The sequence below is a fragment of the Haliaeetus leucocephalus genome, unplaced genomic scaffold (genome assembly GCF_000737465.1).
Source record: "Haliaeetus leucocephalus isolate CR32 unplaced genomic scaffold, Haliaeetus_leucocephalus-4.0 Scaffold1014, whole genome shotgun sequence".
NCBI lineage: Eukaryota > Metazoa > Chordata > Aves > Accipitriformes > Accipitridae > Haliaeetus > Haliaeetus leucocephalus.
The window spans coordinates 2,647,129-2,772,388 of NW_010973450.1; the positions used below are offsets into that span (position 1 = coordinate 2,647,129).

The following is a 125,260-nucleotide window of genomic DNA, read 5'->3' on the forward strand; positions in this document are numbered from 1 at the left end:
AGGAGTCAATGTGTGTGTTACTATGACCACAAAAGCAGTGGAAAATAGTCATTCTTCTTGCCTCCCTCCATTGCACCTATGATGGTTTGAAGGTGGAAGCAGTCTACTGCACGTCCTCCAAACTGGTAATAACGTGCAGTAGAGCTGATGGACTGACGGGGTGTGGGAAGCCCCGGTGCATAACCTGCTTTTAACGAGAAAGCATCAGCAGAAGAATCATTAATTTGCCGGTATCGAGAGGCTCTGCCGTGTCTGTTGGCAGCAGCAATGTGGTGCTTGTGGTTCCCCCAGCGCAAGGACTGGAAGTTGATGTAGGCTCGTCATATCTGTGCTTTTAGGAAGACTGCAATGGAAAAGGGAACAGATGTTGTGACTAATTGTATTTTTTTGTTCATTTAAGCTTCTCATCTCAAATGTCAAAATATTAAAGTCTCAGTCCAGGAAGTTACAGTAAGAGAATTGAGCTTGTAAGCAAAATTTTTGCCTTGGCTGCTGCTACATGTATTTGTCCGCAACTGATTTTTCTTTCTTACGGAACTTAAATTCTACTTCTTAACTCTGCTAGAAGAATATCCAAATACAGCATACCCTTGAACTAACAGGCACCGTCATGTCCCCCCAAAGCACCTAAGTAGATTACAATGTACTGCAAGCTTGCAGCAGGGGGGTCGGGGTCAGATGAGGGGCTTACTTTTGAGTTTTCCTGAGCAACAAATGAGCTGAGTGCACTTGTGTGTAAATCTACCCCCCCCCCCCGAAGATGAACCCCTCTGCACTGCGTCCGCACAGCCCATCAAACAGATTATCTGAGCCTGTTTCCTGAGCTGCTGGGTCCTTTCTGCAGCTGGCTGGAGACATCGGTTTGCAGTTTGTCCCAGAGACGCAGGAGGGATGGTCCCAACCCACTTCTCTTGCACCCACCGCTCCGTTTTCCCCATCACTGTTAGCGAGGGGACAGCCGGCTGCCGCTTTTCTGGGATAACTTTCTTCTATTTGCACGTGTTGATTTGAAAACTTGGTAAAAAGTTATGCTAACAAGTTTGAACTTTCTAGGATTGCAGTACAAGAAAAACCCATTGGTTACGGATACGTAGGGAAGGGACGTGAAACATTCAAGGCGAATCCCACAAGAAGCCCCCGAAACCTTGGAGCTGGGGAACACGGTGGAGCCCGTGAGTCCTCCCCTCCTGACTTGAAAGCACCTGCAAGCTGTTTTTTATTTATTTGCCCTTTCTTTCTGAGGTACGTGTGGTTTTCTGCTCTCTTTGGCCCCCCGCTCCCCTCCGAAGCAGCCCATAACGTGCACACGTGAGCCAGCCTCGTGCCCGGCTCTGCTGGCTGCAAAGGGCGCTGACGTGTCTCATTGCAAACTACTGGTGTGGCCTAATTAGCCACAACCTAATAAAGCGACGTTTTGACACGCTGGGAAGCAAGCATCGTTTTTGTGCGGTGAGAAACGTTTATAATAGAAAACCCGTTCTTTTGCTCGGTCTGCACGCTTGGTAGAAGTAAATCCGATCATCAGTTTTAACAGGGTCTTACTTAATGGCAGACTTTCTTCTGCTATTCACTCCCCTTCCACTCCTTGGTACCATTAAAGAAGAGGCTAAATAACATCCACCTCTCCCCAAATCTGTAGATATCGCCTCTGCCCCAATGCCACCCACCCTATCAGCCCGCCTGGCTCCTGCCTGTCTCTTGCCTGTAGGCAAGGGCTGTTGATTAACTTGCTGCCGTTAACTAAGGACATGCAAGATGGAAACTGCTAGCTTTATTTTAATAAATGCATTTGAGTAAGTGCTTTTGGTAACACTAAGATATTTTTTTTTTCTTTCTTATAAGGGTCTGTGATGCTGCAGAATCTCCTGGGGTTGTTAACACAGTTAAAAAACAAAACTGAGCTGGGTAATAGTATTTAAAATAATCCAAACACTGCTATTTTACATGGGAAGTTGCCTCTGGCTTTGCTCCAGTATAAATCTACCTGGCTATTAAATCTGCCATGACTGATGCGGTCCTTATTTTTCAAGGATGCATTAAAGGAACTGTGATTGAAAGATGACATAAAAATTATGTGGTGTTACTGCTGAGATATCTCTGATTATAGCTGCCTTTTACATCTTCTGTAAATTCCTATGTTTGCTGTGTTATTTCCCTGCAAGGGTTTGTAAGTATTAAATTAATTTGGCGGCATGAGGTTCTAAGAAACAGAAGATATTCGTGTGCCAAGACAAACTGTAAACACAACCTTATCTGAACTTCATCTCTTCCTCAGAAGCCTTGTTCCTGCGGTGGGTGAGTAGCTCAAGGATAGGACCTAATTCAGGATGCAGTTGTGGGACTGTTGACTGATTGCAAGAGCAGGTGCTACAGCAGGAATGGATTTGCTTTAGTTAAAGTTAATTTTTCCTTCCGTGGTTTCCCTGAAAATCTAGGGTTTATCTATAGGGCATTGCAGAATATATGCCTATGTGTGTGTATATGCACGTGTGCCGTGTTTGTTGGCTACTTCTATGGGGTCTGTCTTTCCTCTGATGGTTAGGACATGGAACAGCACCGGGAGGATTTTAGTTTCTTTAAGATGCAAATGATGACGGTCACTCGGGTGTTTACAAATGGCTTTCTGACTAACTCCAGGACTGTTTCAGAAGGGTGACGTCAAGGAAGAAGTGAAGGTCAGAACTGTGTAATTGAAAAATAAGGTGAACACAGCATCTGGTTTGCTTTCTGCTGCAGCACGGGACTTCACCTCTACCTTGCTAAATAGCTCTTAAGAGAGATTATCATTAAAATCTGGCAGTGACTCAACTGGAGTACATCTGTGCGGTGTGAAATCAAATCTTTATTTGAGTGCGGAACACTTCGATCAGCTGACTGCTTGGTTCCTGAGTTCAAAAAAAGGAGAAAAAAAAAAAAAGGAGATCTATAGAAACAAGATTAAATAAGCCCCATTTTCAGTGCAAAGCTGAAATGATGGTCCCTGCAGCAATTCCTCCTTTGGTGAGTGACCGGAAAGGAGCAGCGGCTGCATCTCCAGCGCTGTGTCCTGCCACGGCTCCTGTTCGCCCTCTCACTCCTGGGAACCAGCTCAGGAAGGGCAGAGTAGTTGTAATCCAGTTTTTCCCATTGCTAGTGCATGTAGAAATACACCCCTGCTGTAGAAAGCCCTTCCCAGGGCTGGATGCCCGCAGCCACGAGAGCGGGGCTCTCGCTGGAGCGGGATGACCGAACACCAACGATTAACAAATGAATACAGCAAATAGGATACTTTTAATGAGATATAGGACATAGAAACAATGGATTATTAACTAGTCTGTGTTTGAATAATGTGCATTTTATTGCCTTTGCGTGTTTTATTTAGCAGAAATTCTTCTTACAATTAGGAAATTAACTGATGTATTGACTGTGACTATGAATTCTTATGTTGCTGGATCCAGCATCCGTACTTAAAACAATTCAATGAATTATTATTTTGAATGAAGAATTATTGTCTGATGAAGAACAGAAGTGATTTTTTTTTTGCTCATCATAATGCCAGAATTTGGGTATTTGTACTGGATATTTGTTCCTTTTAAAATGTCAAAGCTGCCAGCTTCTGAATTGTGTGCCTACAGGAACGGGAATGTCCTTGGTGTGAAAGGCTTTGTAGAGCGATGCTTGGTATGGTTGTGCCTCGTAGGGTTAGACACCAAAATCACACTTTGGGGTTATTCTGGCCTGTCAGAGCTAATCGGCAAGTGCAAATGGAAAACAGTGACTGCTGGCAAAGAGCTATCCATTATAATCCGTGCAGTGATCTCTTCTTGGGGTCTATCCTGTGTCATTGTCTTTCTCCTATTCTTCACGTTCAGTGATAAAATGGAGGAAAAGAAGGAAAAGCAGTAAATGGTTGAACAGAAAAGAGTGGAATACAGTTTTTCTGTATACACATTCACTAAATATTTAAATGAAAAAAATCCTCTTTTTAGATACTGCAGATTTTATTTCTGTAATATTTTTTCCAGTCATCTCAATTCAAGTGTATTAAATGCAGTCCAAGTAGTTACAGTTCTTCTGCATAATAACAGTCTGAAGAAGCTAACATGCATGCAACTATTTTTTCCAGCGGAAATCAACCTGAATTTTGTGGATACTGAAAGTTATGAACTTGATGCGTGCAATGAGGCAGAATGCTATCTTTTTTTAGGTACTTACTCATTTAGTAGTTGAAAACAAGAAATGACGGATGAACAGTACTGTTTTTGAATAAATTATTCCATTTCCCTCACTAATTCTTGACCTACTGCAAAATTTCTTGTTACAAAGATTAGGTCATTAATTATATTAAAAAAAAAAAGATAATCCCATTACATGTCCTGTCTTTAAAGAAGCAACCTGTGGAAATGTAGAAGCTTGGAAGTAATGGTTTTAATTTTCAGCACAGCTTTAATGCTTCACAAAAGGCTTGCTTTTTGTCACCTTAAGGCAGACCATGCCCTTTGCTTTAGAGGAGTGCCGCCAACTGTGGCCTCTAGTTAAAGTTAGGAGTTGCTGCTGTTAAACAGCTCTTTTAATGTGGTCCCTGCTTTGCACAGATGTGTTACTGGTATCTTCCTTATCCTGTTGGTTAGGAAAGATGCAGACGCCTGGGTTGGCGAGAGGCACGACCGCGGTTTCTGCGGGTTGTGCCGGGGGTGCTGGGCTCCTGGGACGTCACTCGAAAAGCCGGTGGTTCATCCGAAGCATCGGCTTCAGCAAGACCGTGCACGTGGGAAAGGCTCGTGGGTGCGCAAGGAACGATCCGGTACGGTGGAAGCGCGCCGGCTGTGCTCTTTGCACCAAGCAATGCCCCTCCGTGTGCTCAGCCCCGTCTCCGAACCCAACGCTCGTTGAGGTGAGAAGCAGACCACGGTTCGCCTGCCATCAATAGTAAAAAAGACATGTTTGGAGAGGTGTCTCGTTGCAGCGAAGCCATAAATGTCACACGGGCTGCGGTGCTGGTTGACGTGATGCTCTTCTGAAGAACTGTGCGTGTATTTTGGAATCGGTTTCAGGAGTTCTGTCGCTCTGCAAACACAGTCTCTGGCATTTTCTCCTTCACTAGTAAGGACGTAAGTTTCCTTTTGAGGCTCCCTAGGACTCCGAAAGCTTTAACGTGCATTAAAAATGCACGCTTTTTAGATTCCTGCTTCATCACCTTGTCAGCTGCTATTGAGCTGCCATGGGGAAGGGGAGGGATGGTTTTGCCGCGTGTCAAGCAGTCGGCTAAAAACGCCTCGGCTCTACGGGGGGTGCTCTGAATGAAGGCTTTGCAGTGCAGCGCTAATCGCTTCGGGGGAAAGATTGAATACTCTTCAGCTGGGAGGGAAAATTATAAATACAGATATCAGAGCAAACACATTTTTGCTGACAGAGGCTTTAAGACCCCTGAGGGGCGGGAGATCCAAGTCATGATAGGTGCACCTCATCTCTAAAATTAATTGAAGGGCAAATGAGAGGGAAGGCTAATGTCTGTGGAGTCCTTGGTGTGACATATTGTTGCTGAATTCCTGGGAAACGTGTAACACTGTCTTAATAGCGAGCTTCCAAAAAAGCCGAAAGGATTATATTCGGGGAGAAAGAAGAGATAAGAATGATTAGGTGGCTGTAAAGCCCGGTGGAGGGGTAATTGCTCACTATAGTTGATGAGGAAGATCAAAAGAACTTGACACGAATGCTTGACTTGAAACAGTGGGAGGAATTATGAAGAGACTTCAGAAAAAGTAATTAATAAAGGAAAAAATTCTGTCTGTTTTGTAGCTGGAAGAAGTCGCTTAGACATTTAGCTGCTCCAAAGACCTTCTACTCTTTATCCTATAGAAAGGTCATTCATCATCCCTCCAGTTGTACGTGAGAATTTGGGGTAGCACGCTCTGGCTGCTTGCTCTTTGGCAGAGGAGCAAGCCACGCTTCATGGTGCATCAGCTTATGGAAGACCATATCAAACTACCTGTAAACTACTAAATTATTGTTTATACCCTAATACTTAATGGACCAAAATTGTAGAATTGGGTAGTTTTGAAGGTTGAAAAACAGTGGTATAAAAAAGATGGGGGAGAGAAAGTTCAGGAAGAGACGTACAGGGGAATAAAACATCTCATTGACATTTTCAAGCTGTGGAACTGCCCCATGAGAATAGCACTTGCTAAATTAAAGGCTAGAGGCTGACATGCTTGCTTATGCTGAGTAAGCACTTTGATTCTGTTAATTTTGGTGTACTGATGCATGCTCATGGTATTTTACTCCTTGAGGTACTTAAAATCCCCGGTTTCAGTGAATCATTTGAGGAATAATCCTGCTTAACATGAGGAGAGGTATCAGAAAACAGTAAGGCTGTTTATGTAAATTCAGGTGGTCTCAAAGTATTGTGTTTCTGTCCTTTACCAGTGACTTCAGTGTTACCTACAACTCTGAAGAGGTTTAAGCATTCATTTTCACTTGGGCAAAATTTATCATTGACTCCCTTATAAGAAAAATGGATGTTGGTTCAGAAGCTCGCAAGGTAACAGTTTCACGCTAGCTGTCCAAACGTTGTAAAAGCCCTGCGACTGGTACGGAGTGTGTGACAGGCAGGAAGATTTAAGGATTTTCCTTATGACCGGAGGGACGCAGACCTGATCTGAAATAAAGGCTGCGTGTAAAGGACTTTTAGAAAGCACACAAGGCAATTGAAAAACAAAGATGAGTGATGATTTGTGTGACGTCCCTTGTGCAGGTATGATTTAGTTGCTTCCAGAGGTGCACTGAGGTGGGAAATGATGCCGTCCTTCCCTTTCAAGTCAGGAGCCAAACTAGCAGGAGGGTCCCGCGAGCCCCCTTCCAGCATGTCACAGAGCAAGTGTGCTACTCCACAGGGACGGGAAGGTTTTGCCCAAAAGGAAAAACATGTCATCACCAAGGCTAATGAAAACGTCGATTCAGTTGTCATATAGGTTAGCCCAGGCACCTTCCTTCAGCATGCCTGCAGCTTTTGAAGTCTTAATTTATGTTACAAGTCCCAAATAGCTAGGATCGGCGCATGGGCAGGAATGCAAAGATGTTCTCATTAGCAGCATTGTTTAACAACCTCATTTATAAGATACCTTGAGATGGTCCAGTGGGATAGCCCATGTGCATGTACCTGAGGACAGGCAGCCCAAGCTGCCCCCCAAAACTCAGCAAGACTGTTCCACAACGCTCCCCTGCCCCAAACAAACACAGTCCCTCCCAATAACTGTGTTTTATTCAGATGTTGCCAAGGAATTGGCCAAAAAATCCAAGTGTTTTTGAGAGACTCTGGTAATTGTAGGTGGCTAAATATGTTAAAAGTGCATTTAGCTACTGGCCTCTGTCAGAGCTATTCCTTTTCCTTTACTGGGTGTTGCATTGTAACTCAGGGGGACTCTGATCATGTCATGACTTGTGTGTGAAGAGTTCCTAGTCTCAGCGGGACTCTCCAGAAGGAAATATTTCTTATTAAGGGGGAGATTGAAAGTCGTTTTTGGATATTACACATTGAACACTCAATGTGTAATGCACATTACACTCGCCAATCCAAAGACTATTCGTAATTTTTCAAAAAGAAAATTGTAGTCTCTTTGCTGCTTCTCTGCTTGGGTATTTCCTAATTTTATTCATTTTCTGGATTGTCAGTTCAGCGTTTGAGAGTTTTACAACCTCTAAAAGTCTCCTGCAGAGCAGGGGTGCAGCATTTAATCACTGTAGCACTCCCCTTTCCCCAAAAAGTGTTCAGATCCTGCCACTGAAGCATTACTTGGGAGCTTCCCTCGGTGCCATCAGCTTTTCCCCCAAATGAAGCCAATTATGAAGATCTTCCAGTGCTTGTCGTCTTTTTCTGGGAAGGTCTAGTTTGAAGTTAGATCTCTTTAGGCATTTCTCCTCTGCGATGCAGAACTTGCTGCCTTTGAACTCTTTGTCTTCGCCGTGTCTTCCTGACCGATGGAACATGTGTACCTCCGTAGGTTTGGACCACTGTGGACTGCACTGGTATTTCTGTGTGCTGAGGAGCAGATGTGGCACCAGAGCAGCACCCAGCCTTCTGCCATCGTCTCCTCCCAGCTCTGAGCAGAGGGTTTCCTAAACAGTTTTCTAACAGCAACGAGTGAGAAAGTCAGTGAGATGTGCCCTGCATCCCATTTATGTGTATGCATGTCTATACACACAGGAATCAAGATAAAGACCTTGTACGTATGCATATGTGTGTATATGCCTATATATGTCTCTATATACACAAATATAAAACAGAAGTCATCCTAGAAAATGACTTGTGTTCCCTCTTGGCAGAGATTCTGTTCCCTCTTTTTCTTTGTTCAGTCTTTTTTTCCACAGCAGCCACCACGCTGTAAGTGCTTTCAAAGATGAGCGTTGCGCTTCGGGCTGGATGGGAGGGTAATGAGGGACTTGTGTAGGACTCCTTCTGGAGGTGAAAATCAAAGGAATATGCAGCTTTTTATTTCTCCAGGAAAGAATTTATGCCCATTGTTCGGAAGACAAAGGCGGATCAGTAGATTGGCTACGATGGTGGTATTTGAGATCATAGCTTGACTTTGGGTGCTTATTTTTATTTTTTTTTTAATGTCATAACAGAAGCACTGCTTGTCTGCAGTGCTGATGTAAAGAGGGGGTCATGGCTACATCTGCATCCTCTCCCTTCTCCTGCAGATAAAGCACAAGATAACTAATAAAAAGCTGTATCACCCACTTTTCGGAGTGCCAGCACACACCTTCTCAAAGAGTCTGTAGAGCTTAATAATTTATTGCATGTTTTTACAGATCTCACCTGCATTTCCTCTGCTGGGGCAGAATGGACAAGCTGGTGCTCAACCCCCGAGCGATGGGGGCTTTGGGCACCCAACAGCAGCCGCTTCCCAAACTGCCGTCCCAAGACTTGGAGGGGAGACGGCGCTTTGGGTGAAGAACTGCTGTAGCTGTCCTGGCACACCTCAACGCGCGCAGGGCGCTGTGCGACCCTGCCTTCCTCCGTCTCTTTGGATTTAATTCCCGCATAGCAGCAAGACCCAGGGCTGCGTTACAAGCGTTTAAAATGGAGAAAAAATTTTGTCACGTGCATATGTATTTTTAACGGGGCTACGAGTTCATTTTGGGGGGTCAAAATGGGTTTCCTACCCAATGTTTCAGCGCTGTGCTTGACTCAGGCTGGCCTGGGAGCCCCGACTGGCATTTGCAGTTACAGCATCCTCAGCTGACAGCAGGAGACCATTTGCATGTTTTGCTCTCATTCCGTGTATCTTCGTGTCTGGAAAGCAGATAATTTTCTGGGAAATGGTAAGTGGCACTAAGAACAGAATAAGGAGGCTGGGGGCAGGTCGTCTCTGTTCACAGGAAAAAGTTAATAAATGATGTGACAGGATGGAGTAGTATGAACATAAGTCTCTTTTGATCTTCACTGCTGGCTTACAAATCATATGAATTTAAACAAATTTGATTACACCTCAATCTATCAGCGATACATGCTGTCGTTACAGGTCTTCTGCACTTCTGTTTATAAAGCCCTATTTAACATACAACAGTCAAACTGTCATCAGTCAGCCAGAGATTTATTGTTCAAACCACAGTTCATCACATATCTTATTTTTTCCTAGACACTTCTAGGTTTGTATATGGATCTTTATCGTTCACTAATGAGAGTTGTGGGGATTTGCAAAAGTGAGATCTAGTTCACCTTGGTATTGATGAAATGTCAGTAGCAATAAATACAGCACTTGCTTTGCAGTGGAGGAGAGGTCGTTTCCTTAATGAGTTAAGATATAAAGGTAATAAAGAAGCTATCACAATTTTCTTTGATACATGAATTAACTTGTTATTTAATATTGCTTCTGTACATTGTCATCCGTGGTAATTCCTGTTCGGAAGCATCCCCAAGCATTTTAATGCACCCCGATCCCCAACTACCTCTTTCTACCGAATGAAGTGTCTATTTTTAAAATAGTCTTTCATTTAAATTGTATCAATATCTGGTATAACTACAGATTGTCCCTTATTTGGTATATAATCTTCAGTCTGTTGTCTGTGGTGCTTGAATCATGTAGTAAATTTTGAAAACAATTAAGTACTGCCATAGCTGTTAGACGATGTTGGTCTTCTGTGCTTGACTTTGGAGAGACTTTGTCGCATTGTCTGTGGCTCTCATCCAAACCCTTACAACAGATGATTTAATCTATAATTTTGTGAGGGATTGTTCAACAACACAGGCACAGCAGGCTAGTCTGATGGTGAAATGATAAAACAGTCCTCAGAATGAAAATAATAAAAAAAAAAATACTCCAGGACTCTATAAAGAAGAAGTGGTTGTACAGAGAAAGGGCAGATACTTCACTGTAAATATTGGAGCTGGTAGAAAGTCGAGAATATAGTGGATAATATGCCAATTGTTGATTTTAACCAGGGCTTTAACGACTTGGCGCGCCATGCTGGTTGCTGCTCGGTGCCCGTGGGGGGTGGAGGTTGAAGGAGATGCTGAGGAGCGTGGCTGGGAGCAGGTCCATGGCACGCCAGGGGCAGGGGGCCAAGCCAGACAGCCCTGGAGGTTCCCATCTGCTCAGAAATTAACTTTTGGGGTAGTCACAGGGGAGCGTGAAGTCACAAGTTAGCATTTTAGAATAAGCTCGTAGTTTGGAAACCCAGCTGGCTGCATAGTCCGTGCCGTGCCGCAGTAATGTGCGATGTCTGCAGCAGAGCCACGCTCGTGTTTTGGACTACTGCCGTTAAGTGCTGATAGACATCTATTACCATTTAAAATAGCAACAGGATGAATTAAGAGTTTATCTGGGGGTTCATTATTATACCCTACCGTGGATGGAGAAGTACCTTGGTGCAGTGCAGCAGCACAACAGCTTTTGTCCCAGGACATTTCATGGGACGTTATGAGGCACAACCCAGCGGTCCTGGTTTTGGCTGGAGTAAAGTTAATTTTCTTCCTAGTAGCTGGTATAGTGCTGTGGTTTGGATTTAGGATGAGAATAACATTGATAACACACTGATGTTTTAGCTGTTGCTAAGCAGTGTTCAGACTAAGTCAAGGGCTTTTCAGCTTCTCGCACTGCCCTGCCAGTGGAGGCTGGGGGTGCCCAAGAAGCTGGGAGGGGACACAGCCAGGACAGCTGACCCAGACGAGTATTCCATCCCATAGTACGTCATGCCCAGTATATAAACTGGGGGGGAGCTGGCCGGAGCACACCACTGCTCAGGTATTAGCTGGGCATCAGTCAGCGGGTGGTAAGCAATTGTATTGTGCACCACTTGTTTTGTATATTCTATTATTATTATTAATTAATTTATTATTATTATTATTTTCCCTTCCTTTTCTGTCCTGTTAAACTGTCTTTATCTCAACGCGCTAGTTTTACTGTTTTTTGGTTTGTTTTTTTTTTCTGGTTCTCTTCCCCCATCCCACTGCAGGGGGGAGTGAGCGAGCGGCTGCGTGGTGCTTAACTGTCGGCTAGAGTTAAACCACAACACCAACACACGTCCTCCCCAGGGTGTGACTTACTGAGATTCATTTGACAAAGGGAGAAAAGGAGCAATTTCAGTTAAGGTGGACAGGAAAGACAGTTAGAGAGACTGGATCTGAACTCCCAGTAATTTGCGGGTGTGTATTAATTTCTACGTTTAGTGCCGCGGCGTATCTTAATTCATTTTCCCCATCGCGCCAAGGAGCAAGTGTTGAGCGCGATTCTGCCTGCCCGATGCCGGGCAGCGAAGGCACCGTGTCTCAGCCCGGGGGGTACGAGGGCAGCAGCATTAAGCCTTCCCCGGGAATTTTCTTACTGGGGAACCCTTGGCACGGCCACCGGTCGTACTGCGTGCGGGGCCAGCGTCCAGCCGACCTCTGCCGAGGTGGTACGTCTTCATAAAACGCGGTGGGTTTCAGCAGTGCGGCATCGGACCGCGCAGGACCGCGTGCGTTTTGCAGCCCGCTGCTCTGCTTGGTGGAAGCTGCTTAGCGGCAGGTTGCAACTTGGGATTTGAATTTTAATTCAAGAACTCAGAAGAGGCTCGGGGGGATGTCCTAATGTGAGATTATTACATGTTGTTGAACATCGAGAGAGACTTGAGTTAGAAAAGATGTTGCAACAGCTCAAAAAATGGTTTATCAGTGTTTTTCTAAATTAGAGAAGAAATTGCAAATTTTCCCCAGGTGACATTTAATTTACATACAAAATAATAAATTCAAAGTTTACTCATCTATTATTCCATAAACCAAGGTGCAATGCGTTGCTCAGGTTTGGCTATGCTCTAATTGTATTAACGAACTTGTTGCCAGCATAATGTAAACACATCCATGGGCGGTCAGAAACCTTCCTGCCCCACATGGAGCTGCAGCCCTGGGGCAGCAGACTTTGCTTGGAAGGGGAATTCAAAGTGAGACATTTGTGGCTAGAAGATTGAACCCCTATATAGAGGTGCTATGTTATCTATAGGTTTATATGTAAATCAAAATACCCTATTTTCACCCAGCTGAAATGATGATTTTTTTTTTTTTAGCCCTTCATGTAGTATGTAGTAGCAGATTGCCTCTAGGAAAAACTATCAGTGTTGTGATGTGGAAGCAGTCTCTCACATTAATCCAGACTGATCTATATGGATTAATGTATTGATTTTAGCCCTAGATAACGGGAGAGTTTCTTGCAGAGGTGATGAGTATGAAGAGACATACAGAAGCTGGTGATGCAGAGGTCTTATGTTCAGTTTGTTAAAACTCACTATGTTCTTTCTTGCATAATCTGCTATTATGCAATTTCATCAAAAAGAAAAGTTGAGTATATTTAAGGGTGGTTCCTATAATTACCAAATTTCTTTGAAAACTCAATTAAGAAGCCATCTGGCCTAGGAATTTTATTGACCTGTCACTGGCTAATTATGTTGAAAATTTAATCTTTTATGATTATCATTAGTAACTGCCCAGTGCTTTGAAAAAACCTTTTTGTCTCCAAGTGTTGCCATCTTTAAATTTCAGAAAGTAATGAGGGGAATGTTTTTATAGCACTAGAGGAAATGTTCTCTTAAGAGTGAAATCCAATATATTATAAATACAATTGAAATGCACAGCAGTCAGGAAATGTGAAAGCTTGTTTTTAGAGCCCTATTTCAGAAAACACATGGAAGGGCTTGAATATGCATGTCCTTTCCCATAAAAATATCTTGAGATCATAGGATTTGGGGTCGGGACTTTCTGTGCTCGGGCAGACGGGGAAGTCCCGTGTCCTTCTGTGTGCTTCACCTCTCGGTGTCCCTTTTTCACACAGAGCAGGTCCAAGGTTGTGCAGGTGTCTGCAGGCTAGAAATGAAGGCAAACCTGCAGACCGGTATTTTGGGGAAGAATACTGTTGGACTGTGGTTGTCATCTTGGTTTTGTTTCACTGGTGCTTCCCCGTAGCTGCCAGCCCCCAGCCCGCTGAGCGGCACCGGCTACGTGAGCATCGGCAGATCAGCTTGAAGAAGCCTTGCTTGGGAATAATGAATCTACATGTGAAGTATGAATGGAAATTCATGGTATTCTGAATTTTAGGTGGTGGCTAGGAGATGCCCAGCCTCCCTGTTCTGCTGGAGCAGCAGCTGGGGATGCTGGAGGGACGTGCCACCACCCTTCTCCCACTCCCTGATCTGGGTTATGTCTGTGTGAGCTTCCAACACCCCTTTGGGTTGTAGCCCAAACGTGTAGGACATCCTGCCCAAAGGGGGTGAAACCCCACTCATGTCCCGGAGCTGGAGAACCCAGGCGTGAACCTCCCTGCCCACCCCACGCATCCCACCTAGGCAGCGTTGCTGGGCCAGTACAGAGGATTTTGGCTTCAGGCAGGCTGAGTCACGAGGAGATGGCGTTTCCTTGCTGGGACACCCTCTGGAAAGCTCCATTCTCCCTTTTGCTCCTTTGGCTCTGATGATTTTCCATCCCGCCCTTGCATCCTGCAAAGAGTTCCTCCATCATCTTGCTTTTAATTATGGATAGTATGCCAATGGTCTTGAGTGTAAACCAATTAAAATAAATTACATTCCAGTGGGCATTAGGGCATATCGCTTTCGTTTCCCTGAAGCATCTCACAATACTTGCCAGCGGGCGACAGCTCCTTCCTCCCCAAGGATTTTCTCTGCCTGTCTTGCACAGAGCGCTTCCCATGGCATTGTTTTAAATGGGATATTTCCACTATTGGTTATTTCTTAGCACACGCCTTCTCCCTGCTGCCATCGTTTTGGAGGCATATCGATATGAGGCAGCTGATAACCATCACTGCAGACCCTGGGATGAGCTGGGCGAAGGGGAGGATTTTACATCAGGTCCTCCACAAACAGGTGGATGGCAGCAAATTATTATGTACTGTAAGGATTCGAGGAAAAAACTTTTCCATCCCGCTTACCCTTATCAGGACAGACACTTCTTCTGTATAAGCAATAATCTATCAAAGGAATGTACTGTGCTAATCTAGTGTCATTTGGTAAACCCGTGTTGCTTTATGTCCTATTTTCCAGCCTTTCTTGCTTTTTAAAATCTCTTTTGAAGCCTCATGTATATTTGAGATCAGACTAACAGGTCCCAGTTTCTTTCCCTTCATGGCTTAGATATAAATGATGCATTTGGAATTCTTTAATGAAATGTGTAAAACCTCAGTTTACCAGATAACAGTATGAAGTGCTGAGTTCTGGGCTTGTTTTAGGATATACTGGATTAAAAAAATGTTTACCTAGTAATGACTTATTATCCACTGGAGTCCTTTAATATGAATTGCTATTACCAAAGAAGTACTATTTTATCTGGGTTTACAGTTAGCCTTCCTCCATTGGCTCCTTAGTGCAGCTAATTTAGCAAAATTGCATTTAAATGAGTCCCTGATGAGAGACCCAGAGTTCGCGTTTTTCTTTTAATAGACATGTTAGTCTTCCTGCATGCTAAAATTCCATAAATGGCTCTTTACTCTTCACATGTGAGACAGCTATTATATATCAGCCGGTGCATTATATTCCCCTCCTCACCTTGGGGAATTACCGAGTAGTCATGGCGCTTCTTTGAGCTGAAAGACAGGCTTTTTAAATTGGATAATTTATATTTATATAGTGGTTGGTGCCCTTTATCAGAGAAGTCTTGGAAAAAAGCTGCCTTCAACAAAGTTAATTTCAAAAAATAAATTCATTCAATACAAATAAGATTATGTTTTTCTTCAGGCTGAAGCCTTTGAAAGTTAAATTGTTTTAATTTTGGGCTTGCTGTTGGCAGCCTGCTACATAGTCCTGTGAAATCCCCCAGTTGATGTGTGAAATACTTTAGCTGGTGAAAATATTGGGATGATGCAGCGATTCTCTCCTCCTCAACCTCAGTTTGACTTCTGCAAAAGTACCTTTCTGGCTAGAGATGAAAAAACACGTGAGCATAGTGTGCAAACGTGTCCTTTCTCTTCGGGCAGGGTAGCTGTAGGTAGAAAAGCCAGCTAGAATAAAAGGAATGAAGCCACAAAATCCTCTGTAGGGTTTTGCACTATTTTGTGTGGAAGAGGAGCATCAGCTCTGCAGGCGTGCTGGGCTGCGGCAGCTCCGCTGCTCGTTTCGTAGCAAAAGTTGTAAGTCCAATGGAATTATTCCTCTTATTCCTGCCTGACTGGTGGGAATCTGCAGCTGCTTTTTGGTACTGGGAGGAAAAAACCCTGCTTTTCTCTACCCATGGCAGTTTAAGCTGGATTCTGTGCTTTGCAAGGTGCAATATTTTCTGTGAGTTTAGTGCAACGGTCACAGCGTGAACCCAAAGTCGGTCTCTGAACCAGACCCACGTGTGCTGCAAGAACCAGCCTTTACTGCAATATTCTGAACTCTCTGCTCTTAGGATGAGCAAGGAGAACGTGTTTAGGTCCTAATTACTCAGGTGCAAGGCCTGAGTTGTACTCAGGTGCAGCTGTCTATAGGAACGTGTGGAGGAATTTGCCTTTTATACATGAATTAAAAAATAGTAGGGCAGTTGCCATCCTGTTTGCAAGAGGAGGGGCTTTGCATCCTCACAGGACTTGCTTTTTTCAGATAGTCCTTGGCAGAGACAAAATGATCTAAAAGTGGCAGATTTTTTTTTTTTTTTCTATCTGAAGTAGATTACATTGAATTTAGTAAAAAAAAAAATAAAAATTCATGTTAATGAAGTGTCATTTTCTTACTTGTGGCTACAACATCTGTGCTATTGATTTCGCAAGCCTGTCTGCAAAGTTCTTGTTTAAGGCAAGGCTCTCTCTATTCTGTAACATTTGCAACTTGAGGGGTTTTTCTCCCCCCCGAAGCTGTTTCTGATGCACGTGAGAAGGGTCACTAGGGGAGGATGGACGAGAGATGCTGGTAAGTGATGGTGTTGTGGGATGCTTGGGGCTGGGCAGGAGACAAGCCTGTCCCTCTTCCTCACACCACGGACGTGCTTCCCACAAAATCCGAGCCTTGGAATGGGAGTCTCACATCAGCGCATTGGTTGTGGGAAGCGGCGCCCGAGTCCTTCATTATTTGAAAAATGCACGTGAAGGCACAGTGTGGGTACAAATGGTACATTTCTGTTTAAATTAATTTTATTCCTGACATGAATGCTGTATTTCATATAGGTCAGTAGTGTCAGGTCCCCCTGTACCTCAGTGTCACCTGAGCAATCTCCCAAGGAGAAAATGGTTAAATTGTCCATGTAACGTCAAAACCTGTCGGGCAGCCGGTAGAACTGCAGCAAATGTTTTGGCTGCTGTTCCTTGGCCAGAAAAAAGGGAGGTGTGGATCAAGGGAAGTATTTTATGAGTTCCTATGAATTTTGGTTGAATGCTTCTGGTTGGGAAAAATTCTACGCAGGAAGTTTCATTTTGATATTTCAAAGGAAAACATTGGTTTATTTTATTTTTCCTATTCCAAATTGTTTTATTTCTAGTGTAACCATCCTATATGTTAAGTGCTGGTATTGATCACAGAGTTCTTGTGAACCGTGTTAAATTGGCTTTGGCAGACGCTGATGTCTATATTAAAAAAAAAAAAAAAAGAAAATATAGCAACATCCTGCTGCAAAGAGGGACATTGCTGGCACTGCCTTTCCTGCCCAGTGGATTTCTGTGATAGCCTCCAGTGGTTCTTTATGGTTTAGTTACACGTTGCCACCAGGACAATTTGCAAAGCTGGTGCCTGCTGCTATGCCGGCGTTGAGATCTTTGCTGGACCGCGGAGCTGCGGCCGAATCCCGCAGCGCACGGGGGCCCGTTTGCAGGGTACGAGCTCTGCTACTTGCCATGTGCTCCAGGGAATGCAGATAAATCTCCCCCCGCTCCTTATTTTTGGGGATTTGCCTGTGTGTCTTGAATACCATGCCGGCAGCGGAGCTCCTTGTCGTGGTGCGCGTTTTGGAGGAGGCTCCTCGTCGATGCCATCCAGGCTCCTGCAGCAGCGCATCAGTCGGGTCCAGGCGCAATTAGTGATAATCCAAGGTTTTACTTTGTTTAGACTGATGCAATCTTTTAAATTTTATAAATCAGAAGAGACCATTTATCTTATTCCCCAGGCACCACTAATGACTAATTAAAAACCGTAATTAACTGGAGCAAAACCATGAGAAATTGCAAGGCAGCAGAAAAGCAGCTCCCATCCCCCTGGAAGAGCATCTCCCCCCGCACTTGCACCCTCAGGGCTGGCCTGAGAAGGGGGCTGACATAGGCAACGTAATGACTTTTTTTACTGTTTGCTCTCCAACAGAAGGGTTTAGTGTTTAAATGAGATGATTAATTTTTCTGGGTGAATTTTGGCTCAAGATTCAGAAAGGGTGATGGACTTCGGTTGGTATTACTAAAGCAATAGTGCCAATGAGCAGACCTGCCCTAAACAGCAATGGACACCTACATATGTGTACAGTGATGTATGTACTCAGTTATTCCAGGGCTTTGTCTCTCAACAGCAGCCAAGCCCCCAAAGCTTTTTATTAATGCAACGCTAGCATTTACCCACACATAAGATGTCATGGTCCCTTGCAAAGCTTTGGTGTTTCAGCTGGCTGTAATCCCAGTACTCCTGAAGGTATAGGCTTGGAAGGGGCGTTTTAAAGAACTGAAATCGTGTCGGTAGGAAACAGGACAGTATTTTGAATTTTTTCCATTCATTCCTACTGCAGACTGACATGCGATGTCTGGATTTCATCTAAGCTCTATGGGAGTCAGTCGGGATTGCGCTTTCAACGAGCAAGGGCATCTTGCCGAGCAGCCTATGGAAAGACAAATGTCATACTTTCCAAGTGCTTCCACTTGGCTTGCACAGTGCAAGGACATTCAAAATAAACATTTTTGAGATAAATGAGTTTCTAAAATATATCATTCACTCAAAGTGCTGTTGATCGTTGCTCTGCAAGCCTCTTGAATGAAAAAAATATGCACTGTGAAGCTTTAAATAGAGCAGCATTCACAATAAAATCAGAAAGGGGAAGTATAGCTGAAATAGGTCTTGGGCAGGCTAGTTAATTACAAATGACAGCTAATAAAAGGGATAGGAATGACAGCACGGAGTTTAAGGAGATATTAATGTGAATCTGCTTTTTCTGCACATTATTTCTGCTTTTTTCCTAGGCAGGCTGGGCTTTGCACCATACGGCTCTGCTCTGGGATTGTGAGCGGGGGTTGTGCTACAAATTTGTTGGTTTTAGAACGGAGAAGTTGAAAATGTACCATTATTTCAACAAAAGTGGAGACTATAGCTGGACCAATAATACATAGCAGACGGAACCAGGAACAGTATCAGGGGAAATGACTTCTAAATTAGCCATGGTATTAGAAGAATAATTAAGCAGTATTTACTTACAATTATATCCAATAACTTTTTTATGCTGTGATTAATTAAATTCTAAGATTTCCTCATAGTGTCTGCATATATTAAACATGGAAATTAATTTTCTCCAACAACTCATTAAGGTCCTGAAATGCTGTGGATTCCACTTTAATCAGTTATTCTTTATTTTGCATTGTAAATCTTTACATGCACATCAATCAGTCTGAGCTCCCAAACAGAGCCAGTGGGGAGCTGCAAATTATGGCTGAAGCCACTTACCTCTGCTTTTATACAGTAAATTCTAGCTCCGTGTCTTTGGAGAAAATAAAACCAGTTCCCACTTAAGCCATTACATTTTTTTTTTTTAACATTGGGTTTTAGTAATCTACCAAACTGAAGGGGGAATTTCACACCACCAAAATGCAGGCACCGAAGTTACCTGCTGATGTAGATGGGAGCAGGCAAAGCCATCTCCAGGTGCTTTCACGTCTAAATCCAGTATTTGCTGGGCATTTCTATATGGAATGGTTTTATTTTAAAGTAATTGTTTAATCATAAAATCTTATTCAGATACACAGATGCTTCCATCTTATGCATGAAATAGGTAAATTCTCTGTTTCATCCAGACAGGGACACCTGAAGCAAGATCTAAGGTCTGAAAGCGGTGAGTCCTGGGGCAGCTGGGCTTGGGGCTGGGCAGCCTGGGCACATCGCATCCTATCAGAGAAGGTGGGGTTTTGTACGTACCGCTCGGTCCCCGCCATCCCCTTCCCCTGGCAAAATGGGAGATGATACCGGCCTCTTCGTGGATGCTAGGAAATTGCATTTTCCAGGCTTAAAATGAAACCAGCCTTTTTGAAAGGAGTTAGAGATTCGTACAGATACCCCCGTGTGATAACGCCGCAGCAAACAGCATCCAGGATTCGTTTTCTGTTGGATAAATATGTCTGGAAGCGACTGAGTGCGGGCAGGATGAGACAACTTCTGCTTAGTACAATATTTGAATTAGACAGTTCAATAATTGCATTCTTAAGTATATTAAAGTCTGTTTCTTGAAATTTGGCAAAGGCTGTTAGAGCCGTCCAGTAGCTTTTGTTTGGCTGTAGTATCTAAGAGTCGAAATCCCAAACAGATACAGTACTAAGAGATTGCTGAAAATTTCCAGCAAGTGTTTCCACGCTAATTAGCTCCCCAGAGGTATGAGATTTGAGCAGAGGGAGCCAGCTTTGCTCTTCTTTTCCATTGGCATTCAGGGAGTGTAGAGCTTAAAATCTCAAGCCATAGCTGATTGCCATAAATGATTAATATGCTATTTATAGGATACAATTTCTTCAGTATACAGTAAGCGCATTTTAGCCAGCCTTTCAAGGCTCTTAAAACCAGATTACAGTGAAAGACTGCTTCTTAGGTCCAGTGCTGGTCAAAAGCCTAAAACAATTCAACACATAGCCTCACAGGCTTGTGAAGATGTATTGACGCAGCATATATGGCACGCGTCCTGTCTGATGATGTCAAGGACAGACCTCACAAATCCTTTTTCTACGATAGGTGACAGATTGCCCCGGCTGTGGCTCAGGAGGAGTTGCCTGTACTGCAGATACACCCTGGAGAAGAGGCGTGAGATGTGCCTGGATCTTGCCCCGAGAGCTGGGGATGTCGAGGAGCATCCTGCTCCAGCTGGACCACCCTGCTCCAGCCCTGCCCCGGCAGCGAGGGCCGAAGCACCACGGCTTGTAAAACGCAGTACAAATGCAGTTCGCTTCAGCAGACGGGGACTGCTTCTTTGGAAAAAGCTGGTTAAACCATATTGTCCCTAGTTAAATTATGTGTATATACATGTATGGCTGCATGTATATTTAGCGCTAGCTCTCTAGACCACATTGCGTATCTCTCATCCGACTAATTAGTTGGGTGAGAAAAATACTCCTTTAGCTTTGTTGATTTAATTCCTGGGTTTAAGGCTATTTACAAGAGGGTTCACAGGCAGTTTTGGGTGAGACACAGGAATGCAGGAGCTCCTGGGCTTTGGCTGACTGGCTGCCTTAAAATCTGCTAGCTGGGCAGAGAGCCCTCATTATTTAAAGAAGCAAATAGGAATTAAGCAGATTGGATACCAGCAACTTGCACAGACCCTCGCTTTCACAGCTATAGCTGTTTGCATCCTTCCTGCTCTACCAGGCACCGAGCGGGAACCAGCTCTTCTCCCTTTCCATCTGCTGTCCCAAGGCCATCCATCAAATTCTTGCCGTGGTCGTGCTGCTGGGCTGTCAGCTCTTGGGAGCGTGGGAAAGGGCAACCGTGGCTCCCAGGGAGAGCAGAGAGGGTTTTCCTGCGTGGAGAGGTGAGGAAGAGGAGCTGAAGCACAGGAGACCAAGTAACTTCATGGACAACTGCGTTTTGGAGGCCTGAAGAAGGACCAAGGGTTGATTTTTCTCCTCTTGGCACCAGACTTGGGAATGAACTGAGGAATGTGCTGCCCGATGCAGGAACCGTCAATCTTTCCAGCTTTATTTTGTGCTCAAAAATCAGGGTTTCTGGCTGAGAGCAGACACGCGTGTACCTTTTGTGTGGCATGGTGGGAGGCAATCGTGCAGCCTGCTGGGGAGTCTTTCACAGTGTCTTGCTGTGGCTTGCAAACTTTCTTGAAAAAGACTTAAAGAGGTAACGTTTGAGCTGGATTTTCTCTCTTTTTTTTTTTTTTTTAATCGGGGTATAATGTGGCAAGCTTAACTCTTGCAAGGCATCATCTGCAGCATCTGGACAATGTCTTACCCCCATGGTGACTGCAGGGCAGAGAAAATCCATCACCTTTCTCAGTGATTCTCCTTTAAACAAACCGGGCATTAAAAAAAAAATCATCATCTTTGCAGTGGCTGTCAAACAGCAGTGCTCAGGCTTCGTTTGCAGGAATAGGTGAATGTTTATTTCCTAATTCACACAGTTGATTGTGAAATCAAAAATGCTCTTAAAACCTAGATTTGCTGTAGATAGAAAGGAGAACTATTGCTGCCCTGCATGGATGGTGGTCCCCTTACCTGCGAGGGGCTCTGAGTGTGCAAAAGCCCCCGGGACCCCCAGGCAGGGCTGGAGGGAGGGCACAGGGAGGGGAGGCAGTTCGTCCTGCAGCTGATATGTTCCTAGAAGATAGATCCTCCTTGCCTGAGCTATAATTAGCCGACTTTGAATTATATTAAACCGCAGTTAATTTTAATTTCTGATAAAAATTGGATAATAAAAATCGGATCTTTTTCTAATGGTGCCTTATTATCTTACAGATAGAGTAATTCAGCTTATTAATTATTCCAAGATACCCAGGGCTTCCTTTCTTTAAGTAGAAAATCCACGTTTCTTTTCTTCCATAATCTTGTCTAGGACAGATTAGTAAAAGTTGCCACCATAGGTTTTGTGTAACTGTATTTTGCTGCAAAGTCTGACGGGGGATCCCTCTCTCTGATCTTGCAGCCATGGGGTATGCAGGGTCTGCCAGGAGGATGTGGGTGCTGCAATGGGGTCCCGAGGATGGGGGATCCATCGGTCCCCAACCCGGGGACAGGGAGGACCCATCAGTCCCACTGGTCCCAGCCTCAGGCAGCTGCCAATGCACCTCTTCAGGTCCTACATCTGGAGGAAGAAGCAACAAGCATCATCAGCTGCATAAAATTTTGGGGCTGATGTCCAGGCAAAAACTCGCTTCCACGGTGAGCCACCCAGTTTTATCACGGCGGAGCAGAGGAAAGTCCTTTTCCCTCTCTGCACGTGGATTTGTGCACGACCTGGCTCATCTGCGGTAGGCAGATGGTTGCAAGATTGCTGTTTACTTTGCTATTTCTTTCTTCTTCTGTTTTTTTTTTTTTATTATTTTAGTATGTGAAAAAGTGATTATGAACAAAATCTGGCTAAACCCATACCCTTCTAACAGAGTGTGTAAAACCGAGCTGACTGTAGTGCAGCAGGCATGGGGGCAAGCGCGGGTGGGTCAGGGCAGCTGCAGCTCTGCCAAAAACCTTGTTTCTCTCTTTTCTGCATAGGCAAATGATAGAAATGACATCTGGGATCTTGATAAGGCACTTGGCTCAAAGAGCAGCTTTCTAGTGATCTTGTTATTTGAGTGAAAAATTAAATTTTTCTCTAACCAATATTATCCAGATTAGATAAGCACCTTTTTATGGACATAACTTGTGTTTTTATAAAAAATGAGCATGCCTGGAAATCAAAATGTAAACCAAAGACTGAATTTGGAAATGCTGTCACTGGTGCTAAGGAAGCTGGGGGGGGGGCTGTACAATGTCCTCGGGGTGTCCTGGGGAAAGGGTCCGGTGCTCCCCTCCACAGCTCTCCCCCAAGCCCCTGGTACCAGCCGACCGTAACTTTTTGGCCCTGGAACTGGGTTTTGACAGCATGGGAGAAGTGCAAATGACTCATTTTCAGTTGTTATTTATATAAATTCTGCTATATAAATTTATATAAATGATATTGCTCTCTGCAAAACTGCTCAAAGAAGGGAGAGAGGTTTTCAGTCAATCATCTGCTATTATAAATTGAAAGGAACTTTGTGAAGCCTCTAAAGGCAGAAATCCAATGCTCTGAGGAAAAAAACCTTGGGCACACAGAAAAGATGTGTAACAGAGCCCTGAAAGCTGTTTCGGGCCAAGGTGTTTTGAGTTCTGTCTTTGCTGTGAGAAAAATAATTGTGTGTCAAGCTAAATGAAGAAGTGTTGGAGCTGGAAGTTATGGCTGTGCTGGTGTGGTTGTTGGGAGACACTGGTTAAGAGAAGTGATGTGCACAGCAGGCTGTCAGACAGCAAATAGAAAAACAGCGAAAAAAACCCCAACCTCAAATGACATTAGCTCCGAGCAAAACATGCTTCATCAGCTCGGCAACTTTCATTACTTATTGGTAATGATCTCTCTTCAGTCACAGGGAGACAGAGGACAAATTAAAAAAAAAAAAAAATCTACTGAGCATGTTATACATTTCAGACTTTCGGTGCAATATGTAATTTAGACAGAATCCAGCTCAGGAAAATCCGTTGTATAGCTAATATTCACATGCTGGCTCTCTGCTACCACTCTTCCCTCTGCCCAGCCCCTCAGAGCTCATAACTCTAACAGGTTACAACAGCTTCAGCATCTTCCCAGTCAAAAAAGCGCGTGTTTCTTTTCATATGCCAAAATATTTGACAGAAATGGGTATTCTAAATGCACAAATGTAGCAATAGGGAATGTTGCTGAGGACAGGATACTTTCCAAGTATTTACTCGCGTTCATCGCGCGGCCTTGCTGGGTCTTCACGGCTGGATCTCGGATGTCAGGGACCGCACATGGAAAAGTCTTGTGGTGCAAAGCAGTAACTTTGTGAGTGAGTTCTGCAAAATCCGGAGCTGTTTGCGCTGGGACAGCTTTTGTCCCTGGCTGTCCCCCAGGTGTGGAGCTGTCGTTTCGGGGGGGATGCTTTCAAATTGACGGACTCTTGCACAAAGCCCAGGAATATTTTCCCATGGTGTAATTACTCCACAGGTTAAATCCTGCAAGCGGCAGGAGTTTCTTTTTAATCTCAATCCTTAGAAAGGACCATTGATCATCTGGTCTGACCTTTTCTTCATCACAGCCGTTAAGCCTCACCCAGGTGCCTCTGTATTGAGCCCACAGACATGAGTTAGACCAAAGTGTTACAATCCTTGAAAAAAATCACTGTGCCACAGGAGCATGGGGCGCCAGTAGAGGCAGGGAACTGGTGGAATAAGATACACGATCCTACCTTTCCCGGGTCTCCCAGGTTTCACTTCCTCCATGCAATCAGAGAGTTCGTCCCTTTTTATAGCCCTGATGCATTTTCTTAATTTTTGGCGAAGTTGCTTGCTAGATGGTGAAACTGGCTGCTTCAGTCTTTAGGTCCTTTCCTCCCGTGGCAGCAAGAAGGGTTGGGGGGAGCTGCTGGTGCTACATGGGGAAAATCAGGGAGAGTCTGAGTGAGCAAGTGCAGCTCTTGCTTATGGTTAGGGTGGGAAAATTAAAATAAGATGTGGGAAGTGTGATGCAAGTCAATGCTGCCAGTGAAAATACTTCTCAGGTGATTCTAAATGAAGATGCATGGAAAAGCAAACTCACCACAAAAAAATATTCCAGCAAAAGATGGGTTAAATTCAGGGAATTCCAAACTGAAAAAAAGAATCTGGGGAGAAACTTGGGGAAATGTGGATAAGAAAGTGGGTGTAAATGAGAGCACGGAGGAATTGTTAGAACGTCAGCATGGATTCATGGTAAAAAACACAAACCCAAGCAGGTGTGAAAAGCCAGACGCTCTCCCCCGCCTGCCCGGCCGTTCCCATCTCAGGGGCCTGTTCCCAGGGTGGGTGCTTGCCGGTACCTTTCTCTTTGTTATTGATTTATTAATAAATATGGGAGCGGGGCTTTGCTGCTGCTTTGTGTGCAAGTCAAAGCAGGCTTGCTCTAAATTCAAGCGCTGCAAGCTCAGTCTGGCCTTGGGAATTCAAACTTTGTTCTGCTTCCTACTTGCTGCCAGCAAGAAGATCCCCAGCCGAAAAGCCGGCGGGTGCCTGTGCTGGTGGACGAGGCAGGCGAGGAGACCGCTCGCCCCGCTACAGCATCCCGGGCTCTGCCCCGAACCCATCCGACCTGGAGACGAAGCGCAGTTTTGAGCCAGGTTTCAGCCATCCCAACGATGCTCCGTCTGCCTCCGCAGCGATCTTCAGTTTCCTACGTGGCGTGTTGTCAGCCCGCGGTTTGCTTGGTAATTTCAGTCCAACTTGGAGGCAGAAAAAGCCATCAGCCCCGTGATCAAAGTGGAGTTCACCAACAGGTTTAGACAAAGCGTCCAGTATCAACCTGAACACGATGGTACACGCAGTCTCTAAATCACTGCTTTTGCCTTCAACACTAATAGTGCCTGGGCCAATTTCTTCATGTCCTGAAATGCCTGACCTTCCCTACTTCGTTAGAGATACCCCCTTTAGCTTGTACTAATGGTGCTGTTCAAAGACAGGTTATCTGCCACTATAAATGCCCGTATTCCCTGGTAAGAAATGCAAATCTGCAATGCAAACCAGAGAGTAAGTTTTGGCCAGAGTTTTCAGCTTATATTTTGGGAGCTGTGTTGCAGTGGGTTGGTCGCTCAGCCACCGCCAGGAAACCTCCTCCTTCCGAACCCACCCGTGGCATCGGCTTGCCTTCACAGTCTGTGTGTCCGTGGGGAAGAAATGATCTGAGATCCGGAGCAAAAAAGACCCAGCCAGCCCCAGGATCTGCAGCCCCCCCCAGCCAGGAAGGCATTTGCTCGGAGCTCCCATCCAGCTGCAGCGTGCCACTGTCTTTGGAGGCAAAGGGAAGCGCGTACAAGAGAAGAGCAATGGGATTATTCGAAAAACGCCTTTGTGCTTATCCGGACGGCAGATGGACGTGGCCGGTGATTACCAAAGGCAGCCGCGTTCCCAGCGCGGGGGCGGTGGGGCCAGCCCGGGCTCCGGTGGCCATACGGTGCCTTGCTGCAGTTGACACCGACACAGCTGGGCACAGCTGGCGCCTCTTGGCTGCTCCATCTGCAGGGCTGGAGCTGAAAACTGGAGATAAACCAAATGTTGTAGCGTCGCTGACGTTAGGGATGGTTCTGCTTCTATATATCCAAAAATAGGCGGCAAATATTTTGCTCTTTGTCATGGAGCTCTTCTGCCTTCCTTGGCATCGCCTTCTGTGTCACTAATGAATTCTTGTTTGTTTGTTACTGTTTGATTTTCTTCCCACAGAGGACTGATTTATTAATAGGAAGAAAACAAGCAATAAAGAATCCCTCCAGTTATTTAGCTTAGCTTGACTTCTTACTCTTCTTTGTTAGCTAAATTAAAAGCAATCCAAATCTACAGGAACCTTACTTCTAATTTGGAGAGCTGTAATTATTAGGAGCTATATTTACCAAGACACTGTCTGAACTTGTAACCAGATTTTAAATGAGTGCATTATCAGGGTAGGGAATAAAAGAAGCTGAATTCAGTTACGCCGTGTAACCCACACTGTGTGGAGCCTCTTTTTCCCTTTTCATGCCAAGAAAGTGTTTATTTACAAATTTGTCATGAGTTGACATTCACTTTGCATACACGGCTGCAAAATATCTAAACACAGCAGACTGCACATCCCTGAGATGTGCTGGAGCCAGGGTTCAGTGCAAAATACCCAAATTAACCATATTGACTATTAGCATTTAAAAACCACCAATTTTTTGCATTTTACACAAATTCAGATTTAAATGCTTCCTTAGTGATCATGGTTGCTTATGCCTTATGGACTCTTTTGACCTATGAAATATTTGCAGCTAGCAATGTTTCTCGCTTATTATTTCAACTACGGACTTGTTTATTTTCCTTCCGTTGGCTGAAAAGGCATAAATGTTTGGACAAGTTTAGTCTCAGTGTGCTGACACTTTTGCCACACGCTTGAAAACATCTGAATTATCTCTGTAAAATGTGTTTTAGCTTCCTGGCAATACTAGAAGAAACCTAAACAAATTTGTTTATGTGCCTAAAGAGCATTATAAAAGCCTGTGAATCCACTTTGATACATAACAGGAATTTGAGTTGCCACTGTACCCCTGTGCTGGGTTTAATAAAATTCACAGCAAATAGCTGATGGAATGAGCCATCGAAGTTTGTGCTGGCACCTGGGCTTATATATATGTATGTATGTATGTTTGTGCATCTGTATATATACCTACCATGCTATTTAATTTTTGATCCAGCATTGTTTCTGGTTGAGTCTTGTAAAATGAGCTGAGCTGCACCCTGCACATCTTTGCAGAACGATTAGAGCAGGATCCAAATCCGCCTGTAAATTCAAGTTTCCCTTCATTTCCATCGCTATACGTCTCTGAATGACAGCAAATTCATTCCTGCGCTGGAGACTTGCCAGAAGTTTCTCATCTTGCTGTCTGTGGGCTGCTCGCTCCCGCTCTGGCTCTTTTTTTTTTTTTTTTTTCTTTGAGGTTTTTCTGATGCCTATAGAGTGAGCTCAACTCAAAGGTTTGCAGCTTCGCTCTCGTCTGCTATTCTGTAGGAGCCAGCCTGGGCGCCGGTACAGTCAGGAGTAGTGTGTGAACGTCGGATTTCTGCCTTGTTTCCCTGCAGGTGACTCAGAAACTTCACAATGCGGCTGGTAATGTATTTCATTTTCTAAATACATACTTAAGCGTTCCTCTTGTGCAGCTTTGTCAGCTTTTGGATAGACGGCTTTCTTAGAACTAATTAAATGAAGACATGTCGGGGGGGGTGGCGGATGCCTACTGGGACATGGATGCTGTTTGTTTTACTTGCCAGCCAGAGATGTACAAGCAGATTTCCTCAAGGAATCTTAAATCAAGCAGCACTTTTTCCTTTAGATAAGGAGGCTTGAACAAATACAGATTAGCAGATGCGATTCCTAACGTCCTCAGACAGAGCTGCAGTAAGTTTATTAGGGAAACCAAAATTTAAGGCTGTGTTACATTGTAGGCTCAGAAAGGAGAGAATCGCCTTCGTGTGCTAACAATTTAAAACGGTGTTTGCTAAAGATGCCTGAGGATTCGGAGGGCTCTGCTGAGCAGTGGTCATGCTGCTGTGGCAGAATTTCTCTAGGTTTAACTGCCCTTTTCTTTTTGCTCTGCAATTATTGGAAAAAAAACGTGGCTACGGTTCATGGGGTAACCCTACGGGGCTTTTCAGCTTCGGTATTCAGCAGGCATTTCAGCTCCTCTAAATACAAGCCCTTGAATAGTAAGCAGATCAATGTAGGGCTCCCGCAGCCAAGAGTTCAGCTGTTTGTCAACATGTAAAATCTCACAGCTTTTGTCGGGTGCAGTACAGGCAGCTTGCTAGATTCCTATGAAGTCATCCAGGAAATGCTGTGGGGACCAATCCTGGCTCTGACAAAGGTCGGAGGACTGAAGTAGTTATTCTCAGATGGATTTTTTTTTTTTTTTTTTTTGCATTCCTAACATAGTAGTTGTAAGAGGCAGAGATTTAGTTTGGAGGGGCTAGTTGTATGTATTTAGCATCAAAGCTCTTTTGAGAGCAAATTCTGTCTGTCTTCCTTTAGCGATACTTCCCTCAAGACTGGCTTACACAGTGTGTTATCTTTACACCTGATGCTAAACTGTACATCAGCTCAGTACAGGGCAGAAATAGCCCATGAGGCTTTTTCATTTTCTTCTGCTTACAAACAGACCACTTAAATGTTGTATGCATCGTTACAGAGCTATCCATCAGAAGGCAATGCACTGAAATGCCTATATGTAAACACCACGGGGTAAAAAATAAAACTTGGTGCTATTAACTGTGAAGAGAGAGAGCAGACTAACATGCTTCTGAGACAACACATGGGAGTTAAAGCTAATTGTGAGTGGTAGCTCAGGCATTTCCCGGTCAGGTTTCTGACGCAGCAGGTGAGGATCCATCCTGCACAGGCAATTCCTCACCGCGTGGCATCCGCTGCTTCTCTTAATTCAGTGGGAAAGGAGGAGGAGGTTTAACATGTTGGTATTGATATTTATGACATGGCATAGAAGATATGGCTCTTCATTCTAGTGTGGGTGGATGTAAATAAGCAAATATTGAATTATCATTTCTCCAAAGCTAAAATTAATCTGAGCTTTTACGTTTTCCAGGACAACTTGTCAGACAATGTAAACTAATTTACTAAATTGCACGGGAAAAAAGAATGCATTAGGAATATCTAATTTACATAGAGCTGAATATATTTTGATTCCCTTTATTGCCTGTTTCAAGTTTTTCAGCTTTCCAATAGGCTAGATAAGCTCTGTAGGTAGTCTTATAAATAAAAGAAATACATAAAGAATTTACCTTAGTAGTAAGATGCTGGGATTCACTTAATGTTGACAATGCAGCACTGTAAAGCTTCATGCGTTATGTCAAATACTTTTCTCACCTGCTTGCACTACGCATTTCAAAGTACAGATACTATAGGAGACCTTCACTTGCTTTAAATCTCTGGCCTCCTAAAACTGTAATTTTATGTTACACAAGGGTCCTGCAGGTTCATACTCTTGCAGTTTGTGGACTCATGTAATCTCAATAAAACCAAGGAGACTATTTATACGCCCAAGGGCTAGATCATCTGTTTTGCGTTTAAAAGCTTGTATAGACCTGAAATACAGAAATGAGATCAAATGCAAGTAAAATGTTTCTACTTACAGTAATTTCTCTGGATGCCAAAGAAAACACAGTAATAGATGACATATTGTTTGTAAGTATGCTCTCTGAAGGTGAAGTCTTAGTGTTTCAGAATACCTGTAACTATTACACAGACTTATAGCTGTATGTAAGCTTCACAGTAAACCCAATATTTAGCACTTTGTACATCTGAAAAGCCTGCACTGTAGCACCCCGGAGCATTAGAAAGGCAGTAATTCAGGTGGATAAGAGAAGTGTAGCCTCCAGATGTTGTCCCAGTTGGCTCTGCTGTCCGCTGGGCAAGGTGGGCTGTTGCCTGAGTTCAAATACACTCCTCTACGACAGGTTGGATGAGTAAATACGGTGTGCAAAATCACCCGCAGCAACACTAGAGGTAACATGAAAATTTCTCATGAAACAATGATGTCGTCAGGAGTTTAATTGGAGTTTGGTCATGAGACAGATGAAGTCAGCTCTGCTCTCCCTGGATTCAGCAGAAGCTAGATGTGGAGACCTTTTCATCTAGCAAGGTCAGATCCTCCGAAGAGTATATAATGTGATTTTGAGAAAAAACAGTGCTTGGGAAAACATCTACTAGGCAAGAGCAATGATCAGGTCTCTTCTTCATCTCTACAAGAATGAGAAAGTCAACTGAACTTAGACAATACTTCATTTAAAGGTATGTCAAAAAAGTGAAGGTAGATGTAGCCTAAAATTGTCCTCAGGAGAACTGTGAACGATGATAAACGGGTGTTGGTAGAACCAGGCTAACATGGTTTGTACGTAGACACTGAAATGGGCGATTAAATTGGACTAAATGATCCAGCCTGAGCTGTTGGGAGACAAAGTGGAAAGAAGCTCCCAGCCCATACGACTGGGTGCATTTCCCAGGCAGTCTGCACGATGGATGTAGAAACTCCTTGAAGCAAGAGGCTTCAAAGCGGAGGCAGCTACCTTTGGAGGCAGGATTTGACCCCCAGCATCAGCTGTAATGATGCACCTCAGCTGCGGTCAGTCCTCCTGCCAGCCACGACGGCTCAGAGGAGCTGGTTCTTGGGAAGATGCTAAAAGTGAAATACATATAATTTGGCTAAATAGGAAAGGATCGGGAACATAAAGCACTCACCAGTCTGAAACTCTGCAGTTTTGAAGGAAGGGAATTGCAAGGAATTATTTATTGTGGTAGGAAGAGATGTAATGAATAAGATGATAAAGGCATAGTTATGCTGAAGATAGGAATATTTTCCTGTTGTAGGGTCTTTTTTATAGTATGCAAAATAACCTCTACAGGAAGCCAAATGAAATTTTACTACTTAAGCACTGAAAAAGAGCTGTGACAAGCTCCGTGCCCAAATGAATACAGCACATATTGGATCAGGCAACTGGATTCATTTTTTTAAAATCTCTATTACCATTCTGTGGCAAAAGAAATTTGTAGTAAAACTTGAAGTTATTTTCGGAATTCAATGATCTGTTTAAATAGGACTATTAAATTATGAGTGTTTAAAACACCTATAAAATGTAGGTGTTCAACAGGACTATTAAATGCAAAGCACAGCTGATGTGCATTTCAACATCAGCAAGGCCGTTCAACCTTTCTGGCAAGAAATTAGAACAATAAAACCAGGAGAACATGATAAACTTCTCTAGTAATTCTTGCCCAGGACTGAGAATATTGTATCTGATGCTCTGTGCCAGCCAGCTGGATGCGGAGATTGGTGCAATCAACCCACCATGCCCAATTTTAACTGACATATCTGAAAACAGCTAAGCTACTTCAATGCAAAGACATTTGCAGGAAAGTGCTCCCGAGTCCTTTGCCTCTCTGAGGGGTGGCAGCACGGTTGCCAGTCACTTTATGGAATTACCCAAAAGTACTTGTAAAAACACTTTGTAGCATCGGTACAATTCGCAGTGGCACGAATCTACAGCTCCCACCAGCAACAGATTTTGCTGAACTTTCTCTGCCCAAAGCTCCCCTTTGCACCCAGGCAAACAGCACAGGAGGAAGAAGAAATTAAATGCGTTGGTGGTCCCCAGACACATTTTCCTCCCGGGAGGTTTAGTTTTTGCAGCGATTCAGAGGTTTTATGAAACACTCCCATCTTAGTGCATCAAGCTAAAACCCAGAGAGGCTTCTGCTGCAGGGGTTTCTGTTGTAATTACTCTTATTGCTGCACCTGAAATACCTGTAATTAGCCCCAGCCTGGCTGGCTGAGGGTGTAGGAAGCTGATTAGTGAGGTGCCAGCATCTCCACCCCAGTGGGGTGGGAGCCAGCACTGCTCCCTTCCCTGCCTGGTCCCTCGGGGAAGGGCCAGTGCCTCCTGGAGCAGGGAGAGGACAGGTTTGCCTTTCCATTGCCAGATGCTAGAGCCGTCCTGTGCCTTCTGTTTTGCTGTCGTACTGGAGTGGTGGTGGAGAAAAACAGGTAAGAGAGCGTTATTCATCTTTGCTTCTTGGAAGGGCAGGGGATGCGAGTGCTGCAACCGCTTGCAGCAAGGGGATCTCCTGTGGTTATTTATTTTTCATGTTTGCACTTTAAAAGAAGAAATCTTAAAGCATGTCATGGGGCGAAAATGTGTAACTTGTCTTATAGAAATATCCTGCAATCTCTGGAAAGAGTTGGCTGCTTTTCTCAGGCGCTCCCTGCCTGCGTGAGTCCCAGATGGGTCTGGCATGCTACTGTGTCCATCCTGGGGCTCTCTGGAAAGCAGGATTTCTCCCCAGGCTGTGGTGAGGTGGAAATGGGAAAGTCTGTTGTGATGCTGTTGGGCAGAACCTGCTTTTCTGAGCAAGTAGGTTACAACCATGTTTGTCTAGGCAAAGCTTCTGTGAGTCCCTGTACTGGATTTTGTGACTGTGACCTAAAGCTGAATTACCTCCGCAGACCTTATAGCTAGTGCATATTCTCTGATTAGGTGTCTGTAGGATGTACCTGACCTGGCCTCGGTTGCGTTACTGCTTCCAAATTTAATGACTGCGTTTGATCAAATTTTTATACGAGGGAACGGACAGTACCTTGTAATGTTCGCGTGGTGTGGTTGTCTGCCTGAAGAACACAATGTAATATTTTCTTCAGGGATAGATATTTGCTAAACTCCAGATTTGAGAGGAAGCAGCCTCCCCTGATCACAAACTGGAAAAAAAAAAGTTAATAATAAAAAAGATGCCCTTTGCTCTTAACTGTACCAAATGCACAGAAGCTATTCTGTTAGTGTCTGCTAATGCTAGGAATGCTGCTCTGGTCTGTGTTCTCCATCCACTATGTCCTCCCAAAGGGACACTGCCAGGGCTTCCCGGGCATAGATGGGACCGAGGAAGGTCCCACCACAGGTCCTCCCTGGGGGAGCAAGGCCCACCAGGGATGGGCTGTGGTCAGATCTGGAAGGGACCAGTGGTTTAGCGAGGGAGGGGGTAGAAAGCTCCTGCTTCTTTTTCTAGAAGCTACGTAGCATTTTGGTACCTGGAGACATCGCGATACCTGTTGGATACTGTTATAGTGAAAGATCCATGGCACTGCTGTTGCCAAACAGTGGGTGAGGTCAGAAATCTGATATTTTTACAGAATGCAGTGTTACAGATGGGTGAGATAGGGTGCAGGTATGAACCATCATCTATAATCCTGACAAATCTTTTAATGTGGGCAGGGCTGGGGCTAGAAAGTTCGTGGTGGTGAAAGGTGGCCGTACCCATGCACGGGTAGGTTTTGGCTGCACCAGACCCTCCTGCTGAGGGACTCGGGTGGTGGCAGCATCGCGGTGTCCTTCGTGTCCTCGTTATACCAACTAGCGGGGTTCTGCTCCAAGCCGTGGTCATCCCGCTTTGCATATCTAGCATGCCAGCGGTATCTCTCGTCTTATGGCTCGTGGTGTTGTCTGCTGTTTGCTCTCTCGGTGCCAAAGATGGCTCCCGAGTCCAGGAGCTTGGCTAGTGTTTCCAGCAGCATCAGCTGGTGTAATGAAAGGTATTAGCTCTGCCCACAAACCTGCTCTCTCCTACAAGAGGGAAAACAAACAAACAAACTGGGAAGTTGAAACAGGTGATTTTTGTTCCCTCTGCAGTTTCAGGGCAAAATACTTTTCCTTTCCCATACTAAAGATACGTTGGGCAGCGCTGTGCCTTGTGGAAGAGTTGCAGGGGTTACCTGCAGGCAATTTAATTGCAGAGAAACGAACACTGTTCACAAGTTGCTCCACAGTAACATTTGAGTGAGATGTGTTATGGTATGGCGCTGTAAGGCTTGATATTAATTTTTAATAATCTTTGGATACCCTTTGGAGGGATGCCTGCCATAGAATATTAGTTTCTGCCCTTCAAAGCTCCAGCTTTCCTGCTGGATAAATTGTACGGTAGCAAATATCTATTTCCAGGGGCTCACAATCAACTTCTTGTTCGAAAGTAAGTGGCAGTGTGTCTCCTGTCCAGAGGCATGTCTGGTTGCAACTGCTCAGGACAGAAGCTTTTTATTATAGAAAATATAAGTTGTTCCTAGTCTGATAGGAGTGTTTTGAGAAGCTCCTAAGGAAAAGGTAAATCAATTTGCAAAAACCGAAAGAGACCTTCCCCCTCCCCCCTCCAAAGAAAACCATACAGACTGCTTTGTAGGGTTTTCTTTACTAGCTTGTTTTAAGGAACAGAAACATCTTTACACAATGCTAGAATACATCAGAAAATGCAATTTCCTACACTTTACGACTCTACTCACTCTGAGAATGATCAGAAATGAGGAAAATCCTTTTGGAGTGACTTTTTCTCTCCCCTTCCACAAGTTCCAGCACACCTTCATCCATGTTAGTGAGTCCTAACTCTGGTGTGTTAATTTAGTGCATCTTGCTTATTCTTGATAAGCATGAAACAAATTAGGGCATGTTAACATCTACTGCAGTCCTGCCTCAGATTGCCTCTTGGCAGATATCCTCGCATCAATTTCTGCAGCACCAGAGACAGCAGAGCTCGATCTTTTTTTTGCCATCCTGGGCGTAATCCCAGAAACATTAGGTTTGGAAATCTTTCAGCAGAAATGGCTGGTGATTATGCTAGCTGCCTGCCAACGTGTCCCTCGCCAGGAAGCGGCAGGAATAACGGCCACACCTCAACAAATGGCCTAACGAGCTGAATTCACGTCCGTTTGGAAACAGGTTATTCATGAGTGCAAAGCAAACCCAACAGCTCTTGTGTTTCCCTTTAGGCCCTTCTTAATACTCTGTTTTCTTGCTCTTGGTAGACCAGTTTTGAATAAGCAACTACTTCTGTGTTGATACTTGAGTACCAGTCAGACACTGGTGTTGCAGGAGGAGCTCAAGGGCTGAGGACGGCTGGCCTTTGCTAGTTCCCCAGCTGACCCATCTCTGCCAACAGCCCATCTTGCATAATGTAAGATATTGCAGGCTTTCATATTTCAACCAGGAAATAAATGACTTATGAAAGCCCAAGGAAAAAAAATATCTTGAATGCAAACTCAAGGGATATGGAGATTAACAGGGCATCACAACCTGAAGTAGAACAGTGAAAGGCAACCAAGGACGTTCTTGGTAGGCTGTTCCCATCACTGACCTGCTGGTACCCACTGCTGACAAGAGTGGGGCACGGTGGACGTGCCCCTGTTACCAGCTGTAGGACTTTTCCTTTTTGTTTTCACATCCTTCTCCAGGATGAAGCTGCAGCTGCAAAGGTCGCCAGACGTCAGATGCTGCAAGTCAGTGTTGTTATCCTTGGAAGAAAATTACATCACTTAAGCTAATTACCAAATGGCATTTCTCCTCTGAAAAATTACATACCTGGGCTCTCTAGGAACACAGAGTGCACAGCTTTGAAAGCAAAGTCATTCCTAAGCCTTTTTGAGAGATGTGATTTAGTTAACCTACTTTCTAAAGCACAATTAAGTGCAGCTGAATAATGGCTGTAGAGGAGTGACCTTTCCTCAAAAAAAAAAAAATCTAGTCCTTGTGCATTCAGTATTTTGCCAAGAAGGTTTGCACACCAGCTAGCATGCAGTTAGTGCTCGAAGAATTACCAAAGTCATTCCCTAGGAGGGTGAGCTCCTCTCCTCTCCTGATTTCATCTTGGCTGCAGAAGGGTTAGCAGGCATGAGCTGCTGGCCAAAGCATCCTCCCTTCAATTTATCAGCTCCATGGAAAGCGATGGGATTAAAGCCTTTGGGGCACAGTTCAAAGCCGTGGGGAAGCAGAGGTGTTTGGGAGCATTGCCTGGTCTGTAGGGACCTGTCGGAGGGGGAGACAGATAGAGCAGCTTCTAGGTTTTGTGGGTTGTGTTTATTCTGTCACTTTTTTTTTTTTCCCTGTAAGAGGATGGGCGAATGGATCAATCCCCTTCCCTATGTTCCCAGCAGTTCATATCTTACTCTGGATAAATTCTTGCATAAGCCTGGATGTTAACAGCAGTGGTACAACCCAGCAAAGTTTTGGTAGTGGTTCTGAGTACTTTCAGGATATTTTAAAGCCGGATGCAAAATTCTTAATTTCTACCTTTCTTTCCTGTGGCACTTCCTGTTAGAACATTCTTTAGTAATAAAAATAAAACTCTCATCAGCACAAGTGAAAAAGTTTGGAAATGTTGTAGTCAAAAATGGGACCTCAGCTCTTATTTCTCAAGCCAGCAGGTTGTCTCTGAGTCTCTGGTGTGAATCCCAAAGGCAGGTTTTAGTGTAGCTTTATGCCATCAAAAAAAGTACAGAAAGAGCAAAACCTGAAGAGGGAAGATTGGCTAAAATTGCACTGTGCAGATTCGCAGAGCTTTTTGCATCAGCTCTGCTGGCAGGGTCGGATGAGATACTGTTGATGCATCAGTATTAAGAAGAGCTTGCTGTTTGTTTTCCAGCTCCACATTTTGCAGAAATATCCTTGCTTCACATTTTTAATGAAAAAATATATTTTTGGCCTTCTGTGTTTGCTGAGGATAGCTTACAAATGTGAAGCTCAAAGGCTCAAAACCCCAAAGGCATATAAAGCACCAATATTTACAGCTCTTTAGAGTAACTCTTTTTTTAATTGAGTTTCATGACATTTGGTGGTTTGGTTTATGGATTTTGAATGATAATATACTGGTTTTGAAGTATCTTTTGAAGTAATTACTAACACTGTATCAGATTTCATAAGTTAATTACAAATGGTATAAACTGCCATGTGAAAAACATTATTTTTAAAAAAATATAGAATTCTATTTTATGAATCCTGTTTTGAAAGATTTCCTCCCATCTCATAAATTACTTGGAAATTATTTAAGGAAAGAAGAAATAGAAAGTAAAATTGAAGCCTTTGGTGTTAGTTTTTCTCTATTTTTATCTTTCTCCTCACTTTTTATCTCGTCCCCATTCCAAGTCTTCCATGCAGTGACTGAGGACAGCATTCCTGGTCCTGTGTATAAAATGTAATAGACGGTGGGCTTATTTTTAACTATTGCTATGTTGTCTAACCATCTAGATTTACCAGCCATTATGTGCGTTATACTGGCAACGTGCAGTCTCGAGGAGGGCAAAACCCCCCAAACTTTCTGTTCTTATTTTCCTATTGTTATTTTTTAAAAAAACCCCATCTTTTACCAAAGCCGCGGGCTCGTGGCGCTGTGCTGGCCATCGCGCCGAAGTGCCCCACTGCAGCGGTGGCAGCAGGAGCCTGGGTCCTGAGCCGTGCTGGCCGGGGCAGTTGACATCTTCTTAAGTTAAATCATCTGCCTCACAGTCCAGAGGCTTAGGTGGGCTTACGTCCTTCTCTGGTAACCTATACGTCGTGGTATCCTTTCTCCCTGTACGTCTAGACCTGTCTTGCCCCTGCCGTACTGCTGAGCTGTAGCTTCTCCTGAGAAGGAGCTCTTAAACTCAGGGCCCCTTGTGTAAAAGCATTTCTCCTCGTCATATTTGCATTTGCTGCTTATTTTCCAATGAATGCTGATGTCCAGTCCTGAAAGTTACCGAGCTCCAGTCCACGTAATGTGCTGGAGGGCTTATGGGGACTGCTCCTGTTCATCCCCTTTCTGGTGGGAGAAGCTCCAAGGCTTGCTTTGGGGATGAGAAGCTTTCTCCGTAGCCTGGCCAGTCTAGTGACTTGTCTACAGGCTGTTCTTTCTCAGTGAAGGAACCTGGGTCTAATGTCCCAGCTGCAGGAATGTTGCCATTAGGTCTGCATGTAAATCTAATCATATCCTCCAGTATCCGTTGCATTTCACTTGTTAATGGTAAGTTTAATCTGCCCTCAAGTTCACCAAACTTCAGCATTCTTTATGGTCTTTGTTAGGTTTGACTGAATGCTAGTATCACCTGCAATCTTGCACTCTTGCTGCTCATCTGTTTTTCTATATCAATAATAAAAGTAATGCTCTGGAGCTCTGTGAAGCTCTTTTTAAGCTGTGAAAGTTTTGCTCATGTTATTCCTGAATGCTGCCCATATAAATCCTGATACTCAAGCAGGGAATTCATTTACAAGCTAGGTATAGCTCAGCTACCCCTCAACTACTGCCTTTTTGTCCCTCTTTCAGAATATTATTTACATTTATTAAAAAAACAATTAAAGAGTATTTGTTTAAGTTTATTTAAAAAAAACAATGTAAACCAGATGCTTTCAGAAATACATAGATGCTTCAGATGAGTTCCCTATTAATATTTTGAACAGCTTCAACTAACCTGGTTTTAAAGCATTTAAAGTGTTTTATGTACTCATAACTGCAAAAATGAGCAGTTCTTTAAGCAAGCTTTTGTTTAAGACAATATCTGCAGCTTGTGCATTTCCTGTAGAAATACACGGTTGCAGGGTGAGAGTAATTTCTAGGTGATTCTGCGTTTGTGCTCCATGGCAAATAGTCTTGATTCTGGTAAAAGGTTACTGGATTTTAGGTATATCTTAAAAAATTTATTTTCCTTTAGCAAAAGCTCGTTGCAGAAAGGTAATTTGGTACCAGCAGCGCTGCTAGGTGGGCAACTTTTGATTTATATGGAAATAAAAGTGGCAGAGCAATACTATTTCCTACCTTAGGAAGCATCTCCCCTGCCGTTCTGTCATTCTGAACAAGGCCACTCTTGCTGGTTCTCACAGCGTAAACTGAAATGCTCAAACCCCTTAATGTTGCTGGCCCTATGGTATCTGTATCTGTATGGAACTTAAATGCTTCGCTTGCTAGAGCTGATGCAGGGGTTTGCTTCACGTGGGACACACGTGCTGTCCTGGCTGTCTGACCCATACATTGCTTATCTGAATTTCATGTACATGCATGCGAAAAACAATGTATGTAGAATATCACCATCTTTTCACCGTGCGAGAGGGAGCAGGGAGAAAAATAATCCTCAAAACTCAAATGAGCAACAGAAACCCAAAGGCTGGTTCTCTCTATTCTCATTGGAAGTAATGTTCTCATTAACAGTAATGCTGATTTTTTTCTGTTAACCTTACCAGCAACAGGCTGAGGCAAGTGCTGAGAGCATTTAAAATTCCCTTCTGTATATTTAAAATAATACTGAGACTGATCTTAGCATCACAAAAAAAGTGTGTATTTTTTGGTCTTCGGATTTCAGATTTACTATGCAAATTGTCACAAATCACACAGCAGCTGAGTTGTCTTCTCACTTTCGAAGAGACATACATCAACACTGGGCCAGCCTGGCATGTCCTACCTGTTTTCATACCACCAAGAAGAGGTAGAAGGTGCTTTGTATAGCTAGGCTTGTCTCTCAAATACGAAAGTTTTACTGGTTTTGTAGACTGGGCGGGATTTTGCCCTTTAAGTCCTGCAGGTGATTTTTCAAATGTAATCCAAATATGCAGTTAAAAAGAATCATCTTCTGTGTTACTTTGCATGCTAGCCTGGTGTGGTTTTTTTATCTTCCCTTGGTGCGACGGACAGGAAAACCTGGCTGGGTGAGTGATGGGTCTTCCTTGCGGCTCATCCCTCTGGAGTCAGTGGGCACCTTTTGGAGCCCTCCCTCGGGATGGGGAAGGCTTTCAGGCAGCCCGCCGTGTGTCCATCACTTCTGCTGCCTCCCCACCTCGTTCACCGCTTTTGCTTGGGAGAGAGCAACTTCCAGTCATTTTGTCTGTTTATTTTTGTTCTATTGACTTGGATGAAAATTGCTGGTCAGGGCAAATACTGTCTTCAAGACCCTGTTTCGATGACGCAGTGCGGGTGGCTGCCTTTTGGGCGCTACTGCAGAGATTGCTTTTTTGTGTTTGGTTTTTTTCTTTTTTTTTTTCTTTTTTAATGTTTGATTTTAAATCCACAACAAAAGATCCTGGAGGCTATAACTTCCTATTCTGCTAGGCACCTAGAGAGTGTAGCATTCAGGTTTTCAAAGTTAGTACTTAGCTAGGTGCCTAAATTTTAGGGTAATATTTAAACAGTCTACCTTCTTGTTTTTCTCCCTCCCCAAGACATCCCGAGCTACTAGCCCTTCTCTCTCCTCCTTTCTATAGGAAATAGAGCAGGCAACCCGATGGAGCCAGCAGTGACTGATGGGGCATATTCCATCGAACAGCAATGCTGTTGTGGTGGTTATTGATCTGAAACGTGGGCAGCAGCGTGATCGCTTCCAAATCGTGATGGAAAATGTCCACTCGCAAAGGAACAGAGGCAAAAGCTGGCTGGAAACCCCAGTGGTTTTTAGGCTCAGCAGACAGCCACGGGGTGTACGTGTGTGTGTAAGCCCCTCTTTCTTTCTTTCTTTCTTTTTTTTTTTTAAATGCATTTCAGCAACTTGTTAGATTTGTGTTGAACTCCTCATCCTGCTGGTCTCACAAAAATGGGATCTGCTTAAACATAAAAACCCAAACTGGGTAAAATTAGACCAGAGCGTTGAAACTGAAATGTATGTCCCAGACAAAATGATTGGTCTTAAATTACCCATTTAAAAACATCACTGCTAATTGAAAATGATTCTCAGTGGAGGCCTTGGTTAAATGCAGTATCACAAGAAGCTTGTGGACACAAAAGGCAACTAATTTTAAAGCGATTGTGACTTTGGGCAAACTTACCTTTTCATGAAGTCTGAAAGCAAGGTAACATCATCTCTTCCTTAGTACAAAGAGCACCAGCAAATTAATGTCACTGAAGCAGAGAATTTAATGTCTGTTCTGCAAATTAAAAGCTACTTTCTCCTTAGGTTTATGATTTGAAGTAACGTTCCCGAGTGAAGTGTTGTAATTAAAAGTAAAACAGAGGCCTGAGGATGATAGATGTGACCCGCGGCGTTCGCATGCTGAGAAGTCTTTGTAATTTTTTCCCAGCAGAAGGTAGATGGGAGATTCATCATCAGGACAACAAACATATTCAAGCAGGGGTGGGGGAAGCAATTGCACAGAGACCTGTCACTATGAGAAGCCTATGAATATTCTTGCACAAATTTTAATTTAAAATATTGGTTTAATTGTCTGTTGGGGAACTTGATGTTCACTTCATGAGCAAAGCAATGAGTTCGGTGATGGATGTGCCCCATCAGACTGGGAGGTGTTCTCTGCGTGAAGATGAAGTGGCCTAAGACACTGAGTACTAGTGGTGCCTGTCACAACCCTAAAAATAACAGCATTAAGTAATTTAGCATCTTACATTTACAATTGAGTACGACTTATCCACTGATCTCTGACAGTGTAAATTGTATCGTGCTAGGGGAGCTCAAACCAGGGGACAAGATTAATGGTCATATAATGGGAAGAGAAGTCTGAAAACACTTTCTTCATACAGAAATTAAGAGGCATTAATTTAGGCATAAAAGGCATAAATATTTGAAGACATTGGCTTGCTAGGAGTGATAACATGTATAATAACAGCACTTTTCAAGTTTATTACTGTTTTCAGTATCACAGATGGCTGCAAATTGTAGGGCTCTCTTCTATTGTGTCTTTCCCCTCTGCCAAATTAACAAAAGAATGTTAAATCTTGGCTAGCCTTAATACGGTGCATATGTTAACGATGGAAATTGCTTCATTGTGCTGCTAAATTGATGGAAGCAAGACAAGATGTGGGGGAATGTGTGTGTTTGTAGTTGCTACTGGGTATTATTTTGGGATTCAGACTTATGTTCTGCACATAGTGGGGCTCTCTGGAAGATGAACACATTTGCATTTCACGATTGCCAGCACACTTCTGTTTTGAGTGCTTTCATGTTTCAGTTGCTACTGGGTATATTTCGGGACAGAAACTTATGTTCGATATAAACTGGAGATCTCTAGAAGGTGAATAACTTCATGTTTGGCAGTAGGTTTCTGTTTTGAGTGATTGCATCCCAACTGGCCACGCAGACACACATTTCTGATCAATGTGTTGCTTTGAATTATAAAGAGGTGATTGCCCTGATCTCAGCCTGGCTTCTGACTGGAGAGGAAGACTATGAACAAGTCCTGAAGATAAAGCAGGACTATAGCATGCAAGAAGTTATAGCTGGCCGAGCCCTATGTCACTTGTTGCAGATTTTGGGAAGTATGTAGGCGAGATGAGGGGCTGCAGGTGGATGAAGAGCATTATCCTAGCTAGTGGATTTGAATGATACGGGAAGATCTTGTCCTCTGAGCTTGTCTCAATGACAGCATCTGTGTAGGGGGTCACTCTTATGGGTCTGTGTGGTGTGGGTTTTTTTTGGCAGCGGGGAAGGGTGCGCAGGGCCGGCTCCTGTCAGAAGCTGCTCGAAGCTGCCCCGGCTCCAGGTCGGACCGGCCGCTGGCCCAGGGACGGCGGTCACACCTGCGGGAGAACAGACCGAAGAAGGGGAACCCCCAGCGAGGAGGGGACGGGAGTGGGAGAGGAACCCATTCCTCTGCAGGGACCCAGGTCAGTGAGGAAGGAGGGGATGCCCCCGCGGCCCCCCAGGCTGTCCCCCCCCAGCCCACGGAGGCTGTTTTCTTTTAAATATTTAAGAATTGAACACATATTTTGTGTAGAGTTGGTAAGGAAGAAGAAAATCACTGAGACTGTATTCATTTCAGCCTGCTTGGAACACAACCTATTTTGTATTTTTCCTTGTGAGAAAATCCAAACGCGTAACCAGAGGCTCTCCTTGACCTCCTGGCACCCGAGTAGCCGTCCAGCTAAGTCTGCTAATGGAGTTCGCTTTAATGCAGTGATGTTGCTGTTTGGAGCACATTCAGTTATGAGTTATGGCTGTGAAGAAATCTTTTTCTGATTCAGCCCTTCCACCTGCGGAGCTGCCCTGTGCAATCGCTGAGCCCGCAGCCCAGCGTGGCTCTCCGGGGCCACCCGCGATCCATCACCGATGGGCACCGCCGAGACCTCGGTGTGAGCAGTGTGGGGAGCTGAAAGAAAAAACCCATGGTGTGTTGTGATATAATTTATGCTAGTAAGCAGATTTAAATTATGTAAATTACTGTCTGCACTGAATCTGCCATCTGGAAAAAGTTATGCATACAAAAATCCGTTGGGGCAATGTGAGGGACAGAGTATCATTGAAAAGGGAGAAGAGTTGATGGAATAAAACCAACCTGCTCTGGGAAAATTTATTCACCTGCTACAGTCCAGTGGTAAAGCTATTCTTCTGTAATAGTCAGTTTAATTTAGTAGGACTGAAACAATTGTTTAAAGCTCCTTTGGAGTTTGAAGACTTCCTTGTTATCAGGACCAGTTAAAATGCAGGTTGGGATGCAGAGAAGGAGCAGGAGGGAAGGCTGGTATATCCAAAGCCACAGGTGTGCAGGGGCCAGTCCGCAATGTAAGGGTAGGTGCAGAGGAGATGAGATCTGGCTTGAAAATTTTGGGGCAGCGGATAGGTTCTGCAGCCATCTGACATGTAACGTTTCTTGCAGTAAATGAGAATTAGAGGGGTAAAAGGCTACAGCATTTACTGCCTCTCTGGCATGTTAGCTATCCTGGTGTCTCTCAGATCAGACCAGACTTCTTCAGTTTCTTCTCTCCCAAAGCAGGAGCTCCCGGGAGCTGGAGGACCGTGCATCTTGGAGTTGCATCACCTAATGATGTACGTTTTCTGGGCAATACGTCTCTTTATGAGCACATGTTGCCTTACCTTCTGCTCTCAAGAGGTCCCAAGGTAAGACTTCTGCAGAGCATGTTACAGAAATCAGTGTTGACGGGGATAAGGGCTTGGACTGCCTAGGAAGGCAGTTTTGTTCTTCACCTGCTCACAAATAGTAAAGCCTCTTGGCTTTTCAACAAACCCACTTGCGTGTTTCAACTCGGCTACTTTTGTGTGCCTTCGGTTTAAGGAAGCAGCAGGCTCTCAGTGACGTGTCATTCATTACAAGAGCAGCACAGTATGTGTATTAGTAATATTCTGTAAAGCAGAGCAGTAATTACAGAATGCTTTGTCAAATTTTATTATCTGTTACTACAAAGTATTGTGTGCAGTATTACAGGAACTTATAGAGAAGCCTTACTGACTGCACGCCTATTAACTCGGTAGGCACGGCGTTTAATTTAAAAAAATAACAGTTGGAGACTGTCAATGATGCTCCCATAAAAAGTACACCAGCTTCTGCTGCAATGCAGAAGGGAAACAAATGGTTCCCATTTAGACTTGGCATACTGTAACCCTACAGAGCTGACTTACCATGATAAACTACTGTCATTGAGTTGTATTGCCACAAGCCATTACTATAGCCTATTTAAAAAGCGTAACACGATCTCATGTATTTCTAATTATTTGTGAGATGAAGGGATAAACGCTTCACAGTGTTATTTTTTGCTTACCATTCTCATAACTTGCAAAGCAGCTCTGAGTGCCTTGCCTCTTTCCATTACTGTTTATTAAACCGCTCTTTAATGAAATGGGTCAGCAATATTGTGAGACACTGAGCTTCTACCTTGGACTGAAAAGTCTGTATTAACAGCTTTAGAGAGGGGGTTGCTGGACAGTGGAGGAGCAGCATTGTTTTCTGAGACGATAATGCTGGTTAAATTGAAGATTACAGAGCTCTGAAGAGGAGAGCCTCTGCAGCTCGGTGTTTTTGCAGGCTTGTTTTTCCCAGCGTACACTCACTTCTTTGAGGATTAGGTTGTGCATTGTTGAGCTAATGGACTGGCAAAGTTGGTCTTTCTTTCCAGACGAGCTATGTGTGGCAAGCTTTGAAGAGAATATCAGGAAAGTCTGTTGTGGCAGGAATAATGAGGGAGGAAACACATCCCCCCCGTGCTGCATGCTGCGAGTCACTCCCACCCTCTCAAAGAGCCTGGGCAGAGCGTAGCTGGTCAGTGGGAGTCATGCAGGAAAGAGCTAAAGGGATAAATGGGTGCTTGCGGTGGAGTCCAAAGTCTGTGCAGTGATTCAAGCTTAGATTCCCCAGTTCATCACCTTTGATCCTTTAAAAAGACCAGCAGCAGTGCACTCCGCTGCTAATTAGTTACCACCATAGCTCATGTTCTTACAGTGTGGTGGTTCCTACTGGATCCTGTCGTAGGGCTGCTCTTCTCAACCAGGGCTCTTGCGTGCAGCACAGGGCATGCATATTCTGTTTGCCACTTCCCCCACCATTATTGGGTTTTCTGTTTTGGTTTTTTTTTTTTTCCTTAAAAAAAGCACCACCCAACTTTCTTTGCAGAGAAGAATTTGTAGTTCTTGCAGACAGACAGTCCCAGAGGAAAGATGACTATGCCTGTTCTTGATGCCACTAGGGTCCTTTAGGAAACTTCACCTGGGAAAAATTGCTGCGGCATATCCCCTTTGCAGGGTGCAGGAGCCCAGCTCGCCACCCTCTGCTTTCTGCACTGCCTCCCCACAGGGCACTGGGTCAGGCTCACCTGGGCAGCCCTTAGATCGTGGCTGCCAGAAAGAGATGAATGCAAGTAGAAAATGAGGCCAGAATAATGACAGCTGTAAGGATAAGCAGTGACCAGAGCCATTTGCCTAGGGGTGTGGTGGGTCCTCTCTTTCTTGAAGTCCCCCCATTAAGGTTTGGGGGTCTGGTTCCTGTCTTTGGGCAGCCAGGGGTTGTGTTCTTCAGCGCTGGAATGAATAGGGGAAATTCAGTGTGCTGTGTCAAACGGCAAATGGGACTAAGCAATCAAAACTGCTTTCTGTCCTTAAAAGTCCATTATATGAAATTGCTATGAGTGGATGGCTTGGCGCTTTGGTGAAAGAAAGAGCAGCCTGTTCTTCTAGCTGGGTCAGCCTCTAGGTTCTAGCCAGGCGATGGTCTCAAATGTGCTTTGAATACATTTTCAAACCTTATGATATTTAAATAGAGGGATCTGGTGGGATAAGAGTAGAAAAGCTTGTTCTACCGGTGAGAAGAATCAGGCCCAGAACAAAGCTCCTCCATCTGCACTGTAGACAGGGCTGTCACTTCAAGGTGTCTCACAAAGCCCACGCTACTGATAGTCAGGTTTTGAAAATGTGCAACAACCTAATGTGCGATGGCAAGAAAAGTAATGACTCTACAGTAGATACAATAAGTATTGATTAAATGTATTGTGCTGCGGCTCTGTCTGGTGAAATTAGAAAGGGAAAACATAAGATTTAAATAGAAATCCATTTACTTTCTCAATAGCTTTTACTGCCTCTGTGCTAAATTTAGTGATAATTAAGTTCTCTGTGCTTGTAACAATGTGCTTCCGTCTCCCAGTAGCTCTTTCCCAGTGGTCAATCTTTCTGCAGAAGCACAAGTGTTTCCCAGTATCAAGTAGCATTGTAATACGCAATAGTTCATCTTATCCTGTAGTGTGGGGGACTAGTCTGAAACAAATGATCTGAGTTAAACCTTTCTCTTTGTTAGAGGGTTTGGGTTTCTTGAGTAGGCAAGAAAACCTCCTTGAAAGATATCTTCCTTTTCTTCTAGGCACTCAACAGGGAAAACTTCTGGGTATAGCATTTATAATAGAGATTCAAATGTTCATATAGCTCCTCCCTTGTATTCTGTTATGAAAGCAATAAATTATAAAGAATCCATACCAATTTGGACAGGAACCTTGACTGGTGAGAGCCAGGTTTCCTTTTGGTATTTTGCTCTTAAAACAGTATTTCAACACTAAGCAAATTTTAGAAAAATACTTTGTCCCAGCTGTGGTTGGCTTTTTTTTTTTGGTACAGAGATGAGCTTGGCTGTGCTTGTAGAGGAGCACAGCAATTCTTATTCACCCCTTAAAAAACCACGAGTCCCTTTGTAAGGGAGCATCATAAGAGCACTTTGGCCTTTTGGTTGTTCCTGGCTGCTTGGGAGATGCTTCTGGGCTGGAGGCATCTCCCCAGTCCCTTCTCCAGCGGGCGAAGGTAGTAGTGAGGCTTGGGTCTCAGCTGAAGTTTCTTGGGTTGGGATGGCAGTGCTTTGGGCTCACGGTGCTTTTGCATTTTGTGTTGGCTTCCTCTGCCTATAAAAATGGACTGCCCAGCGAGGGAGTGCTCAGTGAACCAGAGAAAACCCTTGCCTATCAGAGCCACTTGATACTTCTAGGCTTAAGTCCTAAGCTTAGGACTTATGTTTTGTGGTGGCTTGTAATGCTTTACAAAAAGAGCCTGATGGAGAACTACGTGCTTAAAATTAACCCAGCCTATACCTCCCTTTCACACCAGAGAGCCCAGCATGGGAAGTGGAAGAGATGGTTTTCCTTTGCATGGCCAGTACCTGCTAGTATGCCCAAAACTGTCCCAGCAGCGAAACAATCTTTGCAATCTTTCAAATGATGAGCATCAGCTGGGTCTGAGAGATTACGTAGCATTATTGACCTGACCTTTCCTTCCCATGGCCAAAGTTTATCCACTTGTAAAGAGTTTTCTGTAGAAGTAGTGATTTGACCTTTACCGCTTTCAGCAATCCATGATAAATGGAGCAGATGAACACCCAGTCCCAACATTTGCTTTTTTTTTTTTTTTAAACCTGAACCTCCAGATTTTGACAGTTATATCCTGGTAATACTGCAGTTTCCAGAGATATAACCATAGCATTAAGGCAGCATCTTCAACTTAACATTTATATAACATTTCACTGTAGCTTCCACCCTCGCCCTGCCATACGCATACACACAAACTGAATCTGTTGGGATGTGACTCTTTGTGACCGTTTGACCTTTTCTTCAGCTTTTCAGTCAATAAAGTTCACTCCTGTGACCTTACTGTAGCTTGGCAGAGGTTCTGTGTTATGATAGTGGTATTTCTTGCATTCTTATAGTATTAAACTTGGCAAAAATGGGATGTTTCACTTGCAGGCTCAGCTGTGAAAGATCTTTGGTGTAATGGGCTAACTTTAAAAATTGAAGATGCTATAAAAGCACCTTGAAAAGAAGAGATATAATCAGGCAGGTTCTTTCATGTGTGAACCTAAGGGCTCTATCTTGCTTTTTGATGACAGAAAATTTCAAACTTCTGGTGAATTGAGTTTTTGTCCTTTCTGCCACTTAGATGGAGGAAAGATGCAGACATTTAAAAGAAAGGTTTCTTGCTGTGCTCTTTCTGGCATTTCATGCTTGTGAGTTCAGTCATATTCAGTTTTGCTCTTGGGAACCCAACGTAGAGGCTACCGTGTCCTTCGTGGCAGAGACCTGTGCAGTGATACCAGACAGTGAGGAAAGGGGTTTTCTTGTCACTAAATATTTGGATTTTCTTTTACTTGGAATAATTATGCAGCATTTTTGTTTAGTTTGGCGACAGTGTGGATATGGAGCTCCAGAACAAGATTGCGTTAGTATTTTCTAATACAGCTAAGTAAAAGCCAGCACTAGTGATGCTACCCCTGGGGGTTTTCAGTGAGTGAAGAGTGGTGTGGCTTTGGTTTTGTTTGTTTGTTGTTTTGTTTTGTTTTTTTTCCTGAAGCCATCCAAAAACTCAAATTACCATTATCACAGTGCGCAAGCTGCAGCTGTATTGCATCTTGCACAGCAAATGAAATAGCAGTCTCAGCTGTGTAAGCTACCTCAAAGCAAGGCCACATAAATGTCCCCTGGACTATCTGGCTTTGCACGCTGTATCAAAGACTTCAGTCTCTCTGCTCATTGACCAGCCAGGCTTCTCTTGGAGCACAAATTAATAGGCTCATTAGTGGAAACAGAGACTACGTGTTCTGCCTGCCTGATTTACTAATGATCCTCAGGTGTCTTTCTGCTGATCCCCATCACGTAGTGAAAGAGGTGGCAAGTATTTACAAGAATATATTAAACTGGAGGCATGTTTTTGTCTTTGCCCTGGCTATTGCTCCGAGAGTACAGCCACCATAGTCTCCTGTTCGCTGTCAGGGAAAACGTTGCTCGGAGTGGTGGTGTAGCTTGGGAAAGGAGGAGGAAGGTCTTGATGGCCGCCAGCAGCTCCAGCAAGGTCCATCAAGGGCAGTTTTATTCCCAGACCAGCTCCCGTGTCAATGCTGAGGATATTAATGGGACCTAGGGGTTAGGTCCAAATCCACATCCTTGAAATGGTGACAAACCTGAGTGTTAAAACGAATAGGCTGGTTTTACCTTTCCCAACTGATGCCATCTGGGGCTGCTTAGTATGTGTAGTTCTTTTGTTTATGAACGCTGTGGTTTGATTCCAGCCCTCCCCCCCTTCTTTTTTTTTTTTTATCTGATCTTGTGATGTTTGGGAGATGGGGCCTTAATTTCCTGTCCTGTCGGATCTGTTTTTTTAAAGCTTCCTAAGAATGTATGCTTTCAGGAAACTGGAATTATGAAAAGGCCCTGTCTGCACATTTAATCTGCAGTGATGCAGTCGCAAATCTCAAATGAGGAGGGCAGAATTAACAAAATTAACAAACCGAATCAAGCCAATATGTATAATGCGGTCATTATAGACTGACCACATCTGACTGAATTAGCTGAAGATACTGCAGTTCACGAAGTCACCTTCAGACTTCACAGCAAGAAGATTCAGTGGACCAAGACAGGATGCTGCAGAAAGCCAGCAGGTCTGAAGGACAGGCTTTTTGCTCTGTGATTGCAGGATCAAACTTCCCTGGTATGTCTCAGCCGGGATTGTTTGCTATTAGGTTCTCAGCCAAGCAGCAGCAAGTGCAGTTTTATCTCTTAGGGAAAGCTGTAACCTGTTTAAAATCTTCAAGTAGTTATAGTCTTGTCAGACTGGGGACTCCCACAAAGTCAGGTTGGGTTTTTTTCCATTACTTTCTACTGTCATCTCAAATATATATATATGAGTGGCCCCATAGCAGGTATCACTTACTCAGTGTTGTAGAAGTATAAGTGTTGAGGCTGGGAGTTGTGTGTCTGCTTGGGTAGAAAAGCTTTGAGGAGGAAGAGCTTTTCAAGTTTTTCAGGAGCAGCCACAGAAATTATGAGCAACAAAAATTTTATGAGATGTTGAACAAGCTTTCCTGCCAGCTCTGGGTCAGCTCAGTGAAGCTAGATAAAACTGTTGCAAGCTGAGGAGCAGGGTTAGGGGGACCTAGAGACTTTTGAAGAAAAGATCAATTTTAGTCTGCCTCCAACATTTGTGATTAACTTATCCTGACTCTTGTTCTTTAGAGCGGCAAGTCTGCAAAATCAAAACAAAATTGCTCTGGAGACAATCCTATTTCCACTGTCCATTAAACATCAGTACACGTATATTTTCTTATTACTTGAAAGCACATTAACAATTAAAGGTTCATGCAAACGTTTAATGCATGTGGCTAAGGCTTAGGGATCTGCACCCCAGGGAGGAATCTGCTTTGCACTAATGCCATGACTAGTGCGACTTGAAAAGAGATGTTCTGAGGCTTCTTCAAGCCCTGTTGATCCACAGTACATCTAGCCCTGTCATTTCAAAGTCTCCACGAATCCTGCCCAAACAAACAAACAAAAGCATCGTTGGAAAAGTCTGCAAGGAAGGGAGGCCGTGGGAGGAAGCCCTGCAGCAGACCGGGGTGCGTGGTGGATGGGGAAGGCTGGGGGTGTCTGGAGCCCCATGCCAGCTCAGGGCTTCTGAGAAAGGATTCAGTGTCTTATCAGCCCTAGTGAGTCTGTCTTCCTTTCTTTTTTTAGACTTGAAGCTCTGAGGTGAAATGGAAAAAAGTCTTAGCACAATATGCAACAGAAAGCCAAGTGATTTTTTTTTTTTCTTTTCTTTTTAATCAAGCAAAGCAAAACCAACAACCCCCCTGTGGCTCTATCTGATTGACATTGTCTAAACCCATAAATATCTACAGCTCCATCACCTGAAGCTTTTCAGTGGGTGCTTTTCAGGCCCCAGGCTGCATTTCAGCACTGCAGGAGTGCTAAGCCTTACACTAGCCAAACAGGGGCTTACAGACTTGCTTTGTCCTGGGGGGGATTTTTCCCCTCCCTCCTGTTGCTCTCACCTTGAATGAGGTCTGTATGGGTGGATTTACTTGAAGATCATAGAAGAAACAATTTATTTATTTTTTACCTACTGCTGGTACTGGTTCATCCGCTAAGCATGCTGATTTATGCAAGATGTGTTGAAATTTTCACTTGGATTTTCTTCGTACTACGCACCTATCTAGCTAGAAAAATAATTGCAATACAAATAGTAGTGTTTCCTGACCCACTCTTTTCTCTCTTGACGTTATTTCCAAATGTGTGTGTTGACAAATAAATGGTAAATTGTCTGTTTTAGTAAGTAAAATGTTCTATTATAGCATCTTGCAATTTGATATGGCATAAACACGTGCATAAGCATGAATAGCATGCCATGACTTAGCAATACAGGGCCTTAGATTATTTAGACCTTGATACCCTTGTCCAGCGTGACATATAGGAATGCACAAAAGAAGATATCTGTAGGAAAGAAAAAAAGAAGTCTGGATATTTCCATGTGACCTGTGAATTTGTTTCTCTGAGCCCAAAGGATGACTGCGTCTGCAGCCCTTTTGGGGGCACAGTTTATCTTCCAGCATGACCATGGAGTTGAGCCTTGGGTCCATGCCTAACCTCAGCCTGTCCCCATCATGCCCAAGGTCTTTCTCTCCATACAGCCCCCTGCCCCAGGGCTTCTGCAGACCCGCGGTGCCTCTTGCTGGTCCCTCTCCAGCTGAGCCATAGAGACCTCTGCAGTCAAGTGGTCACAGGGAGCTTGGGCTCCATTTCTCTGGGGATATTCAGAATATTACAGTATTATTACAGCACTTTCCTCAGTAACTACTGTAGTAAAGCAGAGTGTTAGAGCGTGAAGCAAAAATTCATTGTTGGTCTAATAGATTAGGATAAAAGATCAAGACCAAATGAAGAATCACACTGCAAGATACCAAATGCTTCTGACGGCACTTCAACTTCTGCCTCAAGCAAGCTGCAAGATTAAACTCAAAGTTTGTTTTCAAATATTTGTTCTTATTTTCTTTCTTTCAGGGCTAATCTGTAGGTGCAAACCTGTTTCCTGATGGTAGAACTATAGGAAAAATGCAAATCCTTAGACAGCCTTTTAAGTTTCTAGAACGGTTTATTGCAACATGAAAAAGAATAATTCATGTGTAGGGGGTGGGAAAGAAAAAAGATAAGTCAGACCTGAACAAAGAAATTTTTGTGAGCTTTTTTGGCTTGTATGTATAGATGTGTGTGCACGTATACATATATGCAGAGTACATATACATGCACAGATGAGGTATAAATAACTGTTGGGCTGGGACATAAAATCCAAGAATTGAAAGACAATTACAGGATGTTTCTTATCGGACCCTTTCCCTCTGTGAGGGGAGAAAAATAACCCTGCAGTACTGTGTGATAATACCAGTAGGAATTTTACTGTGATAGTGGATCAACCAGACTGATACAGATCTGGTGATAAATGACAGGCTGCATTTTCCCATCACACTTAAACTGGTCTTGAATCTTGACTTATGATGCTGGGATCTAGCATGTAGTTTTCCTTTCCATTTGCTTTACACAGCTTCATCTTCTGACTGTACAGAATTTCCATTTTCATAAGCAAAATCAAATTCACTCCATTCTTAAACAGGGAAGGTGTGGGGGTTTTTTTGCTTTTGGGGTTTTTTTTTAGTTTTTTGTTTGTTTGTTTTTTTAACCAGGCTTGAAGTGGAATATAGAAAACTGGAATATGTTTACTATTTAAGGTCTGGATGATTAAAAAATACTTTTTTGCCAGGTGTTTGAAGTCTACATTTCTGTTAATATTAAAACATTTCTCTTAAACGAATGCTGAGTGGAACAGATACCTCTGCTCAGGTCGATGAATAATGAAGCAAGATATCCTTTCTGCCTTTGGAGTTCTGAATTAGAATAAGCATGATTAGCTAGTTGTAAACCTGCCATTAGAAAGTATCAAGGTATAAAATGGCACTAGGTGACAAATCAGATATTCTTCTTTCCTTTGAACCACATTCATAAAAATGTAGATGTCTTACTAGAATCTAATTTCTCTGCAAGCCTGTCCTGAGAAATGGACTTCTATTTCCAGATTAGGTCAGTAAATACACCTAATTACCACTTTGAAGTTTCATCTTTGGATGATACAGTGGCAGTAAGCTTTGAAAATTAAATTGCTCTTATTTGAAGATTTATTTACTGCCAAATCACCTGTCAATGTGCTACCTATTTTATCTGAAATTTTTATGTCCTTCCAAGACTTTCGGAAAAAAGAGGTGACGAGGGCAGTGACAAGTTTCCTGAGGGTGCTACGTTATTTGGGTTAGTGAAGGTGGTTGGTTGTGAAGAGTGGCTAAAGGAGCCTGTGACCGGGCATTACATTTGCAGATGAAGTTCACTAGGGAGAATGTAAGCTGATGCATACGTGAGGAAAAATCTGTACTGCACATATAAAATGATGGGCTCTGAGCTGATCGTTACCACAAGGCAATGAGACATCAGCACTGTAATAGATATCTTGATGAAAATGTCAACTCGATGCTTGGGAGCGGTAAGAAAAGGAAATACAATCCTGGTCGTTATTAGGAAAATAACAGAGGAGAAAGTCATGATGTTATCCTGATGTTACTGTATGCGGTGTTGCCCCTGCATCCCAACAGGACAGAGCAGAGCTGGAAACACTCTTAAGGAAGGCAGCAAACAAAATCAGTTGTAGATGAGCCTCTGTACATGGATAAATAAACAAGGGCTCTTCAGTCTGCCAAAGAAAGAACTGAGGCTGGGCACAGTAGGTGATTTATAATAATGATTGCAACGGCAAGGATAAGCAGGATCAATTTTTGCTGCCTCTTCCACTAAAAGACCCAAGGCACACCCCATCGACATCCCATTGAGCTGGCAGGTACCCAGCTGAAAAGGAGTACTGGGCAAGGTCTCTTCCTCTGGTGTGTACTTATCCAGATGACTGCAAGGGGTAACTGGCCACCCTCCATTTTGATAAAACCAGCCTCGAGCAGCTTCTGGTGGTGGTTCACAACCAGGCGAACAGGCCAGCCTTGCAGCCACTTAGCTGGGACATTTTTTTAACTGTATTTTCTGTTCTGATATCTGTTTGTTCCTCAGGCATCTCGTTTAGGGAAAAGAAACCAGTAAAAGTCAGAAATAAAGTTATTAAATCATAATGTATGCAGCTAGAATTATGTTTAAAATGTGAAAGTGAGTACATTAATCTTCCTTCAAATTAATAAAGAATAGTTTTCAACCAAAGGTATTGTATGCATGCCAATCACTTTTTTTAAGGACAATTTCACAGAAATTAAAAAAAATGGAGGCAGTTGGTTCCATAACCGGAGCATGACTCCTTCTCTAGGCAGGGTGTAAGGCTCAGATTTTTAGAGGTGAGACACTTGGGGTCCATGTGAAAGTGTTAATCTAAATAAGTGAAATCGCTCAATAGAGCATTCTAAGAACAAGAATGAGCTTTTCCTGTTGGCAATTATAACTGTAAATATAAAGAACGAAATTGTTTAGATGACTTGTTCAGTATCAGTTTGCTCAGCATTAAGACTTATTAACAAGGAAGCATAGATAAGGCAGCTCTGGTAATCCAAATGATAAATTATTAAAATTCCCATTAAAAACATGGAGCTAATATTTGGAGTTATACTAGTGAGCTAGGGAAACTCCACTAGTAAAACCTCCTTCATTGCAGTGATGCTGTCTCAGGCATCCGTTAAGTAACGGAAAGTCAACCAAACTCTTGAAGCCAAGGTCCTTCAAATTCAGGAGCCATGGTACAAGTAACTGTCAGCTCTGGTCCCAGTTAGTGTATTTAACTCTTGGGAGGTATGCGGCTGCTTGTGACTATTTTTGTTTAATTCCCCCTGAAGTGTAGACATTTCTCCAGCAAAAGCCTAAGGGAAGAAGCTGGGCAAGTAGCTGGGCTGACTTCTGGAAAAGGCAGCAATGCCTAGAAAAGAAGAGCTGAAATGATGGTAAACTGTTGCTGTGGATACATAGAGGGTGTGAACCTGTGCAGGAACTTCTGGGCCTGTGGAAACCTTTCTTTTTAACAGACCACTTTGTATAAAACCCCAGAAATTCCTATTGTGCATCATATGCATCTGAACGAGAACACATCCCATAAGGTTGTTTTATCAGCCTCATAAATATTCACCATGACAACCCAGTTTCTAGAGTTACAAGAAACTGTGAATTCATTTTGGGAATTAGTGTTGATTATAATAATTCCAGTATGGGGCCCAAATATGTAAATAATTTCTTACAGGATTATGATGCTAAAGCTATTTGTCACTTGTTCTCACAAAGTACCAGTTATGCCACCTAAGAGCAGTGAAGGGTTTCTGCCGGTATTGCCTGAGTGTCACTTCTAGCAGGGTAAATTGCTATTGTAATTAATAGAAATTTTACTTGCAAAGGTCTGATCCAAGAACCACAAAGCAATTAAGTTGTGGAATCTTCCTTTTTCCATAGTATTAAAGAGACCAGAGCTTGATAACTAATCTCTCTAAGGGTGAAGTTCTATTAAGAAGTTACCTGCATTTGGGACTCTTGTCCATGAAAACACTCTTTCCCCATTAATTTTCATTAAGCTATCATATCCACACAGGTCCAGAATGAAAGCAAGCCATGTGCAGCCAAAATGATGCTTGAAACTATTTAAATCCATATTTTTTTCAGTTTGCAATGACGGCTGTTAGAGTTCATGAATTACGTCTGTCTTCTGAATGCATCTGCTTCCTGGTGGAGAAATTTAAATTAGCACAAAACTTGATTTGTATGAAGATATTTCTAGTTAGATGGAAGTTCACCTTCCTCATTATGGTGCAAAAAAAAAAAAAAAAAAAAGAGGGGGAGGAAAAACTATTTTCAAATCTGCTCTGAAGATCTTTGCAGTGTCTTGGCCATAAATGTTCTCGGGTTTGTTTTTGTTGTATGAGAGAAATCCTTTTTTTCCTTTAAAATTGTTTTGGAACTTGACTAGTGTCAAAGAGGACAGAGATGGGCTGCGTCTGAAAGCGCTGCTAGTTTCCAGCTGGAATGATGCTTGAGGGCTCATGGCCAAATTGCCCTGACTTTGCCGGCTCTGCAAGCCCATCGCTTTGTGTTTGGCCAAGGAGTTCAGAAGTTGTAGGGATGTGGGGTGGACCGATACGCAGGTGCTCAAACATAGACAATGAGGTATGGGTTTTTTTAGAGAACATCACTGAAATAACGAAAACAACTTTGCTCCCCCAAGAGCTCGTATGTTGATAATTAGCTCAGAGCAAAACCTTCTTTGACAAGTCTGAAGCCTCCAAGCCGTGGACAAGCACACATGGGTGGAAGCGCTGATGGTGTCATTACAGCGGGAGAGGGACGGAGGTTTGCGGTATTGGCTCCAGGAGGACAGCACAGTGCTGCAGAGAAGGACCCCATTACTGCGGGGCTGATGTAAATCCCAGGTCCTCTGCAACAACTGCTTTTCTCATCTCACCAGGATTAAGGACCTGGAAGAGGCGCTAGCGCTTCCACCAAAATGAATGATTGCTCAGCAGTTGCTTTTCATACATAATTTTAAACACGCTATCTACAAACTTGGGCTTGAAAAAGAGTGGGTATATTTTTTTTTTTCCTTTCCTCTCTCTTTTCACTTTATGAAGGGTTCAAAGGAGAATTCACAATTTGTCATAAAAAGCATAACGTGAAATTCAGGATTTACTTCTGGGTGGAGCCCTCCCGGCCTCCTGGGGGAGCGTGCATGAGCAGCCCTAGTTTTTAACACACCAAGGAGGGCCCTGGAGTCCCACGGACAGGCATAACTTAATCACTGTGACTCTCTGTGTAAAGTGAAGCAGAAATCATTGGTTTAAACTTGCACTTGGATGTTGTTTCTGATGATAATTTAAATTTGTTGTATTTTTGAAAGGTGTAGGTCAAGGGAGGAAACTTGGTTTTAATGAAGCACTCAATAAAAATGGGCTTCTGCTTTCCACCATGAGGAAAACTTTAATTCGGAGTTGCAGTGTGTTTTGCAGGGCTATTTATATTAATACTTGCTGACTCGGATAAATAGACAAAATTAGAATGTCGTCTTTTCTCCTAAGTATCCTTAATGCAAGGGCCAATTCTTTCACCGTGGGGGAGGGAGTGAATCTCGGCTCCAATAAACCTCCTCGTCTGGTGCATAGCCGTCTCCTCCCAGGTACCTATGCCTTCAGGTGGCAGAGGCTGTTGCAATGACTTAGTCTTCACTGCTCTTCATCTCTCCAAATCCAGCCTAGCTAACACAGCCAGAGGAAGGAACATGCTGTATTTCTTCTTTTGAAAAGCAGCAGTGATATTGTTTACCTTGAGGATCCGCCCACAGTAACTGGATTAAGATGGAGCTTGTACACTTGTCGGGGACAATTCCTAGAAATAATGGAATTAAAAGCTCAGAAAAATGTTTTCAATCAATATTTTTATATGCTATGTTCAAATTAAATGCTAGAAATGCTGTTTGACATAACTTTCTCTGTTGTGCTTTGGGATTTTTCTCTTTTTTTTTCTTTGTTGTCATCCTAATTCCTCAGGAGAAGCTATCTTGCAAAGAGCTATAAATATTTGGGTAGAGAAAGACTGGTATTATAAACAAGTGTAAGTTTCTATTTGCAATTTTCTTCTTTTTAATTTGCTGATATCGTTAATTGATCTGCAGCCCTCTGTAGCAGTTACACAGCCTACAGCACTGATTTCTTGCATCCAAAGTAATTAGGAATGTGCATGGGCATGTTTTGGATTCCTTCTATAACCTAAGGCGACCTTTGAGCTATGGGATTTGCACCATGCTCATGGTTACTCACTTTCCTTGGCAGACTAAATGTTTTTTGGTTTTTTTAACATTTTCTGTGCTTGACTCTGTGTTAATAACTTGCTATGTAGCAAATAGCAAAGCTGAAGACTGACCACGAAGGATGTGTTCCTCGGTATCCAAAAGTGTTTTGGAGCAGATGCGCTGTCTCTTCATGCTCCCTCTCTGTGCCGAGTGGAGCGGTTGGGTTGGCAGCTGCCGATGGGTTCAATGAAGAAAGCTCTGTGGGTTGGGTGGGAAGTGTCTGAGCAACAGAGGAGGTGGTGACTGAACACGATGAACCTCAGCACCCACAAAATGGGCTGTCTCAGGTTGATGTCTAGCCAGATAACCTAGGATAGGGTGAATATATTGTGAGTAGATAACATATTGTGGAAAAATTTCGTAGGGAGAATATGTTTGGCTTTCCCCTTGAGGATCTGGGGTTGACAGCAAGAGCAGCTCAATGGGCTGAATAAGCCTGGTTGGTAACCCAAGCCGTGGTGGTGTGGGGACGTGGATGGAGGAGGGCGAGCAACCCAAGCCCCTTGTCACAGTGATAGCTGAACCTGAACCCGAGCAGGGCCAAACCCAGAGCTAGCTGCAAGACATCGGTCCCACTGCTCTTGTGTAGAGAGTAGACACAGTCCTCACTTTCTAAGGAGAGAGATCTTGAAGAAGAAAGAAATAACAAACATTTTGAAAAAAGAAAGGTAATGGATAAGTGTTTCTGAATACACAAATAGCATTGATGTGCATTGCCTAGGAAACCCACAGCAGTTTATCCAGCAGGTTCTTGCTACATGTGCTGTGGTGGCACTTAGTGCTTAGGGGTTTTTCTTTCTGTAGTTAAATCCATCAACGGCTATTAAAATGGAGATGACCCCCTATCTTTGAAACCTAGCATCAAAGTGGAATGACTTTGTCTTAATTTGGAGGTGAAACTCCCACTGGCTGGAGTTCCCTTGGGGTAGTGGAGGAGGCTATGGGTGCTGGTGAGGGCTGGGGAGCCACAGCTGAATTCATGGAAGGGTCATGGAAAGAATCATTGACTTCATCCATAAACAAAGACCCAACAGCCTATTTTTCAAAGTGTTGTTGAAAACTATCAAAAGTCATATCTGCAATTTAGAAATCCAGCATATGCCACAATGTTTCAGCAATAGATCTGGGCAGTGGAGTCATATTTTTATAGAGGTTGCATAAAAGTAGCCATAGCAATGCTAATTTGTGTGTTGTCTAGGGAGCAAACACAGATCGTCAGAACAAGACTAATCTCCCTCTGTGTTTTTTTAATAAAAAAGAAGAACACTAAATAATTAACATAAACAAATGAAAACTAATTTGCCAATTTTTAATTTTTACCCAATTGCATGATCCATGTTAATGAATAATTTACAAGTCAGAAATGAATATAAAATTAAAATATTTCTCTGGGGTCTGCTGTACATGTTATCTGAACATCCTATCTGACTGTTTGTTTTTATATATATATATAAAAAAGGAGTAAAAAATAACCCCAGAGAAAACAGCATTCAGCATGAACCAGGCTGTAATAAAAAGAGCTGCAGACTCCAGAGGTTTTACCATTTCCTTATAGACCTGGGATCATTTGTCTGAGCCTGTTCTTGAATTATTCATATAAACTGTAGCTCTTTGCTTTCAGAGATTGAATGCGACCAGCTTCTATCGTATGGTTTCACATGCTGCTTTTTTGTTTGCATTTAAGTTTTTTATAGGGTGCCCTTTATTCAAAGGCTCTGCTGGATGCTGCAGGATTCTATCAGCCACACATTAAACATTAAGAACCTGTATTGTGGTTAATACTGAGGGTTTCACACAGCAAATAAGGCAGCTGGTGGGAGGGTGAGCCAAGGAAACAAGGGAATGTAATAACTGAAGAGCTAATAAACATTGGAAATAATGCCGTGGTTCTGCTTTGACTTCAGAGTGCTGCCACCAAGGAAAAAATATTTATTATTTTAGCTCCAAATGTACGTGTTGATTTTAAAAATCTTTTGCATCCCGATGCCCCAGACCTACATAAGACTAACAGGACATTAGATTGACACCAGTGCCTCTATATTAGCATTTTAGTTCGGATCAGGAGATTGTCTTTGAACCAAATTTCCCAATTGCCCTCCCTTACTGTACTTGGACTCAGAACATGTTGTACTGAACAAACTGTATTTGTCATAGCTGGAGTTAAGCTGAGAGCCACTCATGGGTGTTTGCCCATAGGACCATGTTGTTGATATCCCTAATTGCTTACCAGACCATTGGTTTTGCCGTGCAGGGCTGCTCCTGTTCCCTCCCACTACTTGTTAATGTAGACATTGCCATGGATCCAACCAGGGCATCACACCCCCCCCTTCAACCTCACCATGAGAAACTTGTGACGGTACAGAGAAGTACGGTGGTTTAACTTTCCTACCCCTGCCCATGGCTAATCCAGTCTGAAGATGGCAAAGAGGGAAGGGAACATCTTCCTGGCCCTATTGGAGCGCCTTAGATCCTGAGATACAGGTGTTGATTGTTTTCTTTATCATTAGAAGGACATATTTTGGGGTGTAGCTGTCTGGGCTGGATGACTACACAGGGCTTTAAGTTTTGCTTCTAGGCCACATCTTAGTTGGAGGACTTTCTTCTAGTTTTTCTAAATAAAACTGCAAATGTCAGTGCCCAAATATCTTGGTAGCAATATTGTGGTCAAAAACAAGGCAGCTCTATGGGATCTTATTTTTGAGGAGGGAAAGAATTTCTTTTGGCTATCTTTATTTTTCTTCTCAGTAGGTCAAGGGCAGAATTTTCTAAATATTACTTTAACTTCCTTCTAACCATCAAATAGCAGCATCTTTATGTAAAGCATTACAACCTTATTGTCATGAGACGAGCAGCATTCAAAACTGGCAACCAGCTTGAGCTACCCATCTGTGTTTCACTTGCCTGGTGTCAGGCATACAGAAAACTGTCCTGTTTCTCAATATCTCTGCCAGTTGTTGAGATTAGAATGAAGATCTAAACCAAGGAATAATAACAAAGAATGGAGAGTTACCTAAGAGATTACAGAAGATTAAATGGAAAAGAGAAAACTCTTGCCTATAGTTTGATTCACATGGTTTACAGCCAGTGATTCAACGTGATTCTTCCTGCAGATAAAGAATATATTTGGGACAAATCCTCTATGGTCCACATTAATTAGTACTTTGCATTACAGTAACAGCCCTCCAGTATCTGGACTTCAGCAAATAGCTCAGTAACTGCAAACAAGCTCCAATAGGGATGTCCTTGGCTCAGTACTTCAGAGTGATGTTAGAAAATGTGACAGAGCCCTGCTGTGTATCCTCATAGTTGTACTGTGATCTGGAGATGCTACGTCAAAGGCTACTGCTTCTCATGGGGAAGGCTGAAGCTTGGTACACGTAACACTGAGAAAGACTTCTAGCGCATGCTGAAGTTCATCCTAATCCTGGACTGCAAATTAACGTGTTTTTCCAAGTTCTATTTAACACGAAAAACCTAAGCAGATGCTCAAGTGCCAGCTGGAGTAGAAGGGAGTTTTTTGAACTGGGACTTTTGTGACAATTAGGTATTCAAATCCAAGCCAGGTAAGCTAAACTTCCCTTGAAAACCCTCCCAGCATACCCCCTTCTGGGGCTTGCCCAGGGCATGGTGGTCCCGTATCTTTCCAAGAACCGTTGACCTTCCTGGGAGCTCTTTTTGCAGTTGGTTTTGTATTTGACATGTCAAGGCTGATGAAAAATGTCCCCTGCTCCTCTATCCAGTAGTCTGTATTACAAGTTCGCTCTTCCTCCAGCCCCCCTTGTCACCTCTTGGCCCCGTGGTACCAAGACAGGCTGCTCCCCACCCCGTAAACTGGAATGCTGCTGGTGAAAAACCCTCTGAAGGTACCTGGAGACCTGAGAAGTGAATCTCTCTCACGCATCTCTGAGCCTTCAAACAGACTGTTCTCTGGGGACTTGCAGCTTGTTATTCTGCATTTGGTATTAGGGAGTTTTGGAGCATGATAAAGTCTAGCCTTTACTCAGCAAATCACATTCTGGTCAAGGCTGGGATGTGTAGCTGACTTGCAATGGATAAGAACCTTTCTGAACCTCAAATGCTTAACTGATCACTATGTATACAGCAAATCACTGAACATGGCTGAAGTAACATAAACTGTTAATTTTTATACTAACATTATAATGCGAAGATTTTGAAAGTGAGCTATTCAAGTGTTTAATATTCTTTGTTAGAAATGCAGTAATAGCACCAATAACCAGCTCTTAAACAGCTTGTAAAGGCTAGTATAGTAGCAGTCTTTAAACAGTAATGTCCAGTTACAAAAGTTACAAGGAAATCTTTTTCTCTGTGGTCTGGAAATGGGCATTTTCTGATGCTTTTCAAAGAATCATAGGCCTGTTCAGAAAAACATCTGTGCATGGTTGCAAGCGCTCTAGTATTTTATGTGTTCAACTGCAGTGACATCTTTCGAGTAAGAAAAATCCTGGCAATGTTATCTCCCTTTTGATAAGCTCAAGTTGTGAGAAGCAGACCGAAACATTTGCTGGGCAAGAGGAGAAGAGAGCTCTTCTAACCTGCAAATGAGTTTCATTGGGTTTTCCCTGCTGATGGCTATCAGGTTAGAAGCATAACTTCTGGAAAAGCACTTGCAGCTCGTTGTAGCCAGCTATTTCATTGCTGCTAATCAGATTTGTAAAGTGCCATCCTGATGTTTATCTGCTCCAGGTGAAAAGCATTGCTGCAGCACACGGGATGCAGTTGCTAAGCAACCGCCTTCAATTAAAACATCTTCTTAGATATCTGCAGCATATGAGAAATTAGATTTAACTCCTCAGGAGCTCAAACAAGAGCAACCTCTGAACCTAGCAGATACTGCCAGAGCTCCCTCCTCCTTGACACCAGCGGTTGCTGTCACTTCACCTCTAATACGAAGCTTGGGAGTGCTGTTTTATTTCCCTCAGGGTTAGCGCTGGGACTCCTGCACGTGCTTGTCATTAAATATTTTTGGAGTTGCAGGCATCTTGTTAATGTCGGACAACTCTGAGGAGGGAGAGAGGCTTGAACCAACCTCTGACCTCAGGAGTTTTGGACATCTGGCCTGGGAAGCATAGAAATTCAAAAGGCTCAACCTTAGCCTCAAAACAGAGCTCAGATCTAAGCGCTGGAAGAGTGCTCGTTTAAAAGAAGCTCTGAGAGATGAACTTTCCTAAAGGGATTTAAGCCGAGATTTTGCAAGGAGTTTGCCACCTCTGCCCATCACCGCCGCCTGCCTCTGCTCCACCTACCCTGGTCCAGGCGGTAACAGCTCGTCCTCTCCTCTTGCTCCAAAGGACTCCAGCATGAACAGATTTTCATGCTCTGACTCTGTGAGGCACACCTTCATGTAAAAGCTTGCAACACAACCTTTGCTTCCTCAGACTTCCACGGACTCCTCAGGTTTCCTCCTAAAAGCAACAGAAAGATGTTTATTGGGAAGCGCTATCATTTTTAGTGTGCTTTTTTTTAAAGCCTCCCTGCAGCTGGAGTAGAAATATGAGGGGGCTTCTTTTACAAATCAGAAATATTTGCTGCCCTATTTTGTGACGTCCTAAATTCCCTGGCTGGTTTATTGTTTGTGAAAGATAAAAAAACAAATGGGGAGCACTTAGGAAGGTGAAGTGCTGCCGAAGGCTGAGGAGGGACTGGAAACACAAGAATGAGAGGACTTTTATGGTGGGAAGTTCAGTAATGTTAAACTCTGAAAATCCCATTTTCTAATCTCCAAAGTGCTCAAATGCTTAAATTCTGCTGAAAACTAATAGGATCTGAGCGTTTTTTCTTGTATCCTATGAAAAAATCACACCTGAGCTGTTTCTGTCCTAAGATCCCAGGCAAGACCACAGCTCTGTTGTGGGTGATGTTTCACAGTATTTGTGCATCTGGACCACATTTTGTCTGGGGCCTGCGTAGCTTTTGACGTAGCCCAGGCAAAGCCAGAGTATTCTGCTGCTTTTTTGAAACAATCTCCTAATCACTTTCCTGGATGAAAGTGAGCGTCTTGAAGGGAGTATTAGAAGCTTGGAAGTATTGGAAGAAGTAGATAGTATTGGAAGCTTCTACACGATGGATTTTAGAAGTTGATACTAAGAAGCATAAATACAGAAAAGCAGCAAACATCTGTTCCATTATATTTTTACAAGGTCCAGTGCCTTCACTCTTTCCGCTCTGTTGGAACACCCAATGCTTAGCATCCTCCAGCACCTCAAATTACCTAACAGAAATAACTTGAATACTGAATAGCAGCAGAAATTTAGCATAAGCTGTGAAGTAACTAAATCCTAGCTTTTTAAATGAAAGAACTTTGTATACCTTTTGTGCTCTTTTAGTACTTGGTTTTTTTTTTCTTGATATTCACAAAAGAAAAAAGTCCGTGTGGTTGCTCAGCTGCTGAACAGAGTATCCCACAATTTGCAATTATATTTAATTTTTATGCAGAAAATTAGATAGGTGCGTTTTGGTGGGTATACTTGCTCTGAAACCTGCTATGTTCTATGATTTTTATTTTTTTTTCTCCAGGATTCATATAGCTATAGCTAATGTGCTAAAATCACAACTGAATAGTTTTGTAATTTGCCTCTGAGACTAATCTGTGGCCATCTTTTTAATGGGATTGTAAATTATATGTGCTTTACAAAGGGACCACAGTAGACTGAACAATTGTGTTAATGACTCTTATCAAGAGATTAACTAGGAAGGCAGGGTGTAGAAGATTAGATTATTTCACCTGTGAGATTGCCAGGGGAGCATCTTTATGACTTGTCTAATTAGCTCAGTACCATTTTATAGTGGTACCCAGCAGTGCTACAAAAGTTAGAGGAATTTCTGCTGTGATCCCCCTCTTAAGTTGCACTGTGGCTGTTTCCAATTGCTTTGGGGTGAAATGCTGGGGCATAAACAATCTCTTTTTGAAGGAGCTTAAAAAAATCACTTAGCAAGGTGCTCTGTGTATACGAAGCCTCATAGATGTGGTGACCATTCTGCCAATGCAGGGTCCCCGCCTTGATAAATTTGCTATCTGGTTTGCATACAGCAAGCTGGAGACGGAAGAGAAGAAAAAAAGAAAAAAAAATTCTGCTAAATTAAACTGATGAGCTTTGTGAGAGGTCATTAATTGGAGCTGTTGGGTTGTGCAAGAACAGTAGCTGATCAGGAGCCCGTGTTGGCTCCCTGGCTTACAGCTGGGAGGTAATGGCAAGGTGGTAATCATAGATGGATGTAGGGTGCTCTTATGTCAATCCTAAAATGCTATCAGTGTTGGGATCCAAGCGAGGACCATGGTGTTTGCTTTACCCTAGGTAGCCCTTTTGCTAATCTCTCTACTGATTTAATTGGCCTGTGCATATCTCTTAGCATAATTACACCTGTGCTTAAAATGAATGGGATGCAGATTTACTTCTTGAGAGTGCTGAGGAAGCTTTATGAAAGTTAGATCTGCACAGAAAAATGAAAGTCTTTTGTTACTGCCAAACTTCTGGGGTGTAACGTCTGGAGCGGATGCTGAGGGACGTTGGCTAGGCTGGACGCAGGGTGCTGTCCTGCAGGAGGATTTGGCCTCGGAGTACTATTTCTCTGTTTCTGCAGCTGTAATGATCTTTATGGCTGAGCAGTTGCTGGCTGCTAAATATAAAACATTTTCCACTTGTATTAGAAAAGATTGTATTGTATGATCAAGAGATGGTAGGGATGGAAAGGAAAGTAGCACAGGGATGGAGACTGACATAACTTCTGCTTACTGTCTCTAGCAAGCACAGCTCAGCTGGCACATTAATAAGTGGATTGCTGGTTTCTTGGTGTGCTTGCGTAGTTATAAGCATCAGAATGAGTGACTAGTTTCATTATTATCAGCATGGAAAAGCTGTTTCTCATGTTGAAGACAAACACAAGAGTGTTTGGTGGAAATTGCAATATACATAAAGATTAAGACCCTAATCAAAATTGCTCAGTCTCAAGTTCATCATAAGAGAGAACACAGTGTTTCTGTGAATGCACATATTTTTCCATGAATCTAAAACCTATAGATGTGGCTGCTCTTCTTCAGAGTCCTTGACCAAAGATTTCATGTGGCTGCTGACTCTGCTGGCACCTCTCAGTGGTGTGCCTTGCAGGAGAGGGACCATGTTGGTGGCAAAGTCTCAAACCACCAAAAATGGGAGCAAAGCATGGTGGCCTGTGCATTTGGGCTGGCTGGGAACTGGTGGCACCCTGTGGGAGCCAGAGTTGCTCCTTGATGCTGTGGCTGAGGACGAAGCCGCTGTATAAACAGCAGCTACGCGGTGTGGAAAGGCTTGATGAGCCAGGCCATGCTGGGTCCATCTTCCTTGGCAGGTTCTTCCATGCATGACTGTCCACACTCATCGTGGCTCAGAGATGCTTAATGCTTCTGCCTTACCTCTGTCGTCACTGCCCTGGCACAGGGACGCCTGTCCTGCCCAGGGATGGGTATTCCCGTGCGTGCAGTGTTCGAAGGCAAAGCGTCCTGGCAGTAAACCCTGTAGATGCGTTGTCCAAGTAAAGGCAGACGCTGTGAATTGGATGGCTTGGGGACCGTTTTGTGAGTACTGCTACAGTGCGATATAATAGATATTTGTGCATCCTTTCTGAAAAGCAACTTCTTTGGTTATGGACAAAATACATACTGCTTAGCCTAAATGGGACTTTCAGAAATGCAAGAAGTGTAGAAAAGTGTTTCTGTAATAGATGTGTGATTTATTTTTTTTTTACAGTAACCTTCTGATTCTTAAACTAGTTCATTAGTCTTCTCTTTTGTGAAAATTAGTAGACAGTACCACATGCTGAAAAGCTGAAAATTGGATTAATATATTTCTTTTCAGTTTTAAAACAGTCATCTGTTGTTGTCATTAGAAGTAATAGGCTCATGAGCTATAAAAAGAGCTGCTTACTTTTTCTGGGGGAAAAAAATTCCACTGGGAGTTCGGAAGATGGATCTGTCATGTCAGATTTTCCCCCTGCCTTCCTCTTCCTGGCATGCTGAAATTCACACTGGCTTGGTTGCAATCTCATCATATTTCTCTCAAAATTAAGCTGGACTTAGCTGTAATTTGCAATGAAAACCTTAGAGGGAGATGGAAGATGTGGGTTTCTTCCAGTAGAGTGGGTCGGGTGCAGATTTGTGTTCTTTGTAAAGTAACCATTAGACCAAAACACTGGTGTCTTTTTAGCAGGCATAATTCTGCAGCCCTTCAGAGGAAGGGTGAAGTAACGGTAAAGATGAAGAAACTTGGATTGTTGGTGACACTTAAGGGTGGACGTGTCTCTTCTCCATAAAAAACATTCCCTTACCATTCCCCCACATAAACCAATACTGGGCTGGAATGCTTCATTTCTTCTGAAACATATTGATATTAGGCTTTAGCTGCCATCTCTGCAGTGCAGTGTTCTAGATGGTCAGCCCTGCTAGGCTTTGGCATTGTTGCCTCCCTGGCTCTTCCAGCACTGGACATGCCCCACTGGGATTTTGGGGCTGCCTTTTGCTATCCAGGGCTTGCAGGGAAGACTGGTTGCTTGAACTGTGTGTGGTGGCATTTGGCATATCAAAATTGTTGGGTTTTGTTCCAAATGGAAAGTTGCTTTTGAAAAAATCATCATTTCCTGCAGCATGCCGGTTGCCGTCTTGACCGGCTCTAGCTCTGGTGTAGGCTGTTGCTGTAGTAAAGGTGATGTATAACGGACAGCATGGAACACACTCTGCTCTGGTGAAGCTGTGGTGATTTGTATTGGTTTTACACCATCACATCAGGTCCCATACAAATGGCATTAAAATCCTGGATATGGTTATAGCAACTCTTCATCCCATAAGTGACTCATTTAGTGCCTGCTGCTGCCACTTGCAGGGTAGTTGTCATATCTGACTCCAAACATTTCTGGATTTCATTGAGAAATTGTCTTTCTTGCCGTGGACTTGAATTCCAGTGTGTGTATATATTTTTTTTTCTTTTTTTTTTCCCCTTGCACTATAGCACTTGTGTTGTTCCAGACCTTTCCCTTGGTGTTCAGACTGGCTGTAGTTTCAGAAGCACTTTGGCGGCAGAGAAGCCAAGATGTCAAGAGGCTTCATTCTCTAGTTGCTTCCCTTGACAAAAGTTAAAAGCTTGTGTATTTTGAGGCAGAAGCAGTGCTGTTGAAAGCCCTGACTGCAGTGGCAGCATCAGAAAGAAGAGGCTTTTTAAAAGGAATCTAACTTGGCTTTTTAATGGTATTCATCTTTGTGCAAGGTTTCCAGAGCTGCTGTAACTATGAAATAATGTTCTGTAGCCATGGTGCGATAGATTACTCTTCCTGAGGGCAGAGCTGAAGAAAGGAAAAGAAAACAATTTATTGATATCACGGAAAGTGGAGAAGAGCTCAACAGGTCATCCTGTGAGTGCTTCTGTCCCCTGGGAGATATCACCAGCATTGCTGCATTTCCCTTCTGGCCGTTTACACCCGCTTATGAGAGGAATTAATTTATCGGCTGTCCTGGACATCCTTCTGTAACCAGGATCGTAGCAAAGGGATTAGGCACGAGCTCAGTTCAAATATATGAAGGCCAAGACTTTCTGCTTTTGTTCCCTATGCTGGTCTGACACTTAGTCAATGAAGTTTTGTATGGAGTCCCATTTTGATTAAATGATGAGTGGGAAGAGAACAATGTAATGATTTACAAGATTGGGAAGAAAAACAATTAGATATTATGTCCATAGGGTATAAAAAGGGAGGAAGGGCTTTACATGAAGAAAATGAAAATGTTACCAATTCATCTATTAGGTGATGAAAGAGTCCTCCGAAATAGGAGGCAAACGCATCCCCTGGGAATTTTAAACAGTAACGAGTAGAACTCTGAGAAATGATGCAGCGAGGAGTTTACCTTTGGCAGAACAGTAAACTCGCCACTCTAATACAGCTTTTCCTTCTCTGCCTTGTTAGGTTTTCAGTGAAAGGACCGAGGGAAGTAGCTACAACCCAACATTGAGTTCCAGCTTCTGAAACCCAAGCCAGCCCCGGGTGGGTGGTGGGGCTGTGCTGCTGCTGGCTTGGCAGGCGGGAGTGGGGGGGACTCAGCTACCAGTTGTTGTGTTGGGTCACACTGGGTGCTGAATGGCACGGGGCAAAAGGCAGAAAGCAATCTAGAAACTATCAGAAGTGCTGGAGAACTTGTGTTGCAATTTTTTTTATCCCCCCCCTCCCCCCCCCTCTGTGGGACAGTGTTACAGGAAAGCCTGATTGAAATGATCCTGAACTTGTAGCCCTAGCTCCACCCTGAACTCCCATGGAAAATCTCAGAAGTCAATCTGAAAGCAGTCCAAATCAGCATAGACATTTCAGGTACTTGGACGAGAAGTCCCTTAGCCAGAAGGGACTTAGTGCTAGCATTGTAGGTGATGCTCCACTGCTGTATGTGTGGGGACATTATAGATATGCACCACATGTGAAGGATGGGGAAAAAAAACGATGGTACAACAGAAGAAAACATCTTGCGGGGCAAGGTTTTGGTAGCAGGGGGCTAGGGGGGTGGCTTGAGCGAGAAGCTGCTAGAAGCTTCCCCCATGTCCGACGGAGCTGATGCCAGCTGGCTCCAAGAGGGACCTGCCACTGGCCAAGGCGAAGCCCATCAGCGACAGTGGGTAGTGCCTCTGGGATAACGTATTTAGGAAGAGGGGAAAAAACCTGCACAGCAGCAATTGCAGCCAGAGAGAGGAGTAAGAGCATGTGAGAGCCCCAGCCCTGCAGCCCCAGGTGAGTGCAGAAGGAGGGGAGGAGATGCTCCAGGTGCCGGAGCAGAGATTCCCCGGCAGCCCGTGGGGAAGACCACGGTGAGGCAGGCTGTCCCCCTGCAGCCCAGGGAGGTCCACGGGGGAGCAGATCTCCACCTGCAGCCCGGGGAGGACCCCACGCCGGAGCAGGGTGATGCCCGAAGGAGGCTGGGACCCCATGGGAAGCCCACGCTGGAGCAGGTTTGCTGGCAGGACTTGTGACCCCACGGGGGACCCATGCTGGAGCAGGCTGTGCCTGAAGGACTGCAGCCCATGGAAGGGACCCGCGCTGGAGCAGTTTGGGAAGAATTGCAGCCCATGGGAAGGACCCACTTTGGAGAAGTTCGTGGAGGACTGTCTCCCATGGGAGGAACCCCACGGTGGAGCAGGGGATGAGTGAGGAGTCCTCCCCCTGCGAGGAGGAAGGAGCGGCAGAGACAAGGTGTGATAAACTGACCCCAATCCCCATTGCCCGTCCCCCTGCGCTGCTGGGGGGTAGGTAGAGAATCCGGGAGTGAAGCTGTGGCTGGGAAGAAGGGAAGGATGGGGGAAAGGTGTTTTTAAGATTTGGTTTTATTTCTCATTATCCTACTCTGATTTGATTGGCAATAAATTAAGTTAATTTTCCCCAAGTTGAGTCTGTTTTACCCATGACGGTAATTGGTGAGTGATCTCTCTGTGTCCTTATCTTGACCCACAAGCCTTTTGTTATATTTGCTCTCCCCTGCCTAGCTGAGGAGGGGAGTGATAGTGCGGCTTTGGTGGGCACCTGGCCTCCAGCCAGGGTCAACCCCCCCCAACAGATTTCTAAACACAGCAAACTGAGCAGGTAAGAAGCCACAAAAGACTTGTCAACCAAGTCACGTTGTGAGGAGGACCTAAGGGGACCTTTGGAAAATTAGACCATACTCTGTAAAGATATTAGCTAGTAAACTTACAGCAGACTTGTTTTTGAAAAAATTCCCTGAGAGTTGGCTTGTGCTGGAGAACAGTGGAAAGCAATGTGGTCCTTCTTGTCTGAGAATAACCTAAATTGTAGCAATTGGGCTCTACGAGCATAACTTTGATTTTCAATAAACTAAGAAAATGCATATTGAGTGAAGTATCTCTTAAGTATCCAGAATAATGGAAGCATGAGCAATAAACTGTGGGAGTTAATTGCCTAATGGCTACTGTTCCCATATGTGCTCCATTTATCAGCTAGATCTTCAGAAACCTTGCTGCAGCATCAGCGCATGCTCAGTTGTGCTGAACAGCCGTGATGCTTAGCACTCATCCCAGTGGCACTCTAATTAGTGGTAATGTCTTTCCAGCCTGAAATGTTTCAGTGATGCCTGCCCTTTGTTTCCTACTCTTGGCCTCATTTTCTGTTCAGTGTGACCCACTTTTTCCTTGAGCAGCGCTCAGGTTTTGGTTGACACCTTCTTTGGCTTGTTTGGAAAGATGAGCACGTGGACAGAGCCTGCACACACTTACCCTGTGCTCACCAGGAGCAACGTTTGTAGCAGAGGGACTGTGGTCCTCCTGCAGTGAAGCTCAGCCGTGGAAGGGAAATATAAGCAGTTATTTGGTGGAAGAGTCTGAAATTGTTTGCTATTAATTAGCGATTGATAACCACAGTCTATCTTAACTAATCAAGATCAGAGCCCTGATGCACAAGCAAAAAATAAGAGCTGTTCCCTTCCTTGAAGATATTATGACCTAAATAGACAAGATGCCCACAAGAAAGGAGGTGGAAAGAGCTAAGGTGCCATTGGAGGTCAGTGGCAGGCTGGGATACAGGATCCGACGTGAATGTCTGTGCTGTGTCTCCCTGCAGTAACTAACTCATTTCAGCGAGGCTAATTCATATTTTGTTTCTAAATCTGAATGTGAAACTTGTTTAAGTAGGTTTCGGTAACTCTATTGATGGCACAATTTTTTAAAGTAATCTGGCAAATCGTTCTGACAGCTGTGGATCGCAAAGCCCCTGTAGCTGTGTTAATCTTGTGCAGTTAAAGTACTTTTCTTGAAAGTTCATAGCTGAAGTGTTCGAGGTCCCTGTTGGGTTGCCAGAGCAAATAAAATAAGATCTTTCCCTTCCCACCCCTGATATACAAAACCCACTATCATCTGACGTGTCTTTTTGTTCCAAGATATGAAGCAGTTGTCACCATCAGACATTTAATTACCAATTTTACGGAATGCTCGGTGTATTTGTGGTGTAGCATTATCTTTTATGTTCTACCCCCAACATGGGATGCAGAATGCTCTACACATCCCTGAAATGGGAATTAATGCAGATGGTCTCGTGTCCACCCAAACTGGCGCTCCTTGTGCCTCTGATGCCCATAGTGGGCACACAGCTGCCACTAAAGATGCTGCTTTGGGGAAAACCCTGCTGTTTTGTACCAAGAGGGAACAGGAGCTTTTAGGGGGCTGCTTGTGTAATCCAGAGATTTTCCCACGGGAGCAGCACCTCCATGCCGGCATGAATGGGTGCCCAAAATAGTAGCAAGTAAAAGCCTTCACTGCAAAGGATCCTGATCTTTCTATCCTCTTTAGACTCATTGTATCCTGCTAAGAGGCTTAATTAACACACTGCTTGACAGGCCTTGTCAGACTGAAACACAGACTCTACATCATTTAATACAGGGGCCACAGTCTTCCCTGGGAAAAGAGGCCAAAATATAAATGAAAATGAATAAAATGAAAAAAAGAAAAAATATAAAGTATAAAATGAATAAAACCCAAGATGCTTCATGGACACAAAAAGAGTGTGGGGGCAAATTCTTTGTTAAATGGGAAACAAAGTCTTAAAAATAGGGGTAGCAGCAGACATGGGTGTAAGCAGCTCAGAACAGCATTGGCAATGGACTGTTTTCAGTAACCAAAAGCAGCTGGGGTGTTTGAAAAGCAGCCGAGGCTGCTGCTTCTGTGCTGGAATACAAATGGCACATGGCTCGGAGCTGGTGCTAAAGGTGGTTTAGCACCGCATGTGCTGTCTCCAGACCGGCGCGACGGACTGGGAAAGGGGAACAGCAGCAGAGAGAGCTTCATTATCTTGTATCTGCCTGTGATGACCACAAGATTGGAAAATGGCAGGAGGTGAGGATGTTAAAGCCTATAAATTGGCTTCCTAATAGGTGATAGAAAGAGGCATCAGGTGGCTTTGATCAGAGGATGGATCCTGCACGGCTTCTGGTCTTAATGACAGCAGGCATTGCAGCATTTCTGGCTTCAGCCTGCCGTCAGCTGTGCTTGCCCTCGCTGTGCCATTGCTTCAGAGGCTGTGCTGGAAAAGGAACGATCGGTTTTGCACATGCTGATGTCAGTGCTATGAAGAAGAACTCATACATTTGTCTTTAAATACAGCAGCTGTGGAACGATACGACAGACTAACGTGTTCGCTGGCAAGAGCGGCTGTGAAAGCTCCAGTGATCTTTATTGGCATTTCCAAATTAAAGCTCTCAGCACTGACTCCCTCCCTGCACAGCACCGGCAGGCTGGTGAGACGTAGTTTGCCTTCAAGGCAGCAGTTGGGCTGTGCTCTGCTCTGCCACATCTCACCCAGGTGCTGTCAGGCAGCGCTGATGCTCCAGCCCCTCTCCAGCACCCTCCCTGTGCTCACCAGCACCCTGTAGCCCAACACAATGGGCACGTCCTGCGCCAGCAGGAAAGCAACCGTGCCGCTCCGGTGTAGGGTTGCTGCGGTCACCGTGGGCTTTCTGTGTCAGGAGGATCTCAAACTGGCACTGTGGTGTTTCATCAAGTGACTTGCAAGCAAGGAGAGGAAGAAATGCACGTAAGTGGGAGTTTTCCTGCATCGTAGAAAATCACCATTCAACAAAATTTTGAATAAGATTTGGAATAACATCAATGAAACAGACAACTACCCAAAGCTGACATGTTTGAGTAACTGCTATACTCACTCTTAATTATAAAATTGACCCCTCTGCCCCTTTTTTATTGCTATTTTTAGGCTGTGGTTCTACTGGAATCGAAGCTTTCTCTTCCAATCTCCATCTCTCTGACCTCTCAGGAAGCACTGTTGTATATTCCTTTGGCAGTAAGTGACAGAATTCTTAGGCAGAGATACTCAAACAACGGCATGCATGTCCAAAAAGGATTTTGAAAATTAATTTTTAATATGTGGCCTCTGCCCTGGTTTTTCTGTGCTAGTCTAAACCCACGGGTATAAATAGCTCCACTGACCTGAATGGATACTTTTGGGTATAGCAACAAAAAAAGAATCATTGCCTGCTAGTGGAGGTAAATATTCACCTAGGTATGATTTAACATCTGCAGATTTCTTTCTTTACAATTTGCACTAATAACTGTTTTTTTTAAAACAGATTTATTTGAAAGGAATTTAAGGACTAGTGCATTTAGGTTGTTTTAGATTTCTGCTCCTCTGCGTCTAAGCCTGCCTTGATGACCCCTTATCTGCTGGCTGCCATCATCTCTACTGCCGGTCAAATAAGAGGTGACATTTCAGTGCAAGCCCAAATGAGAACCAAAGTCTATGGCAACCTCTGGGTTCCTCCATTAAAAAAAGACCCTGAAAACTGCTGAAGGCAGCTGGGTGAGGTTGCTAAATCATTGCACTGGACATGCACACGCAGAGCCTGGGCTGCCTTGGGCTGCGTGGAGCCAAACACAGCTGATTTGCAGGGAAAAAGGCAGAGGGACTCAGAACCTTTTTGCTCTAACTAAATGCTGACAGCAAAGCCAAGCTGGGCTTTTATAATGTGTGGACTGTGCTGGGAACTAGCTCAGTGCAGCTTAAGATGGCTTTTTTATGCAGGCTTCTCCCCAGCAAGAGTCTGTAGACTCTATAGAGCCCCTTGGTCTTTTCTGCCCCATAAGGTTACAGGCTTTCCTGGCCATAATTAAGTCATTGCAATAGCCTAGTTTCCTAAAAGTACAGGAAGACTGGAAAATAATTAATGCATAAGCAGAATATACACATTAAAGACTAGAAGGCAACATTCTAGTTTGCTCTTAACACTGGTCTTGCACTTCAAGCTTTTATTGCTTTTTCTTCCTTAGGTATCTCTATGTGTCTGTAGCTGCCCAATAGCTGTTAACATCTGTATTCAACTGAAGTAGGAAAACAAAAACTGCAGTAAATTTTACAATATGTTTACATTATAACCAGGTTTATAGGGGCATCATAATTCATCATGCATTCCAGCAGAAGTATGGATCTCTTCCAATTTAATTTTCTGAAGTTCGAGTTTGCAGCTGGGTCACTCCTGGTGTAATGTGGGAGATGCATCTCCTAAGGCTGTGGGTTGAGAGAGCAGCATCCCGGCTGTCGCTGCCACCCATCAGATACCACGCCAGGGGCTGAGGGCAAAGCATCCCAATCGCTTTCTGTGGGCGCAGCAGCATAGCTGGCTTCATAAATTTTGTTGCAAGGAGCAATAATCAATACTTCATGGTTAATGACGCAAAACTGAAATTAGTATAGATTTTATGTCTCCTTCTCTTCCCAATTATGCAAACATTGCTATGCCCCTTCTGTAGTTGCCTTATATTACGGCTTTTATAAAGACCGTCCAGTGATGTTTAATTGAAAGATTGAATAGTCAAAAATGTCACAACCAATTTTGGCTTTTACTTTTTTTTTGTTCAGTCTTCACCCTGAGGTTAATAGAAAATGATGTCAAACACAAGAAATGATTTATGTAAGTCATGCAGGTTTTGTCACCCAGAGCTATATATAAAGTCAATTGCAAATTGTTTTCTCATTCTAAATTACTGTACATAGCTCTGGGGTACACTGAAAAAATGACCAGCGGAATAATATGGGAGAAGAAAAGGTTATCTTCTGAACTGAACTGTGCTTCGAAGAAAACAATTTTGAAAGTTGCTTGTTTTTAATATGTCAGAAGAGGCTGTTCCCCAGATCAGGACACCCCCACCCCCCCACCCCCCCCCCGAAAAAAAAAACCCCAAAAAACCAGGAAGGCAAAAATAAAAAGAAGTTTCACATCTGGATCTCTTCCAATGGCTGATGAGCGGTAGGCAGCAGCCAGGCCTCCTGAATCACGCGCAGTCCATTATCAGCTGCAGTGTGTCCACAAAATGGTGTTACAATTAGAGACCCAGAGGGACAAAGACTGGGGAAACATCTAACTTGTCATCTTGACAAATCTCATTTATGCATAAAATATATTTCACAGTAATAGTCCTTCCAAGGCTGGGAGGAAATGAAAGCTGTATTAGGAGTAAATCAGCTACCAACTGTGATCTTGTTTCATGTCGAACAGGGTACAGTCTTGTACAGGATTAAAAAGTGCCACGTAAAATTTCTGTTTCACAAAATTAGCTTTAATTGGGAAAGCAGAAGGTAGAGTCAGCTGATCTGTTGTGCTCCTGGAGACTGCAATAGTCTTATTGGAAACAAAAATCTTTGATTCATCCCCAGGTCAGATAAGATATACAAGACAAAAATATCCTTGTTTTGCCTTTTTAATGTTCTTAGTCTTCCTGGGAATCCTGTATCTGTATGCAAGGCAGGTGTGAAGTAAATTACCCTCCTTCCTTACTCTCAGTAGCTTTTGCTTTTAGATTTGATTCCTGACTTAATGAGCTAAAAGAAGTCATGTGTTAACATCTTTGTGTTTTGCATAGACTTCTCATCTTCCAGTGTTGCTTAATTATCGAACAGTGGATGTATAAACACAAACCTAAAAGCACATCCCCACATCTCGGGGTGGTGATGCTCTTTGCGTTGCATCATAGGGATGCGCTCTGGAGGGTTCAGTGTTTGGTTGTCAGCCCAGCTTTTAAGGTGACTGGGCACGCGTGCTCTGCGTGTTATTGTCCCAGGGATGCCAGGGCGCTCTGTGGTATTGTGCCCTGTGAACTGCAACCCCTGGAGCACACACTTCTTTGCAACCAGGTTCTCCTCCGCCCCTCAACTCCCACCCCTTCTGAACAATGGAGTCAGATACAATTTAGTTTTTTAAGCCGAATCTCTGTGCTGAATGTCATGGGTAGATTTTTCCCAGGACGTTATCATGGATGCAGGGAACCCCAGCTATGCAGCTGCAGTTAAATTTGTGACATCTCTGCTACTGAAACAGGATCTGATGCAAATACCCTGGTAAAGGCATTGGGCTGTAAATCTCAGCCAGTGACTCTCTTAATTATGCGACTGAATACTGTTTGATTGCAGAACAATGAGAAGTGCCTGAAAATAGGAGCTCATGCTCACTTGCCTCTTACAAAGACCATCTCCTCTTGAATCAAAGCAGCCACACACCTAAGACATGAACAAATACTTTCCTCTTTTGCTCTGCCTGTTATTTTTGTAGGTCTGATATTTTCTTCCAGACTTGTGCTGGACGTGTTGATAAATATATTTGTTTCTCTGTAGTTACTTTGGATAGCTAAATTTGAAAGCAATCCTGTAGACATTACCTGAGGGACTGTTTTGTTTAGTGGTTGGTTCACAATGTTTTGAGGTTGAGTGGGAATCTCCAATGTCAGCCAAGGGCTTCCCATAAGCACATTGAAATGTTTTTTCTTTCCTTGTAGGAAGAACTCAAAAGGCTCCAACACACCTTGGAACAGGTCAATGATGGCAAAGACTTGCTTCAAAGGTAAACGTGCGATTTCCACAGTATCTCACACATGATAAAGTGAAATGGCTTTTATAAGGCAACAAGCCCTTTCTGAGGGACAGTCTCTTTGTTATAGACTATGTTTTTCACTTGGTAATACACGAAATATTCAAGATTTTGCATCTCTCCCATAAACGATTCTTATTTTTAGTTACAGGAGGATAATTTCTGAAAACTGCTGCTGATTGAATGATGTAATTAAGTGTCCAGTAAAGTCTCAAAAATAACTCCACAGGTTGGGGTCTAATCTTACAAATTTTCATGCAAAGACCTTTCATTCATGTTGCTAGTCCCATCCAAAGCAGTGTCCCAAGATGTTTGATTTTTATCTTCTAGCATTTTAAAATTGCTTTCTCAAAGTGATTGGTTTGCAGCACCAATTCCTTGGTCATCATTTATTACAAAGAATTTTTTCTTCATATTCCTGTATGGCTTTTGCTGATGTAATTCATTTGCTGCCGGCATTACCATTGTTACTTTCCATTTTACTCTCCAGCTTTTCAAACATAGCCCCAGGGATGGAAGTTAATTTAGCAAGAATATCTATTATATTTGCCAGTGGGTTTTTTATTTGCAGAGGCTTCTTTGCTGGGTGTGCCTGTCTCTGGAGCTGTGGCATCTGGAAGGTTTAGTGCAAGGGCTCAGGCAGGCTCCGATCTGGAAACTGGATCCAAATTCATACTTTTTGTCAACAATCAAATGGGGCTGGACACAGGGACCCAGATGCCTTCCTCCAAAGACAGCAACACTTTATAATAAGCAGCTCTTGTATGTTCTTGTCAAAATTTCGGAATTAATTCACAGTGATTGCAAAAATGTCATGCTGAGATGCATTAAGCCCGTTTTCTTTTCTTTTCCATAGCCACCAGCTTGCCATGGATGAAGAAAATAATATCGAAAAATATCATATCAACTTACAGCCCTTGGAATCAAAAGTGAAAATGTAAGTCACAAAGAATGTTGTTTCTGCCTTTAAATGCAGCTGAGTTTGTCTGATTCCTGAACCGCAGAACCTGGACTATATCCATCGTGGATTTCTGTGTAACTTTAAGTACAAAGAAAGCCTCAATTTAGCAAGTTAACTAAGCTCTTCTCTACCTTTAAGCATGTGAACATTCTCTTTGAACTGAATTTCAAATGTTAAACTTCAACGTTGCACTAATTTTGTCATTTCCTCTGTGAAACTAAAGAATATTTGAGAATCTACTAGAGTTTTTGTATGTACAGAGAATGTTCTAGAGGGAGGGAAGTCCAGCCCAGAGCAAGAAGTCTCGTCAGTGGTATTTATCACATCTTACATGAAGCCCGGTTAAAGCTCCCCAGGCACCTCACGGGACTTCTCTGCAAGGAGCAATCTTGGGTTTGTGTGGGGATGGAGCTGGAAGTCTGAGGGGACCAGGGTTGCTGGGCTGGGGGGTGCAGCACAGCTCTATGGCACTAAGCAGGCTGGGTTTTAGTGGAAAGCGAGGCAGTTGCTAGTGCTCAGCCAAGGCACATGCATGACACCTAGCTGCACCACCTGGAAGGAAGAGATAAGCATCACTGCGTTCTGGTAATGAACTCCCCAGCTTCCAAATGCAGTAATTTGAGCCTTCGTAATACCTTTCCCACATGTTGTGGAGTTTACCATGGGGTCAGTTATCCTAAAAGGCTTGACCGTGCTGTCTCAGGACATGTGGTAATACTGGGGATATAACTTAAAATTTACCCACATGTCTATCAGAGCAGAGGACTCCTCTTTGTGCCTCTTCCAGCGCTGTTCCTCCAGCCCTGGTGCAGGCACTACCTCCATCCAGCAGGCACGACCTCTGTGCTAACATGGTGCCCCTGGACTTCCCAGCAGAGAGCGAAAGTTTAACATGGCTCCAGTTGCATCAAAAAAAGGTGAACATCTTTATGCCGAAGCCCCCAGTTACTTCATGGCAAAATCTTGTGATGTCAGGCACAACTTTACACAGAGTTGTATGTGTTGCCACATTACGTACCGAATTTCGCTTTCAGTTGAAAAGCTACAGCTAACTCACTATACAGGATGTTAACATATTAATGCTATATTAAAATATTTAAAGGACATGAAGTTTCAAATTAAAATCCAGCCAGCATCTTTTAGTCATGCAATTATAAGACAGATGAAAGAATACATTTTCAGAGAGCTTTCTACAAGGGTAGTTATGACTTAACCTCAGTATATTCTCAAGCTTTAAAATAGAAAATACATGTAAATATAAATATGTAAATACTACTTGTCCATATTATGCTGTGGAGTTTGAAACTGAAACAATGCAAAGTGTAAATGCTTGAGGTGTGAAGATGTGGGGATTTTTAAAGCAAAATGCATTTACTGAAATCTGCTCCGTTGGCACTCACATTTGGGAGCTTTGGTAGCTCTTTCTGTCCATTTTAAAGCTGTTGTATGAAAACAACACAGGCCTTAACCAACCTGACTGCCTCTGAAGTGCACCTATCCTGGTGAGGCTGTCTGATGCTGTTTCATTTCTAATCTGGTATTCTTCTAAAAACAGAGTACATGTATTTCATTTCCTCAACCTTGAGATGTTCAAAATGCCATGGGTGTTGGGAGTGTTGTTCCCTGACCAGGAAAAATTACATGCCAGGAGGCATTTCCCACTGTCTGGAGTTCCCAGCACTGTAGGCAGTCACTGAGAAGATGTAGGTGTCCTGGTGTTGAGCTTTGTCCTCCTTCTGCGAAGTCAAGAAGGTGGAAGTGCCAGTGTGTAATGGAACGCCTTTTCAGCGGTGTCGGGGTGCTAAACGCTTTTCTGACTTATGGAGATGGGAGCAGAAATGACATCTTGACTGTTAAAAAGGCAATGTAAAAAAAAAAAAGTATTCCTAGGACAAAGTAAATCCATGCTGATGGCTTAGGACCCTTTGGTTTGAACCGAAAAGCACATGGCTCCTTCAGGAAGGAGCATTGCCCTGGGGTGCAGGCACCGTGGGTGGGAGCAGGGCCAGGCGGGCTTTGGGCATGGGACCCCTCCCTGGGAGCACCCCAGCATCGAGGCTGGGTGCTGAGTGTGCCAAACCCTTCAGGACCAGGCAGGGTGGAGGGGTGCCGGCTCCTACCCGCTCCCCGCACAACTGCCACAGAACTTTGCACCACTGAGAACAACTTAAGCGAAGGTCAGGGTGCTCTACCTGACTAACAGACACACTGAAGGTTTTACTGGCTTGATATCCCAGTGGATAAAATCCCAATTGCTTAAAAACCCTAAAAGGAGCTCTTCCTCGCCCATTGCACTGCAGCAACGCTGCTGAGTCTCAGGTCAGAATTTAGCTCTGCTTTTCTATGGAGTTCACAGATCATGCTGCGTGCGAACACCCACATACTTTGTGTTAATGCCGTTGCTATTGTAAACACAGTTTTCATTCCCAGCATCTCTCCCTGGTCTCCCTAGCACCTTCAGAAAGGCACAGGCAGTCCGGCACTGCCACCTGGTGAGAGCCACCCTGGCCTCCAGCTCCCCGGCCACCGGCCAGCACAGAAAATGGAATTTCTTTACAGAATTTCACATGAGATTTTAGAAATCTGGTCAAAGCTTAGCGTTTCAAAGCAGAGCTCCTACTGCAATCCCCATGTGTTGCTTTGGAGGAGGTTTTAAGTCCCCAGCTACCCAAGATGGAGGAGATTTTAAAGGATACTGGTCTGGCTCTGAACTTCCACCTGTATCTGCATTATAATCTGAAAGCTGATATAAATATAACATGTTGAAGGCTATTCATTCTTTTAAACAGATAAATGCATATTTTTATTTTGTTTGCAAGATGTAAGAGAATTGCTGAGTTATGTACAGTCTCAAATTTAAACGACTTCTGTAGGTTTAGGGATTTGAAATAAAGAATTGCTTCTACTTAACAGATACCGCAAGTTATACTACTAGTGGCTAATATAAGATCTACAGAGAGTAGTTATGAGTGATCATTATCCAAATCAGAAAACAAAGCGCACAAAAAAAAAGAGAAAAAGGCCAAAACCCACCTCTTCAGCCAAGAATATCTATTTTAAATCCTTTTTGTTGCTGCATTCCCCCCCAACCCTGTGCCTTGGTGTTTACCTCAGTATCCAGCGAGCATGGCGTGAGTACCTGCAGCGCCAGGACCTGCCACACCACGAGCAGCTGGACAAGCGCAGTCCGTCCCCACCATCCCTCTCCTCGGACAAGATGAGCAGGTCCATCAGCATGAACACCTTTTCCGACAGCAGCACACCGGTGAGTACAGCCTTGGGGCCCGTTTTCCTATTTGTTGCCTTTCGTTGGGTTCCTTTCTAGGACTTTGGATAAAAGAAAGCTAAATTATGGGCGAATCATGAAAGAGGGACTTTTAGGGGAGTACTAGTGTCTCAAATGAACCTGCAAGCTGGTGTGCCTCTTGTAGGTACAGTTGAATGTGTGATTGTGCATGTTAGACCTGGATCTCAGCTGATGCTAGCAGTGCTCTTGATGGAAAAAAGGCATTTCCAAATCGTGGTGTCTTCTTCTGCAGAAAGCAGGGATCTTCACGTGTTTTTAGCACTTTGTGTTCTCCAAAAAAACAAATTGTGGTCCTTTTCCTACAAATAAACGTGGTTTGTAGGTTTGGTTTTGTTTTGTTTCGTTTCGGGTTTTGTTTTTTTTTTTCCTAAAGGGGACTTAGAGAAGTTGATCTAGGGATTAAAAATTAAATTTGATTTTGGAATAAATACTCATGCTGCCTTGCAGACCGGGTGACTAGTGGCTGGAGGCTGGACTTCTCTTTTTAAGGCAACTCTAAACTAGAAATCCAAATATAGAGCCCATTTTTTAAAGACAAGTGTTTTTGTGGCTGTCTCTGGAGCGGGATCTTTTAGGTCAATAAATCAGCAGATAGATATAGAGCCTATAAATATTGCTTTCAGCTTTGTGACAGAGCAAACTGTAGACTAGAGTGCATGAAATAATTCAATAGTTTTAAAAAAATACAGGAGATAGAAATTGCCACCCTGTTCGACTGAGGTGTGCAGGGTAGGTGTGAACAGGTCATTTGGACCCTTGCTAGGAGCGCGTATTGGTCAGCTATAGGAAGCTCTGCTGCCAGTCACCGGACAGCATTTGGTGGCTTCTGAGTTCACTACAAAAATCTAGAAATCATTGCTAGTGGGGTTCTTAAAGCAGATGGAGCCCCTGTGCAAGGAAGAGATGTTCGTTAGTTTAACTCTGCCTTCAGTTGCAAAGTTGGAGCAATGCCACCTAATGTAAAGCACAAGGCAGGCTCGCAGATCCAACAGAGCTTTTCTGTGCTAAGAACTCTGGTTTTGGATTTACAGGGACAATTTGACTCTTTCCTCCATTGAACCAGGTTCAAACCGAAGCTAGGTGAGCTATTTCCAGCAGCTATTATTTTTGTGACACCGTGGTTAGTCAGGCTGCATTAGATTTGACAGCATTTAATAAAACATTACTGAGAGTGCACTGTTTTATTTTTAGATGCCTTGTGTTCATAGCCAGAGACCAGGGATGATAAACTAGGTTGCAATAGTGGGTTATACACTAACACCTCATGTATTAAACGAGTGAGGTTCCTCTAATGAGAGAGATAAATTTGCATATACATTTGTATCTGCCGCTGGCACTTGTTGGAGCCTGCTGGCCACGCGGAGCACCGGGCCAGCCGCTCGGCCACCACAAGAGGCCCCTCGTACCCTGCGCGGGGAGGTTCCATCAGGAACCTCGTTTGGAAAACGATACATTTTTCAATGCTTTCGGGTCTTTCGGGGTAAAATGAGTACTTCTGGGAGCTGTACATTTGTGGGAAAATGAAGCTTGGATACTAGAATTGCTGCTTAATTTGTCTTAATGCAACACCCACTGATCTCAGTTCTGCACCCTATTTGTTTAATGCAAAGGAAGATGGGAATATTTTCTTACACTTTTCTAGTGGAAGCCTGTCAATAACCTTTGAAAAAGGAGGGAACATTTCTGAAGGCAAAGGAACCCGTATCTGTTTAGTGTGACCTTGATTATCGCAATGCCTGAGGCTGTGAGGGTCCCCCAATTTTATGTGCAGGATGGTCGTCCACTCTGGATCATGGTCTCAGCTTCTGCAGTGCGTGGTTGAGCACACAGGTGTGTGCCCAGAAATGCCACTGGCACGTGTGCCTCTGAGAGCTGGGCTGGATCATCCTTGCCAGTCCTTGGACACATATGCTAAGGATAGACTCTGATCTAATGCTGTAGTGGATATGTTTCTGTCTGATACACACGTGCTTTCCTAATGGCAAATGTTGCATATTTTTTGGTTTGGAATTGATACTGTCAGGTTCAGGGCAGGGCAGGGATAAGGCCAGAACAGACCAGGGACAATTAACCTTGAACTGTTAACAACTGAATGGAAGAGTAATTGATTGTCTTAACCAAATAATAACTTGGCCAGAAAGAAATGAAGCATTTGGACTGAGCCATGTTTTCTGCTCAAGTATAAGGCAAACTTAAGGAAAGTGAAAAAAACATCTGAGCAGAGAAACCGCTGCTGGACCCATCTGTAATTTTACACTCTCTTGAAGTTTTGTGTTTACAAGACCCAAGCTGGAAGCAGGGGAACGGAGTTGGGGAATAACCAAGCAGTCAAACACATCCATTTGCCAAGTCCTCAATTTGGCCTACATTCCAGAACAAGACCTTTGAAAAATGGGGCAAATTCATTATAATGCCATTCCTTTTGCATTAGCAAAAGGTGCCCTAAGAAATACGCCTGTGCCTAGTCTTTGCATAAAAATGTGCTGAGCTGAGCAGTATGGAGTCCCTCAAATTTCTCCTGCTGTCTGGCAATCTTCCTCTGAAAAATTTGGAGGAGGGAGAAAGTCAGACTGAAATTTGGACTCTTTGGAGGTTTTCCCATTTCTTTTTCAAAGAAGTAGAAAGCAACTAGCATGTCAAAATATGTTAGCAATAAGCATTGATGCAGATGGGAGAGAGAAATTTATGAAGTATTTTGAGAAACCACTGTCACAACACAGCCACTTAATTCAGCTGAAATCTAATCCTGGTTTTCAATTTCCTTTCTCAGTCCAAGCCTCCCATTGTTCAGCTTTGCTGGATTTACACACTCTCGGGAGCAAAAAAGTAGTTGGCTACTTGAATCATGAAAGACAGAAAGGATCTTGTGCCCAAAAAATAGATGAGAGCCTGTGGGCTAACAAATGCATGTCACTGCAGCGGGATGGGTATTGAAACTGTGTATACCAACTATCTGTTTATACCAGTACATGGGACCAGCAGTTGTGGTGAGGTAGAATTTTGAAACTCTGATTTGGAGGGATAATACCTAAACCCAAGGTTTATTCAGACTGTTGGGCACAACAGAGAGTGTCAGCATGTGCAGTCTGCAGCTGGAGATTTAAGAATGACGTTTGGTCTTTTGTAGTTGAAAGATAAGGTCTTTGAGCTCATTTCCACTACTACTACAAACATCCTGAGGCATTTGTAAGGGAAGACGGGGAATTACTAGGACTGAGAGAATTCAGAGTTTCAAAAGCATTTTTCCTTTCTTGCCCTCAAAACTTTTCCATTCTTAAAAATAAAAAAAAGACAAAACATGCAAACAGGAAGTAGAAAAAGTAATTAAACCCATAGGAAACTGAAATCCAGTGAAAAATCTGTACACCCAAAGTAAAAAATGCCCAGAATCAAAGGTGAGGCCTTTTGTCAGTGCCTGCACAGCTTGTGTGCAAGGTGGGAGGGCAGGGCACCAGCATGAGCGCTAACCCCCAGAGGAGTTGGCAGTGATGGCCTGAGCCTTGACTGTAGCTGTGCATTCCCAATACGCAGGCACTTACTCATACGTAATCATTAAAACTTTGCGAATTCATCAAATATGACATTTCCTTGTTGTCCCAGCCAAGAAAATAAGTACAGAAACACAAAGCAACAATTTTAGAGTAACTTTAGAGAAGTGAGGAGAAGGGGAGGTACCAGGAACAGTTCTTACTCTGCTCGACAGCAGCAGGGATGCTTTCTGGTCAGCCGTACCACAACATTCATGGTTAGCAGTTTTCATAGGACTTTTAAAAAGCCATTTGGTTCCCATGAGATGGCGATAGCTAGGCAAATGGGCTTTGCCTCTGGCCAGTGTGAGATGCCAGCCATGTAATCAATCGGTTCATCACGGTTCATTGATAGAGGATGATGTAAGCTCTCCTTGACTTGCTGAAGATCATGTATGTCTTTAATGTATTTGGCTTTGAAAAGCTGTAGCTTAGCCCTGCTGGCTGTGTTTACCATATTTCAGTTCAGAGAGACAACCTAATTGTGTGATTCTAAGACTCAGAAGCGTGATAAATCATTAATTATGATACCTTTGAATCAAATGTTTGAACTTGTTTTGCATCAGCTAGCTGCCTTCATGACTGCAGAAAACTGTTGCTCTCAAAATGAAATACTGATGAGAAACATGTCAAATAGGAAAGGAACTACTAGATAAGGAGACCCACCCCCCCCCCCCAGTTGAAACAATTCCTTGGTTTTGCTGCTGCCTCCAGGTCCTGATAATTTCCAGCAGCTCTCCTGTCCAAAGTTTTGTCTTAATTTTATGGCAGAGGAACAGTGTCTTCTGGAATGTGGACACTGAATCCTTGTGAGTATTAAAGGGAAAAGACTCTTCAGGCTTTGTTTATATGCTTCTTGCCCTTGAAGCCTGAGCATCTCATCTCAATAGCATTTCATTACAGTTGCGCATGTCCTTTCGTTAGCTGGCTTGAAGGTACCAGGTGGTAAACAAGGCCGCAATTAATTTTTTTTTTGCACTGACACCACCTTTGTCTTCCTACTTCTGGCTTAAGGGTTGTGCAGAATGGCAACTGAGGAAAATGGATAATTTAAAATAAACTCATAATGATTGATCACAGGTAACTTGCATGGTTCTAGGTAGTTGGAAATTGGTTGCTCTGTTATTAAAGTTTTAAAATAAATATATTTGCAGATAATACAGTTTAAGAAAAACTGTAAGAAAGATTATTAAGCCTTTTCTGGGATCCAGTAACTGAAATCGCGAGATGAATGATTACTGTTCTGGAAAATTACTCGGGGAGTAACATATGCATCTCTTTGAAAAGTTTACTGGTTTTTAGGCATACTTTTATGCTTAATAAAGTACACTCAACTTGAGCTGAGTATTTGTCACTGAAAATATTCTTCTTTGAGATTCATGTCCAATCAACACATATTTCTGTTAAAACAGCCATGACTGAGACACAACACAAGGCATAAAATAAAATAGGGCACAATGAAAAGCAATAAAAATTCCCTATTAGATATGTAGAAGGAAGGAATAAAGCAGTGTACTAAGCAATCAGAAATTCACAACCAGAAAAAAAAGGTACTATCCCCAAAGTATTATATACATGGTAGAGTTGATGAAGTCCAGAATTTCATTTTTCAGTATTTTGAAGGTAAACTTAAGAGGATAATGATCTGTGAACATTTGCAATGAGACTTCATCTCATGTTTTAAATAAACTGATTTTCTTTTAAGATGTTGGGCCAAACTGTCTACTCTACATATTAGTGATGTCTCACCTGAAACAAAAACAGATCCCCTTTTCTTTTCATTTGGCTTTCTTCTTTTTTGTACACTGGCCAGTCCTAGAAGGACTCTCACAAAGGCTGCCACTATCCAGGTCTTAAGACATGTATGTGTGCTCAGTGAAAGCACTGTTAGTTCCCTAGGCTCCTGCCAGAGTGCTTACTACCCTTTTAATCCAAGAACCTTTCAGGTAGATCAAATTATCAGGTAATGGGTCATGCTTTATGTTTACAAATAGATAAATCATTCTTGACATTGGGGGGAAAAAAGTGGTGAGGCGATGTCAAAGTGTTTGTGCTATACTTCCCTTGGGCCTGCCTCCCAGTAGAAAACTGATATAATGGGTGGAATGACAGAGAAAGGACATAGCTTGAGTGATGAGATAGGAAACAGACTTTTCTTGTTCGGCAACTGCTTTGTAGGCTAGCAAAGAAAGGATTTGCCAAGTGCGTGTGTGTAGTACAGGCAGCTTCCTAGCTGTTGGAAAAGATGGGTTGTCAATCACTTATCAGATTATTGTATTAGGAGCACACAAGCAGTATCTGTACCATCTTTAGTTGCTTTTTTTCCCCTTTGCATGTTTATTTTTAATAAAAAAATGAGAGGCAAGACATATACTAGATTTGAAAAGAATGTTCTTCCTTATAAATACTTTATTTCTTTTTATTGTGTAGAAAGGTGGCAAAATTTACCTTCCTATGTGGCTTGTGACTGAGTTTCTGCATTTTTCTCCAGAAATAATCAACTGTGTCTGTAGTTGCTAAGAAAAAAAAAAAAAGATGCTGGATATGTCCCACTAGCATGTGGTTGTGGGTATGACCTGTTTTCATGATGACATCGTGTCTCTTTAAATAGTTCAGTCGCAAAGACATAATCTGTGAAAGCCACAGAAAACCTGATCATCCTCAACAGACAAGAAAAAGCTGGTGCGAGACATACCTGCATCCAGAGTTCTTATAGAATTGCAGCAGTATCTTGATTTTTCTTCTCTTTTCACTTTAATCTGTAACATTGGCATGGAAACAAAACTAATTTGTTCCTCTCTGGGCAGAAGTGTCTTCCGCTGTGCGATGATTTGAAATTACATGTCAAGGAGGACGTGTTTCCCCCAGCAGCCAGCTCCCACCCTGCTCTAGCTTCCGAGGAGAGAAGCCGGGTCCCCCTCCCTCCTCCCCTCCCCGCTGCGCCCCCCCGCGGCCCTTCAGCACCGCGGACAGCGGCGGCGCGGTCGGTTCAGCACCGCGGACAGCGGCGCGCCCCGCCTGCGGCCCCGCGCCCTCGCCAGCCGGGCTGGGCCCTCGGTGCCTTGTCAGGCAGTTCTCCCTCTAAGCCTTTCACTCCTGCCCGGGTATACCGGCAAAGCACGTGTTTTTTCTGCTCACAGTGTTCATGCTGGTGTTCACGAGGATGGCGATAACTGATTCTGTAGAATGATCTTTTTTTTTACTTCAGCGGAGTGCTTGAATAGGCTGCTTTCTACTAAGAAATACTCTTGTTAGAGCTATAAACATGTGAAATATGCTTTTCCAAATGTGACCATATGGTTATCTCTCTATCCTTTCTCCATTGGTTGGTGTCGCGGAAAGTAATTTCCAAGGTCTTCCTCCCTCTCCCCACGCTGGATTAGCTGCAAATGCAACATAAACCAAATCCACATTAAAGACCGGATTCCTACTTTTTCTCACAAGGATACTATTGACAACAGAAGAAATGTTACTTCCAGCTAATTACAGTGTCAGGTACCTGATATTTGTTCTCTAATGTTCAGGACAAGAGCAATGAGCACAAACTGAAAGACAGGAGGTTCTGTCTGAACATAAGGAAATACTTTTTTCACTGTGAAGGTGACCAAGTACTGGCACAGGTTGCCCAGAGAGACTGTGGAGTCTTCACCCTTGGACATATTCAAAAGCCATCCGGACATGGTCCTGGGCAAACTGCTCTAGGTGGCCCTCCGTGAGCAGGGGGTTGGACCAGGTGACCTCCAGAGTTGCCTTCCCACCTCAGCCATTCTGTGATTCTGTAAAGTAGTAAGTAGGAATTGGAGTGAAATAGTTGGACGTGAAGCACAGTATTGAATCAAAGATAATACAGACAACTGCAAAGAAACATTTGCAGTTTGTTCTGTTCATAATTAAGCCTCTTATCTGGCTGGATTTCTTATCTTGTATCTTGGGGAATTTGAACTACAATAGAAAAACATTTCTACTTAGCACATAATTTACTAAATTCACTATTGGGGAAGGAGGGATTCTTTGTAAAGTTGCAAAATAAAAAGATGCAAAGTTTTTGATTTCTTTATAAAAATATGTGGGGGTTTTATATGTACTTTAATAGTGGTACATATACAGCTTTGCTAGCTTCCACCACTTATCCTGTGTGTATATAATTTTCTATACTACAACTTTGAAATAGTAGACTTTTTATGCAGATTTACTACTAAAATCAATAACTACTTACTGTGGGCAGAATTTAAGTGACTATTTTTCATTAAATCATAAAATTTACGATGTGCAAGTACTCATAATGTGTGGGTGGGTATCTCTCCAGAAAATCAACAGTTCAGAACATTTTCTTCGTAACTTGCAAACTTCTGTAGATGGAACAAAGAAAAAAAATAGCCACGCTGTTACCACATGCTGCTCACTGAAAATTATTTAACTCTTTGATAACCATTGGTTTCCTTTTTAGCTATTACCAGCCTTTTAATAGATGTTATTTTTAAACACTGTCTTGTTTGGATGAAATATATGCCATTGTTTTAGTACCAGTTACCTCTGGTGATCTGGGACTGCAGTGTAACCTGAGAGTTCAGAAATGTGGAGTTTTCTAAAAAAGAGTTTTGGACAATGTCATGTGTTTTCCTATTTAATTTGCCCTAGTAGAAGTTGTCACCCTTATGGCTTAGGAAAAAAATGTCCTGAATGCTTTCTAACATTACATATTTATAAATCTTGTCACCTTTAGCTAAAGCAATCTTGGCTTTGTATACTGCAATGCAGTGCTATTTAGAAGCAAGGAAAAGGTCTAGGGTAAAACCTAGACTCTATCATGGCAGGTTTAAAATATCTCTTGTCTTAATGTAGACAGAGCCCAGCCCTCCAGGGCCTGTATCTGGGTGCTGGGCATTGGGAATTTTTGCATTATTATCAAAGTTTCATTTAAAAAAAAAAAAAAAGTAAAATTTAACATACAAGATTGAAGAGATTCTTTCAGTCCATTAATTCATCCTTTTTTGTCACACTGATGGAAGGTAATACATCATCCTGCCTGACATAATTTTCAATAAGATATTTCCAAAAGAAACCTGCCTTCAATCAAAATACTGCCTACAAGATTTGAAAGAAAGGACTTGTGATACCGATATCTCCTCCCTAAACATTCTGATGGGGCTTGGACCCTCTGGCTTGTAGGCAGATTGTCCCAATTTGTAGTGATTTGTATGAGTGTTCATTTCACTCATTTTGGAGGCTAAAAAAAGTTCTGTGTATTACAGCCATGAGAATTTCATGTTTCTTGCTATATCCTGTCTCAAAGGATTTCACAACATACTGTAGTTAAAACACTGGTATAAAAAGGGGAAGTGGTAGAAGGCAAAGCCAGATGCCATCAAGAGTGTTTTCCTGCCCAAACCCATGTGCCAGATGGTACACAAACCGAAGGGAAGGTCTGCTCTTCTTGTATCTTCAGCGCTCCAGTTATCCAGTAAAACAGTGGCTGTGGTATTCTGTACCTTAGTGCCATCCTGAACTGTAGTTGCTGCTCTGACGCAGGACTTGTGACCTAATGACACAAAATATGGAGATTTTTAGTTCTTACTAGATGACATCAGTGCCCGCCCCTGAGCTTGGTTTCCCTTGGACACTCCGAAGCTCAGCTCTAACAACTGACTGAAGTTGGTGCACCCAGGAAGGAGGCCAGGTTAATCAAACCTGGTCTTTGGGACATTTCTCTGCACTGGTGGAAAGAAACTCCTTTTCCTTCACCACAGCACTTGTGCATTCCCCCACCCCCCATTTTTTCCTCCCTTTCTATTATTTCCTACCTCCCCTTCTGCTTGCTACATTCCTGCAGCAACCCCCTGCTCACACCCTCTCCCTGTGTGAAACTGCAAATATGTCTTAATTTGAGTACAGCGTAGGTACAGTAGATAGTCCTGCCTCTGCAAGTTATCCCTCTTGGTTGAAACGACAACCTTCATCTAATGCTTTTCCCCTTATTCTGTTGGGTTTGGGTTTGTTTGGGTTTTTTTCCTGTAGAGTCTTTTCTGTTCTGTTCCTCAGTTCCATCTGCTTCAGCATGACACACCAATCCTGCCCTTAGGTCCTGCTTAAATAAGTAAGAGAGTACACTGTAATGCATTAAAAAAAAAATACATTGACAAAAATAGGGTTCCACACTTGGGTAACAAAAAATAGGTCCAACTTTCCAAACAGAATTCCTACCTTCTCTGAGACTGAGCACAGGACAGCTCTGGTGGGAGGGATGTGTTTAAGAAAAATAGTATTCTTCTGAGAAGTAGAACAGAAATTGTAAGCATGATTTTGTAATGATTAGTAATACTAAGTCCTGTTGCTTTGCCCTTGCTCAAGCTAAATATTACTTCCTTTGTTTTTCTCTATGTCTTGTTTGTTACTGAGAGTAAATATTAAACTATTAGCAGGAATTGTTCAAACATGCACCAGTAATCCTGTGTAGCTTTAAACAGACATGGATTAAGGTAGTACACAGTATGAGCTGGGACTGTAAAATAGATTTTTACCTCTGGCAGTAAGCAGGCAGTATTAGCAGGAGGGTGGTAGTTTGTTTAGGTGGAACTTCCACCAGCTAATATAATTTGTGATGATTAGCAGAATGAGCTCCAGTGCCAAACAGAAAGCGTGACTTGATTCACTGCTTATGAATCTGTGACTCAATATTACAAAGCATCTCAGAGACATTAATTGTGATAAATGTGCTACTGTTCTTAATGCTAATAACATATTACATATTTGCAAACCAAACCTCTCTCTATAGCAAAATACCCATGCCTGTGCCAGAAAATCTTATAATTTTGTTCTGGAAGGTCAAATGAAGAATTGTTATTATTATTTCCAATTGTCTGGAATGGATTAGTAGAGCCCTCATAGCAAAATGAATCCAAAACTAAGAGGTTTATGAAATAAGAGCAGATTTACAGTGGTAGGAAGATGGGAAGGAAATATCCAGTTGGGAAAAGACAGAGTGTCGAACTACCTCTGCCACCAAAAGCTCAATTTGCTTTGCTGTCCTTCCTCTCCTGTGTGGTACCTTCAAAGCTGCATTCATTTTGCTCAGTGATGTAGTAAGATTTGGATCTGAAAGTGGAACAAAATCTATTGAAGGCTTTTGTGTGTGTATAGGTCCCCACACTTACAAGTGATACCTGTGCTTATGCTGACTTTCCTCGGGTGTGTTTTACACCTGCAGGAGCGATGAGAAGAAGCCGAGGCAAAGGGGACACCAAATTATTTCAGGCAGTGCAATCTTAACAAGCAGTCTTTTGTGTTTACAATGCTACAACTAAGCTAAGTGGAGCATTGGTAGCATTGGTATGGGGAATGCTCCCTCTTTTCTATAAGCCTGGCTTCGTGAATCTGTGAACAGCAAAGGCGAGAAGGAGCTGTCTGATAAATATTTACAATGTGATTTCTATATAATGTGAAAATGCAAATCTTTGCATTTGCTCTTGAATAATGTAGATGGAAACATAATTAAAGATGAGGAACACAAATCCAGCATTGGGATGAAAAGGGCTTAATTAGAAATCAAATATTTGATGATTTTGTGAGAAACATTAATGCTGGTGTGGGCGATAAGATAACATTTGAAATTAAGTGAAGGTGGAAACAAATGTTATTTTCAGTCCCTTTAATTTGCTTCAGATAATTTCAGCTCTAAATGTAAGCAGAGAATACGTGATGCTTCTGGCCTAATATGACATTTATCTTTTGAATGGGGATTTTATGTAGAAATAGTTCTTGCGGTGAGTTTGTGTATGTACGTGTACATACACGTAATAATCCGGCATGACTATGTATGTTTAACTCTCTTACAAGTAGTGTCCCACGGGGCTTTTAAATGCTGGGATACAAAAGGGCCATCTCAATTCCTTTCTGCTGGTGGTAGCAGAACGCCAATAGATTTCATTTTCTTTGTGTTGTGTACATTGAATGTTGACTATCAATGTGATTAGTCAATTTGATACATTGCAGTTTAGTAGCAGCAAAATCAATTCAAAAATTCTCTCAGTTGATGACAAAACGTCTAACAAGACATTTCTGAACTATGCTTCTGTGGGAATATTCAGCGGGGTTGTGCTGCCTGAGACAATTGGAAACAATTTTGTTGTACTTCTGGAACGGGGTCTGGCTTTGGTGCAATGGCTTACAACAGGATTACCCTGTCTGGTACTGATGATAGGTCTTAAAAATAGTAGGTTTCTTTTAGAACTTCACGTGTTCCACTTCAGAAAATTAGGCTGAATACTTCACAAATGTTTTTTTAAGACAATTTTATCTACAATATCTCATTTATTCCTACAGCATGGAAATTCCGCACCCTGCCTTTTACAAAGCCAGGCCCCCAAAATGAAAATAATAGTAATGAAGACTTTTAATGGTTAATTAAGCAGGTGGGTACAGAGCATAATCAGACCATTACAGAAAGTTCTTGGAGGGTTTCTCACCAGCCCTGTGGCAACATCTTGAAAATCCAGAATTTCATTTGTGTGAGGAGCATCCCCCAAAATCACATTAAAATATTTTATAAGACGTTCTATACATCTGTTCTTTTATTTCTCAATGTTTTTCTTCTCATGTAGAACAGGGCTAGAGCTGGAGGGGGGCTGCATTGCTCGGCAGTTATTTGCCAGCAAGTGCATGTGCTGGCAGCTGGGGTAGCACGCCACGAGCGCCGATAAGTGCTGTATGCTCTGTGACCAGTGAGTCTTGATGATGGTATTTGCAACTTCCTTGGGGAGTGATCCCTCTCCAGTTGAAAATGTCTGGGTTTTTTTTTTCTTTAGGCCTGAAAAAAACAGGTCTTTTCCTGCTGTTTAGGATATGCAGCTAAAATATACTAAAATATGTAGAGTTACTAATGAGACTCTCTGGGATCCCAGCTTTGTACCCTGGGTGTCAGTGACAGTTTGAGAGCTGAGCAAGGATGCAGAATACAGCAGAGCACACTAATCCTGGTTCCTAGGATGTGTTGGGGAAGAACAGGCATTGGCAAATCCAAAATATAGGGACCTGTTGCTGTCATCCCTCCCCCACACGTGGGGACAGTGCTGCAGAAGACAGAGGTCAGATAAGCAAATTTGCAGAGATACAGATTTGAGCAGTGCAGAAAATGAGAATGGGTTTTGAATGGGAAAGAGAGGAGAATCTAAAAGCTGAGCAGAGGTTCTCCGCGGTTTGCTCTGACCTGGTAGCATCTTGCAGGTAACGTGTCCGTTTATCCCTACCACCCCCTTGGCCACAACTGCTTTTCTCATGTCATGCAGAGCTCTGAGACAGGATCTGCTATGGTATTCCTCCAGTGCTAGGTAGAAATTACTACAGAGAAGATAAGATTGCAGAATGGTTTTTCTTTCCAGCAACTGCTGCTGCTGTTTAATTTTTCCATCTATCAATTGTGTGGGAAGAGTACATGGTGGTATGTCTCCAACTCTACATTATTTGAGACTGGGAGTTTTCCAACCACAGGTTTTCCCTGAGGCAATTAAGTTCACTCACTGGAATTAATTATATTCTGATGTTACCAAAAAGGGGGGAAAAAATGTAAGAAATCTAATCAACAGACAATACAGTCATGATTAGAAGGACCAGAAAGAATTAAATATATAAAATGCATGTCATAGAAACTTATTAGTATGTAGCAAAAACCCTATTGAAATAGCTAGAGCTAGATCCATTAAATTATATTAGTGGTTATATCGACACTGAAATGTGGCAGCATTGCTTTAATGGTGTCTGTTACAGAACAGTGTATCTTTCCAAATACATTCAGTTTATATCCTCCCAAAGTAGAAAGTATTTATTTCTGCTCATAAAATAAAATTTTAGATTAAATATACTGGGAAAAGTATATTTTTACCTGAATAAATACTAACTATTTTAGCTATTTCTCTCACTGCTATGAATTTAAGCAACCAAATAGCAAACATTGTCCTGGTCTTTGGGAGATTCTAAATCTATTTCAACAACTACATTTTTTGAGCCAGCTCTGCTGCTTACGCATATGAAATGACTTCTTAGGGTCAGCTAAAGTTCATTAGTAAGATGTATTTGACATTTTAGGGGGGAGAACGTGCTGAACAGTTCTGCCAAAGGAATACATTTAAGGCAAAAGCCCTTAGTTTCTTAGGCAATTTCTCTCAAAGTAGTGAATTATTTCACATTGGGAAAAAAAGCCATTACAATTTTAGTGAAGAGCCCAAACTGGAGCAGCAGAGAAGTGCCTCTTTGTTAGTGATTTATTTCCCATCTGCTCCGCACATGGCGGAGGAGAGCCCAGACCACACGGGCACTGCTTTTTGAAAGGCAGTTTTGGCAGCTCTGCCCACTGCCCAGCAGCTCAGCACCCATCCAGCACCGCTCCTCAACACACCGAATAAACACCGCGCCGAGCAGCAGGAGGAGGAAGCTATGTGATCAGCTGTCCCCAGCACAGCGTAACGAAACCCAAATTGACTTGCTACAAACAGCATTTTAGAGGCCTTGAGTACTCTTGAAAAGGTCTTAATTTTAACATTAAGATGATACATGAACTTTCCATACAGGAATTATCAAATCTCAGTCATAACTTGAATTTGTTAAGTGTAAATTACTATTTGGTTGGTTGACCTCTTAATGTTATCTATCCATTTTTCCTTTGGTCAAATTCCAAGAACAAATTACTTTATAAAATCAGCTTGATCCAGACTGTCTGTCAGTTTTTCTATTAAAAATGATCATATATTATTTCTCTGTGCCACTAATGTGCAGGAGAGAACAGTTTCCAAAATGAGTTCTTCCACAACTGGGTGCTAATGGTAATAGTTTTGTGAGTGGATCCTTCTCTGAGGTAATAATTTTTTTACTCAAATGGATTAAGACACAATTTACTGATGTATTTGGTCATTGTTTTGTTTGATAAGTGATACTGTGGGTATTGGATATGGAATTATCACCTAATTATCTACATTCGGAAACACTTGTCATGGATACTTTGTCGCAGATGATGTGGGTTTAAACAGCGTAGATTTAAGCACGCCGTGCCCTCTGTACTGTGGATATACCATGTATATGAAGCAGCTTCCCAACGTGGAAAGCGGGGGGCAGCCCCAGGTACGTGGGGTCCGTGAGGGATGTGGCAGCCCCTGGGGAATCGGCTGTGTGGAGGGGGAAGCAGAGGGGAGAATTCTCCATCTTGAAATAACGGAAAGAAATTAACAATCTGTAGCTGAGAAGTATTGTTCCCAATGATCTCATTTGGTTGGACCAAGGAAGCTCGTATGTGTCTTTCTAGTCATGGATTCTTGGATTGATTTAAGATAATTAGCGTTACAGACTTGAATTCATAGGATTTCTTTAAAAGTATGAGTGAGGTGGCAGCCAGTAACATTGCACCATCCAGAGACAGCACTTTCATTTTTCATTCATGAATAGAACTCACTACTTTACTGGTTTAGTAAGATGTTGGGGCTTTTTTTTGATTAGTTGCCTGATGTGACTCTTCCAGGACTTCAATAAAAAAGAACAGCACAGGACATAAATCCAACCTTTTCTTGTGGTTGAAATCTTTTGGAGCATGTCTTAGTAACTTTTACTCTAATGGATAGAGATTCATATGTTATATTTATTCAGGTCTTCATATTTTCTCCAAGCCTTGTCTCTGATAACAGTATTTTTCAGCAAAGCCACCCCGCTAAAGGCCTGCAAGGCCTTCAAAGAGATCTAAGGATAGCAATGGACCTTTAGTTTTTATTCTGTATTATGAATTACCTCTGTGTTTTATTTGATTGTATCACTTGGTTGTCTACTGCATATGAAACCCATTTGGTCAGCGCTTAGAGCTGAGGGAATATTGCTGCTTTTCCCTGGGTAAAAGTCTTTGAAAATATTTGCACACCTAGAGTGGGGTTGGGCCCTCCAAACAACCTGATTTCTTGCGCTCTCTCTATATTATATACATATATTTTATTCTATATTATATTCAGTTTTGTCTAATCCATGACTGCAACAAGAACAGGTTCTGATTGGGTTCTTTTTTTCCTCCACAGAGGTAATTGCTCTTCTTTTACAACTTTATTTGTCCTTGGGATTTTTTGTGTTGCCACTAATTGCTTTTGACCATTTTCCTCTTACACTTTTCCTATGGCGAGACCAAAAAACAGATGTTTACTGAGCATGGAGTTGGGAGCAGCTTATACTAGGGGGAAAAAAAAATCCCTTCTTTTCCATTTCTGCTACTCTTTCTCCCTTGCCTCTAAAGTAACAGCCATTATGTGAACCTCCTCCAGTTGATATCCCCAAAATTCCACTGTCTTACCCAAGTAACAGTAAATTTTGAAGGGGTTTCCCATTCCTTTGTTCTCGTCTCGTGCTCCTTTATACAACAATATTTTGTTTATCATTGCCAGGCTACCTAAAATCATACTCGAACTGATGGCACAAACCCCTCTGGTTTCCTCCCCGAGGAGCTGAGCTGTGGCCAGAGCTTTGCCAACGCACCAATCGTGTCCTTATCCCACCCGACTGCGGTTTAAACTCTTCTTCAGTGGTGGCTTCTGACATTTTAGACTTTATTTTGCCCATTCTGGATGGTTTTGTCCTTTTTAACATCTTACTCTCTCACTTGCACCCCACCCCATTTGCAGAGAGCTCTCCTGCCTGCCGAGCTAGCCATGCTGGCTCCCAGCCCATGTGCTCGTGAGCTGGCCTTACGTAGGGCATGCCTGGATTGCTCTAATTGCCCCTTCTTAGGAGGCATTGGATTAAGCATTTTTCCTCCTGTTGGACAGGGCAATTGTCGGGGGGGAGCAAAAATGGTGGGGGTGTCAGCAGTTAACATTAGGAAATACATGAGTACAGGGTATCAAAAGAGCCATAGGTGAACTGTAGAATATTGCTGTAGTACATTATATTTGACATTTTACTGCTGTGTCTAATAATGCATTCTTCCCGTCGTGTGCAACAGTCATGTTGCTTCATTATTTTAAAATTTAGAAGCTTTTGTTTTTCAAACTAAAACCCATGTTTCCAGTTCCTCATTATGGTGCTGCTTTAATTGCATTACTCCTCTCATTGTGAGACTGAATATGGCCATTCAGCTAGAAAAATGCTGCTAGAATAATGTAAATGGCCAAGCTTTGGTCTTTCCAAGGTATTTAAAATTCTATTGCTGTTCCCATAAGCCACAGACAGTGGATTATTTTTCATGGACAGACAGTACATCCTTCTCTTGGGGGTTTTATGGACAGACTGTATAAAATGATAACACAATGAATGGGGCACCTGCCATACTCTATCAGCTGCCTAAATCAGCTGTTTCAGACAGAAATTCAATACAGTAGAATATGTTTCAAATAGATTTTCAGGTACAAGGTATAACAAGGAATTTCAAGAGTATTCTTGATACATTTTCACCAAGATAGCTTTAAAAACATTTATGTTGCTTCAATAAAGGTGTAGTTAAGATGCTTTCAAACCATCTTCAAAATAATAAAATTACTTTGGTACTCTGAGGAGCTAAGAAGAATATCATATTATTATTATTATATTTGATTATGATAGTGTCCAGAAGTCTTAGATATCATACTGCCTATTGGATAAAATATTACCGTTTTAGCGAGGAGCAAAAGGAGCATCTTGTTCTAAAGAGCAGTTCAGGGATGGAAAGGAAAAGGTTTTGCATGCAGGAATAAAATCCTTCCCTGTAATTTTATTTTTATGCAAAGTAAGTGCAATCATGAAACATAAATAGATTAGTATGTCATAATATTTTACATGCTAAATTCATGGTATTTACGATCACCACAGTGCTGTTTACCCTAACCTGTAAACACTTGCTGCAAGCATTCCTGAGCTGCCCAGAGTGCTTGTGATTTATATTGTCTCTTGTGTTTAATTTTGCAAACTTGGAATGAAAACTCAAAGATTAAATCTTGAAGCCAAATTTCAGAAACAGACTTCCTACCTCAAAGGAAACTGAAATGCAACATGGTGGTGCTATGGAGAATTCAGGAGTTCTAGGCCGGAGCTGTATTTGTTGGCATGCAAAGCAATTAAAATTATGACCATGGCTTCTCTACCAAAGACTGGCAAAATGCTGTGAACAGCAACACTGGAAATCCTGTCATGGCTTCTTGCCCATTTGGTGCCTGTTTTGGTGTTTCTCTTCCTGCTGGTAAGAAATTTTCTAGATTCTTCTTCTGAAATAAATTTAAAATTAACTTCATGGGGTGGAGTTACATCAGTTGTTGTTGGGCAGCTCTGGACATCTATCTGCCCCTTCCCATTTCTGAGCTTTCTGAATCTCTGCCAAAAAAAAGAACCCACTTGATGGAGACATAAATCTTCTCTAAGACAGCATGGTAAGAATCAGTGAGGCTTAGAAGAGCTTAGATTTTGCATGTACAAATCCCAGTTTGTGTTTTCCTTTTCTCTATTTCCATCCAATACACTTAATCCTGATATACTTAGTTGTTAAGTATATCTGCAAGAGCTCCTTCATTCTTTTCTAATGAAACAGATCCTTTGCTGATCCTTAGCCCAAATGAAAGGGAACTGGACAACTGGTACTTTGTGCACGAATTGTGACCTTTCAGGAGAGACTCTTGCTCCCTCCTGGAGAAGGCTTTGTGAGGGCACTGATCTCCTGCAAATGTGAGCTTGAATCACCACATTATTAGACGTCCCCAAACCCAACCTGATGCTGTAAATATATCCCAAAGTTTCTTAACTCACTTTCCAGGAGGAGGTTTAATGATCCAGAAAATTAAGAATGTTCACATTTTGTCAATGAAGAGATATTTTAATTTTAAATGTTCATACTTAATTTCCCTCAGAGCCTTTAGTATAAGCATGGACCTTTGCTCCCAAACACTGCAAGTGGTATAGAAGTCCCTTCAACTGTCCTTGTCTTTGGGATTATATTTCTGCCATGCCCCTGTTTTAGACCTGACTCTCTTAAACAGAAAAGCATTATTTCATGCATTAGAGGGCGTGCACAACATGAGATTCTGTATAATCATGCCAAAGAAATTAGAGGCTGTTACTGAATCCCTCTCGCTATGAAAAAAAGAATGCCAGAGCCTCTGGCTTTCAATGAATATATTTTCTAGCATCACTGAAGGGCATTATTTGGGTCTTCTGCAGCATCACTGTCGTTTGTCTTAAGCCTTTGCCGTACAGAGTAACTCTTGTGTGCTTGAATAGTTGATGCCAACAATGTAAAAGGTCTTGAGAATTTGTGGAATCTCTTTCTGGACACATGAGCCTCACTCTAAGTAATGTTTTATTACATCAACATGAGCGTAAAGCTATATTAAAAGAGAGGTAGGGTTGTAGAAAGCACTCGCTTAAAACATCAGTGAATCATGTCTGGGCAGGTTTATTTCAGCCTGTGCATCTTGGTTTATTCTCAAACTGTGGCTCTTCAAAGAGGGATTTTTTTTTAAATATAATTCTTTTGTGCAAGTCTAGACTCTATATATGGTTGAGTTAAAAGTAATTTTTATCATGGTTTTCTTCTTTTTTTCCCTTTAATTAGGACTAAAAAGGAACTTGAGTCTAAGTTTGGTATTACAGCTGGTGGTTTACCCTGTGTAAGGTGTAGTTTAGCGTGTCCCCTAGTCACTGAGCAGCAAAATCAGTGGGGACAAGCTGTGTTTCTAATTCCCCCAGTGGTTTTGCTGCAGTGCTGTTGACTGCGTATTTTGTGTTTAGAACATAGGCTGTCCTCTGCGGTCCCAGCCTGCCACGCTATGCTGAGTTCAGGCGCGTGGTGTTAACTGGGGCACCCATGAAGGAGCTGGGGAGGGTGTCGCAGGGTGTTGTTTGTTTACTTGCTCAAATAACAGCTTGTGCCTGAGAGAAGTTGAATCTCTGTTGAACTTCATTTAAAGCATGAAAAGTGCATGAGTTTTTGAGAATGAACCTTGCTGTAAATGGCTGGGAAATGTAGCTATATTTTAACAGAAGTGTTTTTGTAACTGAGAAGTAATTTATAATCGCATGAGCAAGATGTTTGCCTATTCCATATAACCTGCATGGACATGTGCAAAACACAAACATACTTTTTTTTGCATTTTCTTCCTCCTTTTCTTAGAAGGTTGACACGTAATCGTGGAAGGGATTAGATAAATGTGCATGTTTAAAGAAAGAAAATATGCTTTGCATTAAACTTCCTCATTTCTGTGACTGAAACACACATGACCTTTTTGCTGAAATAAGCTCTGAACAGAACTGCTGTGAATACCATTCCCAGACAGTGAAGTGAAAAGAAAAAAAATAGCACGCCTCAGTTATTTACCTTGTTTTAACGTGGGTTTCATCTCCACTATTACAAACATCATACCCATATCACTACTGGGCTAAAGAGTTATTACAGAATATAAAATGGTGGTATCTTCTACAAATTATTTTAACAGATGATGGTGGCAAACAGAGCTATACAATCTTCTCCATGTGAAATGTTGGATCAAGAGTTTTAACACTTAAATGCCTGGAGCACCCTCTCCTTTCAGGAATACATCTTTACAAACTGATTTATCACGTGTGGAAGAGGGTGTCACAGATGTATCCAAATCTATGGGAAAGCCATGGTGGCAAATGGGCATCTAACGCACTCTGCTCTCCTCGCCCACTCTCCCTATCAGCCTCACTGTAGCCCAGATGCAGAATCTAGCTCAGTGTCTAACTATAATTCCCAGCTCGACCAAAGATCCGATCCTAATTTAGTCCCACCTGTTTTTCTTTTTTATTTTACTGTATGTTTTGCTGCAGCTGCATGGTAACTTTCTTCTCTGCTGCCCAAGATCTGGAAGAACGCTGGAAATACAGTATTTAAAGTCTAATTCTGTGAGATAGGGTAATGCCAGGTTAAATGTTAACTCGCAAAGATGTACCTATGAAAAGTCAGGGCTAATTCAACAGATTAAATACTGGGGGAAAAATGATGTTGTGCACCAACTTACTTCAATAATTTGGCAAGCCTAAGCTGCAAATGGAGGTAGAGCTGAGCACACAAACAGCAGTGAACAGGAGCACCTTGTGGAGCCTCTCTTCGGTGATTTCTTATTGGTTTAAAAACCAAAAATCTTATAAATTTAAAAATCTACCTAGACATTTAAGTGAAAGACAGGGTAGGGAGTGTTCTGAAACTGTTCTGAAATAGTTGGAAAAGAGGGAATTAGTTTGTTTGCAATAGCAGGGTTCCTTGGCTTATGCGATTGTGAAGAAGTTATCTGTTTGGAAATAATGTAAAGAGTTTATGTTTCATAATTTTTCTTTATTGCGGAAATATTTTATGCAAATATTCAGGGTAGGAAGATGTTGCCAGATGGAAATGCAATAGTTGTGGAATTTTTCTTGGCACTTTTGACAGAATATATAATACTGAATGGCTTTATGCTAATGCTTTGTACTGGAATTCATATTTTATAGCTACTTTGAAATGCAAATTAAAAAAGGTTTTGAAACTGAAAACCTTGCCCTCTAGGAAATACAGTAGTATGTAAAGAGGTATTTAGCTATGTTAGCTCCCAAGTATTGCCATGGCTGGTGTGTAAGAGGATGATCTTTACGCTATGAAATGTGAGCTGGAAATCTTAAAATGCCGCCTGGCCTGCAGGGACTTTCTGCTTTGCCGGGCAAGTGCCATTGAATCGGGCTTTTGAGAAAAGTCATTTCTTTCCAATGGGGCTGGTGAAATATTAAGGCTCCAAGGGTCGTTGTAAATACCATGGAATTAATGTGTCAGGTAGTTAACAATGCCCTGATCATAAAACTGCCTCCGTGAGTCTACTCACAGCGACCCAGCGGGTAGGACTGGGGTCTCAGATACCGGCTAACCTTTCATATAATATCGCAGCAGCAAATATCAAGATATCAGAGAATCTAATTTCCTATCAGTTACGTCTCCTGTGAGTTACCGCTAAGGTAAAGTTTTATTGATAGTCATAGAAAGAAATAACAACTGCAGGAAAGATAAAAGGCAACAACATTTTACCCACTCACAGCTCAGTCCCGCTTCTGCATCTCTCTGTTCTCCCTCTCCACTCATAAAATACTAATGTGGCCAGATCTGGTTTAGGATTATTTACACCTTAATGTAAAAACTTCTTAAATTAGCAGGAGTGTATGCAGTGACTGCGGTGAGGTTCCATGTAACCTAATGATCCTTAATCCTGCCCAGTTCTCAGGTCCAGATTGACTAGAGCAGCAAAGGGATTTGTAGCCTCCCCAGCAGTCATGGAATCCTGGCCCCTTGCCGCAGCAGCACCGCCAGTTCTGGCACTAGAATAAACTTAAATCCCCAGTATTTAAAAAAAAAAAAAATTATAGTAATACAAAAAGTGGTAATCTACACATGGCACCCAGCAGAGCAGAGGGAAAGTCTGAAGGGTGCTGAAGGTCATCCAAGACTTGGGGGTTTTTGGACTGGCATTCAGCCACTGCAATAAATTGCAATTCATAATCTGCTAATGTAGTGCCAAATCATGGTTGCATTCTCAGTTTAATTTATAAAACATGTATTTCACTGATGTGTAAGGGGTATTTTACATGCTGGAAATATTAATGTTCATTGTATGCATGATTTGCTGTTTCAGTATGGTGTAGTCAATTCATTCACCATCAATGAGCATGCCAAATTAAGAGCTGACAGAAATGAAAGTACGTAAAAGTGAAAGGAGACATCTAATATTAACCCGTATTGTAGCGCAGATTTTCCAATTAGGTCTTGAAAATTGTTTTGCAGGAGCTGAAGTTGTGAACTCCACAGGCCAGACGTAGTATTTGTACAAATTGCTTCGACATAGAAACATAAAGTAGGACAAAATATGTTCTATATTTGTTTTTTCTTAGGAGTCTTAACAGTAGAAAAAGCTGGAGTTGCATTTAAGTTGTTTCCTTGAAAATATTTTTTTTTAATGGAAGATAATGTATTCTCTGCCAATTTGCAGGTGAGGAGAGGATAGGGAGCCGGTTTAGGGACGCGATAGCTGCCTGCAGCCACAGTACTCGTGGAGTACTCGCGGCATCCCTGGTTGTTGAATTAGTAGTGGTTCTTTTCCACAATCATAGTCTTAGAACAAAGCCAGATTTCCCATTAGTTCTTAAATAGCTCAGATATCAATGGAAGAAAAGACCCACCTGGTCATTTCATGGGGTCATTTCAACACATTTTTCATATCAAAAGTGTTATTTTACACATCTGATCAACCTCAGCTAATCAGGAACAACTCATGCTGCATCCAACACATTTGAGGTAAATTAGGGATCACCATCTGGCAGAAAGATTCCCTTAAAATTGTTCTCCCTTTTTAATTGAAATATGCTTTAATTAAAAACAGACGTGTCAAGAAGTGTTGTGCATCAATTATTTTAGTGACAACGAGTTCCAATTTTGGAGGGTCATATGCACCAGGAAAGGATCTCTGCCTTTTCTCTTGGGTAATATTGTACCAGCTCAGGACAAGCATGGAAATAGCATCTTGCTCTTCATTAGCATAATATGTAATATAATCAGTGGCCGTTTACCAGAACCCAAACTAAACAGAACATTAGGGATATTATTAGTAAGAAATTGTTCTTTTATGTTTTGCAATCTTGATCTCAAGATTGCATGAGGTTAAAAGAGACGGGGATGGATTCCCAGTATTCAAACTGGCTTTTAAAGGGTGTAACTGCGTGGGGGAAAAACTGTGCTTTGGACACAAATTATGCACAAAATTATTAGGATTGTGCGACACTCATAGCAACCAAATGCATGAGGTTTTTTACACATTTCATTAATCATCCACATGCACAGTGGCTGCTGCTGCCCACACAAATAATAACTGTACATGTAAATTAGGCAGGGAGATAAATGTGTACTCTGACGTGCACAATCTTCAGAAAATCTATTCTCTCAGACCTGAAGCTTTGCAACAAACTGGCCATCTCAGGCTGGCACAGAGTGTTGTAGGGAACATCAGCTGTAGGGAAAGCACCTAAGTGTGTGCTTGAGTTTTTACATACAGTAGGAATACGCCCGCTCACTTATGTGTAAATAATTCTTCAACAAGCCATAAAAGACTCATCTCATCTCATCCAAATTTTAATGGACATGTGTTTTGTGACTGACGCTCCAAGAGGGTCTAGGACATACCAAGGCTCATGTAATATTGTCCTCTGAGCTTTGGTAAAGGCAGCCAGACTTGAGCCGTACAACTACACTTCCAAACGTGCCATCGCTCAACTTTATCTCAGTTGGCCAGTTGCTCACTTCCCAAGTTTGCTGGACTGTGGTCATCCCAGTGTTAATTAATGATGTACACACAGCTCAAAAGACAGGCCAAGGCTGAAGGGGTTAAGCAGTTACCAGCTTATCTTAACAGTTCATTTTGAGAAAGACTAAAATATCTTTAGTTCTGCAGTAACAACTTTATTTATTGTTGGTGGTACCAGAGTCATGAAATAAAATGACCCAGATAACATAGCCTTGAAGCAGATTTTCAACAGCTGGCAGATGGGATTTATTCATTCATAAAATGCTGATTTATAGCATTTTTGGGGGGAAAAAAGGCAGAAAATATGAAAATCTAATTTGTCTATTGAGTATCCTGGTGCAAACAACAGATCTACTGGTGAGAGAGAGAGGAATCAGGGTTGTTAAAAGCAAAGCTATTATAGTTTAACATTTATCACCGTAGCTGGCAAGGTTTGAATGTGGAGCTATATGTATTCAAATGACCCTCAAATCTCAGACACCTTTCCTGTTCTTCCTCTTGTGCGAATAGGATTTCTTGTTCCCATTTCAGGAGGGAAAAGCTAATGAAGAAATTGAGCAAGAATAATTTTAGAAATATTCTTTATTTGAAAATACTTTCTATTTAATAACATTGGACCTTCAAACTACCAAGATATTAAAACACTAATGAGAAACTTATTCAACTTCCTTCATAACTTCTGTTTTGAAGGCATTTTATCAATATTAATAAAAAAAATAAAAAAATAAAAAAAATTCTGACCCTGGAATAGAAAGTTCCATGTGGCCTTTCATAGTGAAGATTTTGCAAGACAGAAATGAAGAGTTAGCTTTCCTAATATATGGCTCTCTTTACTTGTCCCTGTCCTGGAGCTTAGAAGTGCACCCAGCCACACCAGTTTAATCCAAGCTGCTGACTTCAAAAATAATAGCACTGACCGATACTGAGGTAAGGCTGGTTAGGGTTGGAGCTTAGACTCTAAGAAAGCCCTACATCCAGTGCTAACTTCATGGTAGCTTTGTGGCTGCTGCTAACTGATCATTTCTAAGTTGGCCAAATGCTGTTTTTTCATAAAAATATCGGGCCCCTTTTTTCTCTCTTTCATAAAGTTCTGAAATACAGGGCGTGAATCGGTGGCATTATACACCAATAAAATCTGTCTGGAGTTGAGCAGGCTGACAAGATGACTCAGACAGCAAGAAATAGTTGTATCAGAACGGAGTGAACAAAAAGCATCCGTCTTGTCATTGTTGCTCAAGAAAGTGATATTATGTGTCATCAGATTGCGCTTTCTGAAGACCTCTGAAATTCGTTTGCCAGGTGCAGGCTTTGGAAACTCGGAAACTGCGTTTGGAGCCCATTTCTCATCCAACACCCGCCTTTCTTTTCCCTGCCTCCCTTAGGGCTCACCTTGTGCTAATTAAAAAAAATCGAAGTATGTAGGAGAAGCAGAGATTGATGGTTGCATGGACTTCAGGGAGGCTGGGATTTTAATCTACTTGAATACGTTTGTTATATGAAGATTTTAACCTTTTCTTTAGCTTCTGTTCACAAAGTATTTCACTATTTTCCTTGTGATTGATTATTTCAAAGTTGAAAAGTTTTGTCTTTAGTCCATAAGCACTGAAGTCATAGTACACCAAAAAAAGGAAAACATTTGCCTGCGATGTCCTTTCAGTAGGCTGAAATGTGTTCTGTAAATTGCTTGGAAAATTGCAAATCATGAAAGCCTTTCTAGAAGTGAGATTAATGGAAATAATGCACAAGCAGAAGAGGTTTGAGTAATTCAGATAATAAAAATCTCTCCTTATAGGCCAGAGAGCTGCAGTCAGGAGCATCCAGCATCCATCTGCTGTCCCACCCCTGCCCTCGCTCCTGCCCACCGGCTCCCACGCAGCCCTGGCAGAGGGATGCTGCGGGGTCCGGATCTCTAAACGAGCTCCCGGAGATGCTCTCCAGCCAGCATCTCCCTGGCTCTGTAATTCGGTGATCCTTCAGAGGAACCTGACCTTTCCCAATGACTAATAGCTAAACTTCCAACACTTAAGTAGCTAAATTAAATGATGTGAAAGCCTTGCTCGGTGCAGCTTGGCAATTAGGACAAAGAAACCAGAATTGGAAATCGTTGCTTATTAAATATTTCCTATGCGCAGAAATCTAAAAAAGCTGAATTTTGAAAACCGGCTAGTTTAGGGGATCAGCAGACTGGTGTGGAGATGGAGAAGGTGCAGTGACTCTCTCTTGATCCTAGCCAAGAAGCCTAGAAAAATGTTTCCACAGTGATACTAAAATCTTAATAACCTGTCAAACGTGCTGCTCAGAAGACATTTGGAATGAAAAATAGCTCCAAGATTTCCAGCTGAACAATGCAGAGTTCATTATACATCCATCAAAAGCCAAAGTGAAAGTTAATTTACCTCAAGTCATGCTGCTGATGAAAGCCAGAGCCTACTTTTTAATTTTAGAGGAGAAAACTGGTAGTTTCAGCCGTGGCTTTCTAACTGCCCACGTTTGCAAGGAGCATAGTAGTGAAATCTGAGCATGGAAAGATAAATCCAACTGTGAGTGGCCAAGCACTGGAAGGTGCTATTATATCTAAAGTAAGTGTTACCTGAACACAGACACTGAGTAAAAAAAAATAAAAATAAAAACAGAGCCCTGTGGACTACAAGTGTGAACTGCTTAATCAACCTGACAGAGGTAACTTGAGAATTACACTACTCAGGTAATATTTTTTGGACAATCTGATTCGGAAAAATTTATCCTAGAAAATACAGTACACCACACAGAAGAGAAACCAACCACATGGAAGTCTGCAGTAATAAGGTGGGTTTGTAGCACATGGATAAACCTCGCAGCATCTTCCCACCAGCACGAACCCCATGGGGAGGGTGGCCAAATTTCACCTTACCTATAAACTGATGAGGCAGCCCCAGGAGTTGCTGCTGGTGTTCAGGAGAGCCTGGGCACCCCCGTTGTTTGTGCTTTTGGGTGTCCTTCAAGCTATCAGACGTATAGGAGTTCTCAAGGTATTTGTCTCTGAAAATAGGAACTCCATGGCTTTTCCTAGCATTAAGCTCACACGGATTCTCTCTCAAGCTTTGCATTTTTCCCCATCATCATGGTGTTTGACTTGTGAGCTGTCACTTTATTTGGGGGGAAGCTGATGCGGTCACAGAAATATTCTTGATTTTCTTTGGGAGTGACGTGCTTGTTTATAACAGGGACTTTTTAGCAGGCCTGCTGTTGAAGAAAAGATAATTTTTTGATCCAATTTGAAGATGGGTTTAGTGAGAAAACTAATGCTGCATGTAGCCACAGCCCCTTGGTTACCCCATTAAGAGGAGCGGCAGATCTCTGAGCGCTTTGGTGCAATAAGTCACAACAATAACTTTTCTGAAGGAAACCTTTAACGGGGTGGTACAGACAAATTGATGACTTACCTTTTCTGTAATTAAAAGCTGCTATCTCTAAAGTCTTTGGCAGAGAACAAATTAGGCAGGAACCTAGAATAGGAAAGAGTCATTACTCTTAAAACAGGAGGCTACATTTCTCAAGTGCAGAAGCTGTTAATTAGGATGTGGAAGCTAATTTAACAAAACAGGGGAAGCTTAAATTAAGGTGTTTCAACTAGGGATGAAATGAGGAAATCGGAACTCCTGAGAACGTACAAAAAGCATATCGTCCCTGAGGCTGTGCTTTTTCGGGAACACCCAGTTCCCAGGGGTTTCCTCCAGAAGGACATGGGGATGGTCACCCTACGGGCACGGCTTGGTGTGAGGCCGCCTGGAGCCTCCCTGTGCCCACGGGGGCACCCAAAGGAAAAGGGTAAATACCCAGAGCACGGTTTCCTCCTTTATTTCCACCTTTTTCTCACCAGCTTCGGAGTTTCTTCTCCCGAGACCGTTGCTCTTTATTTGTACACACGGCACACAGAGATAGTTTAACGTAAGATCAAATCTCTTATTACGATTCTTGTAGGAAAGGTGCAAATTAAGGGCTTGTGCCACGCATTGCATGTGAATGACAGATAGATCCTGTCTTTGGCTTTTTTTTTTTTTTTAATAATAAAGATATTGCAGTGAGTAGCTGATTTAGTTCCAGTGCACACAGTATTAGGTACAGTACAGGCTATATTCCAGAAGATAAACTACAGCTAGTGATGACTCATCCCTACTGCTGCAACAATTACAGTTCAGCCAGGAAAGAGGTAACAGAATTAATTCAAGAATGTTTAGCCTGAAGGCATCTGACTGTTTAGAAAACGTATGAAATATGTTTTCTTTGGGTAACTTTTTAGACAGAAGGCTTTGTGTAGCTTGACTAATCTGAGAGGAATGACATAAAAAAAACCCTACAACCAAACCCAAGTTCCCGGAGTGCCCCAAACACCCCCCAAGATAGCCCAAGGGAGCGAGGCACCATCCAGCTATACTTTGCTGTGTACTTTGTTGTGTGCTGGAGGCAAAGGAGGATGAGACTGACCCCACTTGTACCACATGGTCTATGAGCATTTCCCACCTACCCAGCCCAAACCCAACTATTTTTGCTGGGTTTTAAGGGGATTTGCCATCCTTTGACCACAAGCATGAGCAGCAGCCTGGGGTGGGCTCTGCCTGTGTGGTACAATTAAGTATCTAATAGATACAATCAAGTGTCTAATATCTACAAAAGTCTTACCTCCATGCTGTATTTTTGTGCTAGATACTTCCCATTTCCTACATAAATTGTTTTTTTTTTAAAGAAAAGTCACAAGCGCAAATAACCCCCCGGTTGTTGTCAGCTTTTCTGTGTCTCTGCACAGTGACTGGGACACCAGTGTCCTTACTGGGGTCCCACTGCACCAAAAACATAGCACAGGGTAAAGGTCTTGTCCCTTCCTTTGTGGAAGGGATGGCAGCAAGCTGGTTCCCTTCCACGCTGGCAGGTACTGACTTTCCTACAGGGATGGGAAAGAACCTCACTCTTCTTTTCTCCACTGGCCAAATCCTTTCATCTCCAGTCTTCCCTCGGAAGTCTCCTTGCTTTGTATTTGAAGTAATTTTATTTGAAGTAAAATTTTGAGATATTTTCAACCTGACACCTTCCTAATTTAAGTCAGGGCCCTACACTGGAAGAAAGGTGAAGCCTCCATCAGTTCTCCTGACAGAAGGTAATTCTTTGTCATCACAAACTCCTCCTTAGGTCTCTTTTATGGCTGATGAAGAAGATCTGATCATTCTAATTCATTGATTTGTTTCCAGCCTATCTGTGACTTTGATTTGATCGTTCTAGCTTTCCGTCTGAGTAAAACTGCAATGCATTAGCCAGATAATAAATTTGCTTAAATGCAGATTTATTTATTTAACCTTCTTAAAATGAAATCCAAGGAAAAGTCCCCAGAACTGATTTATTCTGCCATGAGTCATCAACTCTGAGCTTACTGATAACCCTAGGGAGGAAAAGTGCAAGTCACCGAGCTCCGCTCCCACGGGACCCCCTGGGAGACGACGTCGCGCTGGGGGCAGCGGTGACGCCAACGCATCCACCGAGCTGCAGGGTCGGCCTCGTGGGCCCCAGGGACTCACCAAGTTGTGCGGGAAGAGTTGCACTTACTGTCCTGTCCCTTCTTCCCGCAGCCTGGGCTGAGCAAGGCGGGGGTCTTGTACTGGGAGCACGTACAATACTAAGGTTTGGTTTACCTTAGCGGGGTTTTGGGGGATTGGGATTTTTTGTTGGTTTTTTTTTTTTATTTTTAATTTTTGCTCTTCTGTCGCGTTCCCTGCTGCTTTATTCTACCCTGCAGTAGATTCCCTGGGAATGTTACATATGCATAAGGAAAACCAGAAAGGAGGCTTAAATCTGCAAAGCTATGCAAAGTGCATTTTAGTTTTACCTTTCACACAATCAATCATGCCTTTAAGTGTGGAAATTGTTATAGACCAGCCTGAGATAGACAGTGTAATTTTTTTTTTCTGCTTTAAATGTCTCTCAGTTATACAGTATTTTATGAAAAAGCGATGTCTTACTAGTCAACATAAGGAATGTGGAGACATACTTTAAGGACTTTATTTTAACCGTTATGCATTTAAATTGTTCCATTAGAGTGGACATGCTCTCTCCTCTGCCAATAAAGATCAGTCTTAAGAGAGCAATGTAGGCTTTCCAAGGAATTATTTTTGTTACTTCAAAGTTTAATCGGCTACTCATTTCATGAAAACAATGATTTTATACAAATGAAGCAGCCTTCAGTTTAACCTTTGTGGCCATATATTTATTTTCTACGATTGCTGTGTGATGTTATTATCTATTATTACAGATTTACTGAATAAATGAGTTAGCAGCAACCTGATCAGGCCCTCAAGGCAATGTATGGATCCAGACTTCTTGATTACCTGCCTTTCATTGCTCTCTACCAGCCAGCAACAGTTACAAGGACACAAGTAGCTATTCTGAGCATTGAAAAATAGAGGTGGGGTACACAACATTTTCCTGTAATGGCTTTTGTCAATATATGATGACAACAAGAGCTGAAATAGGAAAAGACAGGGCATTTAATGCCTGTTGTATTCAGTCCTGCTTCCATTTCTAAAGGATTTAAGAGAAATTTAAAGATAAGTTGAAATATTAAAAACCTCTTACAATAAGTTATGTGATCCTAAAAAATTTTAATACCTGAAAAATATCTCTATGAAAGTCTAAAGCAAGACGCATTACAAGAGGAAATACTTGCAGGACTCTGGAATATGGCTGATGCCAGAGACTGACCATATTCACCATGTTCTCCAGAGGATCTAAAATCTTCCAGGTTGCTTATTAAATGACAGCTGGGAAATAGCTATGGAGTCTTTTTGAACTCATCATTGCAACACTTATTTCTATAAAAGAGAACAGGAGAGAAAAACCGTTGATATTTCCAATTACTACTTATTAAGACATGAAAACAGATTAAAGCAGTTGCTGACAGAATCCAGTATTAAAAAAAAAAAAAAAATCACACCTGCATAAATAGCATTTGCTTAATAATGGCAAGAGACTGCCAGAACAGTTCAAGTCAGTTGGATAAATCATCTATAACAGCCCAGGATGCTGGAGCCCCTCTCAGACTTTGATGATCCTACTGCGTTGCCTTTATGTCGTTCACAATGATTGGTGTGAAAGTGATATACAAAGCCTGGCGACACCTTCAAAAGAAATTGCTAATGTAAAACTCCATAGAAAAACTTCTACGTGAAGGAGGAGATTAAAGTAAGATTTAGTAAAATAAGGGCAAATACGTATTTTTTATTGTTAAAACTTGTCCAACCCAGTGTCATATATAACTTCGTGGCAGCTTCAAGACACACAGAGGACACACGCACCCGCATGCACAGGCGTGTATACACAGGCTCACGCACCTCCTGCTCTCCCTAATAATTTCTTTTAGCCCTCAGTTTTCAGAGAAATTTTAAAGTCCTTTAAAACTCTCAGTGCACGTGAAGGAGTTTGTGCTGTATCAGCCAGCAGGTGTTTTTAAAAATAGGTGTCTGAGCCTGTCCGTGCCCTGATAGATGCATATTTCTGTGGCGCCAAGGGAGAGAGTACCCAATTCATTAGACTTTGGGCCCCTAGCGACTCAGGGAATGCTAATTACTGTGCATCCAGAAAATGATCTAATTGTAAGTCCCATTTCAAAGCTCATTTCCCCTCCGTGCCTGGTAGCGTTAGCTTTCAGATGAGTATTTCGGTAAGCTTGCCGCCCTTTGTGCTTGAGACAGCCTGTCTTAAAGCCAAGTGAAGGTGAACTTGCGTGCTGCTGGTTTATGGCACTTCCCAGGGGGTCTGCTCCAGATTCAACAGACTTTTGTTGGAGAGCTGCTCGTTGTAGAAGTGGAAACAAAGCAGGATTTCCCAGGTAAGGTGGAAGGTGTGGGTGGAGGTCCTCCATCAGGCGCTGGAGGAGAGGGCTGGCTCTTCCCCGGCCTCCGCTACTGCTCACCTCGCTGAAGTAATTTAGAGTATTTTGACCAACCAGTCAAGACCAACAAGACCATGGCTGGGTTGTTCTGGCTGGCGTTAGGTGAAAGACTGTCCCAGCAAGAGTGTCCTGCTCTCTTCTGCTTGTCTCCATCTGTATCAAATATAACACTCATCTTCCCTGTATTCCTCTCTGCAGCCTATTAGCATTTTATTACTTGCTACCTAAGAAGCTATTAGGAAAATATATTTCTTTTTAAGTATCTATATCTCTTGACTTTCAGTTCTAATTGCAAATAACAATTTGATGGAGCAAGTTAAAATGATCATCCTGGTGAGTGAATTGCAAGGTTCAAACAGCCAAGAGCTCTTTCTTACCACCTGCAGCAATTTCAGGAAAAGAAAGCATAGAATTGCATTAAGTGATCATTTCCATCACTGGAAAACACGTGGTGGCATCCTCTGCATTCTCCCAATAAACATCCTCATGGCAAATAGGGCAAATTTCACTGTGGACACTTTCCCCATGATTTAACCTTGTCCAATGTCAGCCCAAAGGACTGAATGATTTTTTTTTTATTTTTTTTTTAGAAGGGACTGCTCTTTTGAGATGCAGTGCAAGGAGATGTGCTGACCTTTGAATAAGAAGGATTAAGGCAGGACAGCTTTAATTATTGGTTGGCTGGTTAAGCTGGAAAATAAGATGTGGTCTTCTTTGTCAGAGATGGTACAGATAAGAAGCTGCAAATCTGATCACATAGCAATAATTTGGGATGACTAGAAAACAAAAATCCATCACCAAAACCTGTCTAGTTTTGAAAGTGTTGCTATTGTTTTGTGCCAGCACAGAAATGGGACCATTCAAAACCTCCCAAGTGTGGGAAAAGAAGAGGGTGAGAGACCAAGATCCATCAGAAAGCCGGAGCAGCCCGGGGCTGGGGACACGTGCGCAGGGTACACGATGCAAAGACATCGTTGCAGTATTTGCTATGGTGTGTTTTCACCAGAAATTTCCTCTTGGGCTTGATAAAATTCCTCAGTAACAGTTTATAGAGAGATGCTTTGGTTCAACATAGCAATATTTTAAAAAGACGGTGAAAACTTCCTTGCTCACCTTGACTCAGATGTCTCCTCTTCTAGCAGGAGGAGATGTCTTGCAGCAGCCACTGCCTTTTTGGCTCTGGTGGGACATGTCCAGCCAGCCAGGCGAAGCAGAGGTAAAGCAGATGACTCCTGTTTGTACGATAAGGGGCTCCTGAGTGCGTTCCCTAAGTGATATAACATGACAGCCAGGAAAATGAGGGAACCGAGTGTCACACTCATTTAAAGAAACTGCATAATGTTTTTAGCGAGGTTAGCCAATATTAGCACTGCATTAAGTGCTGACATAGCTTAAGATGTGTCCCCAGAAAAACAGGGCATTTACTGCATTTCAGTGCTATCCAATTTTTTCAACATTTGGACCAATGAACGCTTGCAGAATTCCACAAATAATTCCGGGCAGAGCCGGTGAACAAGAGACAAGCATTTAGCCAATGCTGTTTATACAGTATTTTGCCAAGGATGGAGCAGAATTTGGAGCTGTCTCTGCCAACCTGCTCCTGAAGCAGAAATGAGTGCTGGGGAGCAGCACAGGGCTGAAACGGGACGAGTTCTGCTGCTTCTCCTTTCAAGGATAGAAACGACGTCTTCCAGGGAGCCCAAAGGACTGTACAAGCAGACACGGAGCATGATCAATGTTTCTTTCCAAAAGGTAAAAAATAAAAACAACGAAGAGATTGAAAACAAGAAAAAGAAAAAAAAAAAGAGAGAAAAGAAGACATATATGAAGAGTTATGACATTTCCATTGCCATCTACCTTTAATTTTCAGACTAATTTGTTTTCAAGGGTTATGAGTTTCACTTAGATGGAGGATATGTATTAAATCAACCTGATGGTTTTGCCACGATCTTTATTTAAAACCTTACCCCTTAAATTATACAGCAGTTATCTGGCAGAAAGATGATTGAATTAATGAGGGATTATTACAATATTCTTGATTTGAAAAATTAGAAAATAAGACCTCCCTCTGCCCCCAGGAGATCTGGCTGTTTCATTAACAATTAATAGAAAAAATTGACACTGTGAGAGCTGCAAATCATGCTTACCATGAATAAAATAAAGTAGAGAGTGTTGGACTCAAATATATTTAAAGTATTTTTTAAAAGGTTCTATGTCCACCCACTATTTTGTCAGACAGTAGATGGAGAAATGGAAACCAGCAAAGTAAATTGTTCTTCCCCTGCCACCCCGGTGATAAAAAAGTCATTACCATGAAGACCACTTATCTTTCTGAGCAGATATGGTATTGTTTGTTGAGTTTCTTTTCACATAAGTTTCCTAGGTAAGGCTGTGGCACTCAGGGATGTCCTCAGATACGCTGCTATCTGGTTTTATTTATCACTTAAATGATAGCAATCATTTTACTGAAGCCATTCAGCGCAGACCTGAAACTGGTTTCCTCTACTGAAAGCTCAAATAATAAGGTGACACCAGAGCATCACACTCACCCAGCTTACTTCTCCTTATTTTAATGACAGGGTACCGTACTCAGAAAATCTCTGCCATAAAATGACCATTAAATTGCCAGTTTGTGTGCCAGTCCTGCCCACTGCGGGCAGCTGGGAGGATGCTGCCCACTGGAGATGGTGTGCTCTGACCTGCCAGGACTAAAAAATAGATATTAAGTGGGGTTTGGCCAGATCCCCTCGCATTTTGCATTTGCCCCGGTGGCTTACATAACTCTGATAGTAAAGTCTGATGGAGCGCTAGGAGCTTCCCTGAGGAGGACAGTTATTTTCAGTGAGGCAACTAAGGCTTGGTTTTGGTAGCATTAGGAGAAATAAAGGGGAAAACAAATAATCCTGTGGATGCGGAAAAGATGAGAAGTAAAGAAAGTTGCTGATGAGGTCCGTCATTATTTTGGAGATGTTACCTGTTGTTTCTGGGCCACATAATGTGATCTAGCAGTGAACCTGAACATCTTATTCGATGCTTTAGTGCAAGGAACGTGTGTAAGCTGTAAGCATGAGCTCCGGGGAGCACAGTTACCAGTCCCTAAGCCCAGACCTGTCCTGGCAACATGGTCCAACACAGCTAGGTGAGGGATGCTGGGGGGTTCATTTCATTTCGTTTTACATGGTATCAGTGAATTGCTTTCCTTTTTCTCTTCTTAATACTTCATCTATTCTGCCATGCAAATGATTTCTAGTATCTGTCAAAGGAGTATTTATTAGCACAGATGTGCTGCCCATATGCAGCTGCACTAAAACACCTGGGTGAGGGCTATGGCTGCAGTTCTTCACTAAGAAAAATAACTTGAGGTGTGGAAAGTGGTGCTGGGAGAAGATTTTGATGGAGCATAGCCTTCCTGCGAAATTTTAAATGGCATTGGGCCATCTTCACATTACTTCTTTTTAGTTGCTCAAGTGCAGTGAGAGATACTTTGACTAGAGCACACAAGCATAAGCATCACAAATTGTAAAGACAGTGAATCTTCCTTATCCTTGCCATAAGCAAGTTTGCAGTGGCTGTTGTAACAGCAAAAGGCAGCAGTACCATCAGATCCTCTTGGTTCCTGTGGTGGGACAGTGGTCGGCAGAGTTTCTGCAGAGAGAACGTGGAAATTGGACAGTGTTACCAAATGCCTCCAAAGCCCAAGTCGTGTCAGTTGAATATTTGTGAAGTAGCTCAAAATCTGTGAATGAAGCGTTCCATAGTTTCAGCAAATAGTGTTACTTATTTATTTTCAAGACTTCCACTTAAGCTCTTAAGAGAGCTTAATTTGAAAAAAATGAAAATTTAAAAACATTTTCAAGCCACAACTTTTATGTTTACCGCATGCTATTAAATTACCATGGCCCATGACTATGTTTTCGGTCAACACTTTTTATGGTTGACCATAAAAACGGCAGTCGAGAATTTTTCCAGCGAATTCTTCATGCAGTCAGCTCATGCTGATGCTCGGGTGTATCAATACCTGCGCATGGTGTATCAATACCATTCCCTTGAGATGTTCCCCCCAACCTAAACAAGAGCGGGAGGCACTTCAAGTACAATATTAACTCTCCTTAAGGGAATAAGCTATAAATTAACACACTCTGCACATAGGCACACCATTAATGAGCCATGTACCATGCCTGGAATAAAAAAGGCTCCTGATTAATATAAAATATTTATTATATTGAGCTTCCAGGCGCGCACGGGTGGGGAGGCAGCGCGGAGCTGGTGGCAGGTAGGACCCGTTCATGAGCATCTCCCGGGCTGGAGGAAGAGGAGGAAGGAGGAGGTGGATGAAGAGCTGATGCGTTCACCCCACAGTGCTACTCCTCTCTGCCACATCCACGCAACCACACGTTGGTCTGTCAGTATTTACTCTGCCATTTTATGTTTGACTGAGCTGGCGGGTCAATTAAAAAGTTATAGACTGCTTTACTGTAATTTGCATTAATTAAAATTAGACTGCTCCATTCCTATGGTATTAATCATTAAAAAAGCAAATCGATACCATATTTTCACTTCAGCATGATGGCTGGTAGGCTTAACTTTTCAGAGGTATTTCTCAGAGGTTTCCTTTCCCACAGAGTCCCTTCAAGACTAGAAATACCGCTTTTTTTTTGGGCTGCTGCTTTCCTGTTGATCTTTTTAGCAGCCTCAGAGAGGCAATACGTGCGTTCCTGCCAGCCTTCCCCGGGGAAGGACTGCATGTCAAAACAGCACACAGCCACTTCCAAACCGCTCCTTTCTTTACTCCTCAAAACTCTTCCATTTCAAATTAAATTAAGCAGCTGCTGAGTTTCCAAGCTGCTGCATCGTGGAGCCACAGGACCTGGAGACCCTGCCTGGGAGCTGACGGCTGAGTTTTGCCAGGTTTTTTACTTTACTGGTTGCAATGCCTTCAGAAAACTTCCTTTTGAGTATATATTTAATGGGATTTTTTTTTCCTGGAAAAGATTAACTAATTTAAGGTTCGCAGCAAATATTTCTAGCTGCTTGGATGAAGCATTACCCTCGAGGGTAAAGGCAGTGGATGGAGATGCTGGCTGGATTCTTGGGGTGCAGGGCTGGCAAGGGAGAAGCTGTGTTTTACCTATTTATACAGCTGAGGAGCAAATACCAGATCTTTCTGAAATGTTGAAGAAAGACTGTTCAGATCATCAGATGCATGTGTCCCAGTTACAGTGAGGGTACAACGGGGTGTGCAAGGCGCAGAGGGAGAGGAGATGCCATCCCCCAGCTGCGATCCCCCCCCCGGGCTGGTTTGAGCTACTCAAGAGCTGGTCTCTTACATGATACGTGTAGCTTTTAATCAGGAGACATGTAATTGCATTTAATTAAGACCACTGCCTTCAGTAATAGAAAGCATGAAAATAGTAAATAGAGAAGTCAAGTGCAGATTGAACCTTGAGCTATTAAGTGGTGAAATGATTTAGCAGAGCACCAGCTTTAATAGGGAAGCCTGTTGGATTTATAAAGCATTTAAAGGTAATTGTTTTCTGCCAGGGTAGCGGTGGGGGTTTAATGAGCTGCTCCTCAGCTGGAGCAGAGACATCTCCACCTGGTTAGCGGTGTCGGTGGTGGAGGTGCTGATTGGGGCTGTGATGGTAAGAGTGCTGCAGCAGGAGCCTGCAGGCTTGATGAGGAGTGCTCCTTGTGAGGGGCTGCGATTCCGCCGCTCGGGGGGAGAGCTACCTCCGGAGGCTGGGCTGGCTGGGGAAGGTTGCTGGCTTCACCCTGTGGAATAAGAGCGTGTCTCTGGAAATCTCAGGTATGGCTTTACGTTTCTGGGGGGGGTTAACCTTCCGTTCAGAGCTGTGTTTTCTGTGCCTGGCGAGGAGGAATCGAGGCAAAGGGAGGAAGGTCTGCGCCTCTAGCAGAGGGTGAAAGCTGCTGGCAGTGCAGCAGCTGAGGAAATCCCCCAGCCTCTGGAAACGGGACCGAACCTGGGAAAAAAAATACCGACTGATCCAGGAGGTGCTGCTAGCAGTGGATACATCGGTTTGTGCGCCGTCCTTGCCAAACCTTGTCCTTGCTCGGAGACGGGATGCTAGGGAAGGAAGGGGGTTGTGGGGGAGGAGGACACGACTCTCTGTAGCCCCTATGGAGCTCCCCTTGTGAAGAAGCTCCAGAAAAGGCTTTGGAAAGAAAGACCACCTTGCTTGTACCCTTCGCTGATGGTGGTTGTGGGACTCGCTTTCCCCATCAGGCTCCTGGCAGGAGAGATGAGCCGTGACCGTCGGCCAGGGCACCCGTGGGACCCCCCTGCTCGGGGCCGCAGCTTGGCCATGCGGTGGTGTGTAGGCAGAATCCTGCCTGTCCAGCCTTGCCCAAAGCACTTGGTTGAAACAGTTTGCGACTTCACAGGCTGCATGTCTTGTGAGAGATGAAATGCAAAAGCGCCTTTGAAATCTGTACTTGTAACTTGAATGCAATGGAGCTGAACTGTACAATTGCCTTCCAGCCCCAGTGTGAACGCACGTGTGCTCTTTGGGGATCTCATGCACTGGGGGTACAGGAAAAAAATAGTAACTCTAACGAATGTTTCTGTTTTCATGTGTACAACGCTCTGATGTTAAGCAAATACTCTCCTAGTAACAATTTGGGAGCTTGCTTTCTGAGGAAGCCCTGCATTCCCTCCAGTGCAGCAGAGCATATCTGTATTGTTCTTTTTTAGAGGATCTCTCTAAAAGGCTTTAAAACTTCAAGTGTAACAGCACAAGTCTTGACTTCATGAAACTTAGGGGTAAAAGAAAAAAGAAGTAGCGACAAGCGGCAAACCTGTCTTTTTAACCTAAAAGATGAAGTCCTTGGGGAAGAGATTATACTGGGGCAATGGGAATTGATAACACAGGGATTATATTTGTGCATCCAAGAGGCAAAAAGCAACTGTTATACCAAATTCCCCGTTTGTCTATACTCTGAAAATGCCTTTTCTCACAGTGACAACTGGGAACTAAAGCAGACCAAGCTTCAGTATTTTAGTGAAGTCCTGGGCAATGTGAGCCTGCATGTTGTTTTCACGAGTAGCTTGTCTTTCTGATAGGCATAATGAAGACAATTAAGCCTGTTTTCTCCTTTTTTGTTGTTGCTCACAGTATGACGAAAGCATTTGAATGGTTCCTGCAAACAAGCTCTTCAATCATAGTTATTGTTCCTTGACATTCTTTACAACATCTTAAAACTCGCAGCTGCGTAGTGATGCGGCTGCCCTGTGTGTTGAGTCTCCAGCGTGCATCAGGGGCTTTAAAGCCTTTATTAGAGCTCAGTGAGTTAATTACTGCCATTAGAGGTTATGGCTCAGGAACTGCTAATCAAAAAATGGTAATGAAACGCATGTTCACTTTTGCCCTTCTTACCATTCTTGGCTCCTTATTGTGGGGAAACAGCACAGTGTGTATCTCTTTGCTGTTTCCAGGTTTTTTGGAAAGAGATGAGGCTTTGCCTACAAATAATTATTGCTATTTTAAGAGGCACAGGAGCTAGGGAACCAAATCTGTACGACCCCTCAGACCGCCTGAGAAGGGATCCTCTAAGAAGAGAAGGGTGCAAGACAGCAGTACGTTGAAATATAAATCACTGTATTTTAGAAGTGAGACAAGGACCCATAGTCATGTCTGGGCCTGACATGCAAATGAGAACATTAACTCTTCATTCCTCAGAGTTCAGCTGCAGAAAAAATGGTGCTTGCATATTCACTGCCACTGACAACTGCAACTTTTCACTGGGAAATAGGCCGTCCTTTGTAAAACAGCGGGTTGTGCTCCGAACTGGTGTGATCGAGTGCTGGGGATTTAAAAGAGGCAAATGCTGTAATGCGGTGGATGGAGATGGGTGGTGATCCATGGGATAAGATGGGGCAGAGAAAGGCAGATGTGGGGTTTGGGGGCTAAAGATGGAGATCCGTGGTCAGAGTTTCCCATTTGACCTAGCACGGTGTCCCACCAGGCTGAACACCGTTCCTGTGCCTTCCGTGGAGGTCCGTGGGACTCTGCCCCACGACCCGTGGTGGCTAAACTGGTGGCTAAGCACCTTGGTGGGCAAAGGGGTCAATCTGCATGCAGCTCTTCAGCAGGTTCCTCTGCAACTGTTAAAAGACCAGAAAAACTAACCGCAGGAATTTTTCTTTAACCTATCGTCAATATTTGGCCTTGAGTAGAATTGCCAGGAGCTCATCTGTAGTTTTTTTTGCCTGAGTTTATCATGGTTCAAGCTCATGTTCCTCTGTACCAGCCAGTTCTCCCAGGGATGCAAATGAAAACTTCAGGTAACTTGAAAACCTTGTCATTGGCTCTGACACGCTCCTATACGTTTTCTAACGCGTTAAGTTGTTAGTCCTTTTACTGTGTATACCTTGAAGATGTATTTTAACAAAGATTGTAAATCTCTGGAGCAGATCAATGTTATTTTGAAATCCGGTGTCTTTGATGTATTGCTGTGTGATGGTGTGGATGTTCCTTACCATACTAATGCACAGGCGTATCTAGGCTGGGTGTTGCTCTTACTGAAGTCGAAGACAAATGAACCATTGGTTTCAGCTGCAGAAAGATACAGTCCCTAAAAAAAAGAAGATACTTTGGGGGGAAATCTTATTTCTGTGTTACAGTAGTCGTCTAATATTTTATATATAGGAAAGAAACCTTGAATAGTTATTTACCCATACATGGCAATGGTGGGCAGGAACGTGAAGGTTAATTCGGTGAAAGCTAATCACCAGTGTCCAAACCTGAAGAATCAACACATGCTGTGCAAACTACCCCTTGTACGCCATCCTGGCCCCCTCCTTCGGAGAGCCAACATCCTGAGTGCACCAGGCCGTTAAAACTGGAGATAAGCGTATGTGCTCTTACCTATGGATCATCAGTTTTGGACCACAACAGATGTTATTTAAGAGACTTTTCAGTGACAACATATGTAGATGTGGCTGCACAATATTGCAGGAAATGTCTGCTGTGTAGTAAAGAAGTACCAGCAATATAGCTAGTGGGGGAAATAATGTAAAAGTTTTACTAGTAAAATACTATAAGAATTTATAAGCCCAAATATAGTTTGTAGATCAGTGTTTAAACAATGGTTGTTACGTACGTGCTGAACAAGATGTACAGCATCATGCAGCTTCAGATGGTACAGAGATAAAATAAGCAATGCTAACCAGGCTGCTGCTGCTCTTAAAAGATCTTTACTGTTCATTAAATTATCTGATGCTGTCATCTAATGTTTTGGGATCAATGGTGTTCTGGACTGCATTTGTGCTGCTATTAGTTTTCATTACTGTATTTCCTGTGAGTGAAATTTATACTTGTGCTAAGTTAACACCATTCTGCATGCTGCTGCGCCTGCTGTCTGGGGGCTTGGATCAATCGTATGAGAGAAGCCTTTGTTAGCTCATTGATTTTCATTTATCCAAGCCCATCTGTTTACTCTGTGTCCAGGCATGGGACTAGTGCATGTTCAAGGTGTCCATGGTATAGGCTTGCTGCTGTGACCAGGTATTAGCAATGTGTCCATGATGGAAAATAAAAGCCACCAATAGAGGTTGGTTTTTTTTAAAAAAAAAAAAAAGTAAAAATAGTGTCATCCCGATTAAGAACTTGTGCGTTCAGTTTGGAGTTCTTAACGCTGTGGGTTTCTCTGATTCTGCTGGCATCAAAGCTGTGCACTCTGCAGCCCTGGTCTCCACCAACTTGCAAAGCATGTCAACTCACTGACCTGAAATGCAGACAATAACCCAAATGCAAAGTAGTTATTGTTGCTTTAAAAAAAAAAAACCACACAAAAAAACCCAAAACAACATTATCAAAGCAAAGTATTGCTTCTGCTGGGTTGCATCTGTCCTTAGGCAGAAGCGCTTTTTGATCAGAACTGGCCCTCTGTCATAGAGCAAAGTGATTTTTTTGGGTGCTGGTGCAATATCCTTCAGGAAACGTAGGACAGCCGCTCCAGCACAAGGCTTTTTTGGGGGAGATGATATGCACAGTCCAGGAGCTCCCTGGTGTGCAGGCAGTTGCTCTCCCATCTCATTTGAGAGCTGCTTTGCAGGGGAGCAGGGATGATGCTGAACGTGGGGTTTGGGGTCATGAAGAGCTGTCTGTACGTGGCCTGGGCAAGTGGGAAACCTCCGGCTGGCTGTGTGCTTTGTGTGTCTGATAAGGACCACTTGCACTTTGTGTCCCTATAAAACCAAGACCAAAATCCTCTCCTGTGAGGTGGTGTTGTCATAATTATCTGGTTCAGCTTTTGTATCAGGGGAAAAAAAAAAAGTATTTGGAAAACGTGGCTTGGTTGTTTGTTTGGGGTTGGGTTTTTTCATTATTATTATTGAAAAGCAAGTAGTACATATCTTGGGTCATAATATTAACTCAGATTCAGTGTAAGCCTCTGGCATCCCTGCAAGGCAGGAACTGGCACACCACGAAAACGGGTCCTCCTGAAAGCGGAGGGAGAGCTTGACGACATCGCTGTGAAGCGATCAAACCCCGAGAGCTAGTTGTGGTCTTCTGACATTTTGTAACTGCTCAGTATTTATTTGCAGTATCTGTTCCGCTAAAGTCTGTTGCTAATGTTGAGTTGATTGGGTTAGGGACCTTAGAGAGGAACCAGATTGTGTTAGGCTGTCTGGGGAAGCTGAACGGGTCTGTAGCAGCGTGGGGTCTTTTTTCTTTCAAATGCACCTCACTGCTTTTTCCTCCAAGGTATTGAATTTCATTTGACTTTCAGGGGCACCAACCTGGGTTTCCTAGGTCTAAATTACTCTTTAGATTCAAACCACTGTGGGAGACCACAGCCTCTGTGCAGAGCTGGGCAAGCTCTCCCTCTCCAAACAGACTTTGCTGATGCTAGGAGAGAGTTAGTAGCCATACATGCAAAGAGCTTACCATGCAAAATGTCCTGGAGCAAGTAAGTGGAGGCCAGACAGGATAAATTCTCCATCAGACATTGTCGTTAGTAACTTCTGACCATCTCTCCAGGGTGAGGAGGTCCCGTGGGATCTGCTTAGGCAGACAATTATGTTGCTCCTGCCCTTCATCTTGGGGTCAGGATGAAGTAGCGTTCAGCAAATGCCAGACCCTGGCAAGCCAGTTGGAAAAGCCAGGAAAGCAGCAGGCAGTGAGGTCTGGCCTGGTTTGGGGTGATCCTTGGTAGGGACAACCCTGCTTAGGCTGAACCTGTGGCTCAGTTGAGGGTCACCCCTTGAATCTGGAGGAAGGCACCCAAGTGCATCATGCCCAAAATATCCATTGGGAATGGAAAGGCAGGGGCAGGAGAGGAAGTTTTAAAAAGCACCTCGGTTAAATCATTGAGATAACCACTTATTGGGTAGTTTTCACAAAGAAACGTAACATGTAATGTGGGCAGCAGGGAGTATGTAAGCTATAAATTTCATGAAATGCTTTGCTGCCAGGTCTGTGTCTGTTTGTCTGCCAGAGAGTGGTGGTGAACCACTGGCATCCAACCTGGCACTGCGAGCTCGGCTGGCATCACCAGGAATGGGCAAAGTGCTATCCAAAATACACTTGGCAGAAGACACTGGAAAAATTCGCCTGTCCTGCTCTGTGCTCTTATTGTGAAGTGTGTTTGCATAGAAATGTGATTCAGGTATTACATTTCCCTGCAATAAATGGATATAGAAAGGCAGAAATTGAATAAAAGAAGTCTTAGTCACGCTGAGCTACAACTGCTCTTTCTACATAGTCATTTTGGTTTGGGGCTTTTCCTGGATTCTCTGGAAAATCTTATCAATAACTTGTATATGTGTATTATGGTATCAGGTCTAGATAACATATTTTGTATCTTTTGATGGTTGTAGCATTCCAGTTCTTTAACTCTGCCTGTCCTCAATATTAGCTCACTTACTTCCCCCCCCCCCCCCCCCCCCCCCCAGGGG

At 42.9% G+C, this 125,260-nt stretch overlaps 1 protein-coding gene across 1 annotated transcript; it reads left to right on the plus strand.

The window, feature by feature from the left end:
* The first annotated feature begins 11,723 nt into the window (after window positions 1-11,723).
* On the plus strand, window positions 11,724-81,661 carry IQCJ (IQ motif containing J). Its single transcript, XM_010585003.1, has 5 exons — window positions 11,724-11,877; window positions 13,415-13,530; window positions 77,284-77,348; window positions 78,232-78,312; window positions 81,451-81,661. Exons 1-5 carry the CDS (start codon window positions 11,724-11,726, stop codon window positions 81,659-81,661), a joined length of 627 nt encoding a protein of 208 aa, XP_010583305.1.
* The last annotated feature ends 43,599 nt before the right edge of the window (window positions 81,662-125,260 follow it).

Bases quoted from the DNA above. Each gene is read 5' to 3' on its own strand.
- IQCJ (XM_010585003.1), top strand. From the start codon at position 11,724: ATGCCGGGCAGCGAAGGCACCGTGTCTCAGCCCGGGGGGTACGAGGGC. The intron at 11,878-13,414 runs GTACGTCTTCAT...GCTTCCCCGTAG, and splicing joins AGCCGACCTCTGCCGAGGTG to CTGCCAGCCCCCAGCCCGCT. The intron at 77,349-78,231 runs GTAAACGTGCGA...TCTTTTCCATAG, and splicing joins GGCAAAGACTTGCTTCAAAG to CCACCAGCTTGCCATGGATG.